The sequence below is a fragment of the Saimiri boliviensis genome, chromosome 20 (genome assembly GCF_048565385.1).
Source record: "Saimiri boliviensis isolate mSaiBol1 chromosome 20, mSaiBol1.pri, whole genome shotgun sequence".
NCBI lineage: Eukaryota > Metazoa > Chordata > Mammalia > Primates > Cebidae > Saimiri > Saimiri boliviensis.
Window position 1 is genome coordinate 29247911 of NC_133468.1, and position 121896 is coordinate 29369806.

At 43.2% G+C, this 121896-nt stretch overlaps 1 protein-coding gene across 3 annotated transcripts; it reads left to right on the forward strand.

Moving 5' to 3' along the window:
* The first annotated feature begins 19205 nt into the window (after positions 1–19205).
* LMTK2 (lemur tyrosine kinase 2) lies at positions 19206–120945 on the forward strand. Of its 3 annotated transcripts, none has more exons than XM_003934237.4 (14): positions 19206–19527; positions 50736–50863; positions 55268–55412; positions 63832–63905; positions 67661–67779; positions 72220–72307; positions 85511–85644; positions 95806–95890; positions 97313–97434; positions 101307–101456; positions 102153–105111; positions 115015–115147; positions 115368–115610; positions 116867–120945. In XM_003934237.4, exons 1-14 carry the CDS (start codon positions 19428–19430, stop codon positions 116893–116895), a joined length of 4509 nt encoding a protein of 1502 aa, XP_003934286.3. In that variant the 5' UTR covers positions 19206–19427; the 3' UTR covers positions 116896–120945. The 3 variants fall into 3 exon arrangements, with proteins under 3 accessions (XP_003934286.3, XP_010343094.3, XP_074246474.1); XM_074390373.1 differs by lacking the exon at positions 19206–19527 and adding an exon at positions 45282–45375; XM_010344792.3 differs by lacking the exon at positions 101307–101456 and having other exon boundaries at positions 19331–19527.
* The last annotated feature ends 951 nt before the right edge of the window (positions 120946–121896 follow it).

Sequence of the window (121896 nt, forward strand, 5' to 3'; positions counted from 1 at the left end):
GTAAATTGTATGTTATGTATATTTTACCGTAACAACAATTTTTAAAGTCTGCTTCCTCTGAGTTGAGTGTCTTCAAAAGCTCTCTGCTGGGTCCTATTAGCAGGACTAAAGCCAAATAACATAGTGCCAAAATGTCTCATCAATTCAGTCGATTCACTGATAATAGTAATCAATACAGAGGAAAACAACCAGCCAACCCTTTCTGCACCTGTTCTCCTGTGAAGCAGCTGCCTGACTTCCTAACCAGCATAAGCTGCAGGCCTGGAGACATGGCTCCCCTGAGCCACCAAACCTGCCTTGTAGAAAGGTGAAACTCCTTTTACATACTCCAAAATTGCATAGGATTTTTTGCTGTCTAATGACCCCAGCTGCCTTCTGAACACAGAAGCACACACCCAGACTGGATTAAAGACGCAACAAATGGAATTTTATCCCCATGTGTCTATACCTTGCTCAGGAACAAGGCAGAATTGCAAAATCGAAAAGCTATAAGCCATCACCAGACAGCAACAATCCTACAAGTAAGATTTTTAAAAGAATACGTGGAATGTAGCCAACCATCCCCACCAAAAATAAAACACTCCACTTCCCTCAGCCGATTCAATTATCTCTCTAAAAAAGGGCTTTTTTTAACACCTCCCAGCAGGCAGCAGATTCAGTGAGTTGGTGAGGATAACAGTGAATAATTAAGCAACCAGTGCCCAAGGTGCAAAGTAAAACACGGACTGGCTCAGCTAGGAGCAGCCATGTCTAAGCTCCATGAATATAAATGTTTAGAAATGAATATTATTGCCTAGTGCCATCTGGAATATTTTTCATTATGTAGAGCACGTTTTCGAAAATTCTTAATGATTTTCCTTTTCGTGTGTGTGAGACAGCGTCTCGCTCTGTCACCCAGGCTGGAGGGCAGTGGCATGATCATAGCTCACTGCAGCCTTGACCTCCTGGGCTCAAGAGATCCTCCCACCTTGGCCTCCTGAGTAGCTGGGACTACAGGTGTGCACCACCACGCCTGACTAACTTTTTACTTTTTTGTAGATATGGGGCGGGGGGTCATGCTGTGTTGCCCAGGCTGGTCTTGAACTCCTGAACTCCTGAATTCAAGCCATTCTCCCACCTCAGCCTCCCAAAGTGCTGAGATTACAGGTGTGAGCCACTGCATCCCACCAGTGATTTTCTAACTGTAAAGCTATTCCTGTGGCGAAGCCTCTGTCCTTGACATGATATTGCTGAGTTGAAAATCTTATCTGGAAAATCTGCCAACGTAAACATAAAAACAGACACACAAACAACAATCCTCCCTTTTGCTTATTAAATAATTGAGGCTCATTACAGAAAAATAAGAACCTTTGAAAAAAGAAGAAAAATCCACGGTGCTATCATTCAGAGAATCACCGTTAGTATAATAATGTTTTGGTGATTTCCTTCTAGTCTATGAATATGCATAAGTATTAATATGCATATGACTATGAGATCACGTGGCCTCCTTTTACTAATAGGGTCATGTGAGCATTTTCTCTTGTTTACACAGTCACTCCTGGTTGGGTCACATTTGCATGGTTCCCACTTCTCTGGTTTTTACAGCCTTTGACCTCTGTTCTCTGGCCGGAATACTGTCTCCTTCCTTATATTTTCCAGCCTCTTCCAACCTCACCAGGATATGAATTCTCTGCTATTTATGCCTGTCTGAAATGTACATTTTACATTGTCTTTTTTTTTTTTTTTTTTTTTTTTGAGTTGGAGTCTCGCTCTGTCACCCAGGCTGGAGTGCAGTGGCACGATCTCGGCTCACTGCAACTTCTGCCTCCTGGGTTCAAGTGATTCTCCTGCCTCAGCCTCCCAAGTAGCTGGGATTACAGGCACGTGCCACCATGCCCTGCTAATTTTTGTATTTTTAGTAGAGACGGGTTTCACTATGTTGACCAGGCTGGTCTCAAACTCCTGACTTCAAGCGGTCCACCCATGTTGGCCTCCCAAAGTCCTGGGATTTCAGGCATAAGCCATTGTGCCCAGCCAAGTTATAATGGCATTTCTTTTTTCTTTCTTTCTTTTTTTTTTTTTTTTTGAGACGGAGTTTTTTGCTCTTGTTACCCAGGCTGGAGTGCAATGGCGCTATCGGCTCACCGCAACTTCCGCCTCCCGGGTTCAAGCAATTCTCCTGCCTCAGTCTCCTGAGTAGCTGGGATTACAGGCACATGCCACCATGCCCAGCTAATTTTTTGTATTTTTAGTAGAGACGGGGTTTCACCATGTTGACCAGGATGGTCTCAATCTCTTGACCTCGTGATCCACCTGCCTCAGCCTCCCAAAGTGCTGGGATTACAGGCTTGAGCCACCGCGCCCGGCCCTATAATGGCATTTCTAAAGGGCTAAGTAGGAAATAAGGAACAGGGGTAAACAGAAAAAAAGATGAAAAAAAAAATAATAATAACTCATTCTCTTTTTCTTAGAAAAGTAGGGGTACTTGGTGACCAGGTGAGCAGGTGGGGTTGGTCAATTTCCCCCAAGAGGAAACAGATGCAGGTAGAGAAACTAATAACCTTGAGGCCCAAGTGAAATCAGTAGCAAGCGGTTGGCTTTGTCAAGAACCCTTTCTGCTGATGATCAAATACAGCCCTAGTCTTTTTAGGCATCACCCACAGGAAGACAGAGGCACCCCGATTCCTACATCGGCAAAATGGACACAGTTCCACCCTCAGAGGACTTATTCTGGGGAGGGATAACATACCTCACAGGAGATGCCTGCGTGTTAGCTGGGACATGCAACTGTCTAGGCATCCTGAACAGAATCTGAAATTGTGTGTGGCTTATTCGTGGGGAATCAGAGAAAGGCAAACATGCATGCCCTCTTAGCAGAAAAGCTGTGGTTTGTGGTTACAACCTGGGGGTATAAGGGGCAGTGAAAGTCTCATTTCTTTTTTTTTTTTTTTTTTTTTTTTTTTTTTAGATTGAGTCTCACTCTCACCTGGGCTGGAGCGCAGTGGCACAATTTCAGCTCACTACAATCTCCACCTCCTGCATTTAAGTGATTCTCTTGCCTCAGCCTCCCGAGTAGCTGGGATTACAGGTGACCACCACCATGCCCAGCTAATTTTTGTATATTTAGTAGAGACAAGATTTCACCATGCTGGCCAGGCTGGTCTCGAACTCCTGACCTTAGGTGATCCACCCGCCTCGGCCTCCCAAAGTGCTGGGATTACAGGCGTTAAGCCACCATGCCCAGCAAAAAGCCCCATTTCTAATAAACTCTGGCAATTAAATAGCCACAACTCCTTTTGCGCTTAAATAATAAAGCCATTACACAGAAAGAACCACACATTCCTGCCAAGCCTGTTGGCAGATGTTGGAACCGCCCTAATAAACAATTTCAGGTACAAGCAGGTGTGGCAGAGGGAGGTGCAGGAAGTTCCCTGGTGCCTCCGGGTCTTGGCCGCCTCCCCCGCAACCCCGGCAACGGGGGTGGGGGCCTGCTGGTGAGGCCTGGCTTCCTGCTGGGCTCTGAACCCAAAAAGAAGCCACAGGCAGACCCAGAGAGCAACCGCAATCATCGATAAGACGGTTGATTCGGGTGACCTTGGACCCAGGATTCTGGACTGGTGGGTTACAGGGTAGTCACTTCCTCACTTCTCATCTTACGGGGTCTCATTGAGCATTTGCTCCCCAGCGATTTGGGGCAGAGAGAACCGACTCCTTAGATTATCTTGAAGTAGGGGCTTACAATCAGACAGACACAGAAAAAGCCCTCTGCCTTATTCCTCTTTCCCGCTGCCTCTCACTGAGATTCGTGGATGAGACAGGGTGGCATTGCATGGGTTGCTGGAGAGTCCCCTGCGGGTCTTGCTGGAGGAACTCCCTTAGCTTGAAGGCTCCAAACCCGGGTTCTGATCCAATGCCGAGGAAGAGACAGAGGATAACGTTGCACGAACTGGTTGGTCCGTGGGAAGACAACAGGCCCTGCCCTTACCTGCCCACGTGGCGGTCTGAAACCTACTGGTCCCGGCCTGCGCCCGGGCCTGTTACAGCCAGTGTGGCAGCTGGCCGGCGGAAACTGACGCAGCAGGTGACTCTCTCGATTTTATGGGCCAAAGGTCCTGTGGCCAGCAGGGTGGCTGAGGCAGGTGGGGTTTTCCACAGCCATCTGGGCTTTCCTCGTCCTAGAAGTCTAGCAAGTCATCTTCTTGTTCACCCTGGTGCCTCCCTGGAACATGACCTGACACATCAGGCACTTCCTGTATGTGTTGAAGTAATTGTCAATGGATTGGTAAGGAGCAGATGTGAGTAGAACACGTGCCCTGTTCAAGAGAAGCCCACAGTCCCCAGAAACCTACAATTCTTTTCTTTTTTAAATTTACTGTTGGTCTGGCGAGGTAGCTCACGCCTCTAGTCCCAGCACTCTGGGAGGCCGAGGCAGGCAGATCACAAGGTCAGGAGTTCAAGACCAGCCTAGCCTATATGGTAAAACCTCATCTATACTAAAAACAAAAATTAGCTGGGCATGGTGGCGGGCACCTGTTGACTCAGCTACTCAGGAGGCTGAGGCAGGAGAATTGCTTGAACCCGGGAGGTGGAGGTTGCAGTGAGCCAAGATCTCCCCACTGCACTCCAGTCTGGGTGACATAGCAAGACAGAGCAAGAGACTTCATCTAAAAAAAAAAAAAAAAATTACTGTTTTTGTTTTTAAGATAGGGTCTTGCTCTTTCACCCAGGATCCTCCCACTTCAGCCTCCTGAGTAGCTGAGACCACAGGCATGTGCCACCATGTCCAGCTAACTTTTAAAATTACTATTTTAAAATACAGGTAATTGTATTGAGTCCATCTTCAACGGACAAAGGTTACTTGACAACTGTTAACTTTAGGGTAGAGTTTGTTCCCCACCTCTGCTCTTTACCCTATTCCCCAACCCCGATCCACAGAAAGCAACCCTTAATAGGGTCTCTCACCTGAGGGGCATACAAGGAGCAATTTGACCCACACCTCATCTGCACAAAAAGCTTTCAGTGTTTACTTTTTTGTTGTTGTTGAGACAGCATCTTGCTCTGTTGCCTAGGCTGGAGTGCAGTGGTTCAATCATGGCTCACTGCAGCCTTGACCTCTCAGGCTCAGGTGATCACAATCCTCCTACCTCAGCCTCATGAGTGGCTGTGACTACAGGTGTGCATCACTATGCCTGGATAATTCTTTTTTTTTTTTTTTTTTTGTGAAGATGGGGACTTGCTATGTTTGCCCAGGCCAGTCTTGAACTCTTGGTCTCAGGTGATCTTCCCATCTCAGCCTCCCAAAGTGCAGGGATTACAGGCATGAGCCACTGAGGTGTGTAATGGGCCTCAATGTACCCTTTTGACATCAGTTTTGATTCTGTTACTTAGCAAGGATGCTGGCGCCAGATGACCTGAGTGTGAAGCCTGCTTCTGTCACTTAGTAGCTATATGACCTTGGCCAAGGTCCTTAACTTCTCTGTTTCTGTCTCCTCACCTGCAAAATGGGAAATTAAGCCAACTGCCAAAAGCAATATATTGTATGATTTTGTTTATGTAAAATATCCAGAATCGGCTGAATGCAGTGGCTCATGCCTGTAATCCCAGCATTTTGGGAGACTGAGGAGGGAGGATCACTTGAGGCCAGGAGTTCAAGACCAACGTGGGCAATATAACATGACCCTGTCTCTAAAAAAAAAAAAAAAAAAAAAAAATCCAAGAACCGGCAAATCCATAGAAGCAGGAAGTAGATTTAGATTAGCGGTTGCCAGGGGGAGTGGATGGGGAATGACTGCTAATGGATAGTTTCTTTTGTGGGTGATAAAAATATTCTAAAATTAGGTAAAGCTTAAAGAGTTATTACTTATAAAGTGCTTACAGCCGTGTCTGACACATCAAAAGTGATCTGCAAGTCATCATCAAATAAAACTTACCTCGAAATGAAGACATGCATACTAATGAGCTTGGAAAAGAATATGTTCATAATACAATTTTAAAATGGTATTTCATTCCCAAATCTCACTGTCTGTTGCGTACTTTTTATAACTCCTGCTGTATTATTTTGTGCATAGCATCATTATGTAGCTGTATAAATTATGTATATTAAAAGTGTTAATTTGTTAGACTTAACCCGTTAGCACAGGTGATTTCTGCACCCCTTCCAAAAATGGGAGGTGACTCAAGGCTCTGATAGGCAGCGGGTGAGCTGTCCCTGAGTCAGACAGGATTAGAGGCAACAACAGGTAAGGACTTTGCACAAAGGCATTTGGAAAGACAGCCAATTGTCTATCATGATATCTCACCAGTGCCCTGAATGATAATTGATGCATTAATGATATACCACACATCATTATGCAGATAAAGTCGGCTATCATCCAGAATGAAGCACATGACCTTTGATTGGCAGAGAACTAGGGAGAGTCAAATGACTTTCCACCTACTTGGTCTCCTTATTTGCCTAATGCTGGATTAAAGTCACGCAACCACAACAGGGATTCAAGTCAAGTGAAGGTGATCGTTAAATACCTGGAGAAGAGTGTCCTATGGCAAGACCACTGATGTGCTGGCTAGGGGTTAAGAAGTGGCTCTCATCTGGGCACGGTGGCTCAAGCATGTAATCCCAGTACTTTGGGAGGCTGAGGTGGGAGGATAGCTTGAGCCCAGGAGTTGGAGACCAGCCTGGGCAACACAGCAAAATCCCATCGCTACAAAAATCAAACAAGCGAAAAAGCCAGGTGTGGTGGTGCGTGGTAGGCTGGGGTGGAAGGATCACTTGAGCCCAGGGAGGTTGAGACTGCAGTGCGCTATGGTCGTGCCATTGTGTACTCCAACCTAGGTGACAGAGCAAGACCCTGTCTCAAAAAAAAAAAAAATTAAAAATTAATAAATAATAGAAAAAATAACAGGAAAAGAAACCATGTATGCATGTGCCCAGAGGAAAGACCATGTGTAGACACAGAGAGAAGACAGCCATCTACAAGCCAAGGAGAAAGGCCTCAGGAAAAACCAACCTGGTCAACACCTTGATCTTGGACTTCCAGCCTCCAGAGCTGTGAGACAATACATTTCTGTTAAGTAAGATGCTCAGTCTGATATTTTTTTAATGGCAGCCCATGCAAACTAATGTGCTCAGAGAGAAGTTTGCCCTTAGCATAGGCAGGGAGGGTTGCTCAGGGCTCTTGTGCTGGAGATGCCCATGTATCAGAGGCACAAACAGAAATGGATCAAAGAACACATGGGTCCCCTGTCACTAGAGCAATACACCCTGTCCTTAAACATCCAGGCATCCACTCTGTTTTTTTTTAAAAAAAGTTTTGTTTTGTTTTTATTTAGGGGCCAGGTGCGGTGGCTCACATCTGTAATCGCAGCACTTTGGGAGGCCAAGATAGGCAGATCATGCAGTCACAAGTTCAAGACCAGCCTGGCCAACATGGTGAAACCCCGTCTATATTATTATTGAGTTAAAAGAGTTATTTCTTTATCTGAACAAAAATCCTTAATCAGATACATTATTTGAAAATATTTTCTCATATTCTGTGGGTTGCATTTTCACTTGTGTTCTTTCAAATACAAAAGCTTTTAATTTTGATGAAGTCCAATCTTTTTTTTTTTCTTATGCTTTTGATGTGCTTTCTACAAAAACATTGCCTAATCCAAAGTCATAAAGATTTATACCTAGTTTTTCTCCTAAGAGAGCTATTTTTCAGCACTAACATTTAGGACGTTTTGAGATAATTTTTACCCCCCTATATTTTCCACTGGTAGGTAGGTTTTTTTTTTTGTTTTTTTTAGAAAGAAAAAAAGAATAATAAGAAAAAGAATAAAGAAGAAGAAGAAAGAGAAAGAGGAAGAGGGAGAGAGAATGGGGGTATTGCTTTGTTGCCCGGGCTAGAATGCAGTCTAAATATGGGTATGCCTATAATCGTCCTTAATAATGGAGACATGAAAGAAAATGAGGGAAGAGAATAACAAACAAGGAGCCAACCAACATTTCGTTTAAACTTCTAAGTTGATATGATGTGGTACTGATAAGAGTGTTTATTTTGTGTATTTAAAATGGAGAGTTCTATAAATGTTAATTACGTTTACTTGTTCCAGATCTGAGTTCAAGTCCTGGATATCGTTGTTGATTTTCTGTCTCATTGATCTGTCTAATATTAATGTTGAAGTCTCCCACTATTACTGTGTGGGAGTCTAAGTCTCTTTATACGTCTTGTATGTCGGGGTATTCCTGTACTGGGTGCGTATATATTTAGGATCTTTAGCTCTTCTTGTTGTTGCGTTGATCCTTTTCTCATTATATAATGTCCTTCTTTGCTTCTTTTGATCTTTGTTGCTTTAAAGACTATTTTATCAGAGGCAAAAATTGTAACTTCTGCTTTTTATTTATTTATTTTTGCTCTCTGTTTGGTTGGTAAGTCTCTCTCCATCCCTTGTTTTGAGTCTTTGTGTATCCTTGAATGTGAGATGGGTCTGGATGCAGCATACCGATGGGTTTTAGTTTTTTGTCCAAATTGCCTGTCTTTGAATTGGGGAATTTAGTCAATTTAAATTTAGAATTAATAATGATATATGTGAGTTTAATACTGCCATTTAATATCAGCTGGCTATTTTTCCCATTAGTTGATGTAAATTCTTCATTATATTGATGCTCTTTACTTTTTGGTATTTTTAGAAAGGCTGATACTGTTTGTTCCTTTCTATGTGTAGTGGTTCTTTCAGAAGCTCTTGTAAAGCAGGCCTGGTGGTGATGAAATCTCTGAGTGCTTGCTTGTTCACAAAAAAACTTTATTTTTCCTTCACTTATGAAGCTTAGTTTGGCTGGATGTGAAATTCTTGGTTGAAAGTTCTTTTCTTTAAGGATGTTGAATATTGGTCCCCACTCTCTTCTGGCTTGTAGGGTTTCAGCTGAGGGATCTGCTGTAAGTCTGATAGGCTTCCCTTTGTGGGTAATCTGACCTTTCTCTCTGGCTGCCCTTAGTATTTTCTCCTTCATTTCAACCCTGGTGAATCTGACGATTACATGCCTTGGAGTTGCTCATCTTGAGGAATATCTTTGTGGTGTTCTCTGTATTACCTGGAGTTGAATATTATCCTGCCTTACCAGGTTGGGAAAATTTTCCTGAATAATATCCTGAAGCGTATTTTCCAGCTTGGATTCATTCACTTCGTCACATTCAGGTACACCTATCAAGCGTAGATTAGGTCTTTTCACATAGTCCCACATTTCTTGGAGACTTTGCTCGTTCCTTTTTATCCTTTTTTCTCTAATCTTGTCTTCTAGTTTTATTTCATTGAGTTGGTCTTCGACCTCTGATATCCTTTCTTCTGCTTGATCAATTCGGCTGTTAAAACTTGTGCATACTTCACGTAGTTCTCGTATTGTGTTTTTCAGCTCCATCAATTCACTTATTTTCCTCTCTAAATTTTGTATTCTTGTTAATATTTCGTCAAACCTTTTTTCAAAGTTCTTAGTTTCTTTGGATTGGGTTAGAACAAGTTCTTTTAATTCACAGAAGTTTCTTATTATCCACATTTTGAAGCCTGCTTCTGTAGTTGGAACACACTCGTTCTCCATCAAGCCTTGTTTCGTTGCTGATGAGGAACTGTGATCCCCTGCTGAGGGAGAGGCGTTCTGATCTTGGGTATTCTCAGCCTTTTTTGCCTGTTTTCTTCCCTTCGTTGTAGATTTATCCATCTGTGCTCTTTATAATTACCGTCTTTGTGATTGGGTTTCTGAGTGGACGTCCAACTTATTGATTCTCAGCACCGAAATCTGAGCAACCCACTGCGCTGACCAAATCAGTGGTGTTAAGATTGATAGTGCTTTTCTGACTCTGCACCGAGAACCGACACTCCGAGGCGCCGGCAAAACCGCCTCGCCAGTCACAAGAGTCGCGCTGGCGACCCGTGGGGCTCCTCCACTGGGAATGTCCTGGTGCGTGAGCAGCAAGAATTCATGTGAAGGTGTGGCGTCCTCTCGTTCTTTGTGTTTTCACTGGGAGCTACAATCCCGAGCTGCTAGTGATCAGTCATCTTGGATCTCTCTGAGATAATTTTTTAAAACTACTTCTTGTATACGCAGTGTGTCCAGAGTAGCCGAGTTGCTATTTTATATGATGTGAAGTAGGAGTTCATCTCCATTCTTCCCATGTGAATTGTCCCAATGCCATTTATTGAAAAACTATTATTTCTATTAAATTTCCTTGACACCCTTGTGTGAAACGAATGGACAGTAAACGTGAGGGTTTATTTCTGGACTCTCAATTTTATTCCATGGATGTATACGTCTATCTTGACTCTTCTTATGCAGTACCACGCTGTTTTCATTGCTGTAGCTTTGTAGTAAGTTTTGAAATCAGACAATGTGAATCCTCCAACTTTGCTATTTTTCAATATTGTTTTGTCCATAGTGAATCTTTTGGAATTCAATATGAATTTTAGAATCAGCTTCTCAATTTCTGCCAAAAAGGCAGCTCTTGGGTGATTTTGATAGGAACTGCATGTAATCTGTAGATCAGTTTGGAAGTATTGCTGTCTTAATAACATTACATCTTCTAATCCATGAACATGTGACGTCTTTCCATTTATTTAGGTCTTTAATTTCTTCCAATAATGCTTTATAGTGTTCAGAGTATACATCATTCCTAAGTATTTTTAAAAATTTGTTCCTAAGTACTTAATTCTTTCTCATGGTATTGTAAATGAATTGTCCTAATTTCTTCTTTGACTTTTCATTGCTAGCGTACAGACACAATTGATTTTGTATTGAGCTGTACCTTGCAACCTTGCTGAACTCATTTCTTAGTTTAAATAGTATTTTAATGGAGTAGGATCTTCTACACACAAAAGGATATTATCTGTCAATAGAGATAGTTTTATTTTTTCCTTTTATGTCTGAATACCTTTATATTATTTTTTTTTCATGACTAATTGCCTGGCTATAATCTCCAATATAATGTGAAATAAAAGTAACAAGAGTAGACATCCTTGTCTTATTCCTGATCTTAGGAGGAAACATTCAGTTTTAGAGCAAGTATGATGTTTGCTATGAGGTTTTCATAGATGTGCTTTATTATGTTAAAGAACTTCTCTTCCATTCCTATTTTGTTGAGTTTTTTTTTTTGTTTGTTTGTTTTTTTTTTTTTTTTTGAGACGGGGTTTCGCTCTTGTTACCCAGGCTGGAGTGCAATGGCGCGATCTCGGCTCACCGCAACCTCCGCCTCCTGGGTTCAGGCAATTCTCCTGCCTCAGCCTCCTGAGTAGCTGGGATTACAGGCACGCGCCACCATGCCCAGCTAATTTTTTGTATTTTTAGTAGAGACGGGGTTTCACCATGTTGACCAGGATGGTCTCGATCTCTCGACCTTGTGATCCACCCACCTCGGCCTCCCAAAGTGCTGGGATTACAGGCTTGAGCCACCGCGCCCGGCCCCTTTGTTGAGTGTTTTTATCATCAAAGGGATTTTGTCAAATGCTTTGTCCATGCTTATTGAGATGATCATGTGTTTTTTTGTTCTTTATTCTACTAATATGGTATATGTTTACATTAATTGATTTTCATATGTTAACCCAAGTTTGCATTGATGGGATAAATCTCACTTGTTCATAGTGTATAATTCTATTTATTTTTTTTCAAACAGAGTCATGCTCTATTGCCCAGGCTGGAGTTCAGTGGCACAATCTCGGCTCACTGAAGCCTCTGCCTCCTGGATTCAAGCGATTCTCCTGCCTCAGATTCACGACTTACAGGCACACACCACCACGCCAGGCTAATTTTTGTATTCTTAGTAGAGACGGAGTTTCACCATGTTGGTCAGGCTGGTCTTGAACTCCTGACCTTGTGATCAGCCCGTCTTGGCCTCCCAAAGTGCTGGAATTACAGGTGTGAGCCACCATGCCCAGCTCTAATTCTTTTCATATGCTTTTAGATTCTGTTTCCAAGTGTATTGTAAAGGATGTTTGCATCTATATCCATGAGGGATATCAATAAATCGTTTTCTTGGGCAATGCTGGCTTCATAGAATGAGACAGGATTCCTTTTCTATTATTTGGAAAAGACTATAAAGGACTGGTGTCATTCCTTTCTATTAATATATGTTTTGTAGTGTTCAGTAATAAAGCTATCTGGGCCTGGGATTTTCTTTATGGAAGATTTTGTGATGACTAATTCTGTCTCTACTGTTTATAGGTTTATTCAGACTTTCTATTTCTTTTTAAGTCAATTTTGGTATTGTGTCTTTCTAGGAATTTGTCTATTTCATTTAGGTTATGGAGTTTTGCTCTTGTCACCCAGGCTGGAGTGCAATGGTGCAATCTCAGCTCACTGCAATTCCACTTCCCGGGTTCAAGTGATTCTCCTGCCTCAACCTTTCAAGTAGCTGGGAGTACAGGTGCCGGCCACCACAACTGGCTAATTGTTGCATTTTTAATAGAGATGGAGTTTCAGGCTGGTCTTGAACTCCTGACCTCAAGTGATCCACCTGCCTTGTCCTCCCAAAGCGCTGGGATCACAAGCGTAAGCCACACGCCTGGGGTCTTTGTCTCCCTTCCTTTCTTTCTTTTCTTTTTTTTCCCTTCTTGCTTTTCTCTTTCCTCCCCTCCCCTCCCCTCTCTTCTCCTTTCCTTTCCTTTCTCTAGCTTTGTCACCCAGGCTGGAGTGCAGTGTCACGACGTTGGCTCACTGCAAACTTCACCTCCTGGGTTCAAGTGATTCTCCTGCGTCAGCCTCCCAAGTAGCTGGGGTTACAGGCACCTGCCACCATGCCTCAGTAATTTTTGTATTTTTAGTAGAGATAGGGTTTCACCATGTTGGCCAGGGTGGTTTCAAACTGCTGACCTCAAGTGATCCATCTGCCTCAGCCTCCCAAAGTGCTAAGATTACAGGTGTGAACCACCACAGCCACCCCTTTGTGATTTCTTGACTCATTTGTTATATAAGAGTATGTTGCTTAATTTCTACATATTTGTGAATTTCTCAAATTTCCTTCTATTATTGATTTCTAATTTCATTCTACTCTTTTCAGAGAATACACACTTTATTTTAATTCTTTTAAATTTATTGAGGCTTTAAAAGTGGTCCCAAATACGGTCTATTCTGAATAATATTCCATATGCATTTGAGAAGCATATATATTCTTCTGTTCTTGGATGGAGTGTACTATAGATGTCTGTTGTTCTAGCTGATTTATGGTGTTGTTCAAGTCTGCTATATCCTTGGCTTTCTACCCAGTTGTTCTATCTATGTATTAATAAAAGTGGGATATTGAAGTCTAAAATATTATTTTAGAATTGTCTATTTCTTTCTTCAATTCTATCAGTTTTTGCTTCATGTATTTTGAAGCTGTGTAGTTAGGTGCATGTTTCTACATAATTATAGTATCTTAATCGAGTGACCATCATTATACAATGTCCTTCTTCTTCTTTTTTTTTTTTTTTTTTTTGTTTCAAATTATTGGTATAGCCACTCCACCTCTCTTTTAGACGCCTTTTTCCTGGTTTTCTCTTATCTTACTTTAAATCTATTATGCTTTTGAATCTAATATGTGTCTCTAGTAGACAGCATATAGTTGAATGATGCTTTCCTATTCATTCTGCCAATCTCTACCTTTTGATTAGAGCAGCAAGTCCAGTTACATCTAATGTAATTATTAATAAGATAGGATGAAGATGATGATGATAATTTATTAATTTTTTTTGAGTCAGGATATCACTCTGTCATTCAGGCTGGAGTGCAGTGGTGCAATTATAGCTCATTGCAGCCTCAAACTCCTGGACTCAAACAATGCTTTCACCTTGGCCTCCTGAGAAGCTAGGATTACATTTGCATGCTACCACACCCAGCTAATTTAAACAATTTTTGTAGAGATGAAGCCTCTTTATGTTGCCCAGGCTGTTCTCAAATTGTGGGCTTAAGTGATCCTCCTGTCTTGGCCTCCCAGATCCTTGGGAGTACAGGTGTGAGTCACTGTGCTGGTCATCGGTAAAATAGGATTGTGTCTGTCATTTTGCTATGTATTTTCTATAGGTCTTATGTGCGTTTTATACCTCTGTTCACCCATTATTGCCCACTTTTGTGTAAAGTAGCTATTTTCTAATGTACAATTTTAATTCACTTGTTACTTGTTTTTAAATATATTTTCAAGTTTTCTTAGTGGTTACCCTGGAGATTACAATTAACATAATACCCTAAAACAAGCTAAATATGATTAATACCAAGTTAATTTCGATAGTATTTAAAACTTTGCTCTAGTATAAGCTCTCTTCCCACATCCATCTTTTGTGCTATTATTGTCATAAAAATTACATCTTTATACATTATAAGTCCCTCTGCCAGTTTTATAATTGTTGCTTTATGTAGTAGTCTTTTAAATCAGATAGGAGAAAAAAAGAGTTATAAACAAAAATAGGTTTATATTTATATTCTTATATTTAGTGATATAGTTTCCTTCTCCTGGTGTTTTTTATTTCTTTATGTGAATTCAAGTTTCTGAATAGTGACTTTTTATTTCTGTTTCAAGGACTCCCTTTAGTATCTCTTGTAGTAAAAGTTGCAAGCAACAATTTCATTCTGTTTTTGTGTATTTGAAAATGTCTTGATATTTCTTTTATTTTTGAAGGTTTACTGAACATGTAATTCTTGCTCGACAGTCTTTGTCTTTCAGCTCTTTAACATGTCAGCACTTTGACTTTGTTCTCCCACAGCCTTCCAGCCTCCATGGTTTCTGATGAAATGTCAGCTGTTAATCTAATTGTGGAACTTATATACATAATGAGATCCTTTTTCATGTTGCTTTCTAGATTATTTCTTTGTCTTTAACTTTTAACAGTTGACCATGATGTACCCAGATGTGGATCTCTTTAAGTTTATCCTCCTTGGAGTTATTTGAGCTTTTTGGATGTGTAGCCTAATGCTTTTCATGAAACTGGGGAGATTTTCAGCCATTATTTTGTAAAATATACGTATTTTTTCCCTTTCTCTAAATCTTCTGGGACTTCCCCACTTTTTGTATTTTGGTATGCTCCATGGCATCCTACAGAGCTTTGAGACCTTGCTATTTTTTCTTTTAAAATAAGCTTTTGATAGTTTCAGATTTACAGAAAAGTGTTAAGATGGTACAGAAAATTCCTATGTACCCCACACCCAATTTTTCCTGTTATTACTTTACATTAATGTGGTAAGTTTGTTATCATTAATGAATTGTTATTGATACGCTATTCTAACTAAAGGCCATATCTTATTCAGATTCCCTGTTTTCACCTAATGTCATTTTTCTGTTCCAAGTCCTATTTTGGATACCACATATATAGTTATCACATCTCCTTAGATTCCTCTTGGCCATGACAGTTTCTCAGACTTCTTTGTTTTTCATAACCTTGACATTAATTTTTTTTTTAATTAACCAAATACTTGCAACAAATGACCTTGACATTTTTGAAGACTACTGGTCAGGTATTTTGTCGAGTTTAGTTGGGATTTGTCTGATTGGACTGCTGTTATATATTTTGAGGATGAAGACCACAGTTCATCACATCATATTAAAAAATACATAATATCAACATGATTTAACATTGTTGATTCAGACCTTGGTCATCTGATTAAGGTAGTGTTTGTCAGGTTTCTCTACACTTTGATAAAGTCAATTCTTCCTACCCACCCCCACCATGCTTTGTTCATTTTTGTTTCTTTGGTTTTCTTTCCACTCCTCAGACTGGATGATCTCAATTTACCTGTTTTAAGTTCATTGATGCTTTCTTCTGTCAGCTCAAATCTGCCGTTGAGTCCTTCTAGTGAGTTTTAAATCTCAGTGATTGTACTTTTCAACTAGGCCTCCCAAAGTGCTGGGATTACAGGCATGAGCCACTGTGTCTGGCCTGAAATTTTAACAATGGCTGTGTGGAACAACCAGTGTGCAAAATTCCTGAGTATTTAACAATTGGCTTTCATGAGTTGGCACCAACAGCTCAAGGACCCCACCAACAGGGTCCTCCTGGGTGCCCCATTTGATCTTGCTGAGCTCTGTGAACCTTTAGAGTATCTGACAGGTGCCAGAGCTCCAGAAGTGCTCATGCAATACTAAGCTGACTCCACATTCTTCAGCATCCAGCCCTCAGCCAGAGCTTGCTGGACAGATGATGGCAGGAGGGTCTTCCAAGTGATGGCATGGTATGAAGAAAAACTTGGAAGAGGCTGAGCACTTGCCAGAATGGTTATAAAGGGCCGGGTGCAGTGGCTCATGCCTGTAATCCCAACACTTCGAGAGGCCAAATTGGGCAGATCACTTGAGGTCAGGAGTTCAAGACTAGCCTGGCCAACATGGTGAAACCCCTTCTCTACTAAAAACACAAATTAGCCAGGTGTGGTGGCGGACGCCTATAATCCCAGCTACTCGGGAGGTGGAGGCAGGAGACTCACTTGGGCCTGGGAGGCAGAGGTTGCAGTGAGCCAAGATCACACCACTGTACTCCAGCCTGGGTGACAAAGTGAGACCCTGTTTAAAAAAAAAAAAAAAAAGGCCGGGCACAGTGGCTCATGCCTGTAATCCCAGCACTTTGGGATGCTGAGGTGGGAGGATCACAAGGTCAGGAGATGGAGACCATCCTGGCCAACGTGGTGAAACCCTGTCTCTACTAAAACATAAAAAATCAGCCAGGCGTGGTGGCACAAGCCTGTAATCCCATCTACTTGGGAGGCTGAGGCAGGGGAATCACTTCAACCCAGGAGGCAGAGGTTGCAGTGAGCCAAGATCGCACCACTGCATTCCAGTCTGGCAACAGAGCAAGACTCCGTCTCAAAAAAAAAAAAAAAAGAATGGCAGTGAAACGCTGAAAGATATTGCTTCTGATCTTAGGCATCTAATTCCAAATTGTGCTAACGGCTGTCTTCTGTCTTCTAGGTGAAACTCAACAAAGCCAACAAGTTTTTGTTTGTTTCATAACCTCTCTAACTGGAAGACTTCAAGTACTGGGTAAAGGCATAAATGGTAAGGTGGGTTAGTGGTATAAAGGTTGCCTTTAGACATCCTCTGAGGGATGTGGACTTTAACCCGTTCTGTGAAAGAGGAAAGAATGTTTGTTTTTTTAACGTTTGGGCTTGCTCAAATAATAGCAAAATCAGCTTTGGAATTGTGATGCGGTGTGCTGCTGGAGTGCACCTGAGTTGTAAGTAACCACCGCCAGGATTATCAGGCAAGGTCTTGCTTGGGCTGCCACTGCTGCAGACAGTCACGAGACGAGTCTCCTCCCAGTACACGCTGTGGGTGTCCCTGGCTTCTTTGAACTCCAAGTGAGAAACTTCCTGATAGATGTAGAAGTACAACAGGGTGATTGTGTCTCTTTCCTAGACCTTTGCCTTCTGTACCGATTCTGCATAGAATCAGCAGAACGCCGTGAACTTTTTTTTTTTTTTTTTTTTTTTAAAGACAGTCTCACTGTGTCACCCAGGCTGGAGTGCAGTGGTGTGATGATCTCTGCTCCCTGCAACTTCTGCCTCCTGGGTTTAAGTGATTCTCCTGCTTCAGCCTCCCAAGCAGCTGGGATTATAGGCACAGGCCACCAGGCCCAGCTAATTTTTTTGTATTTTTTTGGTAGAGACGGGGTTTTGCCATGTTGGCCAGGCTAGTCTTGAACTCCGGGCCTTAAGTGATTTGCCCTCCTTGGCCTCCCAAAGTGCTGAGATTACAGGCGTGAGCCACCATGCCCAGCCAAGCCATGGACTATTTTTTTTTTTTTTTATTTGAGACAGAGTCTTGCTTGTCACTCAGGCTGGAGTACAATGGCGCAACCTTGGCTCACTGCAACCTCCGCCTCCCAGGTTTAAGCGGTTCTCCTGCCTCAGCCTCCCAATTAGCTGGGATTACAAGTGCGTGCCATCATGCACAGCTAATTTTTTGTATTTTAGTAGAGATCGAGTTTCACCGTGTTAGCCAGGATGGTCTCAATCTCCTGACCTCGTGATCCGCCAGCCTCAGCATTCCAAAGTACTGGGATTACAGGCGTGAGCCACCGCACCTAACTGCCATGGACTTTTAAATTCAATGTTTCTTGTTCAGCTGTTTGTCTCCTTAGACATTTATTGGCTTGCCTCAATCATCCAACAAATATTCCCTGGGCACAGTCTGTGTGTCCAATGATGTGTTAACATCACCAGCAGCTGGCATTTAGGATGGACACTTGGGGAGTTTGGAGAATTGGGGAGAGTCCCCTGTTGCCAGGTGTCAAAGTCCCATCGGATAAGATTCAGGTCCTCTCATGCACACGCTGAACCATAGCGTGTTTCCAGAAAAGCTTGGCATTTTCCCAACCCACATGCAGGTGACCACTATGTTACTTGTGTCTGAAGAGTGCTTTCTCTATCCTCTCTGCAGGAACGTGACCTCACCTCACCTCTTGGTGGAAAGAACGCCACCCCTGGTAGCTGCTTTGCCCTGGTACCCGGGACCAGGGCCATGCACCACTGCTTTAGAGAACACCTGCTCTGACCCAGGTCCTGCACCGGGGATTCCCCCGGCTGAATCAGACATAGTTGCTGTCCTCAAGGAGCTTACAGTCATGGGTCAATATGACACAGCAGCTGGGATAGCAGTCCATACAGGGCCAGGGCGGGGCACTCAGGAGATGACAGTCATTTCTCCTGGAGATTCACGGATGAAATTATACGTCAGGTGAGTCTTGACAGATGAAAGGAAGAGTGTCTGCCAGGTGGACAAGAGGCAACAGCTTGAGCTCAGGAGGTGAGTCAGTGGGTGACGCTCGGAGAGGCATTCTCTTCTTGGTGAATCCAGGGGAAAAGCCTAAAGCGGTTTGATGGCTGAGAGGATGTGTAGGTCAACTTAAGGAGAAGAGCCTAAAACAGTTCTGACAAGTAAAAAAAAAGGCAGAAGACAAGACAGACCTATTTTTGCATGTTATAAAACACTGAGAAAAAAATATCAGGATAATTGTCGCGGTCTTCTTTACATTTTCCTGTATTTTTTAATTTAAAGTAATTGTCGGTGTTACCTGCGCCCACGTCCTCCGTCTGCAGGGGGCGCACCGGCCGCCACCTCTCACTCCTTCAGGATGATGGGCGGGGCCTCCCGGGCCAGTGTGGACTGACGAGTGGCTAAGCGTCCTGTCCATCACGACGTTCCGCCTCCGCGCTACGTCACATGACGCAGCCCATCATGGCGGCGGGAGCACGGCTTCTGGGGCCCGCCGCTCCGCAGAGCTGCTGCCGTTGCTGCTGTTGAGCGGCGGCAGCGGCGGTGCAGGCGGGCGGGAAGGATGGTGTTTCTGCGGTTGGAGCGGCAGGTGCGGACCGGGAGCCGGATCGAGGTTTGGCAGAAGCAACGTGTGCTTGGGAGCAGCCGGCGCGGGTGCCGCTGAGAAAGCGGAGGGAGGCAGGACTGGCAAACAGACGGACGGACGGAAGGCGACTCGAGAGCCGGCCCCGGAGCCGCGCCGTGAGCGACATGCCGGGGCCGCCGGCGTTGCGGCGGAGGCTGCTGCTGCTGCTGCTCCTCCTGGTTGCCGGCAATACCGGCGCCGCGCCACTTCCGCAAACAGGTGCAGGTGAGCCGACCCGCGGCGGGGTCGGGGCTGCGGGGTCCTCGGCGGCGGGGAAGGGGCGGCAAGGCCGGGCCGGCCTCGGCGCTGAGGGATCGGAGGGCCTGCCAGGGGCGGGAGGCCCGGGGAAGCGAGTGATTAGGAAGATTTCTGCCGCAGGGGCGTGGGATGGCGGGGAGGCGGGGGCGAGGCGACGTCGTTGGGGTTGGGGAGGGCGGCGGGCGAGGTGCAGCGACCGACCCCTCCCGGGATAGGCTGCGGTACTGGCTCTGGACCTGTTGCCTTAGGGTCCTCAGCTGATATCGTTTACTGGCAGTTCTGCTTCCCTTTCCAGATGTCACCTGCCTCTTGTGCGATTTTCTCTCATCTCATGATAAGAACCGTTTCTTAGCCCTAATCATACTTAAATGCAAATGACTTGGCGAGCAGTTCGGAGTTTCTTTCGTTCCCAGCAACTTATTCTGAAGTTGTAAATTGATTTTAGACGCTGTGCTTTTTATTCGGAATGTATCTCCGGAGATGAGAAGGAAACCACTATAAATATTTCTATTTTAGGAAGCCAGTGATTAGAGTAGCAGGCGTTGAATAACTATTGACAAACTGGCTTAAGGGTGATGGAAGTTTCTATTTTAGCTAACATCAGTGTATGATTTTCTTTCCTCAACCCCCCATTTTCTCAACATCATTTTTATTTGGGGTTTATTTTCCTGAATAAAACTTCAACCCAAGAAAACATCCCAAGTTGGGTCATTTTTCTCAAAAGGAAAAAAAAAAAAATCTAGGCTAACTTGCCATTCTTGCCTGCCGCCGTTATCTTTGAAATGGGGAAAGATTGAAATTCCGTGCATTCATAGAATATTAGAGTTAGAAGAGACCTTAAAGAAAATTCAGACTAATTTCTTCGTTTTGTAGTAGAAGATACTGGGGATGTTGGGTCAGATGACCTACCCAAGGTGAAAGAGCTACATTGTAGGCGGAGCCCCAAACCCTGGTCTTAGATTCCCCTAGTTGTATGATTTTTTTCCCATTTCATTTCAAGTTTTGTAACTGTTTTGGAATACTCTTGAGGTCAAGAGTTATTTTAAAATAATGTTAATTGGGTACAGAATGTGGATGTCCTGACTCCAGTAAAGGCGTATTTTTCAAACAAATCTATGATGAAAGCTACATAGAATTGCTTCCACAGCTACATCAGGGTTATGTCATTGAGTGCCCTTTAGTTGAACGTAATGTTCTCATTGTACCATGTAATCTAGCGCTAAATTTCTGTTAACTGCCTTAGGTCAGATATTTGTGAGGTGAATTCTGTTTTCTAATCTGATAGATAAGAAGAGTAAATGTTATCAGATGTGTATAGGCAACCCTGGTTAGAGTCACAGAAGACACCTGGGAAATAATGAAAGATTATTATTGGAAGGATGATGATGTTAATATTTAAAGATACTGATGTTGAAAATTAACACCAGTATAGGATAGTGGATAAAGAGTATTTATGTGATGGGGAGTCAAGAAATTTCCAGATGACTTTGCCCTTAATTGGATTTTTATATATTTTGGAAAAATCGATTCTTTATAGGAACCTCTATCTGCCTGTACACTTCTTACATGGTTTTTATTCCATTCTTTTACAATGGTGTCGTGAATTATAAAAAACTGAGTTTTGTTGGGGTGTTATAGAACAAAGCAATCAGAAAAACTAATCCATAAATAGAAATATCAAATCTTGACATACTTTAGGCAGTATTTGGTGATGTGTAGCAACTTTTGCTACAAATTTTCCTTTCATAGTTTGATCCTTGTAGGATAGGTATATCTTTAGATGTGTTGCATATGAATAATGGGTGCCTAGGGTTAAAGTCAGTGGAAAAGATGCACAGTCAGGCTGGGCGCAATGGATCATGCCTGTAATCCCAGCACTTTGGGAGGCCAAGGCAGGCGGATTACTTGAGGTCAGGAGTTCGAGACCAGCCTGACCGACATGGTGACACTCCATCTCTCCTAAAAATACAAATATGATCTGGGCATGGTGGCAGGCACCTGTAATCCCAACTACTTGGGAGGCTGAGGCAGGAGAATCTCTTGAACCCGGGGAGTGGAGCTTACAGTGAGCCAAGAGCGTGCCACTGCACTTCAGTCTGGGCAACAGAGTGAGACTCCATCTCAAAAAAAAAAAAAAAAAAAAAAGATGCACAATTAGATATAAATTAAGGGATTGGTGTCTCCATTCAAAAGAGAGAAAGAGAGTATTGATCCTTGTTAACTGAGATGGGTTCTTTTTTTTTTTTTTTAAGACGGAGTTTTGCTGTTATTACCCAGGCTGGAGTGCAGTGGCATGATCTTGGCTCACCGCAACCTCCGCCTCCTGGGTTCAAGCAATTCTCCTGCCTCAGCCTCCCAAGTAACTGGGACTACAGGCACGTGCCACCATGCCGTGCTAATTTTTTGTATTTTTAGTAGAGACGGGGGTTTCACCGTGTTGACCGGGATGGTCTTGATCTCTTGACCTCCTGATCCACCTGATCCACCTGCCTCGGCCTCCCAAAGTGCTGGGATTATAGGCGTGAGCCACCGCACCCAGCCGAGATGGGTTCTTGATCAAGATATATTAGACCTCAAGATTAAAAAAAAAAACAACAACAACCTTTGAGCTAATCCTGACTAGTGAGCTCGATGGTTAAGAAAGAAGAATCCCACTTGAGCATGTGTGGTAGATGAAAGAGCAGTTACATGCTCAAAAGGTAACTAAAGCTTCTGGTGACATAACTAAAGCTTCTGGTGATCCAGGAGCCTGCACTCCTTATGAAGATAGAGCTAGACACTTTCAAATAAGGATAGACCCATTTCATAGGGTCTTTTGCCTCCTTGGTCTTCTTTCTACTTGAAGTCTGATCAGGCTATTCAGTTTAATTTTAGTTAACTGAAATTCAGCTTTTTTTTTTTCTTGGGTCCTTGAAATTGTCAGTTTAAGAAATTCAGCTTTTAATCTGAAAATCATTTATCCTTAGGGTCTTCATCATCCAGGTTCATTTCTATGCTCAGAAGTTGAAAAAGATGTTTTCTCATTCAGTCATAATAAAGTTTTATGAATATATGGATCACATTTGCCCATCAGGCAAGTAGACATTTCTTGGTTGAACTTTATTTTGGGCTCCTTCTTTGAGCTGGGATTCTTTTACACTCCCTTGTCTAGGAGCCTCTTTTCCTGAGAATCTGTGTGTCTGCAAAAGCCCTTGTTGTTATGTAGACTGAGACTTGCTGGTCCTCACTAGGAGTCTTTTACGTAAAAGGAGAAAGTTCACTGTTTTCACACGCAGTTAAATTGCCAAACTAAGATTACAGTTCAGTTCTTTTCCCCAGATCATAGTTATCAGATCATTCTTCTCTTAGAAAACATGGATGTGCCTTTTCCAAGATTCTCAGGATTCACATCATAAACTAGGACTGGAAATAAAGAAAGATCTTGTATATGTGAATGTATTTCTCTAAGCTCACACTTTCTTATTAGTATTAGGATAGTGGTGAGACAAGGAAACCCAGTTCTATTGTTCTATGGCATATTAGGTCACAGAGTACAGAGGAAGCTTTTAGCAGCTCCAGATAAAGGACCTCACGGAAGCCTGTGAAGCCAGTGGGACTCAGCTACTGATTAAATGGCAGCTTGTGAAACCGAGCCTCTCAGTTTAGATTAAACAAACAGACTTGTATCTTGAAAAAGATTTCTAAAGTAAAGGAAATGCTTTCCAAAATATGAATTCTTGTGTTTATTTTAACAGCCTCTGAGAATTAAAAATTATTTTCAACAGGCTTTCTATGCAAATTATTTTAGGATTTGTAGTTATAAGGCTTGAAATTTGATTTTGGTTGGGATTGCTGTAATTGCTTTTACTTGGTGATATTTTTGGGCGAACTAAATATGCTCATTTGAACAGTAATAAGTCTGTTCAATGGTTTTGTAGCTGATTAGCACTGAAGTTATCAGATACGTACAGTTTTGCTGATAATCAGTGTGCTGAGTGTTCTTGAAAATTCTCTTAAAATTTAGAGTCCTTGGGCCCTCTGTGGCCCCTGTGTATTGTGCCACTTAGGTAGCAGTTGTAGATACAATTTAAAAAAGACACTGTTGGCCAGGCTTGATGGCTTACGCCTGCATTCCCAGCCCTTTGGGAGGCTGAGGCGGGCAGATCACAAGGTCAGGAGTTCGAGACCATCCTGGCCAACATGGTGAAACTCCGTCTCTGTTAAAAATACAAAAAGTAGCTGGGTGTGGTGGCATGCGCCTGTAGTCCCAGCTACTCGGGAGGCTGAGGCAGGAGAACTGCTTGAACCTGGGAGGCAGAGGTTGCAGTGAGTTCAGATCAAGCTGCTGTACTCCAGCCTGGCAACAGTGAGACTTTGTCTCCAAAAAAAAAAAAAAAAAAAAAGACACTGTCATGTAAATAAGGGCTGTCCAGGGTTCTGACTGAAACAGTAAACAAATGAGTTCTCAAAAAAGTTTTTATAAATGGACAAATAGAAGTAATCCAGCTTTTTCCTTTGAAAGTGAAATTCATGAACCAGTCCTAGCAGGAACACAGTGTTGTAGGAAGAACTTGGGCTTTGTAGTGAGATCTGGGTGTGAGGCCTTGGCTGTCACTTGACTAGCTTAAAGACCTTGGGTCAATTACTCAAACTCTGGGCTTAGAACACAGTCATTAACAAGGGTGGCGATGATAATATTTACCTAAAGGGATGTCAGGGGTCACAGTGGTTTGCCCTCACACTAGATTTCTTCATTGTTTCAGATTTCTTTGTAGATTTGTTTCTCATAAAATTGACTAATGGTAGCGTGGTATGGCTTCAAAGCAGGGGCTCAAAGTGGTAGCTGCTTAACATGGCATGTCTAGAATTTACTGGGTTTAAAAAATCTTTGTTGCTCAAAATAACTTGTTATATGATGGATGGAGATGCTTTAGAGAGAAATCTGGTTTATTTAAGTCTAAGCTGGTATTGTTACTACTTGAAATTCGTAGTGTTGGAGAACTATGCTGGAAATTTTTAGGATGATCTGGGTTAGTCTGCTTTTATGTAATAAACCTGTTTTTAAACTTGAATATGACTAAAGCTCTTGCATGTGAACAATTGCTGGTTTTAATTTATTTAAAGGAACCATGAGCACTTGAAAGTTTCCCTTGATCTTAAACACAATTATGTATTCTCAGGAGGCATCCCCAATTAACCCAGGCTGTAGTAGAACAAGCCCAGAGCCGATGCTTCCCCTTAGAAACTGGAGAGATTAATGTGACTGATGTTTTTCTTTCTCCCTCTCCTTTTTCCTTTTTTAAGAGACAGGATCTTGCTCTGTTGCCCAAGCTGAAGTGCAGTGGTGCCATCATAGTTCACTGCAGTCTCCAACTCGAGATCCTCCCGCTTCAGTCTCCCAAAGTGCTGGGGTTATAGGCATGAGTCACTGCATGGGCAAGACTTGGTTTCTTTATCTGTAAAACGGGGAGAATAGTTACAGTCTTGTGAAGGATCAAACCTGTGCTGTCTAGTACTGTAGCCACTAGCTCCCTGTGGCTGCTTGAATGTAAATGTTTTAGAACGAAAGCTTCAGTTCTTCAGTGGCACTCACTGGCCACATATTAAGGGCTTGGTAACCACAGGTGACTGGTGGCTATGACATTGGACAGCACTGGACAGCACAGAGGAGAACTTCCCATTATGGAAGAAGGTTCTATGGGACAGTACTGGTGTGAGGCAGGTACGCTGCCCAGTCCTTGGTTAGGACACGTAAGGCCAGCTGGAATTATCATTATGACCATGATCCTGATTCTTCATGAAGTCCCAAATCTAGGCTCAAGCAATCCTCCTGCCTCAGCCTCCTAAGTAGCTGGGACTACAGGTGTTTGCCACCATGCCCACCTAATTTTTTTGAAGAGATGGTGATATAGTTTGGCTGTGTCCCCACCCAATTCTCATCTTGTAGTTCCCATAATCCCCACATGGCATGTGAGGGACCTGGTGGGAGACAGTTGAATCATGGGGGTGGTTACCCCCACGCTGTTCTTGTGATAGTGAGTGAGTTCTCATGAGATCTGATGGCTTTATAAGGGACCTTTCTCCCTTTGCTCGGCACTTCTCTCTCCTGCTGCCATGTGAAGGACATGTTTGCTTCCCCTTCCACCATGATTATAAGTTTCTTGAGGTCTCCCCAGCCATGTGGAACTGTGAGTCAATTAAACCTCTTTGCTTTATAAATTACCCAGTTTTGGGCGGTTCTTTATAGCAGTGTGAGAATGGACTAATGCAGTTGGGGTCTCACTGTGCTGCCCAGGCTGGTCTCAAATTCCTGGCCTCAAGTGATCCTCCTGGCTCAGTCTCCAAAAGTGGTGGGATTATGGGTGAGCCACCATGCCTAGCCCTTTCTCTTTTAAAATCATGTACTTTTTTTTTTTTTTTTTTTTTTTTTGAGACGGAGTTTCGCTCTTGTTACCCAGGCTGGAGTGCAATGGCGCGATCTCGGCTCACCGCAACCTCCGCCTCCTGGGTTCAGGCAATTCTCCTGCCTCAGCCTCCTGAGAAGCTGGGATTACAGGCACGTGCCACCATGCCCAGCTAATTTTTTTTGTATTTTTAGTAGAGACGGGGTTTCACCATGTTGACCAGGATGGTCTCGATCTCTCGACCTCGTGATCCACCCGCCTCGGCCTCCCAAAGTGCTGGGATTACAGGCTTGAGCCACCGCGCCCGGCCTAAAATCATGTACTTTTATAGTCTACTAGGCTGTACTTTATTACTATTTTAAAACTTTTTATTTACTAAGATGAGGTAAGGAATGTTACAGGAGGAGATGCTGGACAACCAACTCTGATCTGGAAAGACTGCTCCATCTAGGGTTTTTAGACTCTATTATCAGCTTTTCTTTGAATCTTCTTACGAAGGTACTGTTGTAGAAAATGAGGGAAATATGATGAAATTAGCATGTCTGCAGAGCAAAATATTGGAGTGATGTATTTTAAAATTGCAGCAAGTGGCTAATTTGGAGCCCTGCCTTGGCATTACAATTATTTGTCACAAAGAGCAACCATATCAGAAAAATAACCTCATTATTTAAAATTTTATTTATATTTTTCGAAAGTTAGCTCAGTGAAGTGATTCCAAATCTCATTTAATTGTATTGTGATTGAGGAGGGAAAAGTGAGCACTGTTTATGCCAGATGTCTCAGGTGCCCGTATCCACAACATTGATCAGTACCTTTCATTTTCTCTGCCATTTTTTCCTTCCCCAACCACACAGAAGAGTGACTTTGTACTCCTCTGCCCTCCTGGGCCTTTGGTGGGAGGGGATGATGGTGGTAAACCGTCCGTTTAATTTTTGACAGTTTGGTAGGTTTTGCGTTTTGTTATATGTGTTTTTTTGAAGTTTTTTTTTTTTTTTTTGAGACAAGGTCTTGCTCTGTCACTCAGGCTGGCATGCAGTGGTATAGTCATAGTTCTGTAGTCTCAACCTCTTAGGCCAAAGCGATCCTCTCACTTCAGTCTCCCGAATAACTGGGACTACAGGTGCACACACCACCATCCCTGACTGATGTAAAACATTATTTTTCTGTAGAGATGGGATCTTGTTATGTTGCTCAGGCTGGTCTCAAAACTCCTGGACTCAAGCCATCCTCCTGCCTCACCCTCACAAAGTGCTGGGATTACAGGCCTGAGCCACTGCACCTGGGCAGTTTTAGTATTTTAAAGGCTTGAGTTACCCTCAGGTCAAATGAGATATGCCAGGACCATGTGCTGTGGCTAAAGTAGACCCTGGCTCCCTGCATCTGATGCCTGTTTGGTGAAGGGAAACCGTTGCATCTGGGTGTCTGCTGCAGTGCATCTGTTGTTCCTGCCTCCACCCTCCACAGCACTTTCTTCAGAGCTAAATCGATCTGCCTATAGCTTGCAAAATATCCCATGCAGATTCCCATCTTCTGGCTCTCCATGTATTCTCCGTGTTTGCAGTTGCCTCTTTTCCTGCCTCTGTAAGTGCTGCTATCTTTTTATTGTTTTAAAACTTATTTGTGGACCCACCTTCCTTACTGAGTTCTTGATCTTGGCCCAGCCCTGAGAGATTCCTTCCCCTGGTGAACTTGAGAGTACATACCTGTGGAGCAAACTGTTCCGCAAACAGTGCCATGGGGTGCCGGATGAAAATGTTGGAACTTACGCTTTTCTTTTCATTTCATCCTTTTAAAAGGTCAACTTATGTGACTTTTTAAGGTATAGAACACATTTTTGGTTTATAAATGACATGGGATGGAAAGAACATAAATAAAATTTGCTAGCTGGGTACAGTGGCTCATGATGTAATCCCAGCATGTTGGGAGGTTGAGGTGGATGAATTACTTGAGATCAGAAGTTCAAGACCAGCCTGGCCAACGTGGAGAGACTCAGTCTGTACTAAAAATACAAAAATTAGCTGGGTATAGTGGCGCATGCCTGTAGTCCCAACTGCTCCAGAGGTAGAGACAGGAGAATCACTTGAACCTGGGAGGCGGAGGTTACAGTGAGCGGAGATCACAACACTGCCCTCTAGCCTGGGTGACAGAGTGAGACTCTCAAAAATAAAAAAAATAAAAAGAGCCGGGCGCGGTGGCTCACGCCTTGTAATCCCAGCACTTTGGGAGGCTGAGGCGGGTGGATCACGACGTCAAGAGATCGAGACCATCCTGGTCAACACGGTGAAACCCCGTCTCTACTAAAAATACAAAAAATTAGCTGGGCATGGTGGCGCGTGCCTGTAATCCCAGCTACTCAGGAGGCTGAGGCAGGAGAATTGCCTGACCCCAGGAGGCGGAGGTTGCGGTGAGCCGAGATCGCGCCATTGCACTCCAGCCTGGGTAACAAGAGCGAAACTCCGTCTCAAAAAAAAAAAAAAAAGAAAAGAAAAAAGGAAGAAAGAAAGAAGAAGGAAAATTTACTGTGATCAAGAAAGGTTTGGGTTTATTGTGCCCCCCTCAAAAAAAAAAAGAAGAAGAAGAAAGACAGGAGGGAGGAAGGAAGGAAGAAAGAAATTTACTGTGATCAAGAAAGGTTTGAGCTCATCGTACCTGTTTACCACATGCACTTAACAAATATCAAATACCACTTCGTATCTTCATATCATTGGTTTTTTGTTTAAGAGACAAAGTCTTGCTCTGTTGCCCAGGCTGGGGTACAGGGGTACAGTTGTGACTTCCTGCATCGTCGAATTCCTGGCCTCTAGTATTCCTCTGGCCTCGGCCTCCTACAGTGTTGGGATTACAGGTGTGAGCCGCTGTGCCTGGCCTGCATCGTTGTTTAAGTCCAGTCTGTTCACCTAGTTTGCAAGGACTGTGTCTTACATCCTTGGGATAGCGCAGTTTTGGGATTGGTGTTTGCATGTTATGTCACAGGTTGTAGGTGCGTCGTCAGCGTTTGCAACTGAGGATGATGAAGATGATACTAGAGAACTAAGTACTCTAAGTACTCACCAAACCAGTACCTGTGTGTGTGTGTGTGTGTGTGTGTGTGTGTGTGTGTGTGTGTGTGTGATGAAAGGAGAGGGTATGAGCTGGAGCACCTCATTCTCTTGCAGACTTGAGTTTCCATGCAGCCACAGACCTTCACCTGGAATGAGGCCATTTATGTATTTTTTTTTTTTTAAGCACAATTTTAGATTTACAGAAACATTGAGAAGATAGTACAGAGAGTGTTCCTGTGTATCTTTTACCCAGCCTTCCTGTTGTTAACATCCTACATTAATGTAGTACATTTGCCACAGCTAAGGAACCAGCATTAATATATTATTATTAAAGAAGTCCATACTTTATTCAGTTTCTTTAATATTTCTCCTGTGTCTTTTTTTCTCTTCCAGGATACCACATTACATTTAGTAGTTAGGCCCCTTGGGCTCCCCCAGTCTGTTCCTTGTTTGAAATGACCTTGACAGCTTTGAGGAGTACTGGTCAGATATTTTGTAGAATGTCCCTTAGCTGAGATTTGTCTGATGTTTTTCTTACGATTAGACTGGGGATGTGGGTTTTTGGGAGGAAGACCACAGAGTTAAAGTGCCATTCTCATTGTATCACATCAAGGGCATCGAGGGCATGTGCTTACAATATAACTTGTCACTTGGTCACCTGGCTGAGTAGTGTTTGTCAGCTTTTACCCTGAAAAGTTGCTCTGTCCTCCGTTCCCTATGGTGTATGAGTGCAGGGTCAACTCTTAATGGGTGGCAAGCTATGCTCCACCTCTTTGCAAGAAAGTGTCTATAGACATTATTTGAAGTTCTTCTCTGTAGGAGACTTAACTCCCTTCCCCTCTTGCCGTTCTTTTCTTTTCTCTCTTCTTTTCTTTTCTTTTCTGTCTCTTCTTTTCTTCCCATTCCCCTTCCCCTTCCTTTTCCTTGACAGGTCTTGCTCTGTAGTCCAAACTGGAGTGTAGTAGCACAGTCATGGCTCACTGCAGCCTTGAATTCCTGGGCCCAAGTGATCCTCTGTTTATATTTCTTTATTCATGGATTTACTTATATCAGTGTGGATGCATGGATATTTATTTTATACTTTGGGTTGATTCCACAGTGTTGTTTATTTGTTCTTATGTTATAACAGCTTTGGCCATTGGGAGCTCTTTCAGTTGGCTCCTGGGTGTCCCACTGACATACTCATTTTTTTCTTTTTTCTTTTTCTTTTTTTTTTTTTTTGAGACGGAGTATCGCTGTTGTTACCCAGGCTGGAGTGCAATGGCGTGACCTCGGCTCACCGCAACCTCCGCCTCCTGGGTTCAGGCAATTCTCCTGCCTCAGCCTCTTGAGTAGCTGGGATTACAGGCACGAGCCACCATGCCCAGCTAATTTTTTGTATTTTTAGTAGAGACGGGGTTTCACCATGTTGACCAGGATGGTCTCAATCATTCGACCTTGTGATCTACCCGCCTTGGCCTCCCAAAGTGCTGGGATTACAGGCTTGAGCCACCGTGCCCAGCTCATTTTTTTCTTGTTTAAGCATTTCCTTATTTTCTGGCATTTTAAGAAGCTACAGACTCATCTTGTATATTCCCTGCACCATTCCTATAATCAGCCTTTTCTTTAAGGAGCTCTGTTTCCTGTTGCTGGAGAGTGATATTAGAAACCAAGATCTGGACCGGGTGCAGTGGCTCACACCTGTAATCCCAGCACTTTGGGAGGCCAAGGCAGGCAGATCACTTGAGATCAGGAGTTCAAGACCAGCCTGGCCAACATGGTGAAACCCTGTCTCTACTAAAAATACAAAAATTAGCCGAGTGTGGTGGTGCATGCCTGTAATCCAGGCTACTTTGGAGGTTGAGGCAGGAGAATCGCTTGAACTCAGGAGATGGGAGCTTGCAGTGAGCCAAGATCACGCTGTTGCACTCTAGCCTGGGTGACAGAGCAAGACTCTGTCTCAAAAAAAAAAAAAAAAAAGAAAAGAAAAGAAAAGCCAGGATCTGGGTGCTGGGTTTGCTCATTGCTTCTGGGGCATTTTTAATAGATTTTTGATCCTCTGCTTCCTGTACCTAATATTTGGGGTTGTGGGGAGGGAGGAGAGAGCAACTTTGGGACCTCTTAGAGACAGATGAATTGGAAGGACTCTGTCCGTGTTTTCTCCCTGTCACTTAAACTATTAAATACCACCATAAACATTCTAAATACCATGTTTGCAGTAGTAACTGCATTATAGTGGTATTGGCAAAATCTTATTTTTCTTTTCAGAGTAATAGGTATATGAAAAATAGATTTGATATACTTCCTCCAAGAGCAGCTTAATCTCTAAGAATATGAAAGAAACCTCTTTGGCTTAAGAATTTAGTTAGAGAGGATTATTTTGGCGGGGACTGGGGAGGTGTCTTTCAGCATTGAAATTGCTCAAAGGGATTGTAGGCAACTCCTTGAATTGGTAAAAGTTCAGATGGAAATTCTACTGGCAAGCCTCTTGAAACGTGTGGGGCTGTAGACTTACTTTGATCTGTTTACTGAGCTTTGTTTTTCCTTTTATTATGGAAAATTTCAAACATACATGAAAGTAGAGTGAAGTAATATAGTGGACCCTCACATCCCCATCACCCAGCATCCACAGTATTTTAATTTATGTTTCATCTCGTTTCACTTTTACCCTTCCCTCTGCCCTGGCCCTTGTTTTGACATAAATTTCAGTGACAGATCAATGCAGCAGAAAATGCTTCAGGAAGAAGTAAGGGTGTTTTTATAAAACAGGAGGGCTTGCGTGAAGATCACCTAGGTATTTGTAGAAATGTAGATTTCTGGGTCCCAAACTAACCAACTGAATCAGAATGCTGGAGGTTGGGCTGGAAGTCTGCATTTACAATAGTTTTGTGGTTATTTCTCCTCTCGTCCCCTCACTGCCACAACATACATGTTTTATCGTCTACATACAAAATAATATCAGTTATTTACTGGGAATCTGTTGACTTATGTAACTGGTGAGAATCAAGAAAAGACGGAAAACATTAAATTCAATTAAAAACTTCAGATTTTTAAATGAATGCCAACACCTGAAATCTGAAGAGCTCACTCATCCTGAGCACCGCATGTAAATATCGTTCTGAAGAATCTTCCTGTGGGTACATATTCTGTCACCACAAAGGAATTCAGTTACTCCAGGGCAGAACACAGTTAAAGCTCAAAATAAGTTTTTAATTTTTTTTTTTTAAATTTTACCTTCTTCTCTGGATGTCTGTATGAATAAATAGCCTCTTTACATTATCTGAATATCCTGTATATATTAGGAAAGACAGTGAGCAGGTAGTCTGACAATCAGATGCTGGCATCGTGAGCTGAGAGCTTTGGTGCCGTTCCTGGACCAGCAGGCCTTAGCTCACTGCAACTAGAGTCAGGGTGGCCGTTGACTTGCAGGGAAATTTGAAGAGCAGGTATAATACCATGACATTTTTTTTTTTTTTAGACGGAGTTTCGCTCTTGTTACCCAGGCTGGAGTGCAATGGCGTGATCTCGGCTCACCGCAACCTCCGCCTCCTGGGTTCAGGCAATTCTCCTGCCTCAGCCTCCTGAGTAGCTGGGATTACAGGCATGTGCCACCATGCCCAGCTAATTTTTTGTATTTTTAGTAGAGACGGGGTTTCACCATGTTAACCGGGATGGTCTCGATCTCTTGACCTCGTGATCCACCCGCCTCAGCCTCCCAAAGTGCTGGGATTACAGATGTGAGCCACCACGCCTGGCCCAATACCATGACATTTTTAATTCCCCAGGTGATAAATGTGTGTGCTATAACATGAGAACCCCTGATTCATGATCTATACAGTAACTTGCAGGGTGTTTTGTTTTTCTAGGTTAATATGTTAATTAAACTTTAAAAAAGTTTATTTTTCTAAGCTAACTTATTTAGATATATCCTAGGATTTGTAGCTTATTTCATGTTTTTAGTAGGTACTTTTTAAAAAAGCTGTTTGTTATGTTTTGATATATTTGCTGTGGATGATTGATCTGTACAAAATTTTCTCATAATGAGCTAAAAAAAGTTAACTGTCTCTGAAGCTGCTACATTATAATGATTGTGTAATCATCAGTTGGGTTGATTAAGAACACCACAGGCTCTTGTACTAGCACAGACTATTTTTCTGGCAACATGTATGCCTTGGGTGGGAGAAAAGTATTTAGTTATAAACATCTATGATAGTGATTTTTGAGAGAAGAGCTGCTCTTATTTAAAAGTGAAACCACTATAATTTTAAAAGGCTCATGTCTTTTTTTTTTCCCCCTTTTGGCTCATAGTCACGGTCCATCCCAAAACTTCGTGTTTTCTGTTTTTGCTAGACTGAACAAGGAACTTGAGTTTGACATGGTATAATTCCAACCTTTAATTATAGGAAGTAAAGCTCCAAGACATCTTGGATTTAGAAGATAAAGGAGGAGAAGTTTGCAATCATTTTGCACATTTAAAATATCTGTTTTAACCAGCTAGTAATTATAAAATTTTGTAGTTTCAGCTTTTTATTGCAAAACTAAAGTGTTGTGATCTGTTGGTGGCCTCTCAGATTACCCACTAAATTTAAAGTATTTTTCTCATGGCAAATTCTTCTTAGAACCCTCAATAAATTAAACTTGTGACTTTTTTTTTTTTTTTTTGAGTTGGAGTCTGGCCCTGTTGCCCAGGCTGGAGTGCAGTGGCATGATGTCGGCTCACTGCAACCTCCGCCTCTTAGGTTCAAGCGATTCTCCTGCCTCAGCCTCCTGAGTGGCTGGGATTACAGGTGCGAGCCACCACGCCTGGCTACTTTTTTGTATCTTTAGTAGAGATGGGGTTTCACCATGTTGGCCAGGCTGGTCTGTAACTCCTGACCTCAGATGATGCACCTGCGTTGGCCTCCCAAAGTGCTGGGATTACAGGTGTGAACCACCACGCACTGCTGTGCCTCTTTCAAGAGGAAAAAAACATCCCATCCCCATTCCTACCTGGCAGTTTGCCCCTGTAGAAGGATTCCCTATATAGGCAGCAGTGGTTGCTTCCTCAGATCCAGCCTATCAGTTGCTGAGCAGAGCCCCACTTGACTTCTACCTCAGACTGTTATTAAAATGCAACACCCAGACACTGATTGCTGGTAAGGCACTGAAAAATAACCAACTTACCAAAATAGCCCCCTGGGAACACTCTCTGAGAGGCCTGCCACAGTAGTACAATCCAGGAATCTGTCATCTAACTTAGTTCTCTGAATTGAAAAGAAAATTAACTTTAATAATGATCTGATCACCATTATTAATCCTATATGCACTCAGTAGATCTAGAAAATTTTGGAACCATAAATCCTTGTCTGTAGAATTTTATAGCTGAGATGCCAGTTTTACCAATGAAGGAACTGTGAGGCCCAGAGAAGAAGTTGATCAGCGAAGTCAGCCCCGCACCGCCAGTTAAGGGTAGATTCAAGAGTGAGGGGTCCCAAGTCCAGGCCACAAACAGAGTTGTGCTTTAAAGAACCTCTATAGCGTGCGCGCGCTTGCACACACACACACACACACACACACACACACACACACACACACACACCCCAACTCTGGCCATTTCTCTGAATGGTTTTCTGTTTACTCTCTGAAAGTACTGGGATAAAGTTTTAAACTATTTATCCTAAGATTGACTCAAAGTACTAAAGAAAATTCCATATTGAAATTTAGGAAACAAAAGTGCTAGCTTCCATAATTAGGCTGAAAAAAAAAAAATCACATTAATACTGTTTTTAAATTTGCACCAGGCATGGTGGCTCAGGGCTGTAATAACCAGGACTTTGGGAGGCTGAGGCGGCTGGATCGCTTGAGGCCAGGAGTTCGAGACCAGCCTGGGCAACAAGGCAAGACCCAGACTCTACAAAATTTTTTAAAAAAATTAGCTGAGCATGGTGTTGTGTACCTATGGTCATAGCTACTAAAGAGGCTGAGGTGGGAGGATTTCTTGAGACTAGAAGGTCGAAGCTGCCTTGAGCTGTGATTGTACCACTGCACTCCAGCCTGGGTGGCAGAGCCAGACCCTGTCAAGACCCTGTCTTGAGGGAAACAACTGTTTAGTTTCCACCTATGAGATGACATTGTACTGTTTAATTAAAGGTATAAAAATATGTTTTGACTTTTAAGAAATGTAATCATAAACTTATAAGCATTCATTTGTAAACATAGAAGATACTTTAAACATCACCATGTGGAGGTCTGGACTCCTTTTTTTCTTTCCAATTTTTATTTTAGGTTCAGGGGTACATGTGCAGATTTGTCACATGGGTAAATTGCATGTCATAGGGGTTTGGTGTATAGATAATTTTGTCACCCAGACAATCAGCATAGTGCCCCATAGTCAATTCTTAGTCCTCATTCTCCTCCAACCCTGGAATCTACCTACTGCTGTAGATCCCAAGAATAATGCTCATTGGCAGATATTTTGTATATCCTTTCAAGAGTCATGGACAGGTATTTTAAAAAGTGTGTGGAGTAGTCGACAGACGTCATTTTTTTCCTCTTTCTGTCAGCTCTTTAAAACAAGCTTTGTGATCCATGCCTCTCATCCCACCCTTCCCTGGCAGCCGCAGCATCCCTCACTCATGCCTTCTGTGCTTTCTGCTGCTGGACCTTTGCCCTTGGCTTATATAATAAATAACAGTTCAGTGTGTATATCTACATGGTATGTGTGTGTGTGTTTGAAACTGGGTCTCACTCTGTCCCCCAAGCTGGCGTGTGGTGCTGCAGTCATGGCTCCCTGCAGCCTCAACCTCCTGGGCTCAGCCAATCCTCTTGCCTCAGCTTCCCAAGTAATTGGGACTACAGGTGCATGCCACCATGCCTGGCTAACTTATTTTTTAATATTTTGTAGAGTTGGGGTCTGGCTATGTTGCCTAGGCTGGTCTTGAACTCCTGGCCTCAAGTGATCATCCTACCTTGCCTCCCAAAGTGCTGGGATTACAGGCATGAACCACTGTACCTGGCCTCCACAATACTTTTAAACGTGCTTTTCTCCCCTACCTTCCATGGTAACGTGCCTGCCTCTTGCCGCCGAAACATCCTCTTTCCTGTTTCCTACTCAGCTCCCTTTCTTCCTGTCCCCGCCATTAAATGTTGTTTCTTATCTCCTTGGTTCTCTTTTTTTTTTTTTTTTTTTTTTTTTTGCTTCCTCTTTATCTATTTTGTAAATTTGTTGAGTGATGCCTGTAAATGGTTTTAAAAAATTAAATATTTTTCCAGTGTTTATCATAAAAATAGGGAGTCCCTATCCTGTCCCATTCCTCCCCATCCCTGCTGCTGGCTCCCAGTGTCAGCGTCCTTCAGCTCTTTCAGCCACATCACGGGGTCATGTGCTAGTAGCACTGTTTGTTGGTTTAATCAGATTCTGAGTTTCTACTATGCACGACAAGAATTTGTATATTCACACACATATACGTGAATATACCCTTCTTAACATAGTCACTCAGTCTTTTCTATTAAATCACTATTTAAATTTTTATGGCTGCAAATATTATTTGCAAATGACCCTATAGTGTTTGTGATTACATTTCTTTTACATCTCTTATTAGTTTTTTATGAACACATCATTAATTTGTCCCATGCTTCTCGGCAGGATCTTAAGTCTCCTCTCCGTGTGTTTGGCTGTTGTGTCCTGCAACCCTTCTGCCCTATGCCAGTCTTGCAGTGGTGTCTCTGTGGCCATTGTCCAGCCTACTGAGAGGTCTGAAGCTTTTCTGACTTCCTCTATGTTTAGATTCTGAACAGTTGTAAAACTGTGCCTTGGTATGAATGTCTTTACATTCATTTCATTAATCAACATGGATACACAGTGGGCCCTTTGAACCTTGAAAGTTGTGTGCTTTAGTTCTGGAAAATTTTCATGTCTAACACACACACACACACACACACACACACACACACACACAGACAGACACAGAGAGACATACACACAAACATACTCACATATGTGTATACATGCACACACTTTTTGAGAAGAATTGTCTTCTCTTCCTTTTCTTTGTTCTTTCCATCTAAAGCTTCTTTTTTTTTTTGAGACGGAGTTTCGCTCTTGTTGCCCAGGCTGGAGTGCAATGGCACGATCTCGGCTCACCGCAACCTCCACCTCCTGGGTTCAGGCAATTCTCCTGCCTCAGCCTCCTGAGTAGCTGGGATTACAGGCATGCACCACCATGCCCAGCTAATTTTTTTTTTTTCTAGTAGAGACGGGGTTTCACCATGTTGACCAGGATGGTCTCGATCTCTTGACCTCGTGATCCACCCGCCTCGGCCTCCCAAAGTGCTGGGATTACAGGCTTGAGCCACTGCGCCCGGCCTCCATCTAAAGCTTCTATCAGCAGATTGTTGGATGTTTTGGAATGAGCTTCTACTTCTGTTGATTTTTTTTGTCTGTGTTCTGCTATACCCAAGTATTTTGCTCAGTTTCATTTGATTTCCTGGAGGCCCCCTCCCCTTATATTTTAAATAGCATCTTTCTTCTCATGAGAGTATACTGTCTCTTCTGATTTCTGAGAATGTTATAGTTATTGTTTTTATTATTTTTTAACCCCTGCATTGTCTCTTTCCCTCAGGTTCCTTTGGATCTGTTTGGGTTGGGCACTGTCTTTTACCCAAGAGGTTTTTCTAATGTCAGGTGGTACTCGAAGTCTGTTCCTGTTTCAGAGAAGGGAGTTAATAAATAGACTGGAGGTGTCCTCCATGCCCCTTTTCCTTCCAGCTTTACCTCACATCTGCCAGTAAGTCCTGGCTCTGCCTGCTTTCATCCCCTACACTGTCACGGAGCGGCAAGAGCTTGTACTCTGAGCCTCGCCACGTAGCGTCTGACCTTGGAGAAGTTACTTGGCCTCTTCAGTGCTGTGTTTCTTCATTTAAAAATGGGGTTCATTAGGCGCAGTGGCTCATGACTGTGTCCCAGCACTTTGGGAGGACAGGGCGGGGAGAATCACTTGAGGCCAGGAGTTTGAGACAAGTCTGGGCAACATAGTGAGAATCCATCTCTACAAAATAATTTTAAAAAATTAGCCAAGGGCGGTGGCCCTTGCCTGTCATTTCAGCACTTTGGGAGGCCAAGGTGAGAGGATCATTAGAGGCCAAGAGGTAGAGACCAGCCTGGGCAATATAGTGAGACCCTGTCTCTAAAAAATATGAAAAAATTATCTGGGCCTTGTGGTGCACACCTGTAGTCCCAGCTACTTGGGAGGGTGAGGTGGGAAGATTGCTTGAGCCCATGAGTTCAAGCATGCAGTGAGCTACCATTATACCACTGACTCCAGCCTGGATGATAGAGCAAGACTGTCTCTAAAAAAAAAAATAAAGTAACATAAAATGGGGCTAATGATACTACCTACCTCAAAGAGTTGTTATGGAATTGGAAGAGTTTAGAATACTGCCTGGAACATTGTAGGCACCATGTAAATATTGACTATTTTTATAACCCTCCTGGGACCAGATCACTATCATCTGTTGCATGAGTTAGTTGTAATAGCAGAAATGTGTTCCCTGGTCATTCCATATAAAATAACAGTCTCCCCAGTCCCTTGTTTTATTTTTCGATATTGCTTCTCGCCATCTGAGGTAGCATATATTTACTTAGTTGCTTATTGCCTGCCCTGTGTGCAGGGACTTTGCTTTTTTTTTTTTTTTTTTTTAACCTCTGTATTCTCAGAACCTATGGCAGCACCTGTCTTATCAAAGATGCTTCGTAAATGTTTGTTGAATGAATGAATGTGTTCAATGTGGCTTTCTAACTGGTGGGCTTCACAGTAGGGTGACTACACAGCCATTTCAGTAGATGACACCCCTGTCCCGTAACCCTCTTAACTATCTGGAAGTCTTTTATCTTGGGCTGGATAGCTGAGTATCTGGAAGCACCTAATTACATACTGAATTGTCTTTGGGCTTATTTTTCTGTATGATGTAAAGACATCCAGTTGCAGCATTATCAACAGGAAACTCTCAATGATCTTGCCTTTGTGCTGTAGAACCTTCTCAAGGTCACAATTGTAAGCAGTTTCTGGCTTAGTTTTGAAGACAGTACTTAAAAATTAAAACTTCATTGTGGAGAATTTTGAACATACACAGAAGTAGAGAGAAGAGTGTAATGAATTCTGTCTCCCCAAACCTATGCCCAGCTGTCTCTTGTGGCCAGTCCCGCTGCAACACCACCACCATGTACTTTCTCTCTAAGCTAGAACTTTGAAGGAAATGTTGCCTAAGATCGCATTTCAGTTATATTCACAAGAACTTAGGCTTTAGGAAGCTAGAAGGGCTCTGAGAACACAGACTCCATCGAGGGATTGTTGGAGATTTTAAATAAAAAGTAGACATGTTTTTCTAGGCTATTTAAGGCCTGGCGTCCATGGGAAGTAAGGAGCGGACATTTAGGGCGCCTCTCCATCCTTTGGGCTGTGTTGTACAGAAGTAGGATTGGCTAAGGGTTGCAAATCTAGTACTGCCAGTGGCTTGGCTGCACATCTCTGTAGATTTCCATGGGAAGTTGTGTGGCAAAACAGAATATCCTTCCCCTAGACGTTGGTGGTCCACTGAAGGGATAGTTGTAGGGGTGCAGCCCTGGGAACCTGGCTGTGTGTCTCTCCTTCCAGGACTAGATGCTTCCTGTTCTTGCATTGGCTTCCTGGACTGTGGAACCACTGTTCAAAGCTGTTACAAACGTGGAAGCGCTGCGGATGACTCCACAACTTAGCTATGCCAACAGCTTAACTGAGACTCCAGTTCACGGAATATCCAGCCCATCATTTCTTGGGGTGTGGGGACCCAGTGGTCCTGCAGAAGTTGTTCAAGCCCGACATTCTCTGGCCACACCGTGCTTCCTTAGATGAGCTTTTCTGTGGTAGTCTCCATCCTAGTTAGTGTTTTAAACAGGAATGAAATGACTCTTTGATAACAAATTTTAGTGGAATAGGCCGAGAGAAACCAGCAACTTCGTATAAAATGATCTCATTCACAGGTATTTAATTAGCACTCAAATTATATAACCTTTCTGCAAGTGTGAGAGAGCAGTTGGGCTGGCTGACCTTGAAAATCACTTTTAAGTAAGAGGAACACTTCCCTGTCTGTAACACAGTGCGATCTGTTTTTCTAGGCTGTTGATATTCAGGCTTAGGGGTCTTTGTGGAATCTCTGATTCATCAACTGGATCATCAGTGCATTATTTTCTGTTCTGTGTAGTTGAGTATATTTAGTGCCATGCTTCATTTCCCCTTTCCTTTCCAATATTAGAATACCTTAGGGAGATTCTAGGTTATTTAATATTCTTATAAATAAATGTATTGTTACATTATGGCAAGGAAAACATTTTGTGACTTAAAATTCTGTGTACAGGAAACCTTGATGATAGATGGGTTTGTAAGTTGCAGGTGTTAAATAAAAATGTGTGATCTGCAATAATTGATTGTTCACATTTTTTCCCCCAAGTAGTGTGATGATGATTCATTTTATTGTCTCTGGGCTGCAGTGCTAACTAGCACTGTCAGGGTGTTGAAAGAGGAAGGCAGACATAGAAGTCATAACATGCTAAGAGAAAAAGGCCCAAATGATGTGCCTTAGAGATGGGCTTTATGTGGACCATTTAGAAGGTTGGGGCCCTGAGCTTCCCTCAGTTCTATGAGTTTTCTTTGTCTAAGTAGTCACCATTGTTAACTTTTAAGTGAGCACAGAATTCTGTTATGCAAATTCCTGGGGTGAGAGGGTCTGGGCAAAACAGAAAACAGGCGAGATGTGTGAGGACCTGAGCCTTGCTGTGCACTTGCTTTCCCAGTGAGAATGCAGGATGCCCTCATGCTCATGCCTGTGCTGTCAAGGATGGACCCCTGCCAGGGGTACTGGCTTTCTTCAATTAATACATTGACCAATTTATTGTATATGTTAAGATAACTAAAGGAGTGGAATTGGAGTGTTCCTAACACAAGGAAATGATCAGTGCTTGAGGTGATGGATACCCCAAATACCCTGATGTGGTTATTACACTTCATATCCCTGTATCAAAGCGTCACACATACGCCATAAATATGTACACCTATTTTTACCCTTAAAAATAAAAACTTAAAAGGGTGAAAAGATGAGTAAATTGACACAGTGCTAGGGGCTGAGTTGTACAGCTCCAGGTACCTCAGACTGTGACTGTATTTGGAGATAGGGCTTTTAAATAGGTGAATAAGTTAAGGTGAAGCCCTAAGGGCGGGCCCTAGTCCATTCTGACTGGTGTCCTTCTAAAAAGGGGAAACTTAGATACACACAGAGGCACCAGGGATGCACACAGAAGGAAGACCTTTGAGAAGGCAGGGAGAAGGCGGCTATCCGCAGCCAAGGAGAGAGGCCTCTGGAGAAACCAGCCCTGCTGACACCTGGTCTTGGACTTCTAGACTCTAGAACTATGAGAAAGTCAAGTTCTGTTGTTTAAGCCCCAGTCTGTACTATTTTGTTTTACCAGCCCTAGCAAACTAACACACATAGTGTTCAGACTAAAACACATTTATATCACATCTTAGATGGCACCAATTAAGATTCGTGTTTTGTTCCTAAACAAATGTTGGTGTAGAGGTCCAAGGGCTGTGGCTCTGCCCGTGCGTGGGGCTTTCTTCTCAGTCCTGCACCTCTGGAGGCTCCCTGGGGAAGAGGGTGCCTTTGGAGTCTCGCTTTGCTAGCACTGAGTAGAATGCTCTGATGGCTTCCAGAAAGATGAGGCTATGAAAGAATGTGGTGTGTGTGGATAAACACCCATTTGAGAGAGAACATAAATAGGAGGAAATCCACTTTTTGAGAGAATGTATTTTTTTTTTCTTTTTTTTTTTTTTTTTTGAGACGGGGTTTCGCTCTTGTTACCCAGGCTGGAGTGCAATGGCACGATCTCGGCTCACCGCAACCTCCGCCTCCTGGGTTCAAGCAATTCTCCTGCCTCAGTCTCCCTAGTAGCTGGGACTACAGGCGTGCGCCATCATGCCCAGCTAATTTTTTTTGTATTTTTAGTAGAGACGGGGTTTCACCATGTTGACCAGGATAGTCTCGATCTCTTGACCTCATGATCCACCCGCCTCGGCCTCCCAAAGTGCTGGGATTACAGGCGTGAGCCACCGCACCTGGCCAAGAGAGAATGTATTTTTTAATAAAATACATTAGTTATGCAGCTGAAGGAAAGTGGGTACGTTTGTGGGAGTTCTTGGAGACCTGGAGAATAAGTGTTTCGCCACCCCAATACAGTGTATGCTAATAGTGGGAAAACAGTGCCAAGGAAGAGTGTAAAATTATTGAAGGAGTGCTTTTCTTATAATCTTATTTGTTTGACCCTGAAAACGTAAGTTTATTACTATTATTTTTTGAGAGAGTCTAATTCTGTCACGCAGGCTGCCACCCAAGCTGTAGTGCAATGGCAATGGCACGATCCTGGACCACTGCAGCCTCAACATCCCAGGCTCAAGCCATCCTCCTACCTCAGCCTCTTGAGTAGCTGGGACTACAGGCTCATGCCACCACGCCCAGCTAATTTTTTGTATTTTTTTTTGTAGAGATCCAGGCTAGTTTTGAACTCCTGAGCTCAAGCAATTCACCTGCCTCAGCCTCCCAAAGCACTGGGATTACAGGTGTGAGTTGCCGTACATGGCCCATAAGTTTATTCATTTTTGTTTTGTTTTGTTTGGAGATAGAGTCTCACTCTGTTGCCCAGGCTGGAGTGCAGTGGTATGATTGTAGCTTACTTCAGCCTTGACCTCCTGAGGCATAGGTGAGCGTCCTGCCTTAGCCTCCCAAGTACACACTACAGGTGTGTGCCACCATACCTGGTTAATTTTCCACATTTTTTTAGAGTTGACATCTTACTATGTTGCCCAGGCTGGTCTTGAACTCCTGTACTCAAGTGATCCTCCTATCTCAGCCTCCCAAAGCACTAGGATTACAGGTGTGAGCTGCTGTGCTTAGCCCATAAGTTTATTCTGTGATCCGGTAGGTTGGTTATGGTTTCTTTCTTTTTTTTTTTCTTTTTTTTTTTTTTTTTCTGTATGGTTAGCTTTCCTATATTCCCTTGCTTGCTGGTTTTCCCTAACTTGCTCATGCCCCTTCATTGCTCTCTCTCTGACGTGTTTCTGTTTTTCCTTACCCTCAACTTCTACCTGAATGCTAGGCGCTGGGCCAGGCTCTTGGGAGTCATTGATGGATTATACAAGCCCAGCGCGTGACACCATTCATCATGCAACCTAGTAGGGAAGGCATATGGGTATTTACAACATGGACAGATTCCATGGGGCGATGCAGGGTAATTGGGGGTGCACAGGCAGGTACTCCATCCATGGGCTTCAAGAATGGTTTCCGAGTTGAGCTCTGGTGGGCAGGGATGAATGGGTTGGGTGGGGTGGTGTCATGGTAGCGTCTCTGGGTAGGGGAAGATATGAGAATGAAGTGGCAGAAGATCCATCTGGAAGGATGGAGAGAGGGTCATTGTAGCTTGTAGTAGAGAGCTGGGGAGGAGTAATGGGAGTTGGGACTGCAGAGCTCAGCAGTAGCCAGGCAACGATGCATCCTTGTTAAGGAGTTTTGACATTAGGTTAAAGAAGGTGAGAAGCCTGGGGTACAAAATTCAACAAGTCGGAAAGGATATAGCATCTCTGACTGTTGTCCCCCAGCCACTTTGCTTCCATCCTTGCAGGCAACTGCTGTTGACAGGTGCACCTACTGGTCTCGGGCTTTTCTTTGTTTTTCCTTATTTTCACTTAAACATCTATCCTAGAGATGGGTTGGATTGTGTTCCCCGCAAATTCACGTATGGAAACCCTAACCCCAGTGCCTCAGAATGTGACCCTGTTTGGAGAGAGGGTCTTTATGGGGATGATCAAGTGAAAATGCAGTCATGAGGGTGGGCCCTAATCCAGAGTGACTGCTGTCCTTCTATATAAGAAGGGGGAATTTGGACATGGACATACATAGAGGGGAGATGATGGGAAGAGACTTAGGGAAAAGGCAGCGAGCTACCAGAAGCAAGGAGAGGCCTAGAATAGATACTGCCACCACAGCTCTCAGAAGGAACCAGTCCTGCTGATGCCTTGATCTTGGACTTGTAGCTTCCAAAACAGAATAAATTTCGGTCATTTGAGTCACTCAGTTTGTGATGCTTGGCTATGGCAGCCCTAGCACATGAATGCCCTTATCAAGAGTAGACAAGAATATGGATTATAAATTATGGTATCTGTTTTTTTATTTAAACTTTCTATTTAATGCATGGGAAAAATTATTTAATAAATGAAAGCTTCAAGCATGCAAGACATAGATACTGTAATGAATTCCCACACAGCTTCCACCCAGCCTGAATTAGCTGTGGCCCATCTTTCTTCATGCTGCCTCCATCCACTTCCTCTACGCCTTGTGCTGTTTGGAAGCAGATTCCAGACATCATTAAGTAGGTCACTATCTCCAAAAAATAAGGACTACATTTAAAAACAACCACATGATCATTATCACTCCTAGGAGAAAAGAATTTCATTTTCTTAATATGGTTAGTTAGTTATTCAGTGTTCAGATTTCTGATAGTCTGAAATGTCGTAAGTTTTAAAATAGGTTGAATCATGATTCAAATAACATCCATGTACTGGAATTGGTGGCTAGATCTTTTAAGTCTCCTAATGTTTGCCACCCTCAGTCTCTTGATCTCTTTCCTTTTTTCAATTTGCTAGATTTTTACTCCCCAAGTGTATTTCATAGCCTGTATTTTGCTGATGACATTCTTGCAGTGACATTTAACATGTTTCACTATTCAAGGTGTTTTCTACACATTGACATTTGGATCTAGAGCTTGGTTTGATATTCTGTTTTTGTTTGCTTGTTTTGGGCAGTACTGTTTCATCGGTGGTGATATGTTTTTCCGTCAGGAGACACATGATGTCTTTGTTTCTGTGTTATCAGCTATTGATGTAAATTTGATGTATCACAAAATATTATTTTGGATATCAAAATGATTTGAAAACGTGGATTCTTAATTCTTACCTTTCATGCCGTACAAAAACAAAAGCTATGGGTGGGATTTCACCCACTGGACATAGTTTCCTGATTGCTGTTATCCCAAGAGGGAAACTGCTTAGGCCACAGGGGTACCAAGTTCGATGTTACAAAACTGTGACAAATTGTTTGCTGAGGTAGTTGTAACACCAGCAGTGAGTAAGCAGCTCTACTTCCTGAAATTGAGGTCTTTACATTGGCAGTTCACTTTAAAGAAAACCAAGGCTCTTTGGGGAAATGATTGATAGGAGGTCTTAAACAAAACTATAAAAGATGAGTCTGAAACATCCCAGGATACAAGAATTCCACCCTGGCCTGCTGGAACTCTGTTGGAGGGCTTGGGAGCAAACCCCTTTGGAGGCCCTGCTTGCCAAAGATAGGACAGTGTGAGTATCAATCAGAACAACCACAATGGGTGCTTTAAATCCATTAGCTCATAATGATATCACAGAACAGTGACAGCAGCTCTCCGAACTGCTCACTGCCAGAGGGTGCTAGTGAACCAACTCATTTTTAAAAAACTGGTAAAGAGAAAGATTTAAGTATCTAGTCTGGCTTTTCCTTATGACTTGAACCACTGGGTAACCAAATAGTAAGTGTGAGGAAATTTCTCTTTATAAAAGTATATCCACTAGTGACTGAACAAGGACTGACAACATTGGAATATCCAGCATTTTGTAATCCCTAATGGATCTAGACATTGATCATCATTTCTTTTTATCTGTGGCCTTTGAATTTTTTTTATTGAATCCAAAAATGGTTTCACAGACAACTCTTCAGTTAATTACATGTGGGTCCAGTTTCATTTGAGGTTCTAGAGATCATGAATCAGATAATTGGGCTGGAGTTATAATGGTTGAATTAATAGGTGGTATTCCTGGCTTACTCTGAGTCATTACTGAGAAATTGCATTCTCTAAATTACCTGTTTCTAAAACAGATAATATGTACCTACCTTGTAGAGTTTCCCAAGTTTTATGCTTATTAAGTCAAGTTCTAGATAGCTATTAAAATGCTTTGAAAACTAGTAAATGAAAACTCACAGAATGTGTTGCAGAGATGCTGGGTCTTTTTAAATCAGTGTCTTGGGGGAAGCATACGTAGTACTCCAGACCTCAAGTTGTGCTGGCTCTCAATTTGTGATGGGAAAAGCTGCCTAAATGTATGGTGACACCTGTTCTTAATGTTCTTTAGTAGATGACTAGCTTGATTTCGGCACTTCTCAGTGCTGTAGGCTGCAATGTTAAAACTGCCTTTCCTCATTGGGTTTTAATGGCTGTAGTCAGGAACCATGTCAGGGCCTGGTTTCTAGTTTGACCACAGTGGTATGGGGATTTTATTTGTGGTTCCTCATGTCTAGAATTTACTTCCCCTTTGTGGTTTTTGCAAACCCATCTCACCTTCCAGCCTATATTTGATTTCCTCATTTTATGGAAGTCTTTTTTTTTTCATTGCTAAATAGAGTTTTCTTTGAGCACAGTGCTTTTGGATTCATCAAAAGAAAAATACTATAAGTTTTAAAAAGGGATAACTAAAAATATCTACTTAGAACTACCTAGTAAATTTCTCAGGCAGTAGTTTTGATGGGACAGTTAGATACTGAGGGTGAATAGATGTGATTCACATTGAGGAAATCTAAGTAAGGGAGAGTAGGTGCCCCTGCAGCCCCTAGCAGAAGTAAGTACAGCAGAAAGCTAGGGCAAAGCTCGGCATAGTTCATTGTTCTTAACCTGGTTATGACTCTTCATGCCTGTCTAGTGACTCACAGAGGACACTTTCATGAATCATATTTGGACTGGTGTTCATACAGTCCTTATCCAGTTTTATAATAAATGGGTAGTTTGTGATGATTAAAAAACAAAACAAAAACTCTGGGTGAAAGAGAGGAAAAAGGAATTCAAGATCAGCTTTGCAGAGTTTGAAGAAGTATGAACTACCCTAATTAGTGACAGACTTGGGTTCAAAGGACAGTGGGCTGTTTTTAAGTGTTAATAGTTAACCACATTGAGGCAGAATAGTGGGGTTTCAAGGAAAGAGAGAGAGCTTGCACCCCGGACACCTAAACTCAGGTTAGCCTGACACTGTCCCACTTGGGTTCACGGGCATATCAGTGTCTTCATCTGTGACGTGGAGCTGGTCGTATTACCTACCTCAAAGGTGTTGTGATGACCAAATAAAATAATACTCTATTTTATCAAATTTCAGGTGAGGTTGATGATAAGTTGCACCTTTATTTTTGTACCATTAAAAAGAAGAAATGCCACCAGTTAAAACTAATTTGATTTGAAGTGTGAGATGCACCTGAAGTTCAGAGATGCAGTGGACAAACTACATATGATTTTTTCTTTTTATTCTCCCTTACAATCCAGATGTGTCCTAAAAAAATTAATTTAAAAAAAAAATGTATGTGAAAGCGCTTTGCTGTGTAATCCTCAGGAGTCAAATTTGATTTTTATTATGTGAATCGGGAGTGAAGCACAGTTCTTCAGAATCAATCCCAGTGGTCTGGCGCGGTGGCTCATGTTTGCAATCTCAGCACTTTGGGAGGCTGAATTGGGAGGCTCACTTGATCCCAGGAGTTCAAGACCAGCCTGGAAAACATAGTGAGACCCCCATCTCTTAATAGAAAAAAAAGAAGAAGAAATTCCAGGGCAGAAGCACAGGCTTTACTTGTCTGGATAAGTGGACAGCTCATTGCAAGGAGGGAGAGAAGAAAATCGTCTCTCTTGGTCTTCAGTCATAAGAACTGGCTGCCAGTGGCTCAAGCTCCTCACTTAGTTTAGGCTTTCCAAATGGACACAAGTATGTCTGTAGTTAGGGAATTCTTTTTCTCAGTGAAAGTTGACTTCCTCCAGATTGGTTCCGAGAGGAAGCACCAAGTTACCTCCTGTGGTAAATGTATGGGCTTTCCTCTGTTTTAGACTTATTGAGAACTTGGAGATACACGACACCCCTTGGTTAACTATATTATTCTTAAGCACAGACTGAGTCTGCTTGTAACAATGGTGTTTCAGCATTGCTTTCACAAAGGGACCTTTTGTTATTGAAAAAGAACTTAGTCCTGTTTGCAGTTCATTTTAGACTTCCCCGACCTTCACTGAAGCTTTAGATTCAAGAATGTGTTTTGCTCTCCTAGGAGTTTGGGTTAGTTTTTCTTTTCTTCAAGTACCCTAGCTTCATTTAAGAAAAAAGTAGCCTCGTTAATTATCTCTCTGCCTTCCTTTTGGTGCATTTGAACACTTAATTGGCCATAGATGAGGATTTATTTTTATGTTTTGAGACAGAGTCTTGCTCTGTCACCCAGACTGGAGTGCAGTGATGTGCTCACAGCTTGCTGCAGCCTCCTCCTCCTGGGCTCAAGCCATCCTCCCACCTCAGGCTCGTGAGTAGCTGGGACTTCAGGCACGTGCCACCACTCCCAGCTAATTTTTAATTTTATTTTTTGTAGAGATGGAGTTTCACTTTGTTGCCCAGGCTGGTCTCTAACTCCTCAAGCGATCATCCCACTTTGCCTCCCAGAGTGCTGAGATTACAGGCATGCTCACTGCCTGCCATAGATGAGGATTTTAAGGAAAAGTTTATTTCTCAGGAAAACTCCAGTAGCTGAGACTTTAACAGTTTGCTCTAACAAAGAAAAGGTTCTCAACTACCCTAGTTGAATAAGATGTTTTCTGGATAATGAAGAACTTGCTAAAAATAAGATGTAAAAATCTTTATGCTCTAGATGGGGATGGGAAAAGGCCAGGCAGTAAAATATTTTAGGCTTTGTGGCTCACAGGCAGTATCCTTGGCATATTCTTTTTTTCTTTCTTTCTTTCTTTTTTTTTTTTTAAATAGCCTCTTAAAGATACAGAAATCATTCTTCTCTGGGGAATGGGGGGAGGTCCCCCACGCAACAGCGGGCCACACGCAGGCTGTAGTCTGCAGACCACCTCCCTCACTGCTTATTATGACCAGGACTCCTTGGAGCACTGGCTGGTCCCCAGGCAGAACAGGGAAAATATGAGGAGGCTGGAGCTTCTTGTAGTGCCCGGAAGTAAGGAAACATTGGAGACAAAGGGAAGGATGGGGTGTACCAAAAAGATCCAGGGGTCTCCTTGACAGCTCCCAGTGGACAAGGCTGGAACCATTTGAGCCATAAAATATATGATGATAGCTTTGGATTACAGCCCAGAGAATAAATATCCATAAATAAAGTGTATACATGACTGAATAAAATAAATAAGGGGAGGAGAGGTGACCAATCTTCCTTACCAAATTCTAAATAACAAATGCAAAGAAACAAGGGAAATAGAAAATCACCTTCCAGACATCACAGTATTCATTGCTGTAGGCAAGATGCACTGACAGGTGCAAAAAACTGGTGCCCAAGACCTGAAGGAGAAACAGGGCAGTTGCATCGCCCTCAAAGTTTCTTCCTCCCATATTACTAATTACTGGAGGGTTTGTAAGCTGTGTCTACAGACTCTAGCACTCCTCCCTCCAGCTTACATACCTTCCCTGTGGGCCAGCACTGCTCTTGAGGAATAGAGTATGATAAGGGAAAGGTGGGCCTGCAGTGGTTTGGTGACGCCTAGTGGGAGCCACCTGGCCCACAGGATCAAAGGTCACCTCACCAGGAGTAGGTCATGTTCCCTGCTGTGCAAGCTGGACAGTTCACCCCCCTGGAATTCTCTAGCTCCTTTCCAGGCAGCCACCACCTTCTAATCCTGAGAAGACATTGGGTGACCCAGATTGAGAAACATTCTGCAAACTAATTGACCGGCACTCTTCAAAAGTGTCAAAGTTAAGAAACACAAGGAAAGACAAGAAACTGTCAGACTGGAAAAGATGAGGGGCACATGGTGATTAAATGCAGTATTGGTGTAAGGTTTATTCTCTGTGAGGTATATTGCCGAGTTTAAAAATGAGGAAACTGAGGCCTGCATGAGAACAATTAGACGCCAATTTATTTGGATCCCGGGTGAGGTTCTGTGGTCCTGGGGAAAGAGGCCAGGGAAGTCACACCTGACTCCTCTCAGGCGTGGAGTTACATAGGGAGGGAAGGCGCTCTGATTGGCTGTGGAGAAACAGAACGTGGACATGGCAAGCTGCTATAGGTAGGTAGGCGGGATTTCTGGTGAGTGGGCTGGACAGGGCAATACGCCATTGGGCAGGTTTTGCTGGGGCTTCTTTTAAATTTTGGCAGGGTTTTCCAGCGGCTGGCTAGGTGCCAAGTGCAGAGTTTAGTGTTGAGTGCAGAGGTGGGCGTGGTGGAGCTAGATGCTGAGTGCAGATTCTGGTGACATAATTTCAGGCGTGGCGAGGGATGGCTGTGTCCGAGCTCCTGGCGAGGCAACCAGCCTTGCAATTGGTAGCTTGGAGTGAATCCTGAAAAGGAAAAAGGACTTCAGTGAGAAAACAATAAAATCTGAGTGAAGCCTGAAGTCCAGTTCATCTCATTGTTACCAGCTTTACTATCCTAGTTTTGATCAGTGTATCATGGTACTGTATGACGTAAACATTAGTGGAAGCTGGGCAAAAGGTGTGTGTGAACTCTCTGTATTGTCTCTCTAACTCCACTGTAAATCTAACTTATTTCGAAGGAAACAAAAACTTCTTATCCTGGATGGATCATCAGCTTTATCTCAAGCATTATTTTATTAACCCGCTCACCCATTTGTATGTGGAGGAGAATTTATTGATTCACTACTTAAAGTTTATTTTGGAATGTACATGTTTTTAATATTATTTGTCTCTCTTTTCAGGGGAGGCACCACCTGCTGCAGAGATTTCCTCATCTTTCGTGATCCTGTGTGTGTGCAGTTTAATATTATTAATAGTGTTAATTGCAAACTGTGTATCCTGCTGTAAGGACCCAGAAATAGACTTTAAGGTGAGCACAGAGGGTAGGAACATTTAAAGTGGTCTTCTGATATGTTTTTCAGTACAATAACTAGATATCACTGTCCTTTGGGAGCAGAGATCAGTTTTTTTTCTCTTAATGGCTAAATAGTAAATATTTTCTGCCTTAGTGAATAGTAAATATTGTTGGCCATACAGTTTCCGAAACAGCAGCTCATCTCTGCCAATACAGACACTGTTAAAAAATGGTCTTGGCTTTGTGCCGGTAAGATTTTCTTTACACAAATAGGAGGTCTGGATTTGGTGCGCCCGCCGTAGTTTGCTGTGCCTCCATCATTGACAGTAACCACTTGCCCGTGGTAAGTTTAGGTTTTTGCTGAGTGAGGAGTGGAGTGTGATGATTAAATTCACTTTCCATAAGGCCTATGAGGAGCAGGTTGGTTGTTCCCCTCCACCCCCAAACTTCTATGGGCTGGTAAATTTGTGGTCATTGAGATTACTGAGGCAAAGGGATATCCCAGTGTGTTTTGTGAAAGAGGAAGGGAAGAGAAGGCTGCGGATCGTAAAGTCCTGGGTAGGAAGGGTAATAGAGAAGATCTGGTTGTAGCAGCAGACAGTAGAGTCTACCAATGAACCAGCCGGGAAAGCCTCTGGAACTTACTGCATGTCTGCTGGGGTGCATTCGGGCTCTGTAAATACTTGTTATAAGGAATACAGTGTGCAGAGAAAATGGTTCTTAATGTCGAGCCCTGCTGACTACATAAGGCTGGCTCAGGAGTCTGGAGGGCCAGTGGTTCAAACTGGGGGAAAAAGGTCGTCTCCTGGCTAAAGCCTTGTTTTGGACATGGGGCCCTGGTCTTTAGAACCTCATAGCTGTTTTTATGTGCTATCTTTATCCTGAGCCTTCTGGTATCCCTGAGGAGACAGAGATGCGTTGTTTTCTTGGGTCAACACTGGCCATATACACACAGAAGGCTGAGAACGCAGGAGGGAGGTCGGAAAAGACTAATGTAGATCAGTCCTTTTAGAAGATTTTGCTCCAGACCTGTAGAGTTTTACTCACAACATCAGTCCTTAGGCCTTAGAACCCTTACAGACACTGCCGTGGCCAGCCACTGACTGCACTAGTATAGGGGCACAATCGTAGGTAGATAGTTTGTGGCCCTTGCCTGTGAGTCTTGGTGAGGGACTTTGCACAGAAACCTGGCCATTTCAGGACAAAGATAAAGCCTGATCATTGTTGCTGATACCGAAATCTAGTCCCTGTCTCACATTTCATGATGCCTTATTCTTGCCTTAGATCATGCAAAGCTTTTTGAATCTCAGGATTGAATGCCGGGAGTTCATTGTGAGAGCCGGGAATCTGTATTGTTACCAAACTTTCCCCGGCAATGCTGGTGCAGGGGCCGCAGTGTGTTAGAGGACTCTCCAGCTCTAGAGTCTGTGTGACTGCATAAGCATTATTTCCATCTGTTGTTTGCTGATTTTCTTTAGATTTGCAGCTGTGCAGTTTTACAGCTGATGGTCCGTGGAAGTCATTTTACAGACCAGGAAGCTACAGTCTGGTAACACAGGTGACTTGCCCACGTTCATCCAGATAGCCAGCGGCATAACTTTAAAAGTGACCCAGGCTTATCTCATTTTTCTTCTTTTCTTTTTTCAGACAGGGTATCTCACTGTCACCCAGGCTGAAGTGTGGTGGCACGATCACACTTTACTGTAGCTTCAACCTCCCAGGCTCAAGCAATGCTCCCACCTTAGCCTTGCCAGTAGCTAAGGTTACTGTAGGCATATGCCATCGTGCCAGGCTAATTTTTGTATTTTTTGTAGAGACAGGGTTTCACTGTGTTGCCAAGCCTGGTCTTGAACTCCTGAGCTCAAGTGCTTTTCCTGCCTCTACCTCCCAAAGTGCTAGGATTACAGGTGTGAGCCACTGTGCTTGGCCATTTTTCTTATATTTATGCTACATTACCTGTCTGAATCTTTAGAATCATCTGCTGGTATATCTAGTGGTATGTCATGCTGCTGCCAAATTTTGAACGGCAGTATTTGAAGGTAGGAGTGATGGACAAAATCATTTTACAGAGAGAGCCCTATTTAGGAATATCCAAAAGGAAAATTGAAGAATTTCCTCTGTTCAAAAATACCCTCACAGATTGAAGTTACAGTACCTATTTTTCTTGCTCCCAACTCTGTCAATACAAATAGCAATAATGTCCTTTAATGCATTGGAGAACATATATGACAATAATGTCTTCTCACATGCATGTGGAAACATAAGTGTTAGAGAAATCTACCATCATAACTTAGTTTCTTTCTTGTATTGGCTGGGGGCTAAGGAGAGGTGGTAGAAAAGAAAAACAGGCCGGGCGCGGTGGCTCAAGCCTGTAATCCCAGCACTTTGGGAGGCCGAGGCGGGTGGAGCACGAGGTCAAGAGATCGAGACCATCCTGGTCAACATGGTGAAACCCCTTCTCTACTAAAAATACAAAAAAAATTAGCTGGGCATGGTGGCGCGTGCCTGTAATCCCAGCTACTCAGGAGGCTGAGGCAGGAGAATTGCCTGAACCCAGGAGGCGGAGGTTGCAGTGAGCCGAGATCGCGCCATTGCACTCCAGCCTGGGTAACAAGAGCGAAACTCCGTCTCAAAAAAAAAAAAAAAAAAAAAAAAAACAAAAAAAACCAAAAAGAAAGTTGTTTGTAGACCATTCAGTGCAGAACAGTCTTGTTCACTGATCTGTTCCCAGCTTCTGTTATGGTGCCTGGAGGGGTAACATGTTAATTATCTGAACAGATGACTTTATGAATGACTTGATAATTGGCCATGTCTATGATAGATTAACTTGGACATCAAGGTATACCAGTTCACCAGAATGGTGATAGGAAGAGTTGCGATAGCTTCCCAGCAAACGTCATTTAATAGGTTTCCACAGCTTTATTGGTGCATCATCTTTTTTCGTTTGCTTGTTTTTGTTTTTGTTGTTTGTTGAGACAGGGTCTTGCTCTGTCATCCAGCCTTGACCTCCTAGGCTCAAGCAATCTTTCCCCCTCAGCTAGGACTACTCCAGTAGTTCCATGCCTCCACACCTGGCAAATTTAAAAAAATTATTATTTGTAGAAAGAAGAACTTGCTGTGTTGCCCAAGGCTGGTCTAGAGCTCTTGGCTGAAATGATCCACCTGCCTCAGCCTCCCAAAGTGCTGGTATTACAGTGAGCCACTGTGCCTGCCACATCCTCAATTGTAAAGTTGTCATCTTTGGAAAGCCAGGCGTCCTTAAGTTAATTACACTTTGCACCGCACGGTTTTTTAGTAACCTTTGTGATTCAGATCATGATGATTTTTCTAGCTAGTTTAGTAATGTTTCCATTGTCACTCTTTTCAGAGAAATAGGACCCACTTAAAAATATCTTTTCTGGCCGGGCGCGGTGGCTCAAGCCTGTAATCCCAGCACTTTGGGAGGCCGAGGCGGGTGGATCACGAGGTCGAGAGATCGAGACCATCCTGGTCAACATGGTGAAACCCCGTCTCTACTAAAAATACAAAAAATTAGCTGGGCATGGTGGCGCGTGCCTGTAATCCCAGCTACTCAGGAGGCTGAGGCAGGAGAATTGCTTGAACCCAAGAGGCGGAGGTTGTGGTGAGCCGAGATCACGCCATTGCACTCCAGACTGGGTAACAAGAGTGAAATTCCATCTCAAAAAAAAAAAAAAAAAAAAAATCTTTTCTGAGTCTTCTAATGTTTATTTTGATAGAAATCACATTTCAATTAGAAATGCATATACAACTTAAAAATGATTTTTTTTGATTCAGTATGCAAAGAGTCATGTCATGAAAGTAAATAATAATTTTAAAAGAATTGGCTTGGCCAGGCACGGTGGCTCATACCTGTAATCCTAACACTTTGGGAGATTGAGGTGGGAGGATTGTTTGAGCTCAGGAGTCTGAGACCAGCCTGGGCAACACAGGGAGATTGCACTTCTACAGAAAAAAATCAAAAAATTAACTGGGCATGGTGATGCGCGCCTATGGTCCCAGCTACTGAGGAGGCTGAGGTAGGAGGCTTGCTTGGGCCCTGGAGGTCCAGGCTGCAGTGAGCCATGATTATGCCGCTGTGCTCCAGCCTGGGCAACAGAGCAAATCCTTGTCTCAAAAAAAAAATGTTTTTAAGCCTAAAAGAATATGTCCATGTAAATTCCATTGCATTTAACTTCAAACTATCAGTTTAAAAAATTACATAAAGTGTGTATAATTTATTTTCCTGTCTTACGCATTCTGCTGTTTGGAGTCAGAGAACACAATTACATATGCTTTTTACTTGACATTAGTACAAATAGGAAAAAAAAATTGTGGCAGCAAGTTTCAAATGAATGCATAAATATGTTCCTATTCTAAGTGTAGCCAGTAGTTTTGAATGCTTGCTCTCTTTCATTTTAGGAATTTGAAGATAATTTTGATGATGAGATAGATTTCACACCACCAGCAGAAGATACTCCCTCTGTTCAGTCCCCAGCAGAGGTCTTCACACTTTCAGTACCAAATATTTCACTACCAGCTCCCTCACAATTCCAGCCTTCTGTAGGTAAGACTGTACAACCTAATACGATATTTTCATGAATTATTCCTGAAATGTGAGAGTGGGAGCCTTGCTATCATAAAAATGGTACTGCCCATCTTCTCTTTGGTTTGTTTCTCTTCCTTCTGCTCCCAGTGAAGCTGAGTTCTAGTGGTCAGGCTCATTGTATTCCTGCAATAGCTTTGTCTTCTCCTTTCTGGACCCTAGTATGAAAAGAAAACGGATCTCCTTGATTCACTGACATTGAACACCTTGACAGAACTCCTGGGCTCTGTTCTAGAGCTGGTTTCTCTGCTAGTTCTGGCCACAGCTCACCTTGCTGAGTAGGACTTTGCTGGCGTCCACTGGAATGCCCTGCATTTGGGGAGGAGAGAAATGTTTGGATAAGTTAATCAGATTGACTTTTCTAAGCTTTTTCAGATAGAGGTTTGATTCTGTGTTAATTGATGTCTTGTTAAAAAATAGAATGTAGCTAGTGGTTCAAGAAGTAGGGTTTTCTGAGACTGCCTCAAGAAGACTGTGTAAGTCTGTAGGTTCTAGGACCACCTTTTCTGGTGTGACACACACTATGGGTTCTGCTTAGGGCAGAATAAACCCCCAAACTGATGATACTACTGCAGACAGGCATGACTACAAGTAAGAGCCAGATGGAACATGACATAGCTGGTGCATTCCATTTAAATATTTGTAAAGTAAGGTGTATTTAATATTTATAGATTTTCCAACACTTAAAAAAAAAACAACAACAAAAACAAACAAACAAAAAAACGCCTGTAGTTTTTAGCTTTAATTTCTGTGAATAACAATATCCTACTCCAATCAAAATAAGGAAGTTTAAAAGGAGGTTTAACATATTCTTGAGATAACTTAAGTATGCCTACTCTAAATCAAAATATTTTATCCTTGCCTGTTTGATAATTTGCTTTCCTTTATACTTAAGAAAAACCTTGAGAGACTTCTTCAAGCTTTTACAGGCCCATAGTCTATCAACCATGGATTAATTTCAAATAACAGAATTCTAATTCAGATCAGCCTAAGTGGGAAAGGGAATTTTCAAACATGTGGACTCCGACCACAGGAAGAGCAGGGGTTCAGCTGACCTTGGAGACAGCTAGAACCAGGGCCTGGAACACCATCAGCATTTTAATTCATTTCTGATTTTCTCTTCTCTTTTTGTATCTGCTGAATCTCTCAGGAAGCTTCTCTGCTCAGTAGGAAGGTTGGCTGCCAGCAGCTCCACGCCCATTCCCTTGTAGTTTTATAACCACAGAGGAAAGGAGCTTCTTTCTCTCTTTCTTTGGACCAGAAAGAAAACCCTTTGGAGGGACATTCTGGTTGGCTTCAACTGAGTCACAGGATGCAGAGCCATTACTGGGCAGGAAGGTGGGGACAGACTGACAGTTTCTCTTCAGGATTTACGGGGGATGGATGGGAGCACAGTCAGATGCCAGCAGGAGAGAAATCATGGTGACCTGGGCAGCCGTTGTAATTTTGTTTATATACACACCCCTTTCTATTTTACTGAAGCCCTGTACCCTAATATTCCTCTTCAAAGGAAGAGATTATTTTAAATTTCTCTGCATAGAATACTCAGAATATTTTTATTATCTTGGGATATTAGAGGCCTTTCCAAGCATGCACCAAATACAGAATCTATAAAGGAACATATTGCCAAATGTGATTTACAAAGTGAAATATTCTGTATAGAAAAAGACACCACACACAAATTGACAGAGTCACAAAAAATACTTGTAAACTACAAACAGGATTAAAAACAGTTACATATCAAGAGTACAAACAAATGTGTGAGGAAAAAGTAACACGCTACTAGAATAAATAAGCCGAGGACCTGAAAGGAGAAACTCAAATGGCCAATAAACATAGTAACCTTGTTATTAATTGAAGAAAGCAGACTTAAGCTGATAGCAGATAAGTAAAGACGAGAAGAAATGACAGCAGGTAGTGATTGGTGAGCATGTGGAGAGTCATTGGCACTGTCATCCACTACAATCAGTGCAGCTATAAATTGCTGAAGATGTTCTTTCTGGAGGGGCAGTCTGGCAACATGTATCAAAATATGAGACATGTTTACTCTTGATCCAGCAATTCCACTTTTAGTAATTTGTCTTTAGGAACTAATTGGGTAAGTGTGCAAATATGCATGTATAAAGGAATTTATTGCAGCGTTATTTGGCAGGGTGAGATGGAAACAGATTAAATGTTTGTCAATATGTGCTTTGCTAAATTATAGTAAATCGATACAATAGAGATTTATGTGTTCCTATAAAAGGATCAAAGTGAACTATATTTGACTACGAAAGATATTTGTGATATATTACATGAAAAAGATATGCCACATACAAGCAAGTCTACAAGTTCTACCAGGTTTTTTTCTTTTTTTCTATTTTTAAAATGTATTTTATTTTTTGCATATATAGTATGTTCACTTGGTTCAAAAACCGTAACATTAAAAAAAGTATATCTACTGAAAAGTTTCCCTGCGGCATTTGAATCTGATCTGTTTTCCACCGCTGCCTTCTCTAGGTAACAGCTGCACTTTTGACTCTTGTTTTTTCATACATCTTTCTAGAATTTGTTGATGTTGGTATCTCCCCTCACTCCCGTTTACATTTACTTTAATTTTTAAATTTTTTGTTTTTTTAAAGACTTTGTAGAGAAGTTTGAGGTTCACAGCAAAATTTAGAGGAAGGTAGGTAGACATGTCTATACCCCCACTCACCCACATGCATAGTCCCTGAGCCTTTTTTTTTTTAAATCAAAGGTGTCATGGTAAATTCATTACTCTGCATCTTGCTTTTTTTCACTTAACCAATGTACCTTGGAGATCTTTCCATATCATTAAAGTGAATGTATTCTTGCTTCTAGGTTCATACTATGTAAATTTTATGGCTTTAGCACAGTTTATTTAAACAGCCCCCTGTTGATGGATATTTGCCTTGTTTCTAATCTTATGCAGAAACAAATAAAGCTTGTATCTGTGGTATTTTGCAGGTGGTTGTTATACTGGTATCTGTAGAATACATTTTTTAAAGTGGGTCAAAGAATGCATGTGTTTGTAATTTTGATGGGTCTTGCCAGCTTACCCTCTGCAGGAGTTGTATTAATTTATATTCCTGCCAGTTGGGTATCTAATGGTAAATGCCATTGCTTTTGAAGCTAAATTGGAATCAATTCTAAGTAGATTGTTATAAATTTAGGATGTTAACTATAATCCCCATGGTAACCACTAAAAAATTTGCAGAAAAGGAAATGAAGAGAGAATCAAAATGGTACACTGAAAAAAAAAAATCAATCACACATACACAAAAAAGGATTTTTTGATGAACAGGGTTCCTAATTTTAATATAGTAAATTTTAAAGTTTTTTTTTTAGAGTTTGAAATTTAAGTCCTTTTTAGAGTTAGGACTTTTTGTGGTCTTTAGAAATTTTTATTCTGTGATCAAAATAATACCTTTTAAAAAATATTTTAAGCTTTTGCTTTGACATTTAGATCTAAAACACATCTTGAGTTGATTTTTGAGGATGGTGTTAGGAGGAATCCAACTTCAGCTTTTCTTATAGATTGCTGTGGTTTTTCAGCTTCATTCATTCACTGATCCTTCCTTTTCTATCTCCGTATGTGTGTGGGTCTGTTTCAGGCTTTCTGTTCTCTGTCATTAATTTGTGTATTTCTTGTCCCAGTACCACTCTTTTTTAATCATAATAATGTCATAATAGCATGAACTGCAAATATTTTCTCAAATTCTGTATGTTCTCTTTCATTCCCTTCATAGTATCCTTTCATGCATAAAAGTTTTCCATTTTAATTTTGATGAAGTCTAGTTTATCTGTTTTTACTTTTGTTGCTTGTGCTTTTGGTGTCATATTTAAGAAACTATTGCCAAATCCCTGGTCATGAAGATTTCTCCCTATGTTGTCTTCTATGAGTTTTTTAGTTTTAACTCTTCCTCTTCGATCCATTTTGAATTAATTCTTTTATATGGTGTGAGATTAGGATCCACCTTAATTATTTTATATGTGGATATCCAGTTGTCTCAGTTAACAGTGTTTTAGAGACTGTTCTTTTCCTGTTGATTGTCTTGCCACCCTTTTTGAAAATCAGTTTACCGTATTTGTTTGGGTTTATTTTGGACTCTTGGCTGTATCCCATTGATCTGTATGTCTGTCCCTATGCAGGTACCACATCATTTTGTTTACTTTAGCTTTTGTTTTATAGTTTTGAAACCAAGATGTGCAAGAGTCTCCTTTTTCAATTTTTTTTTTTTCGCCTATTTGAGATTCCTTACAATTCCAACTAAGTGTAAGGATCAGCCTTCCTATTTCTGTAAAACAGGCCATTGGGATTCTGATAGGGTTTGTTGTTGTTGCTGTTTTTTAAGTCAAGTCAACCAGTGGCAGTAGAGAAGGAACAAAATAATCTGTAATGGTTGTAATCAAGGAAGTTTTTTTTTGATGTGCCATTTTGATTCCCTTCTTTTTCCCTTTGGATTATATTTTTAGATGTTTTCTTAGTGATTACAGTGATTACAATTAACATCCCAAATTGATAACACTTTGGAATTGATAGCAGCTTAGCTTCAACAGCACACAAAATCTCCTCCTATACAGCTCAGTCCCATCCCTTTATGTTGTTGTCACAAATTACATCATTATACATTTTGTGCCTATTAACACAGAGTTATAATTTTTTTTAATACATTCATATTTAAATTGTGTAGCAAATAAAAAGAAGAGCTAGGCACCAGTAATACAGGTAGGATGGCACTCGCGTGTAGTCCCAGTTACTTGGGAGGCTGAGGCAGGAGAATCGCTTGAACCTGGCAGGCTAAGGTTGCAGTGAGCCAAGATAGCACCACTGCACTCCAGCCTGGGTGACAGGGCAAGACTGCCTCAAAAAAAAAAAACAAAAAAACAAAAAAACAAAAAATATTAATTAAAAAAAATAACATCTTGGCCAGGCACGGTGGCTCAAGCCTGTAATCCCAGCACTTTGGGAGGCCAAGGCGGGTGGATCATGAGGTCAAGAGATCGAGACCATCCTGGTCAACGAGGTGAAACCCCGTCTCTACTAAAAATACAAAAAATTAGCTGGGCATGGTGGCGCGTGCTTGTGATCCCAGCTACTCAGGAGGCTGAGGCAGGAGAATTGCCTGAACCCGGGAGGCGGAGGTTGCGGTGAGCCAAGATCGCGCTGTTGCACTCCAGCCTGGGTAACGAGCGAAACTCCGCCTCAAAAAATAAAATAAAATAAAATAAAATAACATCTTGTGTAATAATTAGTCTAATGTCTGTTTTCTCACTGACAGTTTCTGTTCATTCTTTTTTACCTGTGAATGGGCCACATTTTTATTTCTTTCCATGTTTCATAATTTTTATTGGAAACTGGACGTTTTGAATAATATGTGCAAAAGAGAAATAGTAGAAAAGAAAGAAAATAAAAAATATTCCCTAGGTTTTTGCAGATTTGCTCTACTAGGGCACTCCTTCAACAAACACGTAGCCAGGCCATTTACAAGTCTTTCTTAGCCTTCACTTCCTTCTTGTGTTGGGCCTGAAGACCAGCCCCAGCTGAAAGCCTGTGTTATTTCCCAGCCTTTCTGAGCACACATCCTGCCCTGAGCACGCACATGGCTATCTAGGTTCTCATCTACACAGGAGCTTTCCAAAGCCCCCTTCTCCCCCAAAATCTCACTCCCCACCTTTTCTGCCAAAGCTTTCCGTGTCTGTACTGTTGGCATCAACTGTGTTTTTGCCCTAGATGGCAGTAGCTTGTTCTCATTTGCGTTTTGTTGTTTTTGAGGAATATGTGACCACTCCATCCTCATAGAATTGTGAGATATGTGAAACAAAGAGAAGCGCTTATGGCAGTCCTTCAGGGCAACCCCAGTTAGGTCAAGGTAAACTTAGTTCCTTGGGAATAAGGCCCTCTGTGCTTCCCCTGCATCCTGGTACCCACCTGGGAACACAAGTCATCTTTAAGACTGTGGCTGCGCTGAGGAGGGAGACTGGGGAAGTAGGGTAAGTTAAAGTCACAAAGATATTCTGCCCTGTGTCAGTGGACTTCCTTCCGGTTCGCTTTAGTTGCCGAATACCTTTAGCCATCTTTTGGAGTTTTTATAAGGTTAACACCGGCAGTTTAAAAAAAGTCTCTTAGTGTTTCTTGGAAGAGACAGCCACCAGAGGAGATGTCTCTGCTCCACCTTTCCACTGCTGTCCCTTTTCTTTTGTCAGTTAATTCGATAGACGTGCAGTTAAATGGTGCCAGAACAATTGGCTGTTCACTGACAGACAAGTGAACTTTGATCGATACCTTGTAGCATATGTAAAAATTAACTCAGAATGCACATAAACCTAAATGTGGAACCTAAAATTATAAAACTTTTAGAAGAAACTCTTTATAATCTTTAGTTAGACAAAGATTTGTTAGAAAGGACACCAAAAGCATCATTCACAAAAGGAAATACTTATATATTGGACCTTATCAAAATTAAAAGCTTTTTGGAAATTAAAATAAATTTAAATTTAAAGTGTTTTGGAAGACGTTGTTCTCCCAAACATTGTTCTTTTGACAAGACAATGAAAAGTCAAGCCATGGATTGGGAGAAAACGTTTGCAAATTATTTATTTGCTAAAGGACTTGGTTTCAGAAGATAGAACTTTCAAAACTCAATAATAAGAAACAGCCCAATACAAATGAGGCAAAGATTTGCATAGATAATGTCACCTCAGAAGATATACAGATGCAGATAAGCAAATGAAAAGGGACTTGACATCATTAGTCATTAGGGAAATAAAAATTAAAACTAAAGTAAGATTGCATACCCTTTAGAATGGCTAAAATGGAAAAGACTGACTGCAGCAAGTGATGGCAAAGAGACAGAACAGCTGGAACCTCATGCACTACTCATGCTTTAGGAAGCAGTTGGCAGCTTCTTTAAAAGTTTAAAGAGACACGTCCCATATAATCTCACCATTCCGCTGCTTGGTATTTATTCAAGAGAAATGAAGGCATTTGTCCCAACAAAGATTTGCATGTATGTATTTATAGCACCTTGATTTGTCAGAGCCTCAACCTGTAAATGACATGAATGTCCATCTACTTATGAATGAATAAACAGACTGTGGGTATGTTCATTCAGTGGAAAATTCTTCTGTGATAAAAATAAGAATAAACTCAGGTATATATCCAAGGATTATAAATCGTTATACTATAAGGACACATGCACACGAATGTTCATTGCAGCACTGTTTACAATTGCAAAGACCTGGAACCAACCCAAATGCCCATCGATGATAGACTGGACAGGGAAAATGTGGCACATATACACCATGGAATACTATGCAGCCATCAAAAACGATGAGTTCGTGTCCTTTGTAGGGACATGGATGAACTTGGAAACCATCATTGTCAGCAAACTGACACAAGAACAGAAAATCAAACACTGCATGTTCTCACTCATAGGTGGGTGTTGAACAGTGAGCACACATGGACACAGGGAGGGGAGCATCACACACTGGGGTCTGTTGGGGGGAAATAGGGGAGGGACAGCAGGAGGTGGGGAGTTGGGGAGAGATAGCATGGGGAGAAATGCCAGATACAGGTGAAGGGAAGGAAGGCAGCAAATCACGCTGCCATGTGTGTACCTATGCAACAATCTCGCATTTTCTTCACATGTACCCCAAAACCTAAAATGCAATAATAAAAAAAAAGAGTAAACTCTACACTCTAGACCTTGATTGAATCTTAGAATAATTGATATTTATTGATATTGATATGTACAAAGAGTACATACTGTATGATTCTGGTTACATAACATTTTAGAAAATGCAAATTGTAGTGCAGAAAGCATGTGAATTGTTGTGTAGAGATGGGAGCAGGTGGGAGGGGCTGCTAAGGGGTGTGATAAGACTTTTGTGGGTAATGGAGATGTATTTTATTTTTGTGATGGTTTCACCAGTGCATACCAAAACTAAAATATATGAAAGTGTATACTTTAAATATGTGGACTGTATTGTATATTGACTTCAGTAAAACTTTTTTTAAAAATTAAGAATAGTTTCAGAGGGATAATCTTATGTCTAGGTGAACTGTTCAGAGAGATGAAAATAAGGACTAAGTAAAAGCCATTGGTGTGGTGATTGGTAATTACATTAGAGTAGTTGGATCAGAAAAAAAACAACGTGAGGTATTAAAGAATTGGTAGGAAACTCATTTAAAAACGTTGTTGGTTTTAAAGCTTAAAACTCTTTTGGCATGGTTCATTTAAAAAGATGTTTTATGTATTTAATCCTACCTTTACTTGCATAGCCTTTATGTTAGTGTTTATTCTTTATAAGGTTATATATTTATTTTGTTTTAGTTAGATACTTATATTTCATTTTTAATGTTTTTTTTTCTCTACAGAAGGATTGAAGTCTCAAGTTGCCCGCCACAGTCTGAACTACATACAGGAAATTGGAAATGGCTGGTTTGGAAAGGTAAGATCTTGTTCAGTTTCGTTTGTTTCCCTCTGAAGGATACTGTGTACAGTGTAGAGCTGATGAAGAACTGGGTCGTGCGGCGTTCCACCAGCCCTGTGGGCCCTGTGGTACGAAATGCGTTTCCCCACAGCCCCTCTGGCAGCACAGGGGCATGAGCTTCAGCCTTGCTGTGTGTAGAGCCTTTTCTAGGAAGCTTGTCTCAGTGCTTTCAGTCTGTTATAACAAAATATCACAAACTGGGTGACTTACTTATAAACAACAGAAATTTATTTCTCACAATCCTGGAGGCTGGGAAGTCCAAGATCGAGGTGCTGGCTGAGTCAGCATCAGGTGAAGGTGGCACCTTCCTGCTTCGTCCGCATGTGGTTGAAGGGGCAGGGCAGCTCTCTGGAACCTCTTTTGGAAGGATGCGAATTTCATTTCCTCCCAAAGGCCCTCCTCTCCATCACAGTGGTCATTAGGTTTCAACATATGGATTTGGGGAGGACACAGGATACAAACATTTTGACCATAACTATGGCCTTTGAAATTGTTGACATAAGAAACAAGGGAAAAGAGACCTGGAATCTTAGCAGTGTCAGCTTTGTATCCTCCTCAGGTTAGATTATTTTTTTAATCCCTTCCTCTTCAGCACTTAAGCCACTTTAGAACTGTAAATATAGTCTTACAACGAAGACCACCATGAAGAACTGTCCTTGTCATACCCTGTCAAGTGGCCTGTAGTAATAGTGCTTTGTTGGTCTTTTTACCATAGATGGCTCAGAAGGAGTAATCTCCTGCAGTCATTTCCACAGTGCTGCAGTGGTTCTCTGCAAGAGGTACCTAATGGAGTAGGGGTTACATTGGAAGCAGGGTGCTTACAATGGGAGGATGTACTTCCCAGTAAGCAGCCATATTCTGCTGCTTCTCCTTCCCATCAGCCTTGTCTGTCAGGCCTGTAGCTTTCATGTCTTCTCAGCTCTACGAGTTCTCTTCTGCACCATTCAGCAAACCCTATTACATACCAGCCATTGTTAATGGTGCTAGGGGTATGATGTGGAGGAAGATGGGTCAAACCTTGACCTGTATGGAATCCTGTATGAGAGATCAAACAAAACCCCATCTTAACAAGCCTAGATTTCTAGTTGGGAGGGTCACACAGCAGTCAGTTGTGGGAGGTGGGCTCAGAGAAGTATAGGGCAGGTAGGTGATGCAGGATATGTGTGCATCTAGAGACTGTGCTGCTCAGAGTGAAATGGGGAAACACACTGAGAGATCATGATGTTATTGAGTTACATTTTTAAAAGGATCACTCTGGAAGTCATTGAGAGGGAAGGTGAAAGCAGGGAGGAGATGGGCTAGAAGGCTCCTTTAGGCGTCCGGGGAGAGGTCCAGGCAGCTTGGACCTGGAGGGTAGCAGTGGAGGTGGCGAGAAGTAGTGGGACTCAAGGCAGATGTTTGGATGAGAGCATGCCAGTATAGACTTAGGGTGGATGAGACATGGGCTCTGGAGGAAGACGCAGTCAGGTTGACTGCTTAGGGCCTGATTAACTGGAAGAACAGAGTTGCTGTCAACTGAAACACAACAGACAATGCAGGAGAGGCAGGCTTGGAGGAGGAAGTGGGGCGTTCACCTTTGCTATGTCAGGTGGGAGTTGGCTGTTGGACAACTCAATGGAGGCATGAAGTAGCTGAACTGGAAATGCAGAGCAAGAGTTGAGGAGAGAGGTTCCAGACTAGAGATGAAAATCCAAGCGATCTCACTCTATAGAGCGAATTCAAAGCTAGGAGACTAGGTGAAGTCATGGAGAAGTTCAAAGTGGAAACCAGGGGAGGCTCTGCAACAGGAAAGACGCCAGTGCAGGCAAGGAGAAGCAGTGAAGATGGAGAAGCCCAGGAGACGGGAGGCTTCTGAAAGTCAGGTGAAGAAGAGCTCCAGAAAGATTAATTGTAGTATCCTGCAGCTTACACATGGAGTAAGATGAAGCCTGGGAGATAATAGGATTCAGCAGCTTGAGTTCCTTGGTGTCCTCGAAAGAAGTTGCTCGAGGGGAATGGTGATGATGCCACATCCTTGGTTGGAATGGATTCAAGAGAGGAAGAGGAGACAGTGCATTTAGATAACTCACTTGAGTAGTTTTCCCCTAAAAAGAAGCAGTAGGCCAAATGCAGTGGCTCACGCCTGTAATTCCAACACTTTGGGAGGCTGAAGTGGGGAGGATCACTTGAGACCAGAAGTTTGAGACCAGCCTGGGCAACATAGCACGACTTCATCTCTAAAAAAAAAATGAGCTGGGCTGGTGGCACGTGCCTGTAGTCCCAGCTACAGGAGAGGCTGAGGCAGTAGGACCACCTGGGCCCAGGAGTTAAAGGCTGCAGTGAGCCATATTTGCACCACTGTGCTCCAGACTGGGTGACAGAGCAAGACTCTGTCTGAAAAGAAAAAAAAAAAAAAAAGAGGATGATTTAGTTAATTATCAGAATTTCTTTTTCTCCATTTTTCTGTCCTTATATTTCTGGTAAACACATTGAGTTCTGTTTAGGTTTTTACTCTATTTTCAGAACATTAAAATTAATCTATTTTAAAAGAAAATCTTTTGTGTTGATCATTCTCTGTTTTGATCATTCTCTAGAGTTAAATAAAAACCTTTATTAGCATTTTCATCTTAAATATTGTACTTTGGAATGCCTTGGCATTGTCCTCTTTTATATTTAGCATTTCCCTTGTGATTAGTTCTTTTTTTGTTGTTGTTTGTTTTTGTGATGGAGTCTTGCTCTTTTGCCCAGGCTAGAGTGCAGTGGCTTAATCTCGGCTCGGTGCAACCTCCACCTCCTGGGTTCAAGCGATTCTCCTGCCTCAGCCTCCCAAGTAGCTGGGATTACAGGCACCTGCCACCATGCCCAGCTAATTTTTGTATTTTTAGTAGAGACAGGGTTTCACTGTGTTAACCAGGCTGGTCTTGAACTCCTGACCTCGTGATCCACCCTACTTGGCCTTCCAAAGTGCTGGGATTACAAGTGTGAGCCAGCGCGCCCAGCCATGGCTACTTCTTATGTGAGGCAGCACATTCTCATTTCGTGTTCTGTTGATTTCAATGGAATGTGTTGAGTGGAGTTTTTGGTAAGAGATCAAGGCCAGGTATCATTGGATGGAGTATGATATTTTTTAAGTTTCAGAGCAACAGTTGATTGTACGTTGGCTTTCTCATATGTATAGCATATGTGTGTAGCAGACTAAATAACAAAACCTAGAGAAATGTTTTTGAGGAACATTTGATTATGTTGGAACTGAACCTATAAATTGCACTTCTGTAAAGTCATAGTTAATTTCCCTGTAGTAGAATACATTTTTGGCTGGGCATGGTGGCTCACACCTGTAATCCTAGCACTTTGGGAGGCTGAGTTGGGTGGATCACCTGAGGTCAGGAGTTCAAAATAAGCATGGCCATCATGGTGAAACCCCATCTTTTAGAAAAAAAAAAAAAAAGAATACATTTTTAAATAAATAAAATACAAATAAATATAAATATATTTTAAAATAAATAGAAAAGAAATATATGTAAATAAGTAAATATTGTAAATATCTGGTGAATGGTTTAAAATGGTCCTCTTACTGAAAAAAGGTATTTGAGTTTTCCAAGCTTTTTGTGTGTTAGTATGTGAAAGAATAGAAGGTCATCTGCTTATTGCTTAACTTGTTGACGTGTATTCCATTTCCTGGTAAATGTATCATTTTAATGGAAATGACACAAAAAACTGTTCTTTGATTTTAGGTTCTCCTGGGAGAGATTTACGCGGGCACTAGCGTAGCAAGAGTCATAGTGAAGGAGTTAAAAGCAAGTGCCAGCCCAAAGGAACAAGATATTTTTTTGAAAAATGGAGAACCATATTAGTAAGTAAACCTTAGCATGTGTTCTGTAAAGCTAGTGTGTGGTCTGTTGAAAGGCAGGTGTTTAAAACTATTTTGGGATTTCTGGCTGCAACATACATGATTAAGTTCCAGGGTCTCCTGAGACCCAGAATGTCCAGGTGTCAACTGAAAATCACTTGGCATTCCAAGAACCAGGAGAACTCAGCTTCAACGAGAAAAGACAACAGATTCCAACACAGATGACAGAGATGTTAGAATTATCCGATGAGAATTTTAAAGCATTCATCATAAAAATGCTTCGTGAACAGTTGCATCACATTTAAAACAAAAAAATACAGTCTCAGCAGAGAAATAGAAGACCTAAATGGAAACCTCAGGACTGAAAAATACAGGAACTCGTCATTTCAGTTAGAGTCTCAGGGACATGGGGACTAGAACAAAAGATCCAGCATTATTCATGTCATAGATGTCTCAGAAAGAAAGGAGGTAGAGGATGGGGCTGCAAAAGGATTCAAAGCAATAGTGGCTAACATTTTCTACATTTGGAAAAGAAAAAGCCTACAGATTTAAGAAACTGAGAAAATGCCAAACAGGATAAACCCAAGGAAATCCATGCCAAGACATGTAGTCAAACTTCTGAAAATGAAAGACAAAAAATCCTAACAGCAGGGAGACCGAAATAGCACTTTACTTACAGGGGGAAGCAATGTGAAGGACAGCCGATTTCTCATCAGCAACCATGGAGGCCACAAGGAATCAGCATGTTTTTCACTTTTCTAAAAGATCAGAACTCTGAAATTCTTTCTCCAGAGAAAATACCCTTCAGGAATGAAGGGGGGATATCAGGACATCCTCAGATGAAGGAAAACTGACAATTTATTAACAGCACACCTACTTTAAAACAATGAGTTTTCCTAACGGAAAAGAAATGATAAAGGGAGGAGTCTTGGAACATTAGAAAAGAAGGAACAACAAAAAGAACAAAAATACGGCTAAACTTCCTTTAAAAACTGATAAATTGTATCATCAAAATGAAAAACATTTTCTTTGTGGAAGAGCTCGGTAACAGAGTGAAAAGATAAGCCACAGACTGGGAGGAAATAGATGGAAACCACACAGCTGACATAGGACTCAGATCTAGAATTTAGAAGAAACTCTCAAAATTGAACAGAAAAAAATAGTAACCTATTTCGCACATTGTCAGAAGACATTAAGAGACATTTCACCAAAGAAGGGATAACATGGATAGCAAATAAGCACATGAAAAGACGTTCAGTGTCACAAGCCACTAAAGTAATGAATCAAGATCCCTTCATACCTATTAGAAAAGCTGTAATGAGGCTGGGCACAGTGACTCACCCCTGTAATCCCAGCACTTTAGGAGGCCGAGGCAGGAGGATCATGAGGTCAGGAGTTAAGACCAGCCTGGCCAACATGGTGGAAACCCCGACTCTACTAAAAATACAGAAATTAGCTGGACAGCCCAGCCACTTGGGAGGCTGTGGCAGGAGAATCGCTTGAACCCAGGAGGTGGAGGTTGCAGTGAGCTGAGATTGCACCCTTGTATTCTAGCCTGAGTTACAGAACGAGACTCCATCTCCAAAACAAAATAAAAAAGAAGAGTTGTAATGGAAAAATAGTGACAACACCAAATCCTGATAAGAATGTTGAGAAACTAGATCCCTCATACATTGCTAGTGGAAATGTAAAATGATAGAGCCACTGTAGAAAATAGCTTGGCAGTTTCTTAAAAAACAAAACATACATTTAATTATATGTTAGCATTCGTTATATATTAGCATTCTCCAGAGGAACAGAACCAATAGGGTGTGTATGTTCATGTATATATATAGAGAAAGGTGTTTTTAAAGGAATTGGCTTATGAAGTTATGAAGGTCGGAAAGTCTAGAGGCTGCAGGGTGTACTAGGAGGCTGGAGACCAGGGAAGAGTTGATGCTGTAGTTCAAGGTCAAAGGCTGTCTTCTGGCAAAATTCCTCCTTCTGTGGGGGAGGTCAGTCTTTGTTCTAGTAGGGCCTTCAACTGATAGATGAAGCCCACCTACATTGTGGCAGGATCTGCTTTACTCCAAGTCCACTGATTTAAATAGTAATCTACTGGCCATGGTAGCCCATGTCTATTACCCTAGTATTTTGGGAAGCTGAGGCTGGAGGATTGCTTGAGCCTAGGAGTTTGAGACCAGCCTGGGCAATGTGGTGAGACCCTGTCTGTTCAAAAAACACCAAAAAAAAAACTAGTTGGGCATAGTGGCACCGCACACCTGTAGTCTCAGCTTCTCAGGAGGTTGAGACAGGAAGATCATTTGAGCCCAGGTGTTCAGCGCTGCAGTGAGCCATGATCATACTACTGTGCTTGGATGGCAAAGTGAGACTCTGTCTCAGTAGTTAGGTAGGTAGGTAGGTAGGTAGGTAGGTAGGTAGGTAGGTAGGTAGGTAGGTAGATAGATAGATAGATACAATAATTTCATCCAAAAACACCTTCACAAAAACATAATAAGGATAATATTTGACCAAATACTTGGGCACTATGCTGCAGCTAAGGTGTCATGCAAAATTAACCGTCACATCATACAACCCAGCAGTTGCACTCCTTGACATTTATTCCAGAGCAGTGAAAACTTGCTTCCATACAAAAACCCTTACATGATTATTCATAGCAGCTTTATTTGTAATAGCCAACAACTGGAAAAACTAACATGTCTATCAAGAGGTGAGTGGTTTAGCAAAGTGGTGCATTCCTGGAGTACTGCTCCCATGCAAAACAGAATGAACCATTGACACATGGAACGCCTTGGATGACCTCGGTGATTATGTTGAGTGAAAAAAATCAATCTCAAAAGGTCACATACTATACCAATTCATTTATATAATGTTCTTAGACTGAGAATGAGAACATTCTAGAAGTGGGGAACAGGTTGGTGGTTGCCAGGGGTATACATGGGTGGTGATGGGATAGCTGTGGGTCTCGATCGAGGTGATGGTTACACGTATCTGTGCATGTGCAGACATGGCATGGAGCTCTGCACAAACTTGATCACAGCGGCAGTTCCCAGGTTTGGGTGTTACACTGTATGTCATTGTGTCAGATGGAACCCACAGGGGAAACAGGGCGAAGGGTATACCATACGTCTTGGCTCTCTTTGCAACTTCCTGTACATTCATAATTGTAGCCAAATAAAGACTCTTTTTTTTTAAACCTATTTTGGCATACCTTTTATTTAACTTTATTTTCATTTGGACAAAATATTTTCTAAAAGCAGTTTGCATATACAGTGGAAATTTATGGAAAATATATAAACTAGATAGCCTGAAGGAGAAACTGAGTCATTTAATATCTGGATTGAAATACATATTGTATTTGTTTTGTTGTCGTCGTCATTTTGAGACAGGGTCTTACTCTGTCCCCCAGGCTGGAGTGCAGTGGTGTAGTCATGACTCACCACAAGCTCTACCTGCTGGGCCCACGAGATCCTCCTGACTCAGTCTCTTGAGGAGCTAGGACCGCAGGCATGCGTCCCCACACCCAACTAGTTTTTCTCTCTTTTGTACAGATTAGGTCTCTCTTTTTTGTCCTGGCTGAAATACTTAATAGAATTTGTATATACAGTTGGCCCTCTGTATCCGTGGATTCAACCAATGATGGATAGAAAATATTTTTTAAAAATGCAAAGAAGTAACAATGCAATAGTAAAAAATATATAAACAATATAGTATAACAGTTTTTTACATAGCATTTGCATTGTATTAGTATTACAAGTAATCTAGAGACAATTTATATCGGGAGATGTGTATAGGTTATGTGTAGATATGGCACCATTTTATGTAAGAGACTTAAGCATCTTCGGTTTGGATTTTGGCATCTTCAGGGATTCGTGGAACCAGTCCCCTGCAGTTACTAAGGGATGACTGTGTAGTCTGTCCTCTTTTAAATGCTGCTTTAAAATATTATCTCTATCCTGAGATGTTTAATTGGCAAAAAAAAGAAAAAAGAAAGAAAAAAAATATTGTCTCTAAACTTAAATGACTAAATATAAAAATTTTTGAGGCCAGGCATGGTGAGACATGCCTGTAATGCCAGCTATTTGGCCAGCTTAGGTGGGAGGATCACTTGAGCCTAGGAGTTGGAGGCAGCAGTGAGCTATAGTTGCACCACTGCACTCCAGCCTGGGTGACCCTGTCTGTTGAAAAAAAGATTTTAAAAGATTCTTAGATTTCCTTTTTTAATTTGTGAAAATACTCACCTGATTGGCTTTGAATGACTTACTAGGTAACTTAGTATACACCTTTTAAGTATAATCTTTGATCTTTTTAGCTCGTCATTTATTCAAATATATCAATTATGAAAAAATTTGGATTGTTTGAATAATTTTATTATGCTTTTATTTGAATAATTTTATTGTCATGCTTCCTGATGAATGACTTTATGGCATTTATTTTTACCAGTATTCTTCAGCATCCAAATATTCTTCAGTGTGTTGGACAGTGCGTAGAAGCGATCCCCTACCTCCTGGTGTTTGAGTTCTGTGACTTGGTAAGTTTTTAGAAGGCATTCAAGTTCGAGCATTCCAAAGGTTGTACTTGAGTCTTTCTGACAGAGACCTGCTGGATGAAGGGCTGTTTTCATGTCTGTCCCCCACTTGAAGGACCTTATGACACATTACTTCTGTTACCTTTGGTGATAGTGTTGACTGACGCTTCCATGGTGGTTTGTTACACTCTAGTCCCTGTGCTAAGCTATTTACTTGACTTACCACACTTAATGATAACAAATTCCAGAGTTAGGTACTAATATTTGTCCGTACTTTACATACGATTAGAACAAGGCTCAGGGAGAGGATTGCCGTGTTGAATCAAGTATACAGCAGAGCCAGAGCTTAGATCTAGATGTGTCCCTCCTAAGAGCTTGAACCAGGCTTGAAACATCTCAAAACACTAACCCCCTGAGAAAACCCAGAATCTCTTTACCTAGAGTACTCCTGGTCTGTCAGCATCTGAAAATAGTGAATGTATGTGACATTTATGTTTTTAAAGAATTAGATTTATTTTCTTAAAAATCTTATTTCTTAGCATGATAATAATATTTATTGAAGCAGTTGGGAAGATTGTGCTTTGTGCAGTTTTGTGAATAATTTCAAAAGTAATTTCTTTGTGGAATTTCCTCTAAACATGTTTTCCCCTTGTGCAGAATATTTCATCTTTTTTTAAAAGCCCATTTTTAGCATGTAATTGTTATTTTCCAAAAAGAGTGGTGAGCTGTTAATTGGATGAGTCAGGTTTTAATTGATTTCTTTTCATCATCTCAGTTTTCAGAACATTAAAACTTCCTTGGCTGTGCGTAGAAAAATAGGAGTACTCCAAAACAAATTCCCAATTAATTCAAATAACATTTTCATCTCTTAAAATATAGAATTATAAGCATCGTGATTTTTTGTTTTAATTCGTAAGTGTGATTTGAATATTTCTTTCATTGGCAGAGGTAGTTGATTAATAAACTTAATATATTAACTTTGATTGGATTATATAATAGTAACCGTCAAATATCTGTGGCTCATAGCAACATATTCTCACTCATCTTAGGTGTTGGTTTTGAGTCAGCTGTGGCTCTCTTCCGGGCTGCATTCATCTTTCTTCTTCTTCTTTTTTTTTTTTTGAGTTGAAGTCTTGCTTTGTCACGCAGGCTAGAGTACAGTGGCTCGATCTCGGCTCACTGCAATCTCTGCCTCCTGGGTTCAAGAGATTCTTCTGCCCCAGCCTCCTAAGTAGTTGGGACTACAGGCATGTACCACTACACCCAGCTAATTTTTGCATTTTTTTTTTTTTTTTAGTAGAGATGGGGTTTCACTATGTTGGCCAGGCTGGTCTTGAACTCCTGACCTCATGATCCACCCACCTCGACCTCCCAAAGTGCCGGCATTACAGGCGTGAGCCACCACGCCCAGCATTCATCTTCAAGGTAGGATCAGTGTTTTTTCGTGCCTGTACATGCTGGAAGAAGAAAAAAGAAAGGTGTATTCTGATGTTGTTCTTACAGTATTCTTTCTGGGTCTTTGGGGTCAAGTTTGTGAAATTGTTTAAATTTGTCTTCTGACTTGGGGGAAGGAGTGTGGAGGGGGTTTGAGTCTTTTTCTATTGGTTACTGAGAGAGGCTCTGGTTATAGATTTTCCTTATAATTCTGGTTGTTTTTACATATTGATGCCCTGTTATGTAAGGCATGAACTTTTAAGATTGGTATAATTTCCTACAATTTATACCTTCTATCTTTTATGAAGGGGCTCTCTTTAAGGTGAAAAGCATTAATAAAGAAAAGTCTGGTTTTTTGTTTTTTGTTTTTTGTTTTTTTGAGACAGAGTCTCACTCCATCACCAGGCGCCAGGCTGGAGTGCAACCTCCGCCTCCCAGGTTCGAGCAATTCTCCTGCCTCAGCCTCCCAAGTAGCTGGGACTACAGGCGTGCACCACCACACCCAGCTAATTTTTTTGTATTTTTATTAGAGACGGGGTTTCACCATGTTGGCCAGGATGGTCTTGATCTCTTGACCTTGTGATCCGCCCGCCTCGGCCTCCCAAAGTGCTGGGATTACAGATGTGAGCCATGGCGCCCGGCCTAAAGTCTAGTTTTACTGATACTAATATAGTTAGACCAGGTTTCTTTTGGTTAGAATTTTGCCTATTTTTGATAATTATTTTCTCCTCTGGTTTACATCTCTTGTAAATAGTTTGTTGTTAAAAATGTGTTTAAATCTGGCAATCTTGGTCACTTAAAATGGAATATATAGTGTATTTACATTTATTGTAATTAGTGAGGTGTTTGTAATTTTATCCACATATTTGGTATTCTTTTCTTTACCTGTTACAATTTTTCTTTTTTGCTTTTTTTCTGTTATTCTTTGGGATTCTCCATTTTTTTGTTTCAGTTTTCCCCATTTACAAGTTTGGACTTTAGATATTTCTTAATTTTTTGTATGATTACACTGGAAATTATAACATGCACATTTTTTAAGGTAACAAAGTCTAAAATTAATATTTTAATCCTGCTCCAAAGGAGCTGGAACCTCCTAGGGCTTTCTCTCCGTATAGGGAAAACTTGACTACAACCTACTTTTCTGGGCCACCCATATTCTCTGCCATTGGGGAGGGTGCTTATTTATTGGGCACTTAACTGCAGTCAGGCAGCATGCTGCACCCTCGAGATACTGAGGCCCAGCGTGATCGTTGTCCTCCAGGTCTCCGAGTGAGACTTTACACACGATAAATTATTGAGTAGAGGCGTGAGAACTAAGAGGAAGGAGTTCTCACTGGGATTTCTCATCGTTTTATTGCATATTATTATATAATTGGTTTTGATGATCTCGATATGATCAGAGTTATTAAATTTATGATCCTAAGTTATTGTGATATAAAAGTAGCTTCCTTTTAGTCTAGCTCTGTGTGACCCATGAGAGGTGATTGCGGCATTGACACAGAATTGACAGAAAAAGGCACAGAGATGCGCTCTTAGGTGAAGAGGCAAGTCTGCTTGTCAGAGGTCCACTAGTCTGAGACGTGTTGTGGTGCCGTTTTTGGTCCCTAAGCTCCTTATATTAATAATAAATAACAGTCGAGGCATATTCTTTGTGAGTGACCATCACAGAGATAGAGCCGGAGTCAGCATCTGTTTGACAGTTGCATGTTTCCCGGCTGATGGAGGTGCTTGGAAAACGCTCATTTATTTTAGCATTTTCCAGTTCTTCTTTGCTCTTCTGCATCCAATCCTGAAAGTTCCAGTAGACAGTGTTAGTTTTTTCATACACTGATCAGAGACCTTGGCCATTCAGCTTCATGTTTTCTTCTGAATGGGTTCAGAAGATGGGCTTTGTTTTAATGCTATTTTAATTTATTTTTCACAGCAGCTCTCTGTTTTGGGAGTAGTAATTTAACCTGTTTTATAAAAAAACACAAAAACCTTGCAAAGTAACTCCTTTATGTTACCATAAATGACCTAGTATTGGCAAAATGTAAAGTATTATTTGTATCTTTATCATTGTACAGACATCATTTTTATGAAAATATAAGAAATACATCTGTTCTTTAACTCAGCATTCTTTTTTTTTTCTCTAACAAATTTACATCTCAGACTTAAATACATATTATCCAAATACTTAGACTAAGTATTGAAAGCATATACCTAAATTTGATTGGCTTTTATACTTCGGGGTAAATATTATGGATACAACCTTCTAGAATGAACAGATGTGACTTCATGAAGCACATTTTATGTGACCCTCCTAAGTCACTTGGGGACAGTCAGTCCTGAACATCTTGAGGAGCTCTAGTCCCCACCAAAAGCTTCCACTGGCAGTGCAGAGCTAATAGCTGTGTTTAAGTGTCCCACCCAATGGTACATTGATCAATACTTTTTTTAAACAATTATTGTTCCTCAAATAATTAAAAATACAATTACCATATGATCCACCCAGTTCTGCTTCTGGGGATATATACAAAAAAAGTGAAAGCAAGCCCTTAGGCAGATGTTAGCACATGTTATTCACAATAGTGGATTATTTCCAAAAGCACTAGTCACAGTAGCTGTGAAGCAGAAGCAGCCACGTGTCCATCAGTGGGTGAAGACATAAACCGTATCTGCTCTATAGGTACATTGGGGGGTTATTAAAAGGAAGGAAATTCTGACACAGGCGACAGCATGAATGAACCCTGAGGTCATTATGCAAAGTGAAACAAGCCAGTCACAGAAAGACAAATACTGTTTAATTCTACTTACATGAGAGACCTAGAGTGGTCAGAGTCATAGAGACGGAAAGGAGAAAAGTGGGTGCCGGGGCTGGCTGGGGCTGGGGAAGCGAGGAGTTGTTTAAAGGATGCAGATCTTCAGTTTCATGAGTTGAACAAGTTCTGGAGGGGCTGGTGGTCGTGGTTGTGCAGGAAGGAGAAGGTACTTAACTCTGGAACTGTAAACTTAGACATGGTTACAATGGCAAATGATATTTTATGTTCTTTTTTTACCCCAATAGAAAAAAAAAAATGGATAATTACCTCCTGCACTTTAAGGCACCGTGTCAGGTGCTGCCTATGTTAAGAGGAGGCTCGGGTGCTCTTTGGAAATCTTTGGTTATCACTTGGTGTGGCCAGTCTTATATCAGAGTAAAGGTTGTAAACACAGGGGCCCCACCAACTTGCCCTGCAGTGAGAGGTCACGTTGTTTCTTTGGTAATTGTATACATAAACTTTTGGGCCCTCATAAACTTGAAAAGGAACAGGTTTTCCAGCAGCAAGGACCAGGGGCCTGCCAGGGTTCTTGGCACTGAAGTCCAGCTTCTCTGGGCTCCCGTTGTGTGGCAAGAGTGATCAGGTAGCTGCAGCCTGGCAGCCAGAGAGGGTGTCCACCTGAAGGGACACACCGAAGTCTCACTTTGAGCCCAGCTCACAGCCTGGATGCCCCAAAACCTGCCCTGGAACAGGCCTTTCTGATGGAAGGGGCATAATCCCAAGGTAGGACCTGCCCCCTGGCCGTAGTCCAGAGGACACAGAGGGCAGCAGTCCAGGCTCTGTGAAAAGCTATTGTGGCCACGGTGAGGACAGCCCTCTCTGTCTGTCTTAGCAGGTCAAGAGTGATTGAAGGACCAGTGGCCTTTTCAGTCGTCATCCTGCAGTCATCCTGCCCAATGATAACATCTGCCAAGGAGAAAGGAGAGAATATTTTTGCACTTACGTACTTAATTCCTTGTAAGATGGAATGAACCAGCCTGTTTTTAAAAGGCTCTTAATCATGGAATTTTTATGAAAGTAAATGAAAACTCTTGTGAGTGCATTTGGTAGCTGGCCTGTAGCCACTGATTTGCAGTGCTGGCTGTGGCAGTGTTTATGGAGGAGCCGAGAGATGACCGGAGGGTGTTTTATAGAACAACTCTGTAAGAGGTGTCACTCTCACGTGAATATCAAGGCAATGAGACTGTCTTTTGATTAAGGATCACTCACTCAACAAAAATGGATTGAGCAAATTCCAAGTGCCAGGAGCTGCCTGGTGCTTTAAGGAACACAGAAATGAGTAAGCCCCATTCCTGACTTGCCTGCCTCACGTGTTCATTCTACCACTCACTGGTTTACCACCTTGGAAAATCCCTTAACCTCTTCTGTAAAATGGCAATAATACTGTCTCCCCCCTTAGAATTGCCCAGACCATTAAGTAAGATGATAGATTGTAGGTAAGAGATTACTGAGAACAAGGAAAATGCTCAGTAAGTGGTGGCCATTTTTAGTTACTAAAATGGATTTATTCTCATCATTAAATAAAAGCTTGGGTAGTACGTATAGAAGCATGGAAGTCCTAACCAGGATCATTGGAGAAGGCTTTACAAAGAAAGCGTGCAGATGGGGGACGTGGTGCCCTGGGTGTCTGTCGGGAAGGCTCAACTAGAAGTTTGGGTAAGGATGGGAAACAAACCATGCTGGAAACCAGGCTGCCAGCCAGGGAGAGAAAGAGAAGGGTGTAGACTGAGCTTCGCCACATCTTCATCTGTCTTATTGGTCAGCAATTTCTTTAGCTGCGTCACCTGGCTCCAGAGCAGGGGATGATATTTTGTTTGCAAGGATGTTTTCTTGAATGTTGTATACGAAGTTCCTTTTAAATTTAGCCAGTGCCGAGAGCAGTGGCTCACACCTGTAATCCCAACACTTTGGGAGGCCGAGGCGGGCGGATTACAAGGTCAAGAGATAGAGACCATGGTGAAACCCCATCTCTTAAAAAAAAAAAAAAATGTATATATATATATATAAAATAAATTCAGCCAGTAAAACATGGAGTCAGTTTCTGAAAGCAGTTCGTAGTGGAGAAGGGGAAGGTCATCCACTGTTGTGGAAAGCAGTTTGCAGTGGAGAAGGGGAAGGTTGTCCACTGGCTGCTCTTTGACAGCAGCGCGTTGGTCTGTGGGACTTGCACTCTTCCATTTCTCATGAAGAGCAATGACTTTGGGGCAGAATCAGTGGAGCTTGAACTCATGGGCTCTTATACCTGGAAGGAACCTTGACCACTGCCTACAATGGGGAATACAGAGGGGAAGGCGGAGTACAGAGGGGAAGGCCGAGTACAGAGGGGAAGATCTGAGCTCTCTGAGCCAAGCCCTGTGCTGGGCATTTGACATGTGTTCCCATTGAGTGAGTCATCTTGACGATGCTGTGAAACCCATAGCAGTAGCTTCAGTCTCCAAATGTGGAAACTGAGGCTAAGGGAGGTGAAGGGACTGGCTGAGGAATCAGACCCAGGGCGGCTTGTGTCAGGGTTGGTGATTGACTTGCCTGAGGGCACAGAATTACTAATGCCAAAGTGAGTGTGTTCATGGGTGGCTTTATTTTATTTTATTGTTTTAAAAATAGAGATGGGGTCTCGCTATATTGCCCAGGCTGATCTTAAACTCCTGGTCTCAAGTGATCCTCCCACCCTGGCTTTCCAAAGTTCTGGAATTACCCAGTCCTGTGTGCTTTCATGCCAGGTGGTTTAATGCCACCACCAGTGGGAAGCCTCCATTTTAGAATTGGCCTTTGATGTAGAAATGCCTAATTAATGGACATCTCTTCTTTATGAATATAGTTACTAATAAGCCCCAGGCACCAGGGACTCTTCAGGCATGGGGCACCCAAAGATAAATGACATGTCCTTGCCCCTAAGGGACTTACATAGAGGAGAGGGGACACAGAGTCACGGTGAAACAGACATGAGGAAGGGCAGGGGCACAGGGGGACAGTGTCCCTGAGCAGAGCCAGCAGAAGGGAGGCCTGTGTGGGACAACCACATAGGTTGAGGTGTGGAGGTGATTGGGTGGGGCATATGTTCCTAGTCCCTGGGTCTGCCCTGTTCTGGTGCCTGGCCGTGTTCTGGAGCCTCCCGGTGTCCTTGGCCCTCCCCACACCTGGCTGTAGCCTGGGTACCACGGCCTTGGCCCTTGCTGACAGGCTGCCTCTAGCAGGCCCTGTCTTCCCTCGTGCTTACTGTCCTCACCACCCCACCCCGCATTTCCTCCACCAGTGCTGCTTCCACATGTGTGTGACCATCCTGCTCCTAGGCACTGTCTTCTCCCCTGTCGCTGCAGTGACAGGTCATCACTGCTTATAACCAAGATGTGCACCTGTAGCTGGAGCTCAGGAGGGACACAGGGTGGCGGCTGTGATCTCAGTGGAGGTTCTCTGGCGCCCTCTGATGGTGCTGGGGCAGGCTGATGGGGGCCTCCCTGTAAAAGTTTAAAAAGAAAAACACTTTTAATAGAAAAAAACTTAACAGAATAAGGATATAAAGAAAATTAGTTTTGTACAACTGTACATTGTGTTTTTGTTTTAAGCTAAGTGTTACTACAAAAAGACTCAAACTTTAAAAAAAATTAAAATGTAAAAAGTTACAGTAAGCTAAGGTTTATTATTGGGAAAGAAATTTATTTTTATTTTTAGAGATGGGGTTTCACTATATTGGCCAGTCTGGTCTTGAACTCCTGACCTCATGATCCACCCGCCTCAGCCTCCCAAGGTGCTGGGATTATAGGCATGAGCCACTGCACCCGGCCAAGAAAATGTGCTTATGTAAATTTAGTGTGGCTAAGGGTCTCTAGAGCCCAAGAGGTCAAAACTGCATCCAGAAATACTTGCCATTGTGTTAAAGTGGCTTACATGATTCGGTGCAATAACATGCTGTATAGGTTTACGCCTAGACTGTAGCAAGAAACCACCCTATGTGGTGTAAGGGTACACAGTAGGCTGACCCTCTAGGTTCATCTAAGTACACTCTGTGATGTTTGCACGACAGTGAAATTGCCTAACAACCATTTCTCAGACGGTATCCCCAGTGTTAAGTGATATATCACTGTACTTTACCTGAGTTTTAGAATAATGTGGATTCACTGTTCTCAACGTAGCATTTACTATACAATGATAAACTTTCAAAGAAAATCAGATACTTAAAGAATATTGTTTTCCCAAATTAAGTGTCTGGCTAGCTTTCATATACAGAGTAATGAAGTAATAAATTTAAAAGCCCAATAAAAACGTGAAATTTCAGATTTACTCTTAAGTTCATTTACTAGATTATTAAATGGAAATGATGGGATGGGACTGCTTTGGGAAAACAGTCACCCTGACTTTAACCTCTGGGGCCTCATTTAGATTATCTGCATAAGTGTTTTTTCTTTTTTCTCCCATTCATTAAGCACATATTAAACATATGCTGTGTGCCCAGCACTGTTCTAGGTTTTAGGGACACAGTAGAGAACTAGACAGAGTTCTTGCTGTGTCTAGCTTGCTTTCTAGTGGTAGAAACAGACAAGGAGATAAAACAGCATGTGGAAACCCAGGCTATCATGATTGGATTTATGTTTTCGGGGGCTGGCTTTGGCTGCTCAGGCAGATGGATGTAGGGAGGCCGCTGGTGGACTGGTGCAGGCATGGGGTGGTGCCAGGACCAGCACAACAGTAGCCGAAGCATGGGAGGTAGACTCAGGGCTTGGTGATGGGTTGGATGTGGCAGCCTAGAGGCAGAACTCACAAATGACATCTTCACTTTTGGTCTAACCAAAACAGTAATGCTGCTTCCTGAGATTGGCAGAGGTTTGTGCTGGATGGCTCATAGACATACAGGGAGGGAAGTCGAGTCAGGAGATGAGGGGACTGGGCCAGAGAGGTGTATGTGAGGTGTGGTCTTTCAAGCCTTGGGGTGAGTGAAACCCCTGGGCGGTGAGTGTCCCCAGGGCTGAGGACCAGGATGGAGCTCCAGGGTGCTTACCAATCAGTGAAGAGGGAGAGCCAGTTGGGGGCAGAAGAAGGTGTGGCCAGTAGGATAGGAAGAAATGCAGGAGGTTGCCATGAAGACTGGTGAAGAAGGACGTGTTTAAACAAGGAAGGGTGGGCTCATCTCCGTTAATGCTGGTGCAGTGCAACCCAGCCAGCTCTACGCTTGGGGAAAAGTGGGCAGATCACTCCTCGATAGGCCTGGTGAGAGCAGCGGCCACTGAACGGTGGATGAAAGTGCTTCTGATGATGGGGAGGGGTTCCTGAGCAAGGAGCCAGGACAGACTAGGCTTCTGAGGAGTTTATCTATGGAGAGGAGAGAGAACTGGAAGGCTGGCTTTACCTGGGAGGTGTTTGGGTGCCAGAGCAGAGAGAAGAGATGGACTCTCAAAAGAACTGAGCTTAGAAAGGCACAAAGACGAAGAATCCATGGCAACCAAAGAGGAGATGATGTATCAGGTTGTGGATGCCAGTGGGCAGAGGGATGCAGAGAGTGTCTGGGAGGGAAGCAAGGCCACCGGCTGTACGGAGGCGTGGTGGCGCCAGCTGCCCCGGTCTCCAGGTCTTCTACTTCATTAGCAGAAGCGGGGGTGTTGCCCTGTCTGTATCATTCTTTCAATAAAATTATTGAAAATTATGGTTTTCCCCAGAATCATCCAGTTAAACATATAAATGACTATAATTTCCAGTTGTAAAGCTATTTACCTGTTGACTTTTTACGCGGTATTAAAATTAATTCGTTGCTCCAGTGTCCTGCAAAAAAGCTGAATAAAGGTTGCTCTGACCATTCATGTCAGCATTGAGGAGGGGGCTTACGAGGAATCCATTTACAGGTCTTGGAATGACTCGTTCCACGAAGGCCTTGCAGGTGGCTTGCTGTTAGTGGAGCTTGGTGTAGCACTCTGCTGCCATCTAGTGTCAGAAGTTTTCCTTCTGGAGTTTTTTAAGGGGTTTTGTGAAGCTGAGAAATTTTTAAAACTTGGATAAAGGAATGTTTATTTTAATTCATTGCTGTTCTTGGTGAGTTTTTTTTTCTTTAAATAATGAACCAAAATAACCATGTTTCTTCACTAAGCACCATTAAAACACAAATAAATCATATATCTAAATATAGGTTTGTCTGTTTTGAATAGAATGAATCAAATTTTAGTATTTGCTTAATATAAACATCTTTAATTAAATATTTTATTGATTTTTTTTCTTTTAAACTGTGGCACCAGGAGAGCTCATAGACCTTTCTGGAACATAAAACTAACCCTGGACCCTACACAGTCCATCACAAGTCTCACCCATGAGAACCATAACCAGGGGCCTCAGTAGTCTTCGATGTTATTACCTATTCCTGGGTTAAAGATACTTTTGCCTGGAATGGACTGATCTTATCTATTCTTGAGTAAAATCCCCTTCTGTTTATGATATTCTGTCTTTGAGTGAAATTTGGGAAGTGGGGTATCATGGAGAAAAGACATTTTAAGGGCAGTGTGTGGTGGTGAATATACTTTAGATACCCATGGGAAGCAGCCATGCTTGCTCTGCCCTTCCCCTGCCCTCATGGCTGGAGTTGCAGTTCACTGCCAGCAGCTGCTGTTGGTTTTGAGGACCGGCCAGATTCAGCCCAGCACAACCATGTTTTCATGTGAGAGTGATTTTTACCTTAGATGGGTATTGCAGTGAAGGGGTTAGGTGGAAGAATTACATTGCCATTTCATTGGTAATGTAGATAGGCCTAAGCTTTTTTCATGTTTACTTTCTCTATGGGCCACCTTGTGAAACTCCCATATGCCTGTAGTCCTGGGAGTTTTTTGCTGGTATTTTTCTGGGTGAATTTAATTGTCTTCTGAATCATTCATTATCCTTACAACTCCCAAGCTTCACAGAGCCTAAACTGGATGGAGTGGCATGTTTTCACAAGGAAAAAAAAAAGATGTCTCCTTCTCCTCTGGTGTGGCCTCTAATTCTGTTGGGAACAAAGGAGAAGGCACCCTGTTTGGAAGGAAATCTGTGAAGGACAGTGATGCCGGTGCTGCCTGACCACATGGTGCCAAGGGAAGGGCACTGCTTCCTTAGCAGGGCTGTCACGTGACACTTGGGAGAACCCTGTAGATCAACAGGATTGACCTTAAGTTATTTTATATTCATTCTTTTTTTTTTTTTTTTTTTTTTGGAGACAGAGTTTCGCTCTTGTTGCCCAAGCTGGAGCGCATTGTCACAGTCTTGGCTCACTGCAGTCTTCGCCTCCTGGGTTCAAGCAGTTCTCCTGCCCCAGCCTCCCAAGTAGCTGGGATTAGAGGCACACACCACCACGCCCAGCTAATGTATGGTATTTTTAGTAGAAATGGGGTTTCACCGTGTTACCCAGGCTGGTCTTGAACTCCTGACCTCAAGTGATCCACCCCCTTGGCCTCCCAAAGTGCTGGGATTACAGGCATGAGCCACTGCACCCACCTTATATTCATTCTTATACATTGATATCATCTGCATACTAATTTAATTCACTTGCTAAATAGAACTTTCTTGACTAGTTGGTAAACTGAAAAGTGGAAGCACAGCCCTACCATTTATTAGCTCTGTGGCCTTGGGCAAATTTCTTACCCTCCCTAAGCCTCAGTTCCATATCTGGCAAACATCTCAAATTGTATTTGCGGTAGCAAGTGCAAAAACTCCTAACACAATGCTTGGCTCAGGGCTCAAAGCGCAAATGGTGGCGACTATTAATATCAACATTATCACTAGTGTAAAGATCTTTGAAACTGGGAATGGAAACAAATTTAGATTCCTAGAGTGGACCTAGAAGTTACATCAGAATGTACTCAGTTTTAAATGTGGGCAAATGTTTTTGAAGGAATACTGTGTTTCAAGGTTTTATTCTGGGAGGAATTTGATAAATTTGCTAGCTTCAGTAACAGCTATAAGACATGCACTCTTTAGCTGGTCAAGGAAAATGTCCTTCCTCGGGAGTCTTTTTTTTTTCTTTTTTGCCCCTGATCCCCAACTCCAGCAGTCTTTCTTCACTCAGATTTAAAGAACACAGAAAGCTATTGGCTTGCTTCCTAAATTTTATTAACTGATTCTAGGAAGCTTTAATTTGGGGTGAAATCATATTAATAAATATTTAATCATGTGGTAAGGAGAATGTGGAAGAATTTATTCCCTCAAAAGGGTATTCCCTGTAACAGATACACTGTAAACTCCCAAAACATAGTGTTCTAAATTAAAGTTACGAAATAAAGACAGCATTAACACAGGGAGGTCCTTGAGGAGGCGCAGGGAGCCCAGCAGTGTCATGGCCATGTACTGGGCATCTGACTGTAAATCTGTTTATTTTCCTGCTCAGGCTGTTTCTCTTTGAAGAGTAGGCTTGTTCATTGTTCATGTGGTGAGTTTTTCTGGATTGGCTGGAATGTTCTTTCTCTCCACCGTCTCAGGATAGCACAGGGCCCTGGGGAAGCTGTGGGAGACCTGAAGCAGTTGTTACTGTACTACCTGGACTTCTCCTCCTCTCCCACCCATTTTTCTTCCCTTCTCTCCCCATCCATTGCTCCCCCAAGCTTTGGCAGTAGCCACGGCGCCTTCGTGATGAAGTGCTCACTGCCCAGGGGCTGGCTAGAATCCATAGACCAGGCAATGTGAGTCGCACCATTTCTTACACTCTCTGTGTCATCTCTTAGATACCTGGGACTTTCTCTACTTCGACCCTGCATTTAGTTTTAATTTTTCATCATTGCAAAACTGTCTTTTTAAAAACTGTTTTGTTTTACATGTGTTTGTTTATATGATAAAAATGTTTAGTTAGAATTCCCCTAAAAGCATAATAGTGTTCTATACTTTTGCATTATTGGGTTGGAACTTCTTTAAGTACGAACATAAGTTTCTAATAAATAATCTTAACATTAGTGTCTAGTGAGGCACGTGTTTAAGCACGAACTTTGTTCCTGTGGTTCGTTTTGAAACTCAAACGGGCTGACTTTTGCAGGGCGACCTGAAGGCGTATCTGCGCAGCGAGCAGGAGCACATGCGGGGGGACTCACAGACCATGCTGCTGCAGAGGATGGCGTGTGAGATCGCCGCAGGGCTGGCTGCCATGCACAAGCTGCACTTCCTGCACAGGTGGGTCACCGTGTCAGAGGCAAACACCTCACACAGCACCACAAGACGGCCCAGAGAGGCTGCCGGGTTTGTGAAACATAAGGAGGACAGGTGCAGAATGAACTTAGGTCATGCAGGTAGAAGCAATCTCGTTCTTGCCCATGATTAAGATTAGGGTTGAGTTGGGCTTCATTGAAACCAGTGCCAGGGAATAAGGTGTCTTAGTACATTTATTATTTTCAGAATTTGAAAGAATGAACAGTTGTACCTGCCCCAGAGTTGAGAGTAAACAGTCCCAATCCACCACATGACACCTCGCGTGTTTCATCCTTGCCACACAAGTTTTAGGCTTATGGTGCTACCTGCCCGGTTTCATGGTGCACCCCAGTTCACATTCCTGAGAGAGGACGAGAGAGGCTCTAGGCCAGCAGCCTCTGGTTGCACAAGGTCATAGCACTGGTTTCTGGCCAGCTGAAGGGTGGGTGTCAGGGGCCTACTTAGAAGCAGAGATGTGGGATCCGATCTGAAGAGGCCCCCTGGGTGGGTAGTCAGGGGCTGCTTGTGAATTCAGTACAGCGATCTGTGTAGCACATTTCTGTTGAAACCTTTCAGGCCCCGCTTGGAGTTTGTTGTAGTTTGTTCAAATCATTGATGGTGATTTTCGTAATTAAAACACCAAAGGACATGTAGTCCTGTCTCAAATGGTGAGTCATTCTGTGAACCCAAAAGGAGATTTCTGCTTATTCTCTTCTAGGCTTTTGAGCTATGGTTTACGTTTAAAAACAACACAATACATTTAAAATTATTTCTTAGATCTCCAGGGAAACCAGGCAGTATTTTTAAAATTGACTTTAAGTAAATCATTTAACTCTTAGAAATCCATTGACCTAAAAAGGAACACCTGTGTGTCTTGACTTGAAGGAATGTGTATAAAGTATTCTATTTTTTATTTATTTATGTATTTATTTTTTGAGACACAGTCTTGCTCTGTCACCCAGGCTGGAGTGCAGTGGTGCAATCTTGACTCACTACAACCTCTACACCCTGGGTTCAAACAGTTCTCCTGCCTCAGCCTCCTTAGTAGCTGGGACTACAGGCATGTGCCAACAGGCTTGGCTAATTTTTGTATTTTCAGTAGAGATGGGGTTTCCCCATGTTGGCCAGACTGGTCTCGAACTCCTGACCTCAGGTGTTCCGCTCGCCTCTGCCTCACAAAGTGCTGGGACTACAGGCGTGAGCCACCGCACCTGGCTTGAAGTATTGTATTTTTTAAAAAGCAGATTTCACAGTAATGTATTTATAGAATGATCCCATTTTTTTTTAAGTATGAAAACACCTGGTTGTATTTCTGGAGGTGTGTGTGTATAAACAGGCGTGGAAAAGTACTGTGCCTATCCAACTCTCAACATTACTTCAAGGTGGGGGGGACGAAAGAAAATCATTAACCTTCTTACACATTTATATCTTGTTTGGTTTATAATAGTAAACAAATCATCCTGATAAAGTTTTTTTTTTTTTTTAAAGAGACTCAAAAAGTTACCAGTTTCTTAAGACCCAAAGCAGAATCCCTTACATGGAACTTTATAAAGATTTCTTAGTGGAGAAAACCTATATTTAGTTTTTAATGTCTTCTATAACAGGTTATTATCTAGCATAATTTATATTGTTAATATCTTACAAAATGCAGATAGTTATTTACTAACACTTGGTTTAGGAATTCTTGAATTTTGGAGAAGGGGGTTATATTTTAAAAGAGCATCATAGGCCAGGTGAAGTGGCTCACACCTGTAATCCCAGCACTTTTGGGAGGCCAGGGTGGGTGTGTCACGAGGTCAGTAGTTCAAGACCAGCCTGGCCAAGATGGTAAAACCCCGTCTCTACTAAAACTACAAAAATTAGCTGGGCACAGTGGCAGGTGCGTGTAATCCCAGCTACTCAGGAGGCTGAGGCAGGAGAATCACTTGAACCTAGGTGGCAGAGGTTGCAGTGAGCTGAGATTACACCACTGCACTCCAGCCTGGATGACAGAGTGAGACTTTGGTCTTAAAAAAAAAAAGAGCATCGTGCCGGGCGCGGTGGCTCAAGCCTGTAATCCCAGCACTTTGGGAGGCTGAGGCGGGTGGATCACGAGGTCGAGAGATCGAGACCAACCTGGTCCACATGGTGAAACCCCGTCTCTACTAAAAATACAAAAAATTAGCTGGGCATGGTGGCGCGTGCCTGTAATCCCAGCTACTCAGGAGGCTGAGGCAGGAGAATTGCCTGAACCCAGGAGGCGGAGGTTGCGGTGAGCCGATATCGCGCCATTGCACTCCAGCCTGGGCAACAAGAGCGAAACGCCGTCTCAAAAAAAAAAAAAAAAAAAAAAAGAGCATCGTATCAGAATCAGCAATGTAAAATTATCAAAAACGGCTAGAATCTGTGTATTTTTAAAATTGGCAAAGATGTCAGAGTAAATAGTATTTTCCTATGAGTTTCAAGTTAAAGTTTTACTTAATTTCAAATCTTGTGGACTTTAGAACAAGTAAAGATGATAAAGTAGATCACGTAGTTTGGGGTTTATTCATGTTCAAAAACTCAATTTAAAGAAAATCCTTGAAACTATTGACAGCTGTTTAATTTTGTGGTAAAAAGTAATCATATCTTTATTAAATTTCCATGTGGGGCAAAATTTTGTATTTTAAGATCTTTTTTGTCAGCGTATCATACAGTATATTTTTAAGTTGGAACTTAGAATATTTATTGGTTGCCATAAAGTAGGACTTCCTCTTTTGGCTGGAAATAGAACAACCTTCACGTCCAATTCAAGTTCTTAGCTCCGTTTGGAAACTCACGTAGTAAGGTACCCCAGTTAAGTTGGATTTCTACCGATTGTTTAAGAAGAGGCTTAACCCAGAGTCTCAGGAGCCTGCATCTATGAAATCATGCATGTGACTTTTGTGAAGGTCATGTAAACAGCAGGCGCTGCCAACTTGCTGCTGTGTGTCCCATTCGCCTTGCTGGCCTGGAGCCCAGGACTTCCTGTCCCCTGCCTGTGAGTCTCCTGAGCAGCCTGTCTATGAGATGCCACCAGGTCGCTGTGTTGAGCTGAGCCCGGGGTTCCCACAGGCAGCATGTGTCCTCACAGTAGATGTAGCTGGATACCTGGAGGGGGTAGCCTTGAGGAGTACCTGGGTGACGATTGTGTGCAAAAGAGCCTCTTGTAGGATTTGCCCAGTTGTAGAGTTACAGAGACTTTCTGCTGGGCAACACTAGGGTTAGTGTGCAGTGAACTTCCACTTCCTGCAGAGTTCAGTGACAAGGTGAGAGGCAGAAAAACACATTTAAAATCTAGTGACAAGGTGAGAGACAGAGAAATACATTGCATGTCAAAGCAAAATGCACACCTACTGCTCACTAATGCCCCAGCAGGAGAGTGGAAACGTGCGTTCTCATTTGGCAGGGTGTTTGCCGTGTTCTGTGCATTTGTAGAACATTCTGTGAGTAGTGATTTGATCCTCAGGACCACCCCACCTGTCATGAGGCAGGTGCCATTATTCATCCGACTTCAAAGAGGAGAATACTGAGGCTCAGGGTGCTAAATGGTTGGTCTGTCTCAGCCACTCATTTGATCATTTGATGAGCAGTTTGAATCTAGGCACACACACTGTGTGGTCATTTCTGCAGGAGGAGGAGTTACTTTCATCTGGGAGGAGTCCAGGTCAGTTTTTGGAAGGAGATGGGTTTTAGTGATTCTTGAAGAATGGATGTCAGTTGGGGGCTGGAGGACATTCAGAATTGTTGGAGAAGGGAGTAGCAAGATGATGTATGTAGTAGGAGGAAGACGAGGGAAGGGAGTTTAAATGTCAGCTAGTCCAGTGTAACTAGAACAGAAGACGAGGAGAGAAGATAGCGGGAGATGAGAATAGAGATGCAGCCTGAAACTAAATTACAGCGGGCCTGAGTGCCAGTATAAGGCCTTCAGGCTGTGTTCTGTAGGCAGTGGGGTGGCAAGCCCAGAGCTTTGTGCATGCACATGCATGCGTGTTTAATCACTATTGCACTATACCTTAGGGAGGTTTAGAAAGAGAAGACACGACTGAAAAGAAAACCCAGCAGGAATTCATATGTGGCGCCTGTCCACAAAGGTTTCTTACTCCCCTTTCTACATGGAAGACTTGTTGAAGGCAGGGATTGGATCTTCTTGACCTTTATGTCTCCCATGATGTGTGTCACATAGAAAGGAAAAGGAAAGTCTTCAAGGGAAAGGAGCCAATTTGATTACAGCTGCAACCCAAGAAAAGATGGAAAGACTGTAATCAGCTGAGTTGCTACACTGGGAAGGTGATTAAAGAGCTTTCATTTAAAAAGGCTGTAGATCCAGAGGGTTTCATTGGTAACATCCGTCTGATCTTTTTTTTTTTTTTTTTTTTTTTGAGTTGGAGTCTTGCTCTGTCACCCAGGCTGGAGCACAGTGGCGCAGTCTTGGCTCACTGCAACATCTGCCTCCTGGGTTCAAGCAGTTCTCCTGCCTCAGCCGCCCAAGTAGCTGGGATTACAGGCATGTGCCTCCATACCTGGCTAATTTTTGTATTTTTAGTAGAGATGAGGTTTCACCATCTTAGCCAGGGTGGTCTCGAACTCCTGACCTAGTGATTCGCCCACCTCGGCCTCTCAAAGTGCTGGGATTAGAGGTGTGAGCCACCGCGCCTGGCCCCATCTGTCTGACCTTTAATGAACAGGTGGCTCCAGTGTATTTAAACTATTCCAGACCATAAAGAAGATGGAAATTTCTATAACTCATACCATGAATCCAACACAACCTTAATATCAAAAGATGACATAAAGAAATTATTGACGATTCTCATGAATGTACATAGACATAAATACTTGCAAACTGCCTCCAGCAGTATGTAAACAAAATAGTTAAGACTTATTTTAGGAATATAAGGGTAGATTTATATTATAAAATGTCTACATAATTTGTTCCATTGACAGAATGAAAGAGGAGGAAGACATTATAGCAATAGATTGCAGAAACATCATTTAGTATAATTTGGAAGCCATTCTGTGTTAATACGTAAACATATTCTCCTCCAATGGGAAACATTTCCTCCAATAGGGAAGGAAAGTTACAACTTAACTATCATATGGACTAAAACTCACAACTTTACCAAAACTCAATAGCAATATCATGCTGTTGCTAAATAATAAAGCCCTTTCAATTAAATGAGAAACCAGACAAAGATGCACACTATTTATGTTATTTTCCAATATTTCATCGGAAGTACTAACAAATACAAACACAAACTAGAAAATTACCAATTTAAAAATCATAGGCCCAAGAAATAAGGGGGGAAAAAAATAAAAATAATAGGCCAGGCATGTTGGCTCACACCTGTAATCCCAACACTTTGGGAGGCCAAGGTGGGCAGATCACTTGAGGTCAGGAGCTGTAGACCAGCCTGGCCAACATGGTGAAATCCCATCTCTACTAAAAACAAAACAATTAGCCAGGAATGGTGGCTTGCGCCTGTAATCCCAGCTACTCGGGAGGCTGAGGTAAGAGAATCACTTGAACTCAGGAGGCAGAGGTTGCAGCAAGCTGAGATCGTGCTATTGCACCGCAGCCTGGTCGACAGAGTGAGACTCTAATAATAATAAGGATATATACCATGAGACTGAAGTTGGATAACAAATAATAATAACAACAACAACAGTAGTTAAGATTTGCTGAATGCTTCCCGCTTGCCAGCTACTGTTATACCAACTCTTAAGAGGTAGTGCTGGTTTTCCTGTCTGTGTTACAGGTCGGGAGATGCAGGCACAGACAGGTATACTGATTTGTTCAGGGTTGTGCAGCTGGAAGCTGGCAGAGCTGGGATTCAGAGCCACATTCTCTGGCTCCAGAGTTCACACTCTTCAACCATTGGAAAAGAAGAGAGCATTATCTGTCCTTACTGTGCCATGGTATTTATTGTATGTTTAGAAAAACCAAGAAACTATGCTTTTAAAAAATTAGAATTTATAGGAGAATTTGTTGTGGCTTTTTGTAAGACAGTATGCAGAAGTCAATAGCTTTTGTCTGTATAGGTATAATTATGTACCCAGCAATGAAGGGATAAAAACCATTTTATTCTCAATAATGCCAGAATTTAAATTATCTGGGTTTTTATTATGTGAGAAAGGCACAAGACTGTATGAAAAAAACTGTGAAATCTTACGAATGTAAAATAACATGTGGACAAATGGAAAGATGCACCATGATTAACAGTGGGGAGGCAACACAAAAATACCAATTCACCCAAATAATTCCCATTAGAATCTGAACAGGGTTTTTATTTTTGTATTTTTTATTTTTTTGAGACAGGGTCTCACCCAGGCTGGAGTGCAGTGGCAAGATCATGGCTCACTTGCTTGGCCTTGACTTCCCAGGCTCGAGCAATCCTCCCGCCTCAGCCTCCCAGGTAGCTGGGACTGTAGGTATGCACCATCAGCCAAAGGCATTTTCCATAAGGTGGAGTAAGAATTTCACAGTGGAAGAATTCTCTGTGCACCCAAATCCTAGCAGATGCCTGAGGTACATACAGCAGGCATTCAGTAAATGTACCATTTCCCAGCTAGTGAAGACCGACCTAATAAGCAGGGCAAACAGTGTCAAAACTCGAGTGTAAAGGTCCCTCCCTGTGCTTTATGAGAATCTTCTTGGTTTAATCATCTCCTGGTTACATCTCCATTCCATCTTAGGGTGTTAAGTGTAGAGTCCATTCGGAAGCTTAAGTCTTTTTTTTTTTTTTTTTTTTTTTTTTGAGACGGAGTTTCGCTCTTGTTACCCAGGCTGGAGTGCAATGGCGCAATCTCGGCTCACCGCAACCTCCGCCTCCTGGTTTCAGGCAATTCTCCTGCCTCAGCCTCCTAAGTAGCTGGGATTACAGGCACGGGCCACCATGCCCAGCTAATTTTTTGTATTTTTAGTAGAGACGGGGTTTCACCATGTTGACCAGGTTGGTCTCGATCTCTCGACCTCGTGATCCACCCGCCTCGGCCTCCCAAAGTGCTGGGATTACAGGCTTGAGCCACCGCGCCCGGCCCTAAGAAGCTTAAGTCTTTGTGGCTGCCAGAGTCAGAGTGGCACGGTGAGCAGAGAGAGAGGCTTTGGAGTTTTAATTCACCTCTCATCAGCTTTACCACTATAAGCCTGGTTATGTAATCCTTTGGAGCTGTATCTTTTCTCTAAAATGGGGATCATCTTTAAAGCCCTGGAGTGCTGTTGTCAAGATGAAGATAAAGTAGAAGAGTATTCAGTAACTTTGTGGTATTTTGCTTCCTGTCTGTTAATTCTCCTTATCAGGAATCCAGGTTACTCAGGAAAGCATAAGTAGTTCACATAAACAGAGGTGTGGATTCTTTTGAAAATGCTTCCTGCATGTTGAGCCATTTGCATTGGAGAACCCTGAAGACGGCAAACTAGTCCTGGCATGAGTGAGCAACAGGCAGTGGTGCTTCCTTGTGAATCAGGGTGAGCGCCCTTTAGAACCGCGGGCTCCCACTTTCTGTCCATCGCTCTGCTCATGCGGCCTTGAGTCTTGCGGTTTACTGTGGTCTCAGTCACAGCAAGTGCTGCCAAGCATAGGCAACCCTGCCAGAGCTTTCTGAGAGCCGGGCAGGGCTGGTGCGACTGGCAGCCTCATCCTTGGACCTGTTTTTCAACTTGAGGGGAGAGTATACGGGCTGTGTGTTTGCATTTCCTGACAAAAGCAGCCATTGACGTCAAGAGTTACCTCTGTTGTTAAGAAGTTAAACCTGTGTGTTTTTCTGTTCTTTGGCTTTGCACATTGTTGGGCTTCAGAGAATACTTATTTTTACCAACTTAGACCCAAATTGTATCATTACCTTGAATCTGTACAGCATTTTTATTTTTTCAAAGCATTTCATGTATTTTTCAGTTTTACCTTTGCAACAAGCTTGTGAGTTAACCATTTCAGGCACATTCCCTGTTGTTTTGTGAGGAAGCAGGCTCCTCTGCTATGCATGTGACTGGCCCAGCATCACACGGTCTTGGAGCAGTGGAGCTGAGACGAGCTGCTGGCCTCCTGACTTTGCCCAGGGCTCCCTCCCATTGCACTGTGGAGCCTGGGTGCTGGGGAAGGAGGTGGGGCAAGACCCAGTCCTACGACTGTTTGCTCACTCCCTCTGGGTTTCAGGTCGTGAGAAGCATTGCTTTTTCCCCTGGGATCACCAGTTAGATTGCTTTCGAGTTTTACAACGAGAACCAAGGGCCTTCTGCAGGGGTAGTTGTTCATCTTTATCAAGCCTTTACATTTCAAGGATCCAAAGCCTATGTGGAACATGTGTACAGAGAGAGATGAGGAGGGAGGGAGTGGGACACTCATCCTGCCCCCAGGAGGTGCCTGAGCTTGATATTGCCCAAGCTAACCTCAGGCTGCTGCCCCTGGCCTAGGAGGACGTGTGCGAGCCCTCGTCTGGATGCTGGCCTCCAGCTCCTAGTTCTGGTCTCAGGAGGGAGGTGTTTGTAGGGTTCACAGGGTCTGTTTATAGACCCTAGAGGTGGTGGTGCCCAGTGACGGAGCTTCTATTGGCAAAACCCCTATCTCTGCAGTCACAGCTGTTGGCTCAGTAGATAAAGCAGCCTTACTTAAAGTATTTTCACTTTTCTGTCCTCAAATGGCATGTTCCTTCTCCCTCTCTCCCACCCTGCCTCCCTTCCTTACTTAATTCCAAGAAATGGGGACCCCCTTTCTTCTTAAAATTAGAAGAAGCTATATTGTTCATAGCAATGGAGTCACAGGTATCCCTAGGTTTTTCTGGGCCTGAAGCATTCTGACGGAGCACGGAAAATCTCCTGTAAGCACAAAGAGTGTGGCAGGTGATGTAATGTAGCTAACTGGAATTCACATTGAGGATCAGCCGCTACAGGTGTCACTGCACCGTCCTAGAGAGTTATTGATGGTGAAAGCACGAACATAGTACAGGACACTACCTTGCTAGCTTTGTGGCCCTAGCGAACTTACTTTAATTCTCTGTGCTTTTCAGGGTCCATATTTGTTAATGAGGAAAATAATAGTATCCACCTCACAGATTTGTTGTGAAGATTAAGTGCTTAGAGAAAAAGGTCAAATGCCTCGTGTGAAGTAAATGCTTTGAGAATATTAGCCATTATTGTGTTATTGAATCAATGTTACATGCCAAGCTGTTACCAAATTATATCGGTGTTAGCTGTTGCCATCATCATCTCCATTGTTCTGATATTAAATAATTAAATAATTAAAATGTTTGAAAATATGAATTTAATAGTTTTAAGTTTTTGGTCTTTTGCCATTCTGTAAAGACAAACATTTTGGACTATGGAAATTCAGCTGTGATATCTTTACAATAACTGAAAACTATAAATTAGGCATCCTTTTCTATTTTAATTTAATGGCTTTTTTATTCATATACCAGTGATGAAGAAGATTCTAAGGGTTAAAGCCAGAAGCCAGAAAACTCAATCTGTTGTCTGTATGGGAAGTTCTTTTAGACAAAGTAGTTTTTACCTGTCAAATTATGTGTTTTTGAAAAATAACTTTCTTTTTAAAATAAATCACATAAGTAAATTGTTCTAAGTAAGTCTTGAAATATGCTCTTTACCTCCCTTGTGGAGAAGTGGAGTTTGTAAGACATGGAAGTGATTTGGAAAGGACCTGATTACAACGCTTGTATGTCTTTGAAAAAGGGAAAAAATTAACATTTTTAATAATGTGGGTTATTTTTGGGTGCTCGAAGTTATAAATTTATTAATATTTACTTATGACAGACTATTGCTAGACTATTACTCAAGTAATACAAGCTGCAAAAAAAAAAATTCAGGCAATTTTGCTAATAACATTTTAGGGTTCTTTCTTGGTCACTCTGAAAATACTAGGAAACAAACCATAAATCTGGTTTTAATGCAGAACATGGTACAGATTTGGTCAGTATTTAACTTGAGCTAGTTTCTTGCCAAAAAATGTGATCATCTGTATTATTTGATTGATTACATGCATAATACTTCTACAATGAAAACAAATTGTAAGACATTAATTATTAAGCAGAGAGCTCAATATACTTACTCTGATTCCTAGAGAAAGCCCATTTTGGTGGCAGTTCCATGCAGCATGATTCTGGTGGTTAATTCTTCTTGTGTTCACTTCCCTCCCTTTGCAGTGATTTAGCCCTGCGGAATTGTTTTCTCACCTCCGACTTAAATGTGAAAGTGGGTGATTATGGAATAGGATTCAGCAGGTACAAGGTAAGCCAAAGCTTTGAGTGTCTTCCATCTGATTTAATTCAAATTGTGAAGTTGTAATATCACCAGATGCCCTACTGTTTTGATAAGAAATTTAGTCGTGAGGCTTGCTGGAAAGAGATTCACAGCAGCCATTTTAATGGTGGTCTGGGCTTCTGGTGTGTGGTTTATCTCATTCCGTAGCTTTGCGTCCCAGGTTTTGTGACAGCTTTCCGAAAGCTTTGTTTTAAAAGATTTATAAACAGACCATGTAGTCCGATGGTGCATAATAAATTTTTGAGTGAACATGTGAGCAACAGTAATTATTATTACCTGTTACAATAAAATATACATGTCATATAAATGTTTCTCCATTACATGGTCAGTAAAATTTCACCTCAAATTGAGTAACCTAGGGAATTTAGGTTTTTTTAACTCTGTCATAAATCTGTCCTGAAGTAAATAAGTGAAGAAGTCAATGAGGTTTCCATTTATGTGTGTTTGTGTAGCTCCAGTGAATGACGTAGTGCTTGGTGGGGCAGAGAATGAGATTGTTCCACCTCCTGGCATCAGGAGACCTCAGATAAGCCTCTTGACCTCCATTTTCTTTTATTTTTTATTTTTTTTAAACGGAGTCTTGCTGTATTGCCCAGGCTGGTCTCAAACTTCTGGGCTCAAGCAACCTGCCTGCCTCGGCCTCCCAGAGTGCTAGGATTACAGGTGTGAGTCACCCCACTCAGCCTTGACCTCCACTTTCCGAGCAGCAACATAAAGATACAATCTGTTCTATTTTTCGTAGTTCTTGTAAGGACCAAACGGATAATATTTTCAAAAAATATTATGCAAATTGAAGTTGGTTATTTGTCTTTGTAGTAGCTGTAGTGTCTTGAGCTCCTGCTAGATGCCAGGCCCTTAGCAGCACCTGCCTGCATCATCTCATTTGATCCTCACCACAAAGGGTAGGCTTGTGTTCTCCTCATTTCACAGATCAGGAAAAACTTCACACAGTTGTTGCTTGCCTAGAATCACATAGCTAATAAATAGTAGAATGAGGACTTGAAACCTTGTTCTGTCAGAGTCTAAAACCTGCACTCCTTACTCACTTTTTTTACTTCACTATTCAGTGCACAAGACCCAGTATATATTGTTTTAATGTTTTGCTCAGAGTCTATGTTGTATGCATTAGACAGAGCGTACTTTCCTTTTCCAGGAAGGATGACTTAGCAAGCGTTCATGGCTCACAGATGAGCTCATGAAACCCAGGAGGCTTCAGAGAAACTCCTTACCCACTTTCTGCCCAGAAAGTCTCTATTCATGCTTGCTTTTTTTTCTGACCTGGTTTTTTGGATTGGGTATATGTTTTCTGAGAATACCATGAATTTAAATTCTTGAACTCACCAGAAGTATAATTCTATTCAAAATTCTGTATGCTTTCTAACAAAACAGGAGGATTACATTGAAACAGATGATAAAAAAGTTTTTCCTCTGCGATGGACTGCTCCAGAATTAGTAACCAGCTTTCAAGACAGACTGCTAACTGCAGATCAGACTAAGTATAGTAATATCTGGTATGTATTTGCTTACTCTTTTATTAAGCATTTCTTTGGCAAAGTCCGAACTTCTTCCTCTTTTGAGTATTTCCTTCAAGGAAAGTAGTTGTATAAGATGTAGGAATAAAAGAGTGCCTGGTGGTGTGAAAAAGCCAGCTTAAGAGACATGACAGCAATTATCACAATGGTGGTGATATAGTTAACATTTTGAATACTGCCTCTGCTCCCCATTTTTCTTTATAAAAGCAGGAACCAAGTCTGTTTCATATTCTGTGCCTCCCACAGGGCCTGACATATAATAGATATTTAATATGTATTTATTGAAAGAAAAAACTGAAAGGGGCGTGGACTATCATGTTATACTATAATTTATAGGAGTCAGTTTAATGGAAGCTAAGAAAGATGCACCTAAAACTTTGACTAACAATTTCTCTCACAGTATTCTTAATGTATAGTTATGTTCTATGTGCTGTTGTCTTGCTTTTTCTGTTTATTTTTTCTCTCCTTGCCCTGTTTTGGATTGATTTCTTTAAAACAATTTTTTTGCTTTTATTCTTTTTTTCATTGACATGTACAATTGGACATATTTATGGGGTACAGTGTGATATATATATTAATACATACATGTGTATTTATATATAAAAATATATAAACACATAATATATATATATGGTTTTTACTGTTTTGAGACAGAGTCTCATTGTCACCCAGGCTGGAGTACAGTGGTACGATCTCAGCTCACTGGAATTTCCACCTCCCTGGTTCAAGTGATCTTTGTGCCCCAGCCTCCCAAGCAGTTGGGATTACCAACATGTACCACCACACCTGCCACACCACACTTTTCGTAGAGATGGGGTTTCGCCATGTTGGCCAGGCTGGGCTCTAACTCCTGACCTCAAGTGATGTGCCTGCCTCGTCCTCCCAAAGTACTGGGATTACGAGTGTGAGCCACTGCGCCTGGCCCAGTGTAATATTTTGATACCTATATACAATGTGTGGTGATCAAATCAGGGTAACCAGTATGCCCTTCACCTCAAACATGTATCATTTGTGTTGGGAACATTCAAAAGCTGCTCTTACAGCTGTTTGAAAATATACCAAAATTTGTTGTTTATTATAGTCACCCTTCGGTGCTATAGAACACTAGATCTTACTCCTCCTGTCCAGCTGAAATTTTATGTTTGTTAGCCAGCCTCTCACTATTTCCTTTCTCCTTCCCCTTCCCAGCCTTAAGTAACTACTGTTCTCCTCTCTACTTAGATGAGATCAGCTCTTTTAGCTTCCACACGAACTGTGAGGTTTTCTTCCTTTTTCTTTCTCCCTTGTGTATCTGCTTGTATATCATGAGTTTGTTACTTTTGTGTTTTTTTCATGATGATGGTTGCCCTCCTTTTGCTTCCAGATGCAGGACTCCTGGAGCATTTCTCGTAAGGCTGGTCTCATATGATGAGTGATGAATTCCTTCAGTTTTTGCTTATCTGGGAAAGACTTCATTTCTCCTTTTTTAAAAAGAAAGTATTATATATATATTTTTAGTAGAGACGAGGTCATGCTATATTGCCCAGGCTGGTCTTGAACTCCTGGCCTCAAGCGATCCTTATGCCTTAGCCTCCCAAAGTGCTGGGATTATAGGCATGAGCCCTCATGCCCAGCCCTTCTTCCTTTCGGAAGGATATCTTTGCAGGGCATAGTGTTCTTGGCTGCCAATTTCCGTACTTTGGATATATCATCCCATTCCCTCCTGGCCCTCAGGGTTTCTGCTGGGAAGTCTGTTGTTAGTCTGATGAGAATTCCCTCCTATGTGACTTGCTTTTCTCTATGTTTAGAATTTTATCTCTTTGTCTTTGACTTTTGACAGTAGAACTATAATGTGCCTCTGAAATGACCTTTTGAAGTTAATTGTATTTTGAGGACCTTTGAGCTTTCTGGATCTGGATGTCTATATCTCTCCCAAGACTTGGGAAGTTTTTAGCTGTTTTTTCCTTAAGTAGCCTTTCTCTGCCTTTTCCTAGCTCTTTTCTTTCTGTTACTCCCAGAATGTGTGTATTTGTTTGCTCAGTGGTCTCCCAGAAGTCCTGAAGGCTTTCTTCACTCCTTTCTTCTCTCTTTTTCCCTCTGACTGGGTAATTTCAAACAGTCTTTCTTCAAGTTGGGAGATTCTTTCTTCTGCTTGATCTAGTCTGTTGTTGAAGTTCTGTATTTTTTTAAAATTTCATTTATTGAATTCTTCAGCTGGGCTTACTGCCTGTGAGGACCCCAGGGTAAAGACTGTAGGTGTCCGTGGTGAGATCCTCTTGCTTGCCCTTCCCTGGAAGAGGAAGTTGCTCCTGGTTCCCGGCTGCCTTGGCTGGTGACGGGGTGGTGAAGGCCAGGCGTTCCCTTCCACTCTCGCTGTGGCCATCTTGACTTTTGCTCTCTGTGTGGCTGTCCTGGATTTCCTGAGTTCTTCTTACTCCTTGGAGGTGCTCTGGTGCTCTCCTTTAGTGATTTTTGTCAAAATATAGTTGATTCTTCATTGTTTGGGCTGTGTCGTGGAGGGTTGGCTGGACATCAGAATCACTGGGGAGCTTTTTAAAAATAGAGTTTTCTAGGCCATACCTGGATCTACCAACTAAGCATCCTTGGGGGTGGACCTGACCTATCAGTGTGTGTGTTCACAGCTTCCCAGAGGATACAGATTATCAGTCAGGTTCAGGAACATTGCAGTAAATAGGAGACACGAATGCATGACAGAGGCAGCGTGTGGTGGGGAGGAAATGCAGAGACTGCATGGAGGAAACGAGAGGCAGCTCATCTGACCCGGGAAACCAGCAGAAACTGCTTCCGTGGGGACAGCACCGGGGCGTGAGAGAGGGTTGGGCTGGAACTGAGAAGGGTGTTCCTGCTTTGGTGAGGCAGCCCTCTGGGCCTCTCCTGGCACACAGACAGCTGCCAGTGTGTTGGGGGAATCCCTTCAGAGTAGCAGCAAAACCCATGATACTGAGGAGTAACTCAGGCCAAACTTGTGGGTCTCACAGAGAAGACATTGTCTTACTCAGGTAAAGGTCCTTTCAGATGCTTTCTGGTGTTTACAACTGTTGTTAATAGGTTTTTTCTTACCAAAAAAAACCTCAGAATTCAGGGTTATTTATCTTATCTCCAGCCTTTCTGCTGGATTTTTAGAACATTCTGATAGTCTTTACAATAATTTATTGAGTACTTAAAAGTTAACAGTCATCTCATCCACATAAGTACACCTGTTATCTCTGTTCTGTGCTTTTTTCATTGACCAAAACTTCTAGAGTAGTAGTCAGTATCAAATAGGAGGCGTGGTCTTCCTCATTTTAACAGAAATGCCTTTTTTTTTTTTTTTTTTTTTTTGCTATTAATTGTGCTGTTGATTATTGGTTTGAGATTAAAGAACTATCTTGGCTGGGTATGTGGCTCACACCTGTAATCTCAGCACTTTGGGAGGCCCAGGTGTGCAGATCACAAGGTCAGGAGTTTGAGAGCAGCCTGGCCAACATGGCGAAACCATATCTCTACTAAAAATACAAAAATTAGCCAGGCATGATGGCCAGCACCTGTAATGCCAGCTACTCAGGAGGCTGAGGCAGGAGAATCGCTTGAACCTGGGAGGCAGAGGTTACAGTGAGTGGAGGTCGAGCCACTGTACTCCAGCCTGGGCAACAGAGTGGTGAGACTGCAGCTCAAAAAAAAAAAAAAAAGAACAATAATAATTTTTTCAATACACACTTTGTCCTTAAAATTACTGGCTATGAGAATGATCGTAATAATAATTTTTTCAATATACCCCTTGTCCTTAAAATTACTGGCTGTGTAACAAGTGTGAGTGTTAAAAATTTGGCATCTAAAGGGAGAGAGAAACAATCGTTTTCTTTTTCCCACAGGTCCCTGGGTGTGACACTTTGGGAGCTTTTTGACAATGCTGCACAGCCGTATTCAAACCTTTCCAACTTAGACGTCCTCAACCAAGTAATTAGAGAGAGAGACACAAAGCTCCCGAAGCCCCAACTGGAACAGCCCTACTCTGATAGATGGTTGGTAGCCTCACCTTCTGCCTGTTCTGTTTATCTTCACTGTGCAGTGTCCCCAAAACACAACAAAATCCGGGGCCAAATATTATATTTCATTTCTTCTTTCACCATGAGCTGAACTACTTAATGTGGTTGGCAGTGGTGAAGGTGTAGAAATGTTTGGGGTGTTGAGTTGGCTTTAGGGTCCTTGTAAAGTCTTTTCATATTTTATTTTTATTAAAATGAAAAATAGAGAAGGAATCTCACTATATTGCCCAGGCTGGTTTTGAACTGGGCTCAAGTAATCCTCCCATCTCAGCCTCCCAAAGCACCAGGATTACAAGCATGAGCCAGGATGCCTGGCCTCTTTCAATACTTTAAAATGATTCAGCCTCTCAGGCCTGTAATCCCAGCACTTTGGGAAGCTGAGGTGGGTGGATCACGAGGTCACGAGTTCGAGACCAGCTTGACTAATATGGGGAAACCCTGTCTCTACTAAAAATACAAAAATGATCTGGACATGGTGTCGGGCACCTTGTAATCCTAGCTACTCGGGAGGCTGAGGCAGGAGAATTGCTTGAACCCGGGAGGCAGAGGTTGCGGTGAGCCAAGATCACGCCATTGCACACTGCAGCCTGGATGACAGATCAAGACTTTGTCTCGTGGGGGAAAAAAAAAGATTGTGATGGCTCCACTGATTGCTTGTCATATGCTCTTCAGGTACGAAGTCTTACAGTTCTGTTGGCTGTCACCAGAAAAGAGACCCGCGGCTGAAGATGTACACAGGCTGCTGACTTACCTGCGGCTGCAGAGCCAGCGGGACTCAGAGGTCGACTTTGAACAGCAGTGGAATGCTCTGAAGCCGAACACAAACAGCAGAGACACCTCCAACAATGCTGCATTCCCAATTCTTGACCACTTTGCCAGGGACCGGCTGGGTCGTGAAATGGAGGAAGTCCTCACTGTGACTGAAACCAGCCAGGGCCTGAGCTTTGAGTATGTCTGGGAGGCCGCTAAGCATGACCACTTTGATGAGCGCAGCCGGAGCCACCTGGATGAAGCCTTGTCCTACACGAGCATCTTCTATCCAGTGGAAGTTTTTGAGAGTTCGCTTTCAGATCCTGGGCCCGGAAAGCAAGATGATAGTGGCCAGGATGTCGCCCTGAGGGCCCCCGGAGTGGTTCCTGTTTTTGATGCCCACAACCTTTCTGTTGGAAGCGACTATTATATCCAATTAGAAGAAAAAAGTGGTAGTAACTTGGAGCTTGATTACCCGCCAGCGCTGCTCACGACCGACATGGATAATCCAGAGAGGACTGGCCCAGAACCGTCCCAGCTCACAGCTCTCAGGAACGTTGAGCTTGAGGAGTCCAGTACAGATGAGGACTTCTTCCAAAGCAGTACAGACCCCAAAGATTCTAGCTTACCAGAGGACTTACATGTGACCAGTGGCCCCGAGAGCCCTTTCAACAATATATTTAATGATCTGGACAAGTCGGAAGATTTGCCCAGTCATCAAAAAATATTTGACTTAATGGAACTTAACGGAGTTCAAGCTGACTTGAAACCTGCCACTTTCAGTTCAAGTTTGGATAACCCCAAAGAGACAGTCTTAACGGGCCACGTGGAGAAAGAAAAGCCCCGTAAGCTTTTTGACAGTGAGCCTCTCTCCCTATCAGATAATCTTATGCACCAAGATAATTTTGATCCATTGAATGTTCAAGAATTGTCAGAAAACTTTCTGTTTCTTCAAGAGAAAAACTTACTAAAAGGCTCATTGTCCAGCAAAGAACATATAAATGATCTTCAGACAGAACTTAAGAATGCTGGTTTTACCGAAGCCATGTTAGAATTGGAAATGTCACGTAGAAACTCTTCAGATACTGAGCTTTCGTTTGCTGAAGATAAGCCAGGCTTGTCTTCGTTACAGGAAAACATAAGCACAAAGGGTAAAGATACAGGTGTCATGCCCACAGGTGACACTTTGAGCACCTCATTGCAGTCCTCCCCGGAAGTGCAGGTATCTCCCACCTCCCTCGAAACAGAAGAAACGCCCTGTCGGGTACCCCCAGACTCACTCCAGACACAGGGAGAAGCCCAGCCCACGTGTTTAGATGTTATTGTCCCGGAGGACTGTCTCTGCCAGGACATCATTCCAGACACTGTGACTGTCCCAGTTGAAATTCCCTCCACCGATGTCAAAACCCAGAGCATGGCTGACAGGTCTCAGGACGCTCCTAGCCAGAGTGAGGAGACCCTGAGACTCATCGGAAGTGACTCTGTTCTTGCTGATGACATCCTTGCCAGTAGGGTGAGTATGGGGAGTAATCTTCCGGAACTGGGACAGGATTTACATAGTAAACCGCTTTTGGAAGACCATCACAGTCATTGCCGACCGGAGAAAAACTTGGAGGCTGTGGAGACTTTAAATCAGCTCAATTCTAAAGATGCTGCGAAAGAAGCAGGCTTGGTGTCTGCCTTTTCCTCAGACTCTACCAGTCAGGACAGCCTCCTGGAGGACAGCTTGTCAGCTCCCTTTCCAGCCTCGGAGCCATCCCTGGAAACCCCGGACTCTCTGGAGTCAGTGGATGTCCACGAAGCACTACTGGACTCTTTAGGATCTCACACTCCCCAGAAACTCGTGCCCCCCGATAAGCCGGCAGACAGCGGCTACGAAACAGAGAACTTGGAGTCTCCCGAGTGGACCTTGCACCCCGCTCCCGAGGGCACCTCAGACTCAGAACCAGCCACCGCAGGCGATGGCCACAGCAGTCTGCCCCCCAACCCAGTCATCGTCATCTCCGATGCCGGTGATGGTCACAGAGGCACAGAAGTGACCCCTCAGACGTTCACAGCTGGCTCACAGGGTTCATACCGAGACTCTGCCTACTTCTCAGACAATGACTCTGAGCCTGAGAAAAGGTCCGAGGAGGTCCCAGGAGCCTCCGTATCCACCTCAGTGTTGGTACAGGAGCAGCCCCTGCCCGAGCCAGTCCCCCCAGAGCAAAGTCCTGATGCCCAGGATAGCTGCCTGGAAGCCAGAAAGAGCCATCCAGATCAAAGTTGTCCATCTGCTTTGCACAAGTCCAGTGACCTGGAATTAAGAGACACGCCGGAGCCAGCACAGGCCGATGTTCCCCAGCAGGTGCATCCCGTGGAAGAAGAGGCCAGCAGTCCCTGGGGCGTGCTGAATTCAGAACTTAGTGGCGATGACTTCGAGACACAGGAAGATCGCCCCTGCACCCTCGCTTCCACGGGAACCAACACGAACGAACTCCTTGCGTACACAAATTCTGCAGTGGACAAGCCCCTGTCCAGCCACTCTGAGGGCCCCAAGTTGAAGGAGCCAGACATTGAAGGGAAGTACCTGGGGAAACTCGGGGTGTCGGGGATGCTTGACCTCTCGGAAGATGGGATGGATGCAGACGAGGAGGATGAAAACAGCGACGACTCGGACGAGGACCTGCGGGCCTTCAACCTGCACAGCCTCAGCTCCGAGTCGGAGGACGAGACCGAGCACCCCGTGCCCATCATCCTCAGCAATGAGGACGGGAGGCACCTGCGGAGTCTGTTGAAGCCCACGGCGGCCGGTGCCCCCGACCCACTGCCTGAGGACTGGAAGAAAGAAAAGAAGGCAGTCACGTTTTTTGATGATGTCACAGTCTACCTGTTTGACCAGGTATCTGTTCCCTCTAAATCAGTTTCTATATATATCCATATAAGGGTTCCAAAATGTGTTAGGAAATTGAGTATGGTCTGTTTTTTAGTTGCCATTTTGAGGCAGCAGATTGTGATTACTCAGAAAAAGTGATTTGGGGTGGTTACAGTTCTAAGAATATGCAGAAATGTCATTTGCACAGGGAATTTATATTAAACGAAGGCAGCAAGACCTACATGCTCTTCCTGGGTCTTGTAATGGAGTCTTCCTGAACTTGATAACCCTTTCCACACCAAATTTTTATTGTTTTACTTTTTATTTTTCTTTTGAGACAGTCTTGCTCTGCCGCCCAAGCTGGAATGCAGTGGTGCGATTGTAGTGCACTGCAGCTTTGAACTCCTGGGCTCAAGCAATCCTCCCACCTCAGCCTCCATAATAGCTGGGCCCACAGGTGCATGCCACCATGGCTGGCTAAGGTTTTTTTTTGTTTTTTTTTTTTTTTTTTTTATAGACACATGGTCTTGCTATGTTGTCCTTGCTGGTCTCAAATGCATGGGCTCAAGCCATCCTCCCACCTCGGCCTCCCAATGTTTTGGGATTACAGGCATGAGCCACTGCACTCAGCCCCAGAGTTTTAGAACCTGACAATTGGCAGTAGTACCCACCACTTAGATGCAAGCCTGGAACGGTGGCTGGCGTGCAGCCCTGGAGACAGCTCAGGAGAGCGGCTCACCAGAAGCCCTGCAGTGGGTGTCTGGAGGGTGGGACACTCAGCAAGAGTGTCTGTGGTCCTTCTGCTCTGTCCCCTGTCCTGTCCACTTTCCCTGCTTTGGAGCAAACGGCTTGGTGTGCACTGCTGAGTGGGCATGGATTTAGGCTTCTTCAGAAGTGTAACAGCTTAGAGTTCATGCATGCTTTTTAAAAAAATGTTTTTAGGCCGGGCGCGGTGGCTCAAGCCTGTAATCCCAGCACTTTGGGAGGCCAAGGCGGGTGGATCACAAGGTCAAGAGATCGAGACCAACCTGGTCAACATGGTGAAACCCCGTCTCTACTAAAAATACAAAAAACTAGCTGGGCATGGTGGCGCGTGCCTATAATCCCAGCTACTCAGGAGGCTGAGGCAGGAGAATTGCCTGAACCCAGGAGGCGGAGGTTGCGGTGAGCCGAGATCGCGCCATTGCACTCCAGCCTGGGTAACAAGAGCGAAACTCCGTCTCAAAAAAAAAAAAAAAAAAAAATGTTTTTATACTAGTTTTTGTAGCCCTTGAATTTGCTGCTTGAATCAGCTGGATTGTCAGGAGAGCTCCGTGGCAGGTCATGAGAATGGGGTCCCCTCACCTTCTAGAAGGCGGAGTCCTTGGCGTCTCTTTTTTTTTTTTTTTTTTTTTTTTTTTGAGACGGAGTTTCGCTCTTGTTACCCAGGCTGGAGTGCAATGGCACGATCTCGGCTTACCGCAACCTCCGCCTCCCGCGTTCAGGCAATTCTCCTTCCTCAGCCTCCTGAGTAGCTGGGATTACAGGCACGTGCCACCATGCCCAGCTAATTTTTTAGTATTTTTAGTAGAGACGGGGTTTCCCCATGTTGACCAGGATGGTCTCGATCTCTCGACCTCGTGATCCACCCGCCTCGGCCTCCCAAAGTGCTGGGATTACACGCTTGAGCCACCGCGCCCGGCCTTTTGGCGTCTCTTAACGTTGCTTGCCCTCCCTTTTCACTCAGTTCTGGGAACCCACACCTTGGTGTCAGCCCCTGTGTGGCACCATCCCTCATGGGCCCGTAGCTGTGGGTGGGTGGTTGGGGGAGGGCCCCTGAGCACTGTTCCACCTCCTTCTCCCCGGCAGCTATGTCTTTTGAACGTCACTTTATGCCTTGTTGTTCTTCTGTGTTCTGTTCACTTTGGTTTTTTGATACTTTTATGATGTTTCTTTAAAAATCATTAAATCACCCACATTTGAGCTATGGCATTTACTGGGGGAGGTGGATGTTTAAAAAATGAAAAGTAAGGCCGGGCGCAGTGGTACGCTGGTAATCCCAGCACTTTGGGAGGCCAAGGCGGGCGGTTCACCTGATGTTGGGAATTCAAGACCAGCCCAGGCAACATGATGAAACCCTGTCTCTATTAAAAATACAAAAATTAGCAAAAAAAAAGTAGCCTCCTGAGCTCAGCCTGACCGCCAGTCTTTCTCTTTTCATTTCCCAGGTGGCTTCTAGGCAGATCTCGAACTCAGGAGCCTTTGCTCAGGGAGCTTGGGAAAACAAGCTGCTGTTTTCTACTAAGAGTGGGAGGGAGAAGGGGTCACCTGGCCCCTCGGGTTCATGTTTTGTTTTCAGTGCTTCCACATAGCCCTTTCTCCACCGTCTCTATGACCTATTTCTCTATGGATGGGGTCACGTACTGGTGGAAAAGAACTGTCACCTGTGTGCATGGTGAACAGTGCAAGTGGGAGCCGGGGAGCATGCCTTCCCCAGTTCCTGGAAGCCTTCGAGTATCTGCAGTAGTGAGGGATGCGGCCCCAGTAGAAGCAAGTGCGGAGAAAGCTCCCTGGGGCCTCACTTTGGGCCCTTGCACAAGTCTTTGTGGAGGATGATGTTTTTTCTGGCTTTAGAAGATGTAACAGAATTGCAAAAGATGAAGGCTTGTGGCATGGGCACACTAGTTACAGGACGGAAGGTACAGAGATCAAATACTAGACATGCTTAATCGATGGGAGGCTTTGATGAGGAGTTGAGTGTCAGGAAGTCGGAAAGTGCGTCAGGGCCAGAAGAAAATGCGGAAGATCTTTCTGATGCTCTGAAATTCGTTTGCTTCTGCGTCTCATGCAGCGCGCCTTGAAGCAACAGCCATCGAGCACTCACGCTGAAGATTGAGGGTTTCCTCCGCTCCTGCTTTCTTTCTTAATGAGCCGGTTTTGAAACTGTTAAGTTTTTAAGCAGTTGAAGTATCTTGGCTCCAAAGTTTTAACTGAGCGTTCATGGGATTGGGCAGCATTGTTTCTTGGTTATATCACTACTTGTTAGTTCTGCAAATACTTAACCAGCACTTACCGGGTAGAGTAGTAAAGGTTGTTGATCACTCTGGGGCCAGCGCCTTATTATAGAGTCTTGTTTTGCTTCCCCACACGGGGATGATTGTCACCGTCTTCATGGAGAGTCAAAGTAGATAGACTTTGCACAGGGTTGGCCCCAGCGAGTAGCCATGCTAGGGCTTGACCCGAGCCTCCTAGACCGAGGACTGAACTTTTAACGAGCACACCCTGCCGCCTCTTGCATGCACCTTTAAAATCTGCCTAGCATCGAGTTGACTTTTACTGCTTTCGATGTCTTTCCTGTGTACCAAGTTCTTGAGACAAGTGGGTAATGATGCTTACTTCCAATTAGTGTGACAGGGTTCCCTCCAGTCTGATCAGTTGTAATGTAAACAAGCGCTAAAAGCTGGGCATCGTGGCTCACTTCCATAATTCCAGTATTTTGGGAGGCTGAGGCAGGAGGATTGCTTAAGGCCAGGAGGTGAGACTAGTCTAGGTACCATAGCAAAAACCCATAATTTAAAAATTGGCCAGATGTGGTGGCATGCATCTGTAGTCCAACGTACTCAGGAGGATGAGGCAGGAGGATTGCTTAAACCCAGGAGTTTGAGGCTTCAGTGAGCTATGTTTGCTTCACTGCACTATAGCCTGGGGGACAGACTGAGACCTTGTCTGTAAAAAATAAAAATAAACAAGCATTGAGCTCAGCTGCATTGCATATAGCCCTGGTCATTATCTGTCAGGATGAGGGCAGAGCTGTGCATTAGGCCCACGCCATGAGGCCCCCTTCAGAGTCACAGTCTGAGAGCTTCCTGCCCGCCACCTTTGAGGAATAAACATTCATGGCTCCACCTAGGTTTTTTTGGTTGGTTTGGGTTTTGTTTGTTTGTTGGCACTGTCTTTGGTTTTGTTATCAGAGTAATTAATGCTGGTCTCATAAAATGAGTTGGGAAGTATTTCCTTCTCTGATGGTGTTTGGAAGAGATATGTAGATTTGTTGATCTTTCCAAAAAATTGCTTTTGTTTTCATGGATTCTTTTTTCTTTTCTATGTCATTGATTTCTGCTTTGTCTTTATTATTTTCTTCCCAACATGCTTTGAATTTATTTTGCTTTTCCTAGACTCTTAAGAGAAAAGCGGCCGGGCGCGGTGGCTCAAGCCTGTAATCCCAGCACTTTGGGAGGCCGAGGCGGGTGGATCACGAGGTCGAGAGATCGAGACCATTCTGGTCAACATGGTGAAACCCCGTCTCTACTAAAAATACAAAAAACTAGCTGGGCGTGGTGGCGTGTGCCTGTAATCCCAGCTACTCAGGAGGCTGAGGCAGGAGAATTGCCTGAGCCCAGGAGGCGGAGGTTGCGGTGAGCCGAGATCGCGCCATTGCACTCCAGCCTGGGCAACAAGAGCGAAACTCCGTCTCAAAAAAAAAAAAAAAAAAAAAAAAAAAAAAAAAGAGAAAAGCTTAGAATTCAAGACCTTACTTCTTTTCCTTTTTTTTCGAGACTGGGTCTCATTCTGTCTCCCAGGCTGGAGTAATGCAGTAGTGTGATCTCTGCTCACTGCCTTCTGGGCTGAAGGAATTATTCTGCCTCAGCCTCCTGAAGTAGCTAGAACCACAGGCACACACCACTGTGCCTGGCTAATTTTTGTAATTTTTGTTTTTCCACATTGTCCAGGCTGGTTTTGAATTCCTGAGCTCAGGTGATCCGCCTGCCTTGGCTTCCCGAAGTGCTGGGATTACAGACGTGAGCCACTGCACCTGGCCTCTTCTTTTCTAATATTAGTGTTTAATGCTATAAATTTTCCTTTATGTACTACTTTAGCTGCACCCAGCAAATTTTAATGTGTGAATTTTTATTTTCATTCAGATCATAAAGTTTTTTGTAAGACATCCTCTTGGTGGCATAGATTAATAAGTATAGTTTAATATATTATTATATTTAATAATTACTAATAATTTAGTTAATATATTGTTTAAGAAGTACATTGTTTAATTTCCAAGAGTTGGAGATTTTATTGTATCTTTGTGTTATTAAGTTCTAGTCTAGTTCCGTTATGGAAAGAGATCATATTTAATACAGTTTCAGTGCTTTCAAATTTGTTAAGGTTTATCTTAGAGTCAGGATATGGTCTATTTTGGTGAATTATTCCATGTGTACCTGAAAGAGTATGTATTTTCGTTTTGTTGGGTAGATTGTTCTATGAATGTCAGATTTAATTTGTTGATGGGTGTTACTCAGTTCTTCTCTATCATTTATTTTTTTGTATACTTGTTCTATTACTGAGGTTGTTGAAGTCTCCAGCCGTGATTTTAGATTTGTCTATTTCTCTGTTCACTTCTGTTAATTTTTGCTTCCTGTATTTTGCAGTTCTGTTGGTGCATATACATTTATGATAATTATGTCTTCTTGCTGAATTGAACTTTTTGTTCTTAGGTAATATCCTTCCATATTCCTTTGTTCTCATATTCATAGATCATAGAGCTGCTCCAGCTTGTTTCCCTTCCTCCCTCCCTTTTTCTTTTTTGAGACACAGTCTTGCTTTGTCACCCTGGCTGTAGTGCAGTGGTGTGATCTTGGCTCACTGCAGCCTTGAGCTCCTGGGCTCAAGAAATCCTCTTGCCTCAGCCCTGCAAGTAACCGGGACCACAGGTGCACACCACCACACACAGCTAATTTTTGTATTTATTGTCGAGATGGGGTTTCACCGTGTTGGCCAGGCTAGTCTCGAACTCCTGAGCTCAAGCGTTTCACCCATCCTGGTCTTCCAAAGTGTTGGGATTAGAGGTGTGAGCCACTTCTCTTGGCCTCATTGTTTTCATTAATGTTTGCATGGTGTATGTTTTTGCATCCTTATACTTTTAATCTACCTGTATGATTACATTTGACATGAGTTTCTTGAGGTCCTATATAGTTAGGTGGGGTTTTTTAAAACTCTGTTCTGAAAAATTTGCCTTTTAATGGTGTGTGTTTAGAGCATTTGCATTTAGTAGAATTATTAATATTTTGAATTTAGGTATACCATTTTATTTTGATTTTTATTTCTATTCATCTTTTTAATAAGTTGAACATTTTTTAGTATTACTTTTTTTTTCTATTATATGTTCTCTTTGTATAGTTTTTGTAGTGGCCATTCTGGGGATTGCAATATATGTATTAAACTCACAATCTACCTAGATCCGTATTTTACTATTTCAGATGGAATGTGGAAACCTTATTGTCACATAGGCCTTTTGCCCTCTGTCCCCATCGTGACGTGCTCTTCTGTGCTGCATACATATATGTTGATAACCCCCTCAGACAGTGCGACACATTTGACTTTCTGTCATCAAACACATTCTAAGAAACTCAGGAGGAAATGAATAGTGTGTAGTGGACCCCGGTGCAATATGGTTTTTGAACTGTGTGGGTGCACTTAGACATGGCTTCTTTTCAACCAAAACCAGATTGGAAACACAGTATTCTCAGGATGTGGAACCTGTGTGCATATACACGGAGGACTGCCTTTTTTGCATATGTGGGCTCCACAAGGCTAACCGCAGGGCTTGGTATGCACAGATGTGGTTATGCACAGGCGATCATGTCACTGATTTTTATTCAGATCGCTTCTGGAGTCGTCCCTTGGTTTCTAAGGAGTGGTAATTCCGTAATTAGAGGATGCAGAAGCGCTTTGTATGAAATGGCATCATATTTGCATATAACCTACACACATTCTCCTGCATTCTTTAAATCATCTCTAGATTACTCATAATACCAAATATACTGTAAATGCTATGAAAATAGTTGTTATACTGTATTATTTATTTTGTTGTTGTATTATTTATTTTCTGTCCTGGTTTGTTGACTCTGAGGATGTGGAACTCTGATCTGGAGGGCCTATTGTACTTCTGTTGTTCTTTTTTATTATTGATGTTCCAAGTTTCCTCTGGTACCATTTCCCTTCTGGTACCATTTTTCTTCTATTTAAAGAAATTTGGCAGATTTTTCTTCTTTTAAAAAAAGTGAGTTTTTAGGCCGGGCGCGGTGGCTCACGCCTGTAATCCCAGCACTTTGGGAGACCGAGGTGGGTGGATCACGAGGTCGAGAGATCGAGACCATCCCGGTCAACATGGTGAAACCCCGTCTCTACTAAAAATACAAAAAATTAGCTGGGCATGGTGGCGCGTGCCTGTAATCCCAGCTACTCAGGAGGCTGAGGCAGGAGAATCGCCAGATCCCAGGAGGCGGAGGTTGCGGTGAGCCGAGATCGTGCCATTGCACTCCAGCCTGGGTAACAAGAGCGAAACTCCGTCTCAAAAAAAAAAAAAAAAAAGTGAGTTTTTGCAGAATTTTTTTTATTTTTAAATAATTCCTCTTCGGTTTTTTTTTCCCCTCATCTAAGACTGTCTTTATTTCACACTGATTCCTGAAGCCTATTTTCTCTGAACATAGAATTCTGAGTCGATAATTGTCTTCTTTCAGCATTTTAAAAATGCATCACTTCCTTCTGGCCTCCATGGTGTCTCATGAGAAATTTACAGTCACTGAGATCATGCCTGAACTCCTAGCAGTACAAGGGGAGCGTCCCTTATCTGAAATGCTTGGGATCAGACATATTTTAGATTTCTGATGTTTTCATATTTTGGAATATTTGCATTATACTCTTACCAGTTGAACATCCCAAATCTGAAAATTCAAAATCCCAAGTGCTCCAGTGAGCACTTTGAGTGTCATGTCAGTGCTTGAAAGGTTTTGGATTTCAGAGCATTTGGATTTTTGGTTTTCAGATTTGGGATGTTCAAACTATAATACATCTTTTGTCCCTGGCTGCTTTCAAGTCTTTGTCTCTAGCTTTCAGCAGTTTGATTGTGGTGCATCTGAGTGTGGATTTATTTGTGTGTGCATTTTGTTTTGTTTGAGACAGAGTCTTGCTCTGCCACCCAGCTGAAGTGCAGTGGAATGTTCATAGGTCACTGCACCCTTGAGCTCCTGGGCTCCAGTGATCCTCCCTCCTCAGCCTCCTGAGTAGCTGGGACCGTGTGGCTACTCAGCCAGCTGAGTAGCAGGTATACACCACCATGCCCAGCTAATTTTTAAATTGTTTTAAAATCTCACTACACCCAGGCTGGTTTTGAACTCCTGGTCTCAAGGGATCTTCCTGCTTTGGTCTCTCAAAGTGTGCTGGGATCACAGGTGTAAGCCACCCCACCTGGCCCAATTTCTTTGTATTTATCCCATTTTAGTTTTGCTAAACTTCTTAAATCAGTAGTTTTATATCTTTCACCAAATTTGAGAAGTTTTCAGGCATTATTTTTTTCTAGTACTTCTTCTGCCCTACGCCCTGTCTCCTCTCCTCCTGGGACTCCAGAGTTAGACACTGTGTATTATCTCACAGGTTCTGGGGCTCTGGCCCTTTCTTCCTCTAAGGGTTTTTTTCTTGGTCTTGTTTGGATTGAGTGATTTCTGTTGCTCTGTCTTCAGGGTTCTTGATGATTTCCTTCATCATCCATCTGCTGTTGAGCCCATCCATTGAGATTAGATTCGTACAGTAGTACATTAGAGTTTGGTTATTGTACTTTTCTCTTCCGAATTTTGCTTTTTGTCATTCTTCTTATCATCTGTTTTTTTGTTAAGACTTTATCTATTTCTGTCCATGGTGAGAATGTTTACCCTTAGTTGCAGGAGCATTTTTATAGTAGTCTTTTTTCATATAATTCCGACATTGGTGGCATCATGACACGGCATCTGTGGATATTCTTTTCCCAGGTAGATCGAGGTTTTCCTGTTTTTTTTTTTAATGCTCAGTAATTTGAGCTTTTGTATCCTCCTGTCATGTTAGGCAGTTCTGTGTCTTGTTTAAATGCTATGAGTAATGTTGATATTTTTATCTCAGTAGGCCTTGACCCACTGGGTACAGGCCATAGGTTCCAAGCAGCTTCTGCGGGCTGTGGTTTCACTGTCAGCCCCAGTTCCCCTTTCAGAAGCCTTCACCGTGCTGTTTGAACCTGCCCCACGTGTGTGCCCACACCCCACCTTGGTCTCCCCTGAGGTTCATTTTCAAAACTTTGATGTGTTCAGAGTCAAATCTACCATGCACAGCTGAGGAGTAGGCCCAGGAGCACCCCCACAACCTGGTAGGGTCGCCTTTTTCAGCTCCTTCCTCTTCTGTGATGTCCCTGATACTTGCAGTTCTTTGGGCCTCTCCTTTCTGGTCCCCTAGCTAGAGAGTTGAGACTTCGGTGACACAGTGCGCCATACGTCCTGCAGCCACATGCACGTCTGGAGCCAAGCAGTGGGAGTGCAGAGGGCAAAAAACTCAGTGAGGGTCCCCTCCCGCTCAGGATGACAGTCCTCCAGTGGAGAGGAGGCTTCACGGCCCTCAGGATTATAGGCAGCTGTCGCCCTGGGATTGCTTGGGACTGGAGAGCAAGAGAACAGAGAAAAGAAACTTGGAATTTTCCCCCCCCACCACCTGCTTCTGAGCATCAGAAGACCTCCCTCCTACTCTGAAGCCAGAACCAAAGGCTTCTCCCTGAGCGCTGTGTCCGGGGTGGTACCTACTTTGGATTCCGAGCTGAGATGAGTCCAGGCGGGGGATCATGGAGGAGAAGGCGGCACACTTGATGCGGGCGGGTAACGCCTTGAGCACTGCGGCTCCTCCCGCCTGCCTGCTGCTCTGCACTGCTTTGCAGCTTCCGAGAGCTGCTTCCTGTCTCTGCCGGGGTCAGAGCTATGTGGGCAGAGGGAGAGACAGGGCCTCATGTCTGTCCATCCTCCCTCCCAGGCCCAGAGCCACCCTCTTCTTGAGACGCCCACTTCTCAGTCTTACCAGTCTGAGAGGCGCATTGGGGAAGTGGTCACACTGGGGGTTTCTTGTGAGCAGGACTTTGCTGACAGGAGTTTCTGTTTGGCTTTTCAGGAGACCCCAACCAAAGAGCTGGGGCCCTGTGGAGGAGAAGCGTGCGGCCCCGACCTGAGCGGTCCAGCCCCGGCCTCAGGCTCTCCCTACCTGAGCAGGTGCATAAACTCCGAAAGCTCCACCGATGAAGAAGGTATTTCACTTCATTGACTAGTTTTAAAGGAAACTGAAAAATTGAGTAATAGAAACACTTTCTGAGGATAACTTACCATGTTGCTTTAGTCACATGGGCACAACTCTGCCATCTGCCAGCCAGGCTGGGCAGAGTCTACCTGCAGGGCACACCTGCGCAGAGGGCTCTCCCCTCCCTCAACCCATGGTGATCGGGGCGGGGTGTTATTTTTTATTTCTAGGTGGCGGCTTTGAGTGGGATGATGACTTCTCCCCAGACCCTTTTATGTCGAAGACAACGAGTAACCTGCTCAGCTCCAAGCCTTCTCTCCAAACATCCAAGTACTTTTCCCCGCCGCCACCAGCCCGGAGCGCGGAGCAGAGCTGGCCACACTCGGCGCCTTACTCCCGGTTCTCCATCTCTCCTGCCAACATCGCCAGCTTTTCTCTCACACACCTGACTGACTCGGACATCGAGCAGGGTGGTAAGAGGCGCCCGGTGTGCTGTTGGGGGTAGCTGAGGGTGGGGGACAGGTGGGGGTGGGGCGCTGCAGCTGGGAGATGGCGGACTTGCAGGCCTGATAATCTGATGTCTTCTCCAAGTTTGCTGATTACAAATTCATTTTTATAAACTCCCATCATCAGCTGGGTGCAATGACTCATGCCTATAATCCCAGCTACTCAGGAGGCTGAGGTGGGAGGATCAGTTGAACCCCCCAGTTTGAGGCCAGCCTGGGCAACATAGTGAGACCCCATCTCTACAAAAAAATAAAAAATAAGCCAGGTGTGGTGGCATGCATCTGCAATTCCAGCTACTCAGGAGACTGAGGCGGGAGAATTGCTTGAGCCCAGGAGTTCAAGACTGCAGTGACCCACAGAGCAACACCCTGCCTCTAAAATAAATAAAACTGCCAGCATCCTGAGTGTGCTCTCAGGGCCACGCCCCTGCCTGTGGGTTGTGGTCACTCCAAGGCTGGTTCTCACCTGCCCCGTGGGGCCAGGCTGAGGCAGAGGGGCTCTGCGTCACAGGAGCTCCCGGCCTGCGCCATCTCCTTTTCCTCCTGTTGCTGCATAGTCCTCCTCCTCACGATCTCCTCCTTTCCCAGAGAGAGGCCGCTCTTCAGCAGGCTGCTAAGAGCACTTAACCCCCCGCCTTGGGGCCAGCCCACGTGCACTCTGACGCTGCCCCTGGAATGTTGGTGTTGCTACTGAGTCTTGGTCCTGGTGCGGCTCCCGAGGGCTGGGTAGTGTGAGTGGGCAGGGGCCGTTTGAAGTGGAGGTATCTGAACATATAGGGAGCCTTCTTTGCCTGTCACTAGATTCAAAGATAAGGTTAATAGGCTCATTTTTTGATTGGAAGTTTACAGATCAAATAATAAATATGGAATACAAAGAGGTTTTATTTGCGTCGGTGCTAGGCTTCATTTGTGCCGATTAGATAATGCCCGCTGCCTGCCGACCTGTCGGGGCAGATGTGTGGATCCCAGCCGACTTCTTCTGCACCCTGAGCCATAGCGCCCAGCTGGCATTTGAGCTTAGCAGATGTGTTTGTGGGAGAGTCAGGCAGGTGCTGCTTCTGAAGGAAAGGACAGGAAGGGCGGCTCAGGCAGTGCTGGGCTCAGAACACCCGCTTCCGTTCCCGTTTCCTCGGGGCAGTGCACGTGCCAGACATGCCGTTCCCGTCTGTGATCATCATTTAAAAAACCCAGCTTTGTCACCTCGCTTCCTCTCTCCTCAACAGGAAGCAGCGAAGACGGAGAAAAGGACTAGGTGGCTACTGATGCATGCTGGGGTCCAAGACTGCTCCCCTGGAGCAGCAACATGCACTCGACATTTGCTGACGTGAGATTGGGAGGAAGAGCCCGAGGTGAAGAGGGAGACGGCTCTGAGCTGCATTCGAGGCGGGGCCCTGGGGAGCCCCGGTGGGGAGTGAGGCCGTGTCCAGGAGCCGGCATCCCTTGGTGCCCCGTGCACCTGCAGCCTTGTCTTCCCAGGCAGTGCCCACGCACCGCCCATTGGGGGAGGCACGGGCACGGCCTCCGTGTGCACACGTGCATGGAGCTGTGCACACCAGATGTGTGTGCTTTCCACAGGGGCGTCTCTGCGTCCACGCCTGCACATCCTGGCCCGCACGCAGGCACCATGGGGGACACGCGAGAGGAATGGTCACCAGTGAGCCATATTTATTATTCTAGAGAAATCACGAATTGCTTTCTGTAATTGCACTGTGGGTAAATGTTCTGAGAGTCTCCAATGCTGTATAGAAAATTATTCAAAGAAATTGAGGCAGGTCAAGCTGGTGCTATCCACTAGTTTGATTTTTTTTTTCTGTTTATAGTTTGTGCTGCATGGTACTTGTAAAGCTTAAATATTTTGAGTGTTTTGCTGTCTCTAGGACTGTTGGAATTGTACATATGGTACTCTTTCATAAATGATAAATGATTCTGAATGTTAGTGTTTTATGTTCTTATAGGAAATATTTTCACTGAGTCCAAAATACCACTGTTTTGTTGATGGAATCAAATGCATTTTTGTCTCTTCTCAATGAAGCGGTTTCCCCCCAGCAGATGAGGCTTCTTGCTGAAGAGCTGAAAGGTCCTGCAGCCTCTCCTTGTCATTCTCCCACCCCACGTCCAATTTTTTAAAGCCCTTTTGGTAAACATTGACAGGTTGTGCGCCCCAGACCTCAGATGGATCCGGCCCATCCCTGGAGACATGCTGGTGTGGCGGGTCGGGAGAGCTGCAGCCCGCGCAGGGTCACCACTCCGCTTCCCTCCGTGCAGCTCTTCTGCCTGATTTTCAGAGGGTGGGATGCTGGGAAGCTTCCGTGTTCCCAGTCCTTCCTTCGAGAAGCCGGGAATGCAAGACAGACGCATCTCTGCAGAGCGCGCCGGCCAGGGAAGACAGTTTGAGTTGATGATGTGTGCACACTTCAGGTGGTGGGGACTTGAGCTTTAAAAGCACCTCCACAGCTGAATCTTCCCCTGCAAGCCGTTCCACGTCACGTCCAGGCCTGGCTAGTCTCTGGTTATCCCGTGGGATGAAATAACACCACATCCCGCAGCTGTGAAGGGGGACAGACAAGGGACGACGGCAGAGCGTCAGCAGCCAACACATTGTCCGGGTGGGGACCTTGGCTGGTCCTGTGTAGTGGGGACTCATCTACACAGACCCCCCTTTCTGCATTAAACCACAAGGTCTCATCCAGCTTTGAAAGGGCCTGAGCGCTCCCATGTAGCTTCGTTACGTGGGCACGAGCCTGTGCAGTCATGCACGACCTCACCCCTCCCTTCCTGAGTTCTGCTCCAACACAAAAAGTCCCCGGTGGCTGGTGCCGTGTCGCCACGCTGTGCTGGGGAGGCAGCCGTTCCTTCGAGGCTCCTCAGGCCTGCAATCCCCTCACCCTCACTCTTCACCCCACATATTTCCGGTGCTGATACGTTTCCAGACTCCAGTGCAACCCAGAGCGGCTCTCCAGACCTCTGCAGGGGCTGCCTTGCCTACACGGAAGGAAGTCGAACCCCAGTGCAAAATGCAGGTGGTGTGGACATTGCCAGAGTGTGCATCGCAGATGATGACTTCATTGCCAGTTTTGCACCACTCCGCTCATTTTTGACACAAAGCAATAACTTTCCAAAGCAAGAAGTGTAGGATGGAGAGAGTTTCCTTCTGTCCAGGACTGGGGTGGACACGGCGCCCCCCTGGGCTGTCCAGGATGCACCAGTTCTCAGGATGCACGGATTTAAAAGAAAAAAAGTAACGGCATTAGAAGATGATTTTGCCAAAATTGTCATGGATTCTGAATTCTTGCTGTGGGACTTCCTGAGTTTTCTCAGTTTCTACGTCAAAGATAAGTCTTGGCTGAGGAGAAATGAGACGTGATTATACTACATTTTCCAGTTGCAGGTTTAGGGAGTTCAGATTTAATGACCAAAGTCACGCAGATCCATGGAATCTGTCTTATACAGTCTCAGCCTCAAGGAAATTTACTGACCTTTTGGGACTGTCCATTTTCCACTAGGATTAAGATTTTGGCCGGGCACGGTGGCTTATGCCTGCAATCCCAGTGCATTGCAGCGAGGTCGAGGTGGGTAGATCGCCTTGAGCCCAGGAGTTCAAGACCAGCCTGGGGGCAACATGGCGAAACCCCGTCTTTACAAAAAATACAAAAAAAAAAAACCAAAAAAACTAGTTAGGCGCATAGTGGCATGCACCTGTAGTCCCAGCTGTTTGGGAGGCTGAGGCGAGAGGATGGCTTGAGCCCGGGAGGTGGAGGTTGCAGTGAGCCAAGATCATGCCACTGTACTCTAGCCTGGGTGACAGAGCCAGACCCTGCCTCAAAAATAAATAAATAAAAAGATTTAAACTACACATTTCCCATTTTTATTTATTTTGAGTCACTCATAATTAATTGCCAAAAAAGCATTTTCTACATTGAGTTGGGGGGGTAGTGGATCTTTGTGGTGTTGCATGGAGGGGAAGATTTTATATTTATAATCAACACGTGGGTTAACATGTTCTTTTGAGATCTCAAGCAATACACAGGAAATTTAAGTAGAATAAAAATTGTAGCCCATTTTTTCAGATGTCAGCATGTGCTGTGTTCAGCTCAGTTTTTTGTTGTTTTTTAACTAGTAGGTTACCATTGGTGGGTTTTCAAAATGTACTTGCTCCAATAAGTTGTACAAATGAAATAAATCAGTGGCGCACTCTAGACAATGTGGGAGGAGGAAGTTAGAATATTTTCTGGCCCTCTGTGGGTACCAACCCAGAATCAATCTGAATTAGTCCTATTTTGGTGGAGTTTGCACATTTTAAATCCTGTAACAAAAATAATCTAGCTTTCATTCTCTTTCTAGCTAGATGCTAATTTGTGTTTTCAAATGACCCCATCAATAAGCCAGAAAGGGCAACACAGAAAAAGTGCTCCCCAAATCCTTGTGAGACTTGGCCTGTGTGTCTGGACGAGAAGCCATTCATCATCAGGGCGCAGAAAGCTTGACCAAGCTAAATTGCAGGCAGCGTCCATTCTGTTTTTCAATGTCCATGTTCAGTTGTTTCTATACAAATGGGTTTATCTAATAGAAAAGTCTTGGGATGTCTTGCTGCTGTAAAAGGCCTTTCCGAACCCCCTCCTTTATCCCTGTTCCCCGTAGGGTGTCTGTAGAGCTAAGGGCCTTCTGCATGTCTGTCCCCAGGGCCTGGTGGAAGGAAGGCACCGCCTGACACTTCCCCGACTCAGCCCATCATCTGAAAATTCAGAAGTCAACCAAGGGTTAGATGCCAAAGGTTGGGCTTCTGTTAGAGGGGCTTCAAAACATGAGCCTTATGAGAAGTAGCCTTATAAAAAGAAGGGGTGTGCACAGTGACTTCCAGTGGAAATCTCCAAAACAATATTCCTAAGTAGCAGTGGGGTTGGCTCAAGTCTTTATTTACAAAGAACATTCTCTTTCGTCTATAAATTCTTAAAGATGTGTTGACAGTATTGAATTACCAACAGCCTGTGAAGATGAGTTTGACCGGCATGGACACGTGCTGGTATCTTCATCATGGGACTGGTGTATGTATGTATCTACTGTCGGATTCCGTGTGCAGGGGAGGACACGGGCCGCCATACCCACCAGGCCTCCCTGCGGTCCTTTAACACAGGCAAAAGAGGTTCACGGCAATATAACAGTCAATGGACTTTCAGTTTAAATTGTGTACATTTTTAAATTGTAAGATTTTTACTGTATATTGATGCATAGTGTGATTGAACAAATTGCTTGTAATTTAAAAACTATTTAATATTCAAAATAAATATAGTTATATATTTATAAACCCTGTTGCAGCGTTTCTTCTGTATTTTGTCTACCGTGCAAGGGTCACCCAGGTGGGTGGCCTGGTCGTGCCCTGCCGTGAGCACCCGAAGCTTGTGGCCACCACCCTTGTCCCCCCCCCCCTTTTTTTTTTGAGACAGAGTCTTGCTCTGTTGCCCAGGCTGGAGTGCAGTGGCGCCATCTCAGCTCACTGCAACCTCCCTCAGGCTCCCGAGTAGCTGGGATTACAGGCGCAGGCTACCACGCCCAGCCTATTTTTGTATTTTTATAGAGACACAGTTTCACCGTGTTGGCCTGGCGTCGAACTCCTGACCTCAAGTGATCCATCCACCTCAGCCTCCCAAAGTGCTGGGATTACAGCTGTGAGCCACTGAGCCCAGCTGGTTTTATATGGGCTCTGGGTCTCCCAGGTAGCAAGACTCCATCTCAAGGGAAAAAAAAAGCTTTAAGCGCTTTTTAATCCCCCTGTAACTGGTGAAAAAACTGAGGCAGGGGGCAATCCCAAAATGCCAGTGCACAGCAGAGCTGGTTTTGAGCCCAAGATTGTGTTACCAGGACAGACCTAAATTCCCTGCACTGGAGGACACAAAGCTTCGTGTAACCCCTGGAAAACCAAACTTGTTTAGTGTTTGCGCCACCTTGAAGTTATATGTCTATAATCCACATTATATGTTTCACCTTTGCACTCAGGACTTTTGGAAGCATTTTCATGTCCAAGGACCTCCTTTGGCCCAGCCTCAAATGAGCTCTAGGGCAAGAGAAGGACTCACTAACCTTGGCTCCAAGCCAGCCTTTCCGTGCCCGCCCCATGGGTCCTCTGAGTCCCCACCCAGAGGTACTGAGGGCAGCGAGACCCATGAGTGTGGAGCCCAGGCACGCCAGCCAGCAGGACACTGGCAGACACTGCACCCCGAGCAGCCCTGAATGGTCCCTGAGCAAGATGCTGCTTTGG

What these genes read in the sequence shown, in the direction of transcription:
- LMTK2 (XM_003934237.4), top strand. Translation starts at nt 19,428, where the DNA reads ATGCCGGGGCCGCCGGCGTTGCGGCGGAGGCTGCTGCTGCTGCTGCTC. An exon ending in ACCCAGAAATAGACTTTAAG is followed by an intron (nt 50,864 to 55,267) that starts GTGAGCACAGAG and finishes CTTTCATTTTAG; the next exon opens with GAATTTGAAGATAATTTTGA. An exon ending in CAGTCTACCTGTTTGACCAG is followed by an intron (nt 105,112 to 115,014) that starts GTATCTGTTCCC and finishes TTGGCTTTTCAG; the next exon opens with GAGACCCCAACCAAAGAGCT.